At 47.3% G+C, this 144,179-nt stretch overlaps 1 long non-coding RNA gene across 1 annotated transcript; it reads right to left on the reverse strand.

Moving 5' to 3' along the window:
* Positions 1-3,356: 3,356 nt before the first annotated feature.
* LOC119970012 lies at positions 3,357-119,241 on the reverse strand. The gene is made up of 3 exons (XR_005461515.1): positions 119,131-119,241; positions 95,063-95,133; positions 3,357-3,411 (listed from the first exon to the last, which is right to left on the reverse strand). It is a non-coding gene; the product is annotated as an uncharacterized LOC119970012 (long non-coding RNA).
* Positions 119,242-144,179: the final 24,938 nt, after the last annotated feature.

Consider the following 144,179-nt stretch of genomic DNA (forward strand, 5'->3'; position numbering starts at 1 on the left):
CCACTCCACAAATCCCTGCCCAAATCCAAACCTGCCTGAAATATTCCATAGATACTTCCACTCCACTCGGTCGAAAGCCTTCTCCGCGTCCATGGCAACTACCACCTCAGCCTCGCGCCCATCCGCTGGCATCATAATTACATTAAGAAGCCGTCTAATGTTGAATGTCAGGTGCCTGCCCTTTACAAATCCCGTCTGATCCTTCCCAATTATCTCCGGACCACAATCCTCTAATTGAGTGGCCAGGAACTTTGCCAATAATTTGGCATATACATTCAAGAGGGAGATTGGCCTGTACGATCCACAGCTCTCTGAATCCTTGTCATGCTTCAGGATGAGAGGAATTGATGCCTGTGATAACGTTGGGAGGCGTACTCCCAGCTCCTTGGACTCTTTCAAAGCCTTAACCAAGAGCGGCCCCAGTAACCCAGAGAACTTCTTATAAAATTCCACTGGGAACCCATCAGGTCCCGGGGCTTTACTCGATTGCATCGCCCCCAGTCCCTATATCACCTCCCCAAGCCCAATCGGGCTGCCCAGGGCCTCCACCAGCTCCTCATTTACCTTCGGGAACTCTAGCCTCCCCAGGAATTGATTCATGCTCTCCTCCCCAACCGGGGGTTCCGACTTGTATAGCTGGCTATAAAATTCCCAGAACACTTCATTCACCGCCCCCGGGCCCGTCACCGTCTTCCCCCTCAAATCCTTTATTTTCCCTATTTCACTCACTGCCTCCTGTTTCCGCAGCTGATGTTCCAGCATCCTGCTAGCTTTCTCCCCATGTTCATATATTACCCCTATTACCCTCCTCAGCTGACCCTCCGCCTTTCCTGTAGAAAGGAGCACAAACTCCATTTGAAGTCTCTGATGCTCCTTCAGGAGCTCCTCATTTGGAGATTCTGAATATCCCCTGTCCACTTGTAAGATTTCTCCTACCAACCTGTCCAGCTCCGACCGCTCAGTTTTATCCCTATGGGCTCGAATCAAAATACATTCCCCTCTAATGACCGCTTTCAGTGCCTCCCAGACCACCCCAGCTGCAGTCTCTCCATGTCATTGTTCATTATGCACCCCGAATGGCCTCTCTCACTCTCCTCATCCGCTAACAACCCTGTATCTAGTCTCCACTGTGGGCGCTGGGACATTCCTGTGTCTGCCCGTAGGTCTATCCAGTGTGGTGCATTATCTGAGATCACTATTGCTGAGTACGCAGTGTCCTCAACCCCTGCTAACAGTGCTTTATCTCGCACAAATAAATCTATCCTGGAGTACGCCTTATGTACATGGGAGTAGAATAATTATTCCCTGCTCCTAGGTCTCTCAAATCTCCACGGATCCACCCCTCCCAGGCGCTCCATGAACCCCCACAGTTCCTTTGCCATTGCTGATAGCTTCCCTGACCTTGCACTTGACTGGTCTAACCTCGGGTCCAGGACCGTATTAAAGTCACCCCCCATGATCAGCCGGTGCGAGTCAAGGTCTGGGATCTTCCCCAGCACCTTCCTGATAAATGCAACATCATCCCAGTTTGGGGCATATATATTCACCAGCACCACTGCCATTCCCTCTAGCTTCCCACTAACCATAATAAATCTGCCTCCCGGGTCTACCTCTATCCTCCCCACCTCGAATATCACCCTTTTATTAATCAGGATAGCCAACCCCCTTGTTTTAAAGTCCAGTCCTGAATGAAATACTTACCCGACCATCCCTTATTTAATCTAATTTGGTCTCCCAGCTGTCTCCTGTAACATAGCAACTTCCACCTTTAACTGTCTCAGGTGTGCGAACACACGAGCTCTCTTAACCGGCCAGTCCATTCCACGAACATTGCATATAACCAGTTTGATCGCGGGGGCTTTTGGCCCCCTCCCCTGTCGGTCAACCATGACCTTTCCTAGGCCAGCTCCTAGCCCTTGTTCCGCACGTCACTTGATCCGCCCCTCGGCGGCGACCATCATCTGATCTCCATCTCCAGTCTCCTAACTGTCCCTTACCCATCAGCAGTATCCCCCCTCCCACAACCCCCCCCCCGCCCATTTCATCTTTCCTAAGCTCTCCCCCCACTTTGCTCCCGTGAACCAGCTATCCAGCTAGCTTTACCATCCAGAATAACAAGAGCAGCAAACAAATGGGAATACCACCACCCACACGTGTGCCTCTTAAGCCAAATAACATCCTGACTTAAAAATATATCACCATTCCTTCAAACTCACTGGATCAAAATCCTGGAACTACCTTCGTAATGGCACTGTGGATGCATCAGAACCACATGGACAATGGCAATTAAAGAAGATGGCTCACCACCACCTTCGCAAGAAAAATTAGGGATTTGCAACAAAAGCTAGCATAGCCAGTGATGTGGAGTCATGTAGACATGAGCCAATATATTTTTTAAATCTTCTAGTTGAGAAAAGGCCTGTATTTACATAACACCTTTCATAGCAAGGGGCTGGTTTAGCTCAGTGGGTTAGACAGCTGGTTTGTGATGCAGAACAAGGCCAGCAGTGCGGGTTCAATTCCCGTACCAGCTTACCAAAACAGGCGCCGGAATGTGGCGACTCGGGGCTTTTCACAGTAACTTCATATTTGTGACAATGAAAGGTTTTTGTTATTATTATTTTATCCTCAGAACATCTGAAAGCATTTTGCAGCCAATGACGTGCTTTAGAAATGTGATCATTGTGGTAATGCAGGCAAACATGACAACTATTTTTCATATATGGGCCCTGTGACAATCAATAAGATAAATGATCAAGTTACCTGATATGCTGGTGTTGGTTGGGTGGTAATTTGTGGTCACAATGCCAGGAAAAATTATTTCCTCAATAGTGTCCAGAGATCTTTAATATCAACCCACGAGGCAGATAGTGCCTCAATTTAGGTTTGATCTGAGAGACTGCACCTCTCAAGACTGAAACCTTGATTATATGCTCAAGTCTCTCGAATGTGGCTTGAAGTGACAACGATCTGTCTTGAGACAAGAATACCACTGAACCAAGACTGACATCCTAATAATCCACAGTTAATCACTGAAAGTATAACAAACATAATTGGTAAGTTAAAAGTGTGCTGTATTGCTGCAGCAAATTACCAAAATGTAACTACATGTTGCTTATTTTCAGAAAATAAACTAAAGATCCTTCACAAAATATATTATGCATCTGCGGTGAATCTGATTCTCCTGAATACAGTGACATATTTCTAGAAATTAACAGGACTGTTAACAGGTGTTGCAGACAATTTGGATAAAGGTTGTTCAAATCATCAGCAATATTTATTGGCCAAAATTTTAATCCACATCGCTCATTACGGAAGAAAGTAGTGTTATTACCTCAGTAATTAGCAGGATTCAAATGGCACCATTGTTCGTCCGAGGATATTTGTAGTTCCAAGAGCCACGTTTAACTTCTGGTACATTAGGCAATTGAAAACAAAGGAATATTGCTATATAGTTGGAAGAGTGTCAAAAAAACACCTCAGTGATCAACCTAGTGTTAAGAATTACTGGTCTGACATTATCCATTGACTGTTTAGGCATGCTTTTTAATTTGGTCAATGTGCTAGCTTCAGCAAACAAATTTTATCATATTTTCGGGTATTAACTAAATTCATTCTGTCCTGAGCCAAATATTGTGTAAATGTATTTGGAAATACTGTGTCACCTAAAGGCACCACAAAATAGTGAGCCAGTCGGAGCAGAACATTAACAAAGAGTATGAGTAAAGCAGTTAACTTAGTATCCTCAGTGATTGCAAGGATCCATTTCTCCAGAAGTGTGAAAATCATTCAGCTTCTGGGCATATGTGAAACATATTCATAACTAGGTACAGGTGCCAATGCCAACAGGCATTCACGTAAGCATTCTGCAATTACATGAGCTCTAGACCTCAAAATCCTTCAGCTGAATTCATTTGCGGACTGTCTCTTTCTTGAAAACACAAGTGCCGTTAATTGGTAATCCTCTTCAATCAACTTTTTAAAAATTCATTTGTGGGATGTGAGCAACGCTGGCTGGGCCAGCATTTATTGCCCATCCCTAACTGCCTTTGAGAAGGTGGTGGTGAGCTGAAACAACTGTCGAAGGAAACTATCATTTCTATCTCCCCGGTTCCTTAGCTGCACCTCCAGCTCTCTCAACCACTTCTCTCCTTGAACATTTCCTTCACATTTATTTCCTTCCTTGCAGTGGTACATCACTCGGCGATGCAGTTCCCTTTTCCCTGCCCCTTCTCATCTATGTTGGTTCAAAGAGCCTCTGTGTCTGTACAGCTGGGCCAGAAAATCTACCAGGAGAAATGTTTTTGTTTCTTCGAAATTTCTTTTCAGGATTTAACCTTTGATGTCATAACTTCAGAAGTAAAACATGCTGTTATAATAAGACAGCAAGCTTTCCCAGTTATGGTACTAAAGTCAGGCAACAAGTTATCAGGTTGTTTTCATTCATTCCTATCTGACCTTTACTATTTATTTAGTGAGATGATGTCTTCCTTCAAAATTCTTTGTCAGTTGATAGGTGGGGCAGCACGGTATTGCAGTGGTTAGCACTGTTGTTTCACAGTGCCAGGGTCCCAGGTTTGATTACCGGCTTGGTTCACTGTCTGTGCAGCAGTCTGCATGTTCTCCCTGTGCCTGCGTGGGTTTCTTCCAGGTGCTCCGTTTTCCTCCCACAAGTCCCGAAAGACGTGCTTGTTAGGTGAATTGGACACCGGAGTGTGGCGACTAGGGGATTTTCACAGTAACTTCATTGCAGTGTCAATGCAAGCCGACTTATGACAATAATAAAGATTATTTTTATTATTATTAACACTAGTCCATCACCTTGTAAAAGTTGAGGATGTGTAAAAATCCAGACTGCTTTCTTTCGTTTGGGACGTATTTCCATTTTAAGAAGGAAACCAAGTGTAGTATGCCATTCTGCATGCGATCATATGGCATAGAATCCCTACAGTGCAGGAGGAGGCCATTCAGCCCATCAAGCCTGCACTGGTCCCTGCTCCGATAGAACACCCTACCTAGGCCCAATCCTCCGTTCCTATCGCTGTAACCCCACCCAACCTTTTGGTAATATTATTATGGCTAATTCACCCACCTGCACATCTTTGAGCTGTGGGAGGAAATCGGAGCACCCAGAGGAAACCCAGTCAGACACAGGGAGAAAGTGCAGACTCCACACAGACAGTCACCCAAGGTCTGAATCAAACCCGGGTCCCTGGAGCTATGAAGCAGAAGTGTTAACCATTGTGCCACTGTGCCACCCGTATATACCATATGCGGGTAGTGCCATAGCACCAGGGTCGTTCTGTGGGCCTGACAGTTGGGATTTCCTTTGCCAAATCAGAGGCAGCAACACCTCAACTGACTATCAGACAGGGTCCATTTGCAGCATTTTCTATCTCCTCTGCCTGCCCTTTCACTGCATTCAGGTGATCCAATATGCTCAAGTACAGAAGTAGGAAAACCAACCCCATACGTTTTTGGTTTTCCAATAGCCTGTTTTACTTCAAAATGACATTTATTTTTATTTTCCAGTATTAATTGACAATTGGTATTGGCACAGTGCCACTCTGAAAAGAGCATTTAAATCTGGAGGTAGCGAATAGTTTTGCAGATTGGTATTTGAACATTCAGTGACACCATGTAACTTTTATTTTTATTTCCCATTCATCGTATCATTGGATAATTGAAGAGTGAGAGTCAGGCTCTTCCCTTAACATCAGTGGCCTAATCACTGTTAGCTGCTATCATGTTGTACCAGAAGAGAGTTACAGTACAACGTTAGCACAATGTCTGTCAACTAATGCATTAAATATGGCGACCAGAAGCATGAGTGAGGAGGAGTGTGCATAGGGCAGGAGAGCAGAATAAAGTATTAACCCATTGAAAATCGCAGTACAGTCGTCACCATGTATAGTGGGTAAATCATGTTCGCATAAACTTTAATCATGATGCTGAGATGCAAAACACTTTACTGAAGCTTTTCATCCTGCACTCATTAGGACAAAAACAAAAATGCTAAATTTCAAACGATCGCAATAACTTATACCACAGGGGAAAAGGGATGTTCATTGGTTGACAAGCTGATTCTGTATGGCTGAAGCTTTGCCATGGAGAAAGTAACAGGGAATTAAAGGCTCCCCGTGTGCTTCTGGGAATTCAAAACAGGCACAAATCTTGAAAGTATTCCTTTTGTTTACAGAAAACAGATCCCTGCCTGTAAACGTATGTCGCTTCTAGAAAGCATAAATGAGCCATGTAACGAACTTGACTAATTATCTTAAATTTGTTGTTAGTGTAGCTATTATCACACTCAGGTTTGCTCAGAATGTGCTGTCTAATTTCAGAATCGCATCTAATAGTATTTGTTTTGGTTCGGGTTTGAGTAAGCCTAATCTGTATTTTGCTTATTAAGAACAGTTGGCATGTAGTTTGATTCGATCAGCCAATATGCTTAAAATTTAAATATTGCCGAAAAGAGAGACATGTTGTTGTCTTTCACTCTTCAGGACAAATATAAGAATGCCAAATTTGAAACAATCACAATAATTTATACAATTGGAGAAAGGGGTCCTGATTGGTTGGAAATTTGACCCTGATTGGTTGAGGCTTCACCATGGAGGAAGCAACAGGGAATTATAGGCTCCACATGCTTCCAGGTAACTGAAAAAGGTGCAAGGTTTGAACATACTTCTTGAGAGACAGATGTACCTTCACTGTTTATTTAGGCCCCATTGAGATTGTGACCAATGGAAGCTTGACTGTCATGAAGAGCTGGATATCGAATGTACAGTGGAGGAGATTAGCAAAGCTATTGGCTCCTTAATTACCATTGTCAATGCTCCATGTGCTGATGCTATAAAATCGAACTCATCAATCACAGGAAGTTGGCACTGTGTAGCAACTGAACAAACCTCTCTCTCTGCTGGAGGGAGGGGACAGTGCAAAAATTCAAAGATGGTAACCCTGTACAAGAAAAACGGTGACCACAGTGATTGCAGCAACCATTGAGGCATCTCATTGCTGAGCAATGTGGGAAAAGTTTTTGCCTATGTTGTCTTTGTCAGACTTCAAAGCCTGGCTGAATGTATCTACCCTGAAACCCAGTGTGGTTTGAGAACTGGGAGATCTACAATTGACATTATCTTCACAAACTGGCAGCTGTAAAAGAAATACAATGAACAAAGGAGAGAATATATACTGACTGGGATTTTCCCATGCCCTCCCCCCACTCCCCCAACACCATTGTTCAAATCTCCACCGCCGAGGAACCTGAAACAGGGGCTTACCATCAGTGAGACCGGATGACCCTTCCTGCCAGAATGGTGAGAAAATCCCTGACATTTTCTTCATCAACCTTACTGACGTATTCGGTCATGTGAGCAGAGGTTGTCTATTTAAGTTTCTAGCTGAAACTATTTGCCGTCAGAATCTGCTTAATGTGATCTCCTCTTACCAAGCCAACTCAACAGGGCACCATCAGAATCATTTGAGATTTGCAGTTGGGTCAAAGAGGGTTCTGTTCTGGTGCCAATACTCTGGTATATTCAATGCTATCATATGCCTCAGGGCATTTGGGACATCACTGCAGGTGTTCTTCAGGGTAGTGTCCGAGGTCCAGCCATCTTCAGCTGCTTCATGAATGACCTGCCTTCCAAGTTAAGGTCAGAAGTGGGGATGTTTGCTGATTATTGCACGATGTTCAGCACCATTCGCAATTCCTCAGACACTGAAGCAGTCCACGTGCAAAATGTATCAAGACTTGGACAATATCCAGGCTTAGGCTGACAAGTGGGAAGTAACATTCATGCTACACAAGTACCAATCAATGATTACCTTCAATAAGCGAGAATCAAACTATTGCCCCTTGACATTCAATGGCATTACCATCGCTGAATCTCCCACAAGCAACATTCTGGGGGTTACCAGAAACTTAACTGGACTAACCGTTTAAAATACTGTGGCTACAAGATCAGGTCAGAGGCTAGGAATCCTGCAGCAAGTTTCTTTTTAAAATTAATTTACGGGATGTGGGCTTCGATGGTTAGGTCAGCATTTATTGCCCATCCCTAGTTGCCTTTAGAAGGTAGTGGTAAGTTGCCTTATTGAACCACTGCAATTCTTGAAGTGTACACCAACTGTGCTGTTAGGGAGAGAGCTCCAGGATATTGCTCCAGTGACAGTGAAGGAACGGCGATATATTTCCAAGTCAGGGCGGTGAGTGACTTTGGGGGAACCTCCAGGTGGTGGGGTTCCCATGTTTCTACTGCTCTAATCCGTCTAGATGGTAGTGGTCTTGGATTTGGAAGGTGCTGTCTGAAGAACCTTGATGAGTTCCTGCAGTGCATCATGTCGATGGTGCACATGGCTGCCACTGTTGTCGGTAGTGGAGGGTTTGAATGTTTGTGGAAGGGGGATCAATCAAGCGGGCTGCTTTGTCCTGGATATGTCGAGCTTCTTATGTGTTGTTGGAATTGCACTCATCTAGACAAGTAGAGAGTATTCCATTACACTCCTGATTTGTGCCTTGTAGAATGTAGAAAGGCTTTGGGGGGGGTCAGGAGATGAGTTACTCACCGTAGGATTCCTAGCTTTTGACATGCCCTGGTAGCCGCAGTATTAATATAGCTAGTTCAGTTCAGTTTCTGATTAATGGTAAACCCCAGGATGTTGATTGTAGGTTATTCAGCAATGGCAATGCCATTGAATGTCAAGGGGCAGTGGTTAGATCCTCTCTTGTAAGAGATAGTTATTGCCTGCCACTTGTGTGGCGCAAATGTAACTTGCCATTTGTCAGCCCAAAACTAGATATTTTCCAGGTCTTGCTGCATTTTGACATTGACTGTTTCATTATCCTAGGAGTCGCGAATGATGCTGAACATTGTACAGTCATCTGCAAACATCCTCACTTCGGACCTTACGATGGAAGGGAGGTCATTGATGAAGCAGCTGAAGATGGTTGGGCCTTGAACACGACCCTGAGGAACTCCCGCAGTGATGTCCTGTAGCTAAGGTGATTGACCTCCAAACACCCCAACCATCTTCCTTTGTGCCAGGTATGACTCCAACCAGCGGAGAGTTTCCCCCCTGATTCCCGTTGACACCAGCTTAGCCAGGGATCCTGAATGCCATACTCAGTCAAATGCTGCCTTGATGTCAAGGGCAGTCGCTCCCACTTCACCTCTGCCATTCAGCTCTTTTGTCCATGTTTGAACCAAGGTTGTAATGAGGTCAGGAACTGAGTGACCCTGGCGGAACCAAAACTGAGCATCAATGAGCAGGTGGTTGCTGAGTAAGTGCCCCTTGATAGCACAGTGGATGACTCCTTCCATCGCTTTCCTGATAATGGAGAGTGGACTGATAGGGTGATAATTGGCTGGATTGGATTTATCCTCTTTCTTGTGTACAGGACACACCTGGGCAATTTTCCTCATTGCCGGATAGATGCCAGAGTTGGAGCTGTACTGGAACAGCTTGTCTAGGGGTGTGGAGAGTTCAGAGGCAAGGAATCCTGCGATGAGTAACTCCAATCCTGATTCCCCAAAGCCTGTCCACAACCTACAAGAACAAGTCAGGAGTGTGATGGAATATTCCCCACTTTCCTGGATCAGTGCAGCTCCAACAATGCTCAAGAAGCTCAGTACCATGCAAGACAATACAGCCCGCTTGATTGGCACCCCTTCCACAAATCCTGGTGTGTAGTCTATCCAGTCCAGGTGATGTATCCACCTTCCAACCTTTCAGTTTTCCCACAACCTTCTCCTTAATGATGGCTACTATATTCTGCTGTGCCCTCTGATTCTCGTGGAGCTCTGGCACCCTACTGGTGTCTTCAACTGTGAAGACTGATGCAAAGCAAGTTCAGTTCCTCTGCCCTTTCTTTGTTTCCTATTATTACTTCTCCAGCCACATTTTCTAGAGGTCCAATGTCTATTTTTGTCTCTTTCTTACCTTTCATATGTTGAAAAAAAACTCTTCCTACCTTCTTTTATATTGCCAGCTAGCTTGCACTCATAATTTTAAAAAATAAATTTAGAGTACAAATTCATTTTTTTTCCAATTAAGGGGCAATTTAGCGTGGCCAATCCTCCTAGCTTGCTCATCTTTTGGGTTGTGGGGGTGAAACCCACGCAAACACGGGGAGAATGTGCAAACTCCACACGGACAGTGACCCAGAGCCGGGAATGAACCTGGGACCTTGGCACCGTGAGGCCGCAGTGCTAACTCACTGCGCCACCATGCTACCCAGCCTGTACTCATAATTCATCTTCTCCTCCCTTATTATTTTTTTAGTTGTCCTCTGCTTGCTTTTAAAGGTTTCCCAATCCTCTGGCTTCCCACTAATCCTCGCCATTTTGTATGCTTTCTCTTTTGCTTTTATGGTGTCCTTGACTTCCCTCGCCAGCCATGGATGCCTTGTCCTCTCCTTAGCATGTTTTCTCCTTCTTGGGATGAATTTCTGCTGTGCCTCCCGAATAATCCCCCAAAACTCCTGCCATTGCTGTTCAACTGTATTCCCTGCTAGTCTCCTTTTCCAAGCAACTCTGGCCAGCTCCTCCCTCATGTCTTTGTAGTTACCCTTATTTACTTGCAATACCGTTACATCTGATTCCAGCTTCTCCCTCTCAAACTGCAGGGTAAATTCCATCATATTGTGGTCACTACTCCCGAAGGGTTCCTTCACCTTAAGTTCCGTAATCAAGTCTGCCTCATTACACATCACCAAATCCAAAATTGCCTGTTCACTAGTAGGCTCTATCATAAGCTGCTCCAAAAAAAAACCTCTTAGACATTCCACAAATTCCTTTTCTTAGGATCCACTACAACCTGATTTTCCCAGTCCACCTGCATATTGAAGTCCCCCATGATTATTGTAATGTTGTCTTTTTTACATGCCTTTTCTGTCTCCTGATTTATTTTCTGCCCCACATCCTGATGACTGTTAGGGAGCCTATGTATGGCTTACACAGAGCTTGCCGACTGAAGCCAAACAGTGGTTGTAGAGGGTCGCTTTTCAAACTGGAGGCCTGTGACCAATGTGTGCCTCAGGGATTGGTTCTGGGTCCACTGTTATTTGTTTCATATATATATATTAATGATTTGGATGAGAATGTAGGAGGCATGGTTTGTAAGTTTGAAGATGACACCAAAATCGGTGGCCTAGTGGATAGTGAAGAAGGTTATATAAGATTTCAACAGGATCTTGACCAATTGGGCCAGTGGGCCGATAAATTGCAGATGGAGTTCAATTTGGATAAATGTGAGATGATACATTTTGGAAGATCAGGGCAGGACCTACTCAGTTAATGGTAGGGAGTTGGGGAGAGTTACAGAACAATGGGATCTTGGGGTATTGGTTCATAGCTCCTTGAAGGTGAAGTCGCAGGTGGACAGGGTGGTGAAGAAGCCATTCAGCATGCTTGGTCATATTGGTCAGAATATTGAATACAGGAGTTGTGATGTCTTGTTGAAGTTGTACAAGACAATAGTAAGACCGCACATGGAATACATTGGTCATCATAATATAGGAAGGATAATGTTAAACTACAAAGAGTGCAGAAGAGATTTATGAAGATGCCACCAGGACTTGATGGTCTGAGTTATAAGGAGAGGTTGGATAGGCTGGGATTTATTTCCCTGGAGCGTAGGAGGCTCAGGTGTGAACTTATCGAGGTCTATAAAATAATGAGGAGCATAGATAAGGTGGATAGTCAACATCTTTTCCCAAAGGAAGAGGACTGTAGAACTAGAGGGAATAGAATCATAGAATCATAGGATTTACAGTGCAGAAGGAGCTACTCGGCTCATCGAGTCTGCACTGGCCCTTACAAAGAGCACCCTACTCAAGCCCACGTCTCTACCCTTTCCCGTGACCCAGTAACCCCCACTTAACCTTTTTTGACACTAAGGGCAATTTAGCATGGCCAATCCACCTAAGCCGCACATCTTTGGACTGTGGGAGGAAACCGGAGCAAAGGGAGGAAGCCCACACAGACAGGGGGAGAACGTGCAGACTCCGAACAGTCAGTGACCCAAGCCGCAAATCGAAGCTGGGACCCTGGAGCTGTGAAGCAAATATGCTACCGTGCTGCCGTGTTTAAGGTGAAAGGGGAGAGATATAAGAGACCAGAGGGAAATTGTTTCACACAGAGGGTGGTGAGCATCTGGAATGGGATGCCAGAGGCAGAGGTAGAGACGGGTACAATATTTTCCTTTTAAAATCAGTTGGACTGTTACATGGGCAGGGTAGGTACAAAGACATATGGGCCAAATGCGGGTAAGTGGGACTAGCTTAGTGACAGAAACTGTCCGCATGGACAAGCTGAGCTGAAGGGCCTGTTTCCATGCTCTAAACATCTATGACTCTGTGACTCTACAACTCACATTAGGGTCTTTTTACCTTTGCGATTCCTCAACTCTACCCAAAGAGATTCTATGCCTTCGGATCCTCTATCGCTCCTTGTTATCAATTTGACTTCATTCCTTCCTAACAATGCAACCTCGCCCCCTTTGCCCATCTGCCTGTCTTTCGATAGGAACCATATCCTTGCATATTTAGATCCCTGCACTTATCCCTTTGCATCCACGTCTCTATGATGCCTGTTATATTACCACAATTGGTAATATGTTGTATTCTTTGTCTTTTCCTTCAGGATAGCCCAATGTAGTGTTGACAAAGAATATACCAATCAAAAGATTGAATCAAACTAATTCATTATTACACTACTTATTAAATGAAGTTTGCACACTCTACTGAGTTATAGATAATAAACAAATGATATTGAATCTGTACTACAGTATTCAATATTCTATACAACTACTAAACTACACTATGACTTGACCTTGTGCTGTATATCTCTATTCAACTTTCACTCAGCTCTCTCTATGTTCACTTCAGCTTCTCCCTATGCTTCTCCCAGAATTTCTAGAGAGGCTGTCTTATATACAGTAAATTATTAATGCCCTCTAGTGTTTGATTTACACATAGGTGCAATTATTCACCCTTCACTATACTGACTATATACATATCATTACAATCCCCACAACATCGTACCGGCCAATTTCAATGTGTGCAACCAGCTCATTTACCTTGTTCCATATACTGCCACAACATCCTCAGTCCTGCATTGATCACCTCCCTTCTCACACTTGTCATCTTTTTTGCTCTTCTTGAGGTGATGTTGTTCTCTTATTTTTGTTCTCTATTTCCCCTTCAGTCATACACATTCTTAGCTAACACTTTGGTTCCCACCCCTCTGCCATATTAGTTTAAATCCTCCCGAGTGGCTCTAGCAAACCTACCAGCCAGGATATTGGTGCCCCTCCAGTTTAAATGCAACCCATCCTTCTTGTGCAGGTTCCACCTGCCCCAGAAGAGATCCCAACGCTCCAGAAATCTGAAACCCTCCCTCCTACATCACCAGTTTAGCCATGTGTTTATCTGCACTACCCTCCTATTTCTAGCCTCACCGGCACGTGGCACAGGGAGTACTCCTGAGATTACAACCCTAGAGGTCCTGCTTTTTAGCCTCCTGCCTAACTCCCTGAATTCCTTCTGCAAGACCTCATCCTGCCCATGCCGTTAGTACCTATGTGTACTATGACCTCTGACTGTTCACCTTTCCCTTTCAGGATGTCCTGTGTTCATGCAGAGACATCCTTGACCCTGGCACCAAGGAGGCAACATACCATTCTGGAGTCTCTTTCAAGTCCACAGAATCACCTGTCTGTGCCTCTTACTATGAGTCCCCTATAACTATCGCTCTCCTGTGCTTTTCCCTCCCCTGATGAGTAACAGAGTCAGTTGTGGTTCCACTGTTCTGGCTGCTGTTGTTTTCCCCTATCTCCCCTAACAGAATCCAAAACGGTATACCTGTTAGAGAGGGTGATAGCCACAGGGGATTCCTGCACTGACTGTCTGCCCTTTCTAGCAGTCACCATCCATCTGCCTGCACCTTGGGTGTGACCATGTCTCTATAACTCCTATCTTTAATGCTTTCTGCATGCTCCTACGTGCATTCAACTGCTGCTCCAGCTGAACCACGCGATCTGCGAGGTGCTGCCATTCATTACACATCCTGAAGATGTAGTCGACCGGAACTCTGGAGGCATCACGGATCCCCCACACCTCACAGTTAGAGCACTGCATCCCACTGAGTGACATTTATGCACTAGTTAATTAATTAAAAATAAATACAGAAAGTGCAGCGGTTTAAGAAGGCAGCTTACCACCACCATCTCAAAGACAATTAGGGAATGGCAATAAATGGTGACTTTTATTCGTTTTATGCCACATCCAAATAAAAATGAATTTAAAAAAGAAGCTACAAAGGGTGGTTACTTGCATACTAGAACTGACAGAAAGTTGTTAGCCTTACGCCCGAGGTCCAAGGCAAAGGTGTGGCAAATCTCCATCAGAGAATTGCTCTGCACTGACAATGCCTTTCTAGCATTCTATACTGAGGAACAACTTCAGAAGCAAATAGAAAGACTCCACCATGCCTGTAAAGACAAATGTCTTGTGCAGCAAGAAATAGGAGAGGCGTTGAATTAATACTTTGCTTCAGCGTTCACCAAGGAGAGGGACCATGTTTTTGAGGATGAGAGTGTGATACAGGCGGGTAGGCTGGAGACCAGTTACCAGCAGTGTACCAAAGGGATCAGTGCTGGGTCCTCTGCTATTTATGATTTTTATCAATGACTTGGAGGAGGGGGATGAAGGGGGGGTCAGTAAATTTGCTGATGACACCAAGATTGGTGGAGTAGTGGATGAGGTGGAGGGCTGTTGTAGGCTGCAAAGAGACATTGATAGGATGCAGAGCTGGGCCGAAAAATGGCAGTGGAGTTTAACCCTGATAAGTGCGAGGTGATTCATTTTGGTAGAAAAAATTTGAATGCGGATTACAGGGTCAACGGCAGGGTTCTGAGGAATGTGGAGGAACAGAGAGATCTTGGGGTTCATGTCCACAGATCTCTGAAGGTTGCCACTCAAGTGGACAGAGCCATGAGGAAGGCTTATAGTGTGTTAGCGTTTATTAACAGGGGGCTTGAGTTTAAGAGCCATGGGGTTATGCTGCAACTATACATGACTTTAGTGAGACCACATTGGAGTATTGTGTGCAGTTCTGGTCACCTCATCATAGGAAGGATGTGGAAACATTGGAAAGGGTGAAAAGGAGATTTACCAGGATGCTGCCTGGTTTGCAGGACAGGTCTTATGAGGAAAGGTTGAGGGAGCTAGGGCTTTTCTCTTTGGAGCAGAGGAGGATGAGAGGCAACTTAATAGAGGTTTATAAGATGATGAGGGGTATAGATAGAGTGGACGTTCAGAGACTATTTCCTCAGGTGTATGTAGCTGTTACAAGGGGGCATAACTATAAGATTCAGGGTAGGAAATATAGGAGGGATGTCCGAGGTAGGTTCTTTACTCAGAGAGTGGTTAGGATGTGGAATGGACTGCCTGCTTGATAGTGGAGTTGGACACTTTAGGAACTTTCAAGCAGTTATTGGATAGATACATGGAGCACACCAGAATGACTGGGAGCGGGTAGCTTGATCTTGGTTTCGGACAATGCTCAGCACAACATCGAGGGCCGAAGGGCCTGTTCTGTGCTGTACTGTTCTATGTTCTATATTTCAATCTACCAGCATTGACAATGTGACACTGAAAGTTGTTGATCGCTTCACACATCAAAATCTCTCCAATCACCAGCAATCTGTCACTTGATGATGATGTTGTTGCTCGTTCTGGTGAGTGTGCTTTACACTCAATTGGCCCTGTTTTATTACTTAGCTCTAGAGTCGCCAGGTATCTTTATAATACCGCCATGAGGTAAGTTCAGATCAATGACTCAATACACCAGTTAGTAAGGTTCAATCAAACACGTTTATTATTTACACAGTAAATCGATACTCATGCAACTAATACTAACGGACTAAACTATTCCTACCACTATGAGCCAATACTTATCTTCGATAAGGGAACCCACTGGATCAAGGAACAATGGCCTCTTGTTCTGAGACTCCGGGCTTCCCAGTTGGTACAGGCTAAGGGGTCAGGGGTGTCTATTCTCGTAGCGAGCATTGGTTGGACACTTACTTGTCAGTGCAGCTGTTGGCCAGGCCTCTCCTTCTCACGGTCACGTTCTTAGAGAGCTGCTGCAAAGGTGTTCTGCTGGGAGGGCCGGCTAAGAGAGCGAACTAAACTTGGGACCTGATTTTTATAGGTCCCAGGGGCTTCGCGCCCTTTTGGGCGGACCCCGATCCTACTGTCAATCGATTGGGTCTCATCCCAATCGATTGGTATTAATCCCCCAATACTGAGGCTGTCCCTCGATCACGGGGTGGTTCTTCCTAACTGGTTTGTTTCCTTTTGTTTCAGACCCCGTTGGCGCCGGGAAGTCTGACCTGCCATAGAATGTCCCATTTGTAGCTAATCGTTGTATCCATTGTTTCCGGGGATCGCTTCATTAATATGCAAACTGCTGGTTTCGGTGCTGTCTGCTTTCTTTGCAGCCAGAATACACATGAACTTCTGCAAACTGCTTGTCTCTTTATTTATTTATTTTAAAAAATAAATAAATTTAGATTAGCCAATTATTTTTTCCAATTAAGGGGCAATTTAGAGTGGCCAATCCACCTACTCTGCACATTTTTGGGTTGTGGGGGCGAAACCCACGCAGACAGGGGGAGAATGTGCAAACTCCACACGGACAGTGACCCAGAGCCGGGATCGAACCTGGGACCTCAGCGCCGTGAGGCGGTTGTGCTAACCACTAGGCCACCGTGCTGCCCCTGCTTGTCTCTTTATAATTGTCCAGTTTTCCCTGCAACCTTTGCGTTCTTCCATTTTGTGTGGGGAAGTGGCCAACCCAGGTGGCTACAATGTCATCACACATATTGCAAAAGCTGCAGCTGTTATGTCCATACTGAGTAAGAGAGGATCGAGTGACAGCAACCTGACTGAGGACACCAAACTGAGGCTCTACCAAACTTGCATCATCAGTGCACTCCTCTGCAGTGGTGAGACTTGCTCAACGTATGCTAGGCAGGAGAAAAGACTGAACAGTTTCCAACTTTGCTGTCTGAGACATATCCTCAGTTTCTCTTGGCAGGAAAACATCACCAACTCAGAGTAGCTTGCTAATTTCATCAGCATACACTCATTGCTAAGCCAATGGCATCTGCACTTACTGGTCATGTTTACCAGACGAATGACAACCATATTGCAAAGACATTCTGTATGGTGAACTCGGCACTGGGTCACAACCTCTTCAGTGTCCATATCTCTGCTACAAGGACATTTGCAGGTGAGATATGAAGATGATGGATATTGACGCTGACAACTGGGAGACATGGGCCGGGATCTCCGATATCGCGGCCAAGTGTAGACGCGGCGTCAAAACCGGCATGGGCGACGCCGGCGTCAACGGGCCTCCAGGCCCAGTAATTCTCCTGTTCTTTAGGGGCTAGAACAGCGCTGGAGTGCTGTGCGTTGCTGCGGAGCCGAAAGCCGGCCCTGCATGGGTCCATTCATGCCCGCGGTGATCACGCGGGCGCGATTGGCGCCGATTCTCCGGTCACTGGAGAATCGGCGGCCCGGCGTCGGAGCGGTGTGGCGAGATTCACGCGCCCACCAGCCGTTCTCCGACCCAATGCGGGCTCGGAGAATCCCGGCTATGACCTTTGGAGGCTGACTGTTTGGAAAGGCGTTAGAAGAAGTGAGCAGAAACTAAAACCTCATCTGGCGAAGATGGTCCAGCAAATCCAGCACCTTCTCAGCCTTTATCCTCATCTGCAGCTAATGTGACAGAGACTGCCATGCTAGAGTGCGACCCCTGAATCATTTTAGGTGATGGTTAACACAGAATTCACCACCATGGTACAAATCATTGGGCAGGTTTTTTCAAAAATCCCATAGACTTTAGTGAGACTAGAAGATCCTGCCAGGTTTCAATGGCTCGTCACATCTGCTCCAGGAGAACCCGCCACGGGGCGGGTCCAGAAAACCCTGGCCATTGTCTTCCGAAACTAAAGTTGCCACAGAAACCAAGGCTGGGAATACAGGTGGGAGGTTGGTAATAATAGAACCACAGGCCAAGTTGCTGGGTCTCTCAGATCCATCCCAGCCCAGGCCCTTTTCCCAGAGGCGGGAGTAGGAAGGCAGTATGGCAACGCACAAACAGCGGTTGCCCGTTGATTGAATTAAAGGTTGATTGAGGCCTTCATTGGAGGCAGAGTGGGATATTGAAGTCAGTGCTCAGATCTCCAGAGGTGACAGGGAGCAGTTCAGTTGCCTAGAAGCACCTCCTGGACAGCAGGCTGTGTGTTTATGCTTCAGGTAGGTTTAGATGTCCCGCCATACCCCCTTGCCTGAGTTCAATTGCAGTTGTAGGGTGCCTCATTGTGGGTTTATCCTCCCACAGTGGTGGCCCAACTTATGAATCTGTTTCATATTTGAAAACATTGATGAGAGGGCACCTCTGAGGTACCCTCTCTCACCATCTGCCATGTCATTCTGTTGCTGCTTTTAAACTGAGGGCCCCCTTTTGTCGCCACTGCTTTGAAAACCTTCCCACTGTCCTTAGCTAAGATGGAAAACCTGCTCTCTGTCCATGAATTGACCAACTCGTGGAAGTCAGGTGGTTGATTGTCTCCCACAGTGTAGATTTCTGATCTCCATTTGAGCCAGACAGTGGGGTTTAGAGGCCCACAGTAAAATCCTGCCCTATAAGTCAAAACTTATCAGCCAGGGCTCGGTGAGAGTCAATAACCTCGGAAATATCCAGTTGCTAGATGGCAATGCAAAGAAAGAGGAAACAATTTGGTCAGAACATACCAGCTTCAAACAGTTTTTAAAAAAACATTTGTTTGTGAGATAGGAATCAGATTCATTTCGAGTGTCACGAGAATTGATTTTCAATAACTGCCGACAAAACAGGGATGTAATTCTTTCGGATTGGCAAGTTAATGAGAACCCAGGCAAATCAAGGCAGTACAAGTCCAACATGATACAGATGAAGTACTTTACCAATAGATTCAGATGAGCAGTGAGGGAAATGCAGCAATCACGGGGATGACACTTACAGCCAAGGAAAAAAAATCTGTTGCCAATTCCTAGGGACATTTAGAATTTCAGCCAAGTAGTTGGATTTTAATCTGTACTACACAAGGTTTTTGATGCAGGCTACCCTGTGGCAATTGCCTGCATGAAGACACAAATGCCAAATCTGTTGAAGGATTACAGCCCTCAGAACATTATCATCTGTGATGAGATGGGCTTATTACAGAGCAGTGTCTGATAGCAGCTTAGTGTTCAAGAAGGAACCTTTAGCGGACAGGAATGATAGCCTGTCAACCACGTTATGTGCCAACATTAATGGGCAAAAAAATGTGAACTTTTAGAACTACATCACCCTGCGTGTAGTAATATTCTCCCCTGTAAAATACCAATCACATTACATTTCATTTGGACAATATTTGCCACAGGGATTTAAATTCAACTGTAAACAAGTGCCAAATTTCCAAACACCAAATGTGGATCTGGTCAGGTTTGAACTCCGTTTAAAAATAACGCTTCTGCATTGGGTGTCAGTCTTCTGATGCCTCGGGAACGCACTACAATTTTCAATGTGAGGGAGGAACTGCAACCCAGGCGATGCCAATTAACTGCCTGTTAAGCTCCCTGAAGAGCTTATTCACAGCCCGGAGAGGGGTGTTTTTTACTTGGTTAAAGTAATATCTGTCGTTACTGATTGCAGATGATCTTGAGGAATACACGAGTCTTCGATGTAAGCAAATTTATTAAGTAATGACAAAACTAATAAATGAGTTCGACACTACTGAACTAACTCTAGAAATAAAGTAATGAGGTATAACTATATAAACTGCATCTGAACTACACGTGGTGTCTAGGCTGTGATCTAGCTATACTATACTACTGCTGTCTGGCTACTCCTGTGTGGAAAAAGATGTTGAAGTACCAACAAGTCATCATCAGGTATTCGAATGGTCAAATCATGTTCGTTGTCTGACCTGGTCTTTTTCTTGTGCTTGTGATATCGATTTGGTATGTCATTTGCATTAAACATTGTGTTCCTCCTTTTCTTGGAGCAAATATGAATTTGTGAAATTCATTGGTATGACATTTGTTTTGTGTGAACAAAGTCTATGTAATGTTTGTACTCTTGTTCTGTAACATTGTTCTGTAGTTGTAGAGTTGTACCAAGTTGTACAGGTTATTGTTTTGTTGTTGTTGTTGTTTCTATTGTTTCCATTGTTGTTTTTGTTGTTGTTGTGCTCACTGACTGTTCCTGGCGGATAGTTTGAGTCATTCTCAAACTTTTCAGTATCAGTGTCCTTTGTGGTACCTGATGTTTCATTGAGCTTTATGGTTTGAGGTGTGTGTTCCTGGTGGATAGTTTGAGCCATTCTCAAACTTTTCAGTATCAGTGTCCTTTGTGGTGTCTGATGTTTCATTGAGCTTTATGGTTTGAGGTGTGTGTGAATGATCTGATGTTGCACTGATCTTGGTGACATCAGTCATTTCTGGTAGATCTGACTCATTTTTTATTCCTCGTGCTCCTCTTCTGGAGTCATTTCTGGTTGATGTGCTTCATCTTTGATCTCTTGGTGCTCCTCTTCTGGAGTCAACGTCATCAAGATTTCAGTTTCTTGTAGGTTGTCAAGAGTTCATGCGGTTTTAATTGATGTGGTCTCACTGGACTCATGAGTAGTTTTACATTGACTATTGAGTGCTTCTGTATAGTCGATCTGTCAGTCTCGCTGTGATCTTGCACATCTTGTATGTTGATTGTGATCACATTATCACTATTCTCACATACAGTGGATAGACTTTTATTGTCTTCTAGCTGTTGATTAAATGAGCTAGGTAGACTTTCATAGTTTTCTTCTAGTTGCTCAAATAAGGTGGATAGACCTTTATAGTCTTCTTCATGCATGGTTGCCGCTCTGGAGTCTTTAATTGCTTCCATTCTAGAGTCTGTCAATGATCTCTCTGTGGAGTCTTTCATCGCTCTCTGTGTGGAGTCTTTCATCGCTCTCTGTATGGAGTCGTGCAGTGTTCTCTCTGTGCAGTCGATCAGTGCTCTCTCAACAGAGTTGGTCAGTACTCTCTGTGTGATGTTGTTTCCTTCTTGGCTATTTGACAGTTGCTGTCATCCAATGTAACAACGATCTGCCATTGCATCATGGTATTGGATTCACCTACCATGAGTAGAGTCGTATTGAACTTTTCAACTGTGTTGCTGTGCTATGATTATCATAAATGAATAACTCATCCATGCCTGAGTAGTATTGTTCAATAAGCAAATCATCTTCTTCAGTTTTGGATTTGTTAATGTGCTCTTCACTTTTTTATGCTGCAAATTGCTTGTTCTGTGGTGCTGCAAAGGTTATGTTTGGCTGTTTGTTAAAGTTCAGGCATTGTTCTGCCTTTCGAGGTAACAAATTTGGGGCTTGTAGCATTAAAACTCTTATTTTTAATTTTCGGGCAGTTTCCTTAAAGTGGGCGTGGTCTGAGTCTTCTGACATCATGGCGCTCATGACGTAATGCGTAGGCATTGATTGCGCATGCACAAATCGATTTTTCTTCCAGAGTGTGCTCTTTTTGCAACTGCGCATGTGCAGGTTCTCACGCATGTGCTGAACAGTATTTTGCCTGTTTGCGTCTTTTCTGGATATGCACATGTGCATACTGCTCTGAATGCTCATGCGCAAGGTGGCATCTTCTTCACTCTCAACACTGCCTCTGCCTCGTGGTAAATTTTTGCGCCATATTCACGTATTTTATATTCTAGGTAATGATTCTTTGGTTGTTCAAGAGCAAGGCATTTCTGAATAACGATTTCTAATGTTAAGTCCTGTTCACTCAGTAATTTGTTTCTGAGGTGCTCATAATTTATACCATACACAATTAGGTCCCGAATCTTAGAATCATGCAATATTAAAAAATTACAGGATAGCAACTTCTGTTCCAAAGCTGTCAAAGGATTCCTCTTCCCCTTGCAATCTCTTTGCAAGGATGCAACGCTCAAATGTTTCATTTGGCTGTACTTTACAGTGGCTATCAAGGTTTTTTCAGGATTGTTTCATACTTTGTCTTGTCTTGACCTTCTGTGTAGTTAAATGAGTTGTAGATCTCTATCGCGTGTGGACCAGCCATAGTTAGTAACAGAGCTATTGTTTGAGTATCTGTCACAATTGTTAAGTCAGACGCTTTTAAATGCAGTTGAAATTGTTGTCTAAACAACCGCCAGTTAACATTAAGATTACCAGTGATCCGGAGGAGTCGAGGAGCTAGCGTTCTGTGAATCGAGCCGGGAATCATCAGGTTTTGTTCTGAAGGTGATGCTTCTGTTTCCAAATAGCGATCAATTTTCTCTCTGAACTTATTAAATTTTACTAGGTAGAATCAGTAGTCACTTCTGGTACTATGTTGTATTAGTTGGTTAAAGTAATATCTGTCGTTACTGATTGCAGATGATCTTGAAAAATATACGAGTCTTCGATATAAAGTAAACAAATTTATTAAGTAATGATAAAAGTAATAAATGAGTTTGACACTCCACTGAACAAACCCTAGAAATAAAGTAATGAGATATAACAATATAAACTGTATCTGAACTACACATGGTGCCTAGGCTGTAGTCTAACTTTACTATACTACTGCTGTCTAGCTACTCCTGTGTGGAAAAGGGATCAAGAGCCTTTGGGAGCTCAGTTATATAGTGTGATCTGGTGGTGCCCTCTAGTGGTAGTGCCACAGCTAAGTGTTGTTATTAACCCTTTAGTTACATGTCTGTCTACATATAATTACAAGGGGCAGGAGGAGATTTTCAAAGTGCTGAGCATGAAGAGTGAATGATCTGCTGCACATTAGTTGGGAGCACTGCGGTAAGCCGTAAAGTGATGTTGCAGCCAAATTAAAATGTTAACAAAACAGGGTTCTTGAAACCAAGGCGCTGAAGTGATGACCCAGATTTGTCATTGTTGGGGCAGAATGGGTCAAGTACATTGTGAGTAACTACTGGGCTTCCTGCTCTCCTGCCTGCTCCAACCTGAAGGAAACTGCATGCCTAGCCACAGATCACCCTCCTGAGTCCGTTTCCACCTTCAGGCAGCGCACCACACCATTATCTTCGTGCTAAGCTTAACTCTGCCCAATTGGGAGCTTTGCTTATAAAAATAGCGCATGTCAATTACACTGACCTGACGTCGGGTTAGGAACCAGAAATGATCCGGAAAGGTTACCAACCCTGGATTGAAAATCCCACCCCGTGTATTAATAAACTATTGAAAGCAAAGTGAGGCCTATATTAGATAATTATATTATATTAATTATATTAGCTAACCTTCATATTTTCCTTTTGTTTGAATAAATGTGGGTGATTTACACAAAACGTGTATGTCAATGTGAGACAGTTTTGCTAGAAACAACAAACTGCTTTTGTATAGCGCTATCCATGTAGTAAACTGTCGCAAAGAACTTCACAGGAATATTATTGGACAAAATTTGACGCAGTTTTTTATTTCCCAATTAAGGGGCAATTTAGCGTGGCCAATCCACCTACCCTGCACATCTTTGAGCTGTGCAGGTAATACTCACGCAGACACAGGGAGAATATACACACTCCACTCGGACAGTGACCCGGGATGGGAACGAACACGGGCCTCAACGTCATGAGGCAGCAGTGCCAACCACTGCGCCACCGTGTTGCCCTGTGACGGTACCACACCTAAGGAACTTCACCGTAAGACAAATGAGTAGTAGACTTTAGCACTTCTTTATTTATTATTCTAATAGCATGCAAAGTATTCTGCAGCTTTCTGTTTTCTGCCAATCTGCTGTGAGTCACACACCTGAAGAAAACATTATAATGTAATAGGATGGAGTAAAGGATCAAATTTTCACATGCAAACTACAGCTACTACAAATACATTACATGGCATTTTGGGATAGTACCAAATTTGGCATTAATAAATAATGCACCTAAATAAAGGTTTATGTGTGGCTTGGAAAAGTCACCATGTACAGATGTTGTGAGAAAGTATATGGCGTAATTCAACAGTAGTTAGGATGTGCCTGCTTCGAACATGTCTAATGATGCCGCGGTTCAAAATAACGTATATATGATGTTACCTGCCTGAAAGGGCCACTTTGGAAAACTGCTTTAAGAAAGCTGTCCTTCAGGAAGAACATTCATTTGAGGTTGCACAAAGAAATTCAGTTGGATTGGCAAAATAAATAATACTTAATGAGCTTCAGGTACCAATGTTGACAGCAATATTGAGTATTCTGGCAAACCAACACTGGAAGAACTCACAGAAGTTGGCAAAGATAAGGAGCAGCCTGATGGTATCAGTGAGAATGAGCATAACACTCAATCACCTCCAACAGCAACAGCGATGTCGCAGGAATTGGTCAACAGATCAAGATTTCTGGGCTGTCGCAGAATAGCTGCAAGGGATTTTACAATCGCTGGAGCTGGAGAAGAAATAGACAGACATCAGGCACAACAAAATGAGTGTTATTTAGCTTTGCAATGCTGGAATGCAAAGTGGAAGATAAATTCATTCTTCTGTTGGTTTGGCTTATGATGAAAAATCTAGTGATTTCACACGTCTTCTCCTGCCACATGCATTATCACTTTCAAACTGTTTTATTGAACTGTTTCAGCTGCAAGGAAATGTCTGCCTGTGTTGTCTCACTGATTTCAACAGGGGGATGGAAAACCTAAATGCAACTGAACAAAATCTCTTTAAAAAAAATTAATTTCTTTGGGATTTGAGTTTCGCTGGCTAGGTCAGCATTTGTTGCCCATCCCTATTTGCCCTTGTGAAGGTGGTAGTGAGTTAGCTTCTTGAGCCACTGCAGTCAATGTATTGTAGGTACACACACTGTGCTATTAGGAAGGGAATTACAGGATTTTTACCCAGAAACAGCGATATATTTCCAAGTTAAGATGGTGAGTGGCTTGGAGGGAACTTCCAGGTGGTGGTGTTCCCATGTATCTGCTGCCCTTATCCATCTATGTGGCAGTGGTCATGGGTTTGGAAGTTGCTGCCTCAAGAGCCTTGGTGACTTCCTACAGTGCATCTTGTAGCTGGTACACATTGCTGCTACTGTGCATCGGTGGAGGAAGTGAAACATTGTGGAAGAGCAGGATCCATACCAAGCTCTAATGCAACCAGAAAGAATGCTTTCTATGGTGCATCTGTAAAAGTTGGTGAGAGCCGTAGCTGACATGCCAAATTTCCTGTCTTCTGAGAAAGTAGAGTCATTGGTGGGCTTTCTTAACTATAGTGTCGGCATGGGGGCACCAGGACAGGTTGTTGGTGATCTGGACACCTAAAAAGCTCTCAACCCTTTCTACTTCATTCCCATTGATGTAGAGAGGGGCATATTCTCCACTATGCTTCCTTAAGTCGACGACAATCTCCTTCGTTTTGTTGACATTGAGGGAGAGATTGTCGTTGATGAAGCATCTGAAGATGGTTGTACCATCTCCTGTAATGATGTCCCGACTGAGATGACTGACCTCCAACCACCACAACCATCTTCCTTTATGTTAGATGTGACTCCAACCAGTGGTGAGTTTTCCCTTGATTCCCATTGATTCCAGTTTTGCTCCAACTTCTTGATACCATACTCGATCAAATGCAGCGTTGATGTCAAGGGCAGTTTCGTCCACGTTTGAACCAAGGTTGTAATGAGGTCAGGAGCTGAGTAACCCCCCGAACTGAGCGTCCGTGAGCAGGTTATTGGTAATAAGTTTCACTTGACAGCACTGTTGATAACCTCGTCCATCACTTGACTAATGATTGAGAATAGACTGATAGGGCAGTAACTGGCTGGGTTCAATTTATCCTGCTTTTTGTGCACAGGAAATACCTGGGCAATGTTCCACATTGCCAGAATGACGTCAATGTTGTAGCTGTACTGGAACAGCTTGGCTAGGGGCGCGACAAATCATCAGTACTATTGCTGGAATATTGTCAGGGCCCATAGTTTTTGCAGTATCCAGTGCCTTCAGCAGTTTCTTGATATCACGTGGAGTGAATCAAATTGGCTGAGGACTGACATCGGTGATGCTGGGGACCTCTGGAGGAGACTGAAATGGATCAACCACTCAGCATTTCTGGCCGAATATATTTTTTTAGAAAATATTTTATTGAGGCATTTATAATTTTAACACTTTTCAACAATAACATCCAACAGAACCCACAACAAAAATAATTGCCATCCCCCCAAACACAAACCCTAACAAACATGGCTGATAACGCTGCCAGCCCTTCCCTGCTCTCCCGCCATTGGTTCCCCCCCCTCCCCCACAGCCTAATTTTCTCGAAGAAACGGCTGCCACCTCCAGGCGAATCCCTGTAACAAACCCCTCAAGGCAAATTTAATTTTCTCAAGACCGCCATATTGCTAACCGAAACCCCTGACTTCGGGGGCTCCCAGTAAAATCCGTCTCCGAGCCACCAGGGAAGCAAAGACCTTTCTCAACCTTTCTGGGCTACTGGGTCTTCCGACACTCCAAAGATTACAACCTCTGGACTTGGCACCATCCTCCCTTGCAGGACCTCTGACATAACTTCCGTGCATCCCTGCCAAAAGCCCCTCAGCCTCGGACACGCCCAGAACATGTGTATATGATTTGCAGCACTTCCCCATATCACCCACACTTGTCCTCCAACTCCTCGAAGAACGTGCTCATCCGGGCCACAGTCATATGAGCCTTGTGGACCACCTTGAATTGGATCAGACTGAGCCTGGCACACGACGAGGACGCGTTAACTCTCCGCAGGACCTCCTCCCATAACCCGGCCTCCAAATCCACCAACCCCCAGCTCCTCTTCTCATTTTCTCTTCACCTCCCCTATTAAGGTTCCCTCCCACTCCATCAGCTCCTTATAGATCTCCGAGACCTTCCCCTCCCCAACACTCGATATCACCTTATCCTGTAACCCCCTTTGAGGGAGGCGTGGAAAGCTTTCTGGCTGAATATTATTGCGAGTGCACTTATGTGAGGATGGGAATATTTGTGGAGCCTCCTCCTCCAGTGAGCTGTTTAATTGTTGACCACCATTCACAACTAGATGAGGCAGAACTGCAGAGCGTAGACCTGATCCATTGGTTGTGGAATGCTTAGCTCTGTCCATCACTTGCTACTTATGTTGGATGGTGCACAAATAGTCCTGTGCGTAGCTTCACCAGGCTGACATCTCATTTTTCAGTTTGCCTCATGCTGCTCTTGGCATGCTCTCCTGACCTCTTCATGGAACCAGGGTTGATCCCCTGGCTTAGTTGTAGTGGTAGAGTGGGCGATATGCCAGGCAATGAGATTACAGATTGTGGCTGAGCACAACTCTGCTGCTGCTGATGGGTCACAGCACCTCATGGATGCCCAGTCTTGAGTTGCTTGATATGTTCTGAATCTATTCCATTTAGCACAATGGTAATGCCACACAACATGATGCAGGGTAGCTTCATTGTGAAGACTGGTCTGTAACCGATACTGTTATAGTCAGATACGCCTTTGGTAGTCAGGTTGATGAGGATGAGGTCTGGTATGTTTTTCACTCTTGTTGGTTCCCTTGTTGGTTCCGTCATTATTTATTGCCACAGTCCTTAGGGCTCGGTCAGTAGTGGTGCTACCAAGACACTCTTGGTAATAGACATTGAAGTCCCCCACCCAGAGTACATTTTGTACCCTTGCTGTTGAGGACTCGTGTGGACAACTCCCTCCCGACTGTATACCACGGTGCCGCCACCTCTGCTTCTGGTGTCTGGGATGTTATCTGCAAGGTATGATTCTGTGAGTATGCCTATGTCATACTGTTGCTTGATTAGTCTGTGTTACAGCTCTGCCGACTTTGACACATGCCCCCAGATGTTAGTAAGGAGGACTTTGCAGGACCAACAGGGCTGGGTTTGCCATTGTCGTTTCCTGTGCCCACGTCAATGTCAGGTGGTCCATCTGGTTTCATTCCTTTTTTACTGAAGTTTGAAACAATTGAGTGGCTTGCTGGGCCATTGCAGAGGGCAGTTAAGAGTCAACCACATGGCTGTGGGTCTGGAGTCACATGTAGACCAGACCAGGTTAGGATGGCAGATTTCCTTCCCTAAAGGACATTAGTGAACTAGCTGTGTTTTCTTATGACAATCAACAATGGTTTCATGGTTATCATTAGACTATTTATTCCAGACATTAATTTGATTCAATTTTCACCATCTGCCATGGTGGGATTCAAACCCTGTGCCCCAGAGTATTACCCTGGGTCTCTGGATCACTGGTCCAGTGGCAATACCATTGCACCGCCACCTCCCTGTAACATTTAACAAAAATGCTCCTCTTTAGAAAATTCCTGAATTTTAAAAAAAGGACATGTTCTCCTGACGTAACACCCATGTTCACTTTCCTCTCTACAATTCTACAATTTGATTTGAAGTTGAAATTGCCATTCACATTGTCACATCTTCACATAAAGGAGGGAACAATGACGCAATAAACATCATTACGCTGGAAACCATAATTGCAATAAACAGATACACCGATGTTCCAGATAAAATAACAACATAGATATAATAATTGCTTTATAAGTGCTGCTCCATAGAGTCTGCAGCAGCACAGCCTTGCCTGATGTTCCATAAATTTGTCCTGAACACAGAAGTACCCTTCAGTATGATTTTCAGAAATAGTTATAACTGGAATTGAACCGGATGTAAAATTATTTTATGGAGTAACACTGGATTTTAAAGACATTGTGCAATATATACCCTGTACAAAACTTCCCAATGACATTCATTGGGAAATAACATACTGCTGTTAAATACAACTCAGAATTTCAATGCACCCGGGAATAGCAATGTGGGAAGTAATTCTGTTATATTTCGGCTGGTGGCTGATGTAAATGCTTCAATCATTACCTATATAGCAATTCAGTAGGAGTCTTCTCTTACTAATTTCCCAAACTAATATAATCTGCTTTTACGCAACAAGTCTGTGGAATGTTATGTGGAGGTGAATTGCTATTGCCTGAGATGCAACTTTCATCTATCACAATGATTGGGCTGGATTTTACTAAGCCACTGTGGTCCCTGCCCCACTTTCCCTGGGCTAAAAATTTGGAAGGGAGCCCTTCCCCAATCCAGAAGGTTGATCCACAGCATTTTAATGCTGGGATCAACGTTAATTGTTTTAAGGTGAGACTTTTACTCCTTTTGCCAACCAGTTAGGTGGCTGGCAGCTCTGCAGATCCAACAGCATGCGTCAGGAGTCATGACCACTGCTTGACCACCGCTGGGATTACAGGCAGTTCTGCCACTCTGCGGGACCCAGATAAATCCCGGTTCAGAGATCCCACCTTCAAAAGGCTGAGGGAAAGAGGGTTAAAGAAGGAGAAATTACCTTGATGTGAGGTGCCTCCGATGGGCAAAATTATCCATAGGGAACCCCCCCCCCCCCCCACCCCCCCACCCCCACGCGCTCATCAGTTGCCCGATACCAGTTCCTACAGCTAAAGTTGCCAGGAATTGCGCATGGCATCCTCCACCCCTGGTAAAAGAATGGCGGTGGGAGGAAAATGTAATTAGGATAGATAGGTGCTTGATTGCCAGTGCAAAATCGATGGGCTGAAAGGCCTTTTTCTGTGCTGTAAAGCTCAGTAGACCCAAGGGTGGAAGAGCTGCCCTGATACCTCCTATATAATTTCAGACAGGGTGAGGGAAAGTGGGTAAATGGCAGGAAGGCCACCTGCTGGATTTAATTTGCACCCACGCTCAAACCTACCAGTGGGGGATCATATAATCCATCTCATACACTACATACGTACATACACAATAGGAGCAGGAGTCAGCCGCTCAGTATCTCGAGCCTACTCCTCCATTCAACCTTGCCTACATCGATAACCTTTTACCCCTTTGCTTATCAAGAATCTATCTATTTCTGCCTTAAAAATATTCAAAGACTCTGCTTCTACCGCCTTTTGAGGAAGAGAGTTCCAAAGAATCATAAGCCTCGAAGAAAAAAACATTCTTCTCATATCTGTCTTAAATGGGTGACCCCTTATTTTTATGGGTGATCCCTCATTCGAGATTCTCACACAAGAGGAAACAACCTCTCCACATTCATCCTGTCAATACCCCTCAGGATCTTGCATGTTTCAATCAAGTCATCTCTTATTCTTCTGGATTTGCTGATGACACGACCGTAGTGGGTCGGATCTTAAACAACGATGATCCTGAGTACAGGAGGGAGATAGAAAACTTAGTGGCATTGTGCAATGACAACAATCTCTCCCTTAATGTCAGCAAAACTAAGCAGCTGGTCATCGACTTTAGGAAGCGACGTGTCATCCACGCCCCTGTCTGTGTCAATGATGCTGAGGTGGAGATGGTTGACAGCTTCAAATTCCTCGGGGTAAACATTACCAACAATTTGTCCTGGTCTATCCGCAATGACGCTACGACCAAGAATGCACAACACCGCATGCACTACCTCAGGAAATTAAGGAAATTCGGCATGTCCACAATGACTCTTGCCATTTTTTAGTATTGTGGTGAGATAACCACTGTAGTTAGGTGAGTCATGTGTACTGCAGTAGGGGGATGTATGCCTGTACCTGTAATACAGGTTCCTCCGGTCAGCCCCTGCCGGCTAGCTCCGCCCACAGGGAGTTGTGTATAAATATGTATGAGAGCTGCTCAGTCCCTCAGTCTACAGTTTGCGGATGGAGGGACAACATCGTACAGCAATAAAGCCTCTATTGTACCAGTCTCTCGGCTTTATGTATAATTGTTAGCGCCACAATTTATTGCTGTACGATTTCCCAGTCACCATGGACATCAGAGTCAAGCCTGACCGTCTGCAGCTGGATCCACACTCGCCTCACGCCAGAAAAGACTTTGATCACTGGCTCGCAGTCTTCGAGGCCTACATCTCTTCAGCACACCCTCCCCCGACGGAGGGTCAGAAAAAGCAACTCCTGTACTCCAGACTGAGCTCCAGCGTCTTTCCGCTCGTTCGAGATGCGACCGACTATACCACAGCTATAAAACTGCTCAAGGAGAATTATGCACCATCGACGAACACTCTCTTTGCGAGGCATCAACTTTCTACTCGCGTCCAGCAGCCGGGTGAGTCGATTGAGGACTTCTGGAGGGCCCTTATACCTCTGGTACGAGACTGTGACTGCCGGGCCCTCACAGCCACGGAGCACTCTAATTTAATCATGCGCGATGCCTTTGTTACAGGCATTGCATCGGACCCCATCCGGCAACGACTGCTGGAAGGGGTCGCTCCCGACCTCGCGGCCGTAAAGGCCCTGGCACTCTCCATGACGGCCGCCTCCCGTAGTGCACAAACCTACTCCGCCAGCCACTCGGCCCGCCCATCCTACCCCTCGTGGACCCCACAAACGGCCCCCCAGGCCCATCCGTCCTACCCCGCGTGGAACCCGCAAACGGCCCCCCCAGCAGCCACCCCCGCGCACTATGCCTGCGCTGCCCGCCGCACCGCACCCCCTGGGGGTCCCCGATGTTACTTCTGCGGCCAGCAGAAGCACCCTCACCAACGCTGCCCGGCCCGCACAGCGACCTGCAAAGCTTGTGGCAAGAAAGGCCACTTTGCAGCGGTGTGTCAGTCCCGGACGGTCGCCGCTATCGCACCGCAGGTCCCCTCGCCTCAGCCGCTCCCTCAATGGGCCCTGCCGTCCGCTTCTCCCGACCCCACGTGCGATCAGTGGGCGCCGCCATCTTTTGCCGCCCCCGCCACGTGCGCCCCATGGGCGCCGCCATCTTCGTCCACCACTGCCATGTGCGTTCCATGGGCGCCGCCATTTTGTTCCGACCCCATGACGGGCGCTCCATGGACGCCGCCATTTTACCCACAGGTGCTGGGGATGCCGACATCTAGACTCCAGGGGCCGCCATCACGGGACACGGGTCGCTACCGCTCCGCGTCGGACTCATCGGACTCAACCGCCGACCAACCACTGCTCGCCTCCGTTACGCTCGACCAGTCCCGCCCTCGCAGCCTGGCACCCTCTTCCACATCGGTGCTGGTCAACGGCCATGTGACCTCCTGCCTCATCGACTCCGGGAGCACCGAGAGCTTCGTCCACCCAGACACGGTAAGGCGCTATTCCCTTGCGATCCATCCCGCTGTCCGGCAGATCTCCCTTGCCTCCGGTTCCCACTCTGTCCCTATCCGGGGTTTCTGCCTGGTTAAACTTACTGTACAGGGCGTAGATTTCGACCGTTTCCGTCTGTACATTCTCCCCGACCTCTGCACTTCCCTCTTACTAGGCCTGGATTTCCAGTGCAATCTCCAGAGCCTCACCCTCAAATTCGGCGGACCCCTACCTCCCCTCACCGTTTGCGGCCTCGCGACCCTCAAGGTCGAGCCTCCCTCCCTCTTTGCCAATCTGACTGAGGATTGCAAGCCCGTCGCCACCAGGAGCAGACGGTACAGCACCCAGGACAAGGCCTTCATCAGGTCCGAAGTCCAGCGGCTGCTTCGGGAGGGTATCATCGAGGCCAGCAACAGCCCTTGGAGAGCCCAGGTGGTAGTGGTTAAGACTGGGGAGAAGCACAGGATGGTTGTGGACTACAGCCAGACCATCAACCGGTACACGCAGCTCGACGCGTACCCCCTCCCCCGCATTTCTGAGATGGTCAATCAGATTGCACAGTACCGGGTCTTCTCTACTATTGACCTGAAATCCGCCTACCACCAGCTCCCCATCCGTAAATCGGACCGTCCCTACACTGCCTTCGAGGCAGACGGTCGTCTGTACCAATTTCTGAGGGTTCCCTTCGGCGTCACGAATGGGGTCTCGGTCTTTCAGCGGGAAATGGACCGAATGGTTGACCGGTACGGGCTGCAGGCCACCTTCCCGTACCTCGATAATGTCACCATCTGCGGCCATGACCAGCAGGACCATGATGCCAACCTTCATAAATTCCTCCACACCGCGTCTCTCCTTAATCTCACGTACAACAAGGAGAAATGCGTGTTCCGCACAGACCGCTTAGCTATCCTTGGCTACGTAGTCCAAAACGGACTACTGGGGCCCGATCCCAACCGCATGCGCCCCCTCATGGAGCTTCCGCTCCCCCACTGCCCCAAGGCCCTCAAACGCTGCCTTGGGTTTTTCTCTTATTACGCCCAGTGGGTCCCGCAATACGCAGACAAGGCCCGGCCACTTATCCAGTCCACACATTTTCCCCTCTCGGCCGAGGCACAACAGGCCTTCGCCTGCATTCGATCTGACATAGCCAGGGCGGGGATGCACGCCGTAGACGAGACTCTGCCTTTCCAAGTAGAGAGCGACGCTTCAGATGTCGCTCTTGCCGCCACACTAAATCAGGCCGGCAGACCTGTGGCATTCTTTTCACGCACCCTCCACGCCTCTGAAATTCGGCATTCCTCTGTCGAAAAGGAGGCCCAGGCAATCGTTGAAGCGGTGCGGCACTGGAGGCATTACCTGGCCGGCAGGAGATTCACTCTCCTCACTGACCAACGGTCGGTAGCCTTCATGTTCAACAACACGCAGCGGGGCTAGATCAAGAACGACAAAATCTTGCGGTGGAGAATCGAGCTCTCCACCTTTAACTACGAGATCTTGTATCGCCCCGGCAAGCTCAACGAGCCCCCAGACGCCCTCTCCCGAGGTACATGTGCCAGCGCACAAGTGAACCAGCTCCGTGCCCTGCACGAGAGCCTTTGCCACCCGGGGGTCACTCGCTTGTACCATCTGATCAAAGCCCGCAATCTGCCCTACTCCGTCGAGGAAGTACGGACAGTCACCTGAGACTGCCAGGTCTGTGCGGAGTGCAAGCCGCACTTCTACCGGCCAGATCGCGCGCGCCTGGTGAAAGCATCCCGCCCCTTTGAACGCCTCAGCGTGGATTTCAAAGGGCCCCTTCCCTCCACCGACCGCAACACCTACATCCTTAGTGTGGTCGACGAGTTTTCTAGGTTCCCCTTCGCCATCCCATGCCCGGATATGACGTCTGCCACCGTCATCAAAGCCCTGGATTCCATTTTTGCCCTGTTCGGTTTCCCCGACTATATCCACAGTGACCGGGGATCCTCGTTCATGAGCGATGAGCTGCGTCAGTTCCTGCTCAGCAGGGGTATCGCCTCCAGCAGGACGACCAGCTACAACCCCCGGGGAAACGGGCAGGTAGAGAGGGAGAACGGGACTGTATGGAGGGCCGTCCAGCTGGCCCTACGGTCCAGGAACCTCCCAGCCGCTCGCTGGCAGCAGGTCCTCCCTGACGCGCTCCATTCCATTCGGTCGCTACTGTGCACCGCAACTAACAGTACACCCCATGAACGTGTTTTTGCCTTCCCCAGGAAGTCCACATCCGGGGTGTCGCTCCCGACCTGGCTCACGACTCCGGGCCCAGTCCTTCTCCGTAGGCATGTCCGGCACCACAAGGCGGAACCCCTGGTGGACAAGGTACGCCTTCTCCACGCCAACCCTCAGTATGCCTACGTGGAGTTCCCCGACGGCCGCCAGGACACAGTCTCGCTCCGGGACCTGGCTCCCTCAGGTGCCGATCCCATGCCCACACACCTTCCTGCGCCAACCCCAGCGCCCCCCTTTTCGTCCCCATCAGGTCCATCCCTCATCCCCCTGCCCGCCCTGGAGGACATGGAAGATTTCGGCTTGCTCTCGGAGTCCTCCCGCCAGCTGCCAGCACCAACACCGCCAGCACCTGCACCATCGGGGCCATCACCGCCGGTGCCGACATCACCACCACAGCTACGCCGATCACAGCGGAACGTCCGACCACCGATTCGGCTCAACCTGTAACCTACTAACCGGATGGACTCTTGATTTTCCATGTTGGACCCTCTTGTAAATAGTTTCTTTTATATTACAGTTACATGTCACCCCCGCCGGACTCATTTTTTACAGGGGGTGAATGTGGTGAGATAACCACTGTAGTTAGGTGAGTCATGTGTACTGCAGTAGGGGGATGTATGCCTGTACCTGTAATACAGGTTCCTCCGGTCAGCCCCTGCCGGCTAGCTCCGCCCACAGGGAGTTGTGTATAAATATGTATGAGAGCTGCTCAGTCCCTCAGTCTACAGTTTGCGGATGGAGGGACAACATCGTACAGCAATAAAGCCTCTATTGTACCAGTCTCTCGGCTTTATGTATAATTGTTAGCGCCACAAGTATGTACCATAAAAAGCATCCTATCTGGCTGCACAACAGCCTGGGATGGCAACTGCTCAGCCCAAGACCCTAAGAAACTACAGAGAGCCATGTACACAGCCCAGTCCACTACACAAGCCCGCCTCCTATCCATTTTGATTTGATTTGATTTATTGTCACATGTACCGAAGTACAGTGAAAAGTATTTTTCTGTGGCCGAGGGAACATACACAGTACTGCACGTAGTAGACAAAAGAATAATCCAAAGTGTACATTGACAAATGGCACATTGACAAACAGTGATTGGTTACAGTGCGGAACAAGGGTCCAAACAAAGCAAATATGAGCAAGAGCAGCATAGGGCTTTGTGAATAGTGTTCTTACAGGGAATAGATCAGTCCTACAGGGAACAAATTGATTCTGTCTACACCTCCCGCTGCCTTGGGAAAGCGAGCAGCATAATCAAAGACTGCTCCCACCTGGGTTATTCTCTCTTCCAACCTCTTCCATCGGGCAGAAGATACTAAAGTTTGAGAACACACACCAACAGATTCAAAAACAGCTTATTCCCCATTGTTACCAGATTCATGAATAGCCCTCTTACGGACTGAACTGGTGTCTCTACACATCTTCTCTACAGTTGTCGCACTATATTCCACATGCATCACCTGATGTCTATGTTTATATATTTCCATTTTATATTTATCATGTATGGAGCAATCTGCCTGGACTGTATGTGGAACAATACTTTTCACTGTAACTCATTGCACGTGACAATAAATTTAAATCTAAACTTCAACAGATACAAGCCCTTTCCTTATAAAATAGGCCATCCATTCCTGTTATTAAGTTAGTAAACCTCTCTGAACTGCTTCTAATGCATTTACATACCTCCTTTAATAAGGTGACCAATAGTGTACACAGGACTCCAGATGTGGTCTCAACAGTGTCCTTTACAACTGAAGCATAACCTCCCTACTTTTATATTTAATTCCCCTCACAATAAATGGTAACATTCCATTAGCTTTCAAAACTGGGTTACCATTGATCAGAAACGGAATTGGACTAGCCAGTAGCCAATATTAATACTGTGACTACCAGGGTAAGTCGCATGCGAGAAATCCAAAGCTGAGTAACTCACCTCCTGAGCCCCCAATGCCTGTCCACCATCTACAAGGCACAAATCAGGAGTGCAGTGGAATACTTTCCACTTGCCTGGATGAGTGCAGCTCCAACAACATTCAAGAAGCTCAATACCACCCAGGACAAAGTAGCCTGCTTGATTGTTCCTCCTTCCACAACCATTCAAACACTCCACCACAAACGAACAGTGGCAGCCATGTGTACTATCTACAAGGTGCACTGAAGTAACTCGCCAAGGTTCCTTAGACAACATCTTCCAAACCGACGACCACTACCATTGAGAAGGACAAGAGCAGCAGATACCTGGGATCCCCACCACCTGGAGGTTCCACTCCAAGCCATTCACCATTCTGACTTGGAAATATATTGTCGTTCCATCACTGTCGCTGGGGCAAAATCCTGGAACTCCCTCCCTAACAGCATGGTGGGTGTAACTACACCTCAATGAATTGGAAATATATTGTTGTTCCATCACTGTCGCTGGGGCAAAATCCTGGAACTCCCTCCCTAACAGCATGGTGGGTGTAACTACACCTCAATGACTGCAGCGGTTCAAGAAGGCAACTCACCACCACCTTCTGTAAGGCAACTGGAGATGGGCAATAAATGCTGGTCTAGCCAGCGATGCCTACATCCCGTAAATGAATTTTAAAAATGCTTTCCTAATTACTTGCTGTACCTGCATATTAGCTTTAGTTATCCATGCACAAGGGCACCAGATCTCCCTGAATCTCAAAGCTCTGCAGTATCTCACCGTTTAGATAAAAAGCATATTTTTTATCCTTGCTGCTAGTGTGGGCAAATGTGAAATTGTGGACAATTTCACATTTGTCCACATTATACTTCATTTTTCCAGACTTTTGCCACTCACATAATCTATCTTTGTAGCCTCCCCGAGTCCTCTTCACAATTTACTTACTTACCTATCTTTGTGTCATCAGCAAATTTAGCAGCCATACCTTTGGTCCCTTCATCTAAATCGATCAACCAGAAAAAGACACATTTATATCTACTCTCTGTTTCCTATTCATTAGCCAAACGTCTATCAAAGCGAATCTATGAGGTGAGGTGGGAGTAGTGGTATTGTCACTGGACTAGAATCCAGAGAGTCAGGGTGTTGCTCAAATTCCACCATGGTAAATGGTGGAATTTTAATCCAATGAACATCGGGAGTTAAGTCTAATGGTGACTATGAAATTATTTGGCGATTGTCTTAAAAATGCTTTTCTTTCAGTAATGTCAGAAATCTGCCATCCTTGCCTGGTTTGGCCTGCATGTGACTCCAGATCCACAGTAATGGATCTCTTAAAACTCCTAAATGTCCTCTACTTCAAGGGTAATTAGGGATGGGCAATAAATGCTGGCCCAATGCGCACCATTAACTTTAATTTCCACACCTTTTCAAATGAAACCTAACATTAACCAGTTCCCTTCTTATCCAAAATATTCTTTAAACAAATTCCAATATGTTGGTCAAACATGATTCGTCTTCCAAAAAACCATATTGACTCTGCCTGATTATCTTGAATTTTTCTAAGTGCCCTGCCATAACTTTCATCATAGCTTCCATCATTTTCCCTATGACATGTGTTAATCTGCAATCTCCTGCTGACTGTCTCCCCCCTTTTTGAATAAAAGGGTTATATTTGCTATTTTCCAAAGTAATAAAAATGTCCTTGAATCCAGGTAAATTTGGAAAATTAAAACCAATGCATCAACCATCTCACTAGTTATTTCTTTTAATACTTTAGGATGAAGTCCATTAGGACCTGAGGTGTTGTCAGCCTGCTGCTACAGACAACTTGTTAAGTACCACTTCCCTGGTGCTTATAATTTTTCTGAGTTCCGCCCTCCCTTTCCATTCCTGATTTACAGCTATTTCTGAGATGTTACTTGTGCCTTCTTTAGTGAAGACCGATGTAAAGTACCTGTTTAATTTATCTGTCATCTCCTTATTTTCCATTATTAATTCTCCAGACTTACTTTTTACAGGATCAAAGCTCACTTTGTTGACTCTTTTCTGATTTATGTATCCATGGAAACTCTTACTATCTTACTCTTGTATACAGTTGCACGTACCATTGCAAAGTCATTATGCTTGCATCTGAAATCAAGTATCCATGTGATTTAATTTATAAATGGTATTTCCAAGCTCAACTTCCGAACCACCTTCATGTGTTCAATGGCAACTACTGGTAATTTATTTAACACAATCTCAGAAAGCCAGTTTTCCACTCAAGGCTTTCCATTCGAGCTATTTCACGACTAGCTAGTTCACTGAATGCCTCCAAATTTGTCAGGCAAAAGTTAAGTAAAAGAAAAGCAAGTGCAGCATGGTCACACAGTGGTTAACACTGCTGACTCACAGCAACAGGGACCCGGGTTCAATTCCAACAGTGGGTAACTGCGTGATGTTTGTACATTCCCGTTGTGTCTGCATCTGGTTCCTCCAGGTGCTCCGGTTTCCTTCCACAGACCAAAGATGTGCAGGTGAGGTGGATTGGCTGTGCTAAATTGCCCCTTAGTATCCAAGGATGTGCAGGTTTTAGGGCTATGGGGATAGAGTGGGGGAGTGAGCCTAGATAGGGTGCTCTTTTGGAGGGTCGGTGCAGACATGAAGGGCCAAATGGCCTCCTTCTGCACTGTAGGGGGTTCTATAAATTCTATGAATAACAGCTTAATATTAATTGTACTGCGATACCATCCTCAAGGAAATACCACCACAAAAAGTTATGATATTGAATTCAATACTTTTGATAATTCATGGGCCATAAAAGATTGTTGTTAAAAACCCATTGATGCACAAATGCCTTTCAGTGAAGAAAACCTACCAACCCTGCACAGACCAGGCAAACCCAGCTGGTTAAATGCCCTTGGATAATATGATGCCAACTTGCCCACATACTAAGAATAAACTAAATGAGGAGGCACAGCATCCAACTCCTTGGGAATACCAATGCACAAAACTACTCACCTCAGTAGTTAATGATGACACAAATCTGCAGTACCGACATAGATGCCAATTATGATAGAAAACGTTAGCAATCTGACAGGAGTAGATGGTCTGACATTGCTCTCAATACAGCTTATGGTCATGAGGATGTGCTTTTGTTACATAATGAATTTTAAGCAACCTTCTGGAAACCTGAATTGAACTTTTAAAAACAGGTATTTAAAAAATCATTTGAGACACATCCAAAGATGGCTACTCCAATTTGCATGACTACATATCCCACTTTCCAATCCATTGGATGGAAACAGTTGGGAGATTCTGACCCTGCCATTGTGGGTCCATCCATGGCGGATACGACGAGTCAGCCAAAAGTCCATTGACTTCATCAGGACCAGAAGATCACACTGGTGGAACCAGAAATCCCCCCCGGCAAGTCTGCAAAAATCACAAAGGCAAAGTAGCTCTGGGGAATGTGAATGACCCACCTTGCCTGTCCTATAAATAAGATATTACGGTATTAATATTGAGGTATTCACTGGTTGGAAATGGACCATTGAGACTAATTATTTGGACAATGCACCCCGGCTAAGATAGCTTTTCAGATGTGAGCTACTCAAGTTTCCCTTGGAAGACAGAAGCAATGAATCTATCAGGTAGGGTCGCCCTAGCAGTTGAAGAAGGGAAGGTCACATGACAAGCCAATCCTTTGTAACATTTAAACACATATTTTCTCAGTAGAATGGAAGACAAGCAGCTGAGATGCTGAAAGAAAAGCCCAAGCTCCTGCCTCCCTCTATCCCCAACCCACCTGTTACCATCCAGAGATGCCTCTTGCAGCAGACAGAGGTTTCTTAAAATAATCCAAACCAGCACGACCATCTGCAGAAGAACAATTAACTTTGTCTTCTACCTTTTTAAATCAGAAGCATTGAGATCATCAAATTCATCCTGAGATGAGCCGATTCAGCAAACTACAGACTGTGGGCGGGATTCTCGACGGCAAAACCGCGTTCGGTGATCGGCTGGAGAATCCCTTTTTAAGCCGAAATCGGGGGTGACGCTGTATTTCGGATGCTCCGCCCCTTCAAAAACGGCGCAATTCAAGGAGTACACCGCACGCCATTGGGACGGCTTCAGGACATCACCTGAGGCCCTCCTGCGATGCTCTGTCCCCGATGGGCCGACTCCCTGATGGCGTAGGACACGTATCCTCTCAACGTTCGTGGACCTGGCATGGCAGCTGCGAACTGTGTCCAGCGCCGCTGCAGTTGGGGGCGGGGGGGGGGCATTCCGCTGGCATGGCAGCTTCTGTGGGAGCTGGGGGGACTAGTGGGGGGTGGTCCGGGGTGGCGAGGGTGTTACCGGGGGTAGTCTTTTGCAGGCTGGTTCCGCACGCGCCCGGTGCCATGTTTTTTTTTTAACAGTATAGCACAGAACAGGCCCTTCGGCCCTCGATGTTGTGCCGAGCAATGATCACCCTACTCAAACCCACGTATCCACCCTATACCCGTAACCCAACAACCCTCTCCCTCTTAACCTTACTTTTTAGGACACTACGGGCAATTTAGCATGGCCAATCCACCTAACCCGCACATCTTTGGACTGTGGGAGGAAACCGGAGCACCCGGAGGAAACCCACACACACACGGGGAGGACGTGCAGACTCCACACAGACAGTGACCCAGCCGGGAATCGAACCTGGGACCCTGGAGCTGTGAAGCATTTATGCTAACCACCATGCTACCGTGCTGCCCATAAAACCAATTCAAATTGAATCCAGATTTTTACTGAATTCCAATTTCACCATGTGCATTGGTGGGATTTGAACCTGGGTCCCCAGAGCATTACTCTCTGGTTTACTAATCCAATGACAATACCATTACGCCACTGCCTCCCCTACAGTGCAGCTGCCGCAGGCCACCGCCATGCCCATGCGCGGCCACAGACCCGGCCATTCTGCGTCCGTATCGGCAGGTAAGCTTTACATGGCGCGGCTGCAGCCCCCGCCAGGTGGAGCATCGGTGCGGGGGCAGCATTGACATTTTCGTTGTAAGACCAGACACATCCTCTGGACAGAGCCGCAGAATCGGATGATCCAGCCCTGTATGTTTTTGCTTTTTATGGACTCTGATTTGGACAATCTATGCTCCCCTACTCTCTAATCTGTATTTTCACGCATATGTGAACTTTCAGGGCAGCATGGTGGCGCAGTGAGTTAGCCCTGCAGCCTCACGGCGCCGAGGTCCCAGGTTTAATCCTGGCTCTGGGTCACTGTCCGTGTGGAGTTTGCACATTCTCCCTGTGTTTGCGTGGGTTTCGCCCCCACAACCCAAAGATGTGGGGGGCGGATACGTGGGTTTGAGTAGGGTGATGTACTGTACTGTGCTGTACTGTTCTATGTTCTATGTTCTATGTGCAAGCTAGGTGGATTGGCCACGCTAAATTGCCCCTTAATTGGAAAACATTAATTGGGTACACTAAATTTATTTTTTTAAATGTGTAAACTTTCAGCGCGTGTATGCGCAAGTCAGACTAAATTTTATGATTTTACATCGATGGTTCAGGTATTACAAAGCTAACCTCTTTCTTAATAAACTCAAGGAAACGGGCAGCACGGTAGCATGGTGGTTAGCATAAATGCTTCACAGCTCCAGGGTCCCATGTTCGGTTCCCGGCTGGGTCACTGTCTGTGTGGAGTCTGCACATCCTCCCCGTGTGAGCGTGGGTTTCCTCCGGGTGCTCCGGTTTCCTCCCACAGTCCAAAGATGTGCGGTTTAGGTGGATTGGCCATGCTAAATTGCCCGTAGTGTCCTAAAAAGTAAGGTTAAGGGGTGGGGGGTTGTTGGGTTACGGGTATAGGGTGGATGCATGGGTTTGAGTGGGGTGATCATGGCTCGGCACAACATTGAGGGCCGAAGGGCCTGTTCTGTGCTGTACTGTTCTATGTTCTATATATGATTGGTTTGTTTATGATCGCAGCACATAAACAGTTAAGTACTCAGAAAAAAGCAAAAACAAATACGAGAAGAGGGAAAAGAGGAGAGCCATTCAACTCCTCCTCAGTTGGTCATAAGGTTATCAAAACTTAAAGCTTCTTTTATTCTATCCCAGAAGAAATCCTTCCTCCATAGGACACATGTTTAAAATGCAGCACATGATTGAAAGATCTTCACTCACAGCCTCCAAGGGCAATACATCCCATTGTAAATAAACTAGCTACATGATTCATTGTCCCTATTGATTGAGATTGGCCTGCATGTTGTGAATGTTTTATATTGTATATGTCCTCTTTCGACTTCCAACATTTATAGACTAGTGCCAGTAATTTCTGTGGGGGTTATTCAGACCTCCTGCCTTAACTTTGACAGAAGATCTGCAGCAACAGCAGAGACATCGTGTAAACCGTCATTGCAATTGTTTTCTGGGGTTTCTGCCAACCTTCTGCTGAAATTCTGACAGGTGATCAGGGAACCCTGTGGAAACCTTTACTAACCAGGAGCCACATTAATTTTCAGGGGCCTATTCATGAAAGCAAGAGCATTAAATTTTTATTCAGGGCCTAAATAGTATTTAGCTATTAATCTAACAAACAACAGAGGGAGAGATATGTCAATTGATGGGGTTGTGTGCTACTCCAGCACGATGTGGGGCATCATGGACACTTCAAGTGTCCCTGAGGACTACATCTGTGGGAAGTGCATTCAGTTGCAGAAGCTCATTGAACACATGGATTGGTTAGAGCAGCAGCTGGAAGCACTGAGGAGAAAATAATTAGCAGAAATTGTTATAAATAATAGCTACAGAGATGTAGTCACATAAAAAGTACAGGAAGTTAGATGGGTGACTGCCAAACGGGGTAGGCAGACAGTGTAGGGGTCTCCTATGGCTGTCTCCCATCTAACAAGTATGCTGTTTTGGACACTGATGAGGGGGAAGGTCTATCAGGAGACAGCAGCAGTGACCAGGGTGAAGGCACCATGGCTATCCCTGCTGCACAGATGGGAGGCACAAAGCATAGCAACGCAATTGTGGTCGGGGATTCAATAATCAGGGGCACAGATAGGCACTTCTGTGGCCGCGAAAGGGACTCCAGAATGGTAGTTTGCCTCCCTGGTGCCAGAGTCCTGGTAGTCTCTGAATGGGTACAAAGCATCCTAAAATTGGAGAGAAATCACAGAGGTCATTGTCCACATTGGCATGAATGACATAGGTAAGAGTAGCGAGGTCCTGGAATGGCAATTTAGAGAGTTAGGTAGAAGATTAAAAAGCAGGCAATCTAGGGTAGTAATCTTAGGATTACTCCCCGTGCCACGTGCTAGTGAGGCAAGGAACAGGGAGATAGTGTAACTGAACACGTGGCTAAAGAACTGGTGCATGAGGGAGGGCTTCAGTTTTTTGATTCATTAGGATGTCTTCCAGGGAAGGTGGGGACTGTACAAGAAGGATGGGTTACACCTGAACTGGGGGGATGGGTGGGGGGGGGGGGGGGGGGGGGGGGCGGGGGGGGGACACCAATTTCCTGGCTGGGAGGTTGGCTAGTATTTTTCGATGGGTTTGAATTAATGTGGCAGGGGGGTGGGAATCAGAACAGTGAGCCAGCAAGTGCAGAGACTGGGGATGAGCAGGGTACCAAGGCCAGGATGGCTAAGAGGAAGGGCAGGCTGCAGGTCGAAGCCAGTGGGCCTGGAGGTCTGGAGTGCATCTGCTTCAATGCTTGGAGTATAACAGGTAAGACAAATGAACTGAGGGCATTGATTCATGCACAGAACTTGGATGTGGTTGTGGTTACGGAGACTTGATTAAAAAAAGGGACAGGACTGACAGCTGAATATTCCAGGATATAGGTGTTTTAGGCGAGACAGAGGGGAAGGTAAAAGAGGTGGGGAGTTGCAATACTGGTTGGAGAATATATTACAGCTGTACAGAGGGAGGACACCTTGAAAGAATCAAGTAATGAGACACTGTGGGTAGAACTCAGAAACAGGAAGGGGGCAGTCAGTCTGATGGGGCTATACTGCAGGTCTCCCAACAGCCCACGGGAAGTTGAAGAACAGATATGTGGGCAGATTCTGGATAGATGTAGAAATAATAGGGTTGTTGCAGTGGGAGACTTTAATTTTCCTCATATTGACTGGAAATCTCTTAGGCCTAGGAGTCTGAATAGTGAGGAATTTGTTGAGTGTGTCCAAGAAGATGTTTTAGAACAATATGTGCATAGTTCGATTAGAGAGGGGGCTATCCTGGATCTCATACTAGGGAACAAGCTTGGCCAGATCATCAAAGTTGCAATGGCGGAACATGTTCAAGAAGGCATACGGCATGCTGGCCTTCATCGGTCGGGGCATTAAATATAAAAATTGACAAGTCATGTTGCAGCTGCACAGGACGTTAGTTGTGCCTCATTTGGAATATTGTGTTCAATTCTGGTCACCACACTCCCAGAAGGATGTGGATGCTTTGGAAAGGGTACTGAAGCGGTTTACCATGCTTTGCCGGGTATGGAGGGCATTAGCCATGAGGAGAGGTTAGATAAACTCGGTCTGTTCTCACCGGAACGGTGGAGGTTGAGAGGCGATCTGATAGTGTTCTACAAGATTATGAGTGGCATGGACAGAGTGCATAGTCAGATGCTCTTTCCTCGGGTAGGCGAGTCAAGTACTTGGAGACATAGGTTTAAAGTGCGCGGGGAACAGTTCAGAACAGATGTTTGAGGCAAGTCTTTTACACAGAGGGTGATAAATATATGGAACATGCTACCTGGGGAGGCGGTGGAGCAGGTACAAAAGTGGCATTTAAGGAGTATCTGGGCAAATATATGAATAGGGTGGGAATGGAAGGATATGGGCTCCGTAAGTGAAGGCGGTATTAGTTTAGGCAGGTACCATGGTCGGTGCAGGCTTGGAGGGTGAAAGGGCCTGATCCTGTGCTGTACTGTTCTTTGTTCTTATGTGGCAAACAGTGACCACAATTCCATAAGATTTTGGATACTCATGGAAAAGGAAGAGTGTTGTCCTCGGGGTATGGTGCCTTATTAGGCGAAGGCTAACGACAACCAGATTAGGCAGGATTCAGAGGCTGTTGTTTGGGAGAGGCTGTTTGAGGGAAAATCTACATTTGGCATGTGGGAGTCTTTCAGGGAGCAGTTGATGGGAATGCAGGACAGGCATGTGCCTAGGAAAAGGGAAGACAGGAAAGGCAGGATTCAGGAACTGTGGATGATCGGGAAATTGCGAGTCTAGTCAAAAAGAAAAAGGATGCATACATGAGGCCTAGGCAACTAAAAACAGATGAAGCACTTGAATAATACAGGGAAAGTACATAGAACATAGAACATAGAAGGATACAGCGCAGTACAGGCTCTTCGGCCCACGATGTTGCACCGACATGGGAAGTCAAAAACTAAAGGCCATCTAACCTACACTATGCCATTATCATCCATATGCTTATCCAATAAACTTTTAAATGCCCTCAATGTTGGCGAGTTCACTACTGTTGCAGGTAGGGCATTCCACGGCCTCACCACTCTTTGCGTAAAAAACCTACCTCTGACCTCTGTCCTATATCTATTACCCCTCAATTTATGGCTATGTCCCCTCGTGCTAGCCACCTCCATCCGCGGGAAAAGGCTCTCACTGTCCACCCTATCTAACCCTCTGATCATTTTGTATGCCTCTATTAAGTCACCTCTTAACCTTCTCTCTAACGAAAACAACCTCAAGTCCATCAGCCTTTCCTCATAAGATTTTCCCTCCATACCAGGCAACATCCTGGTAAATCTCCTCTGCACCCGTTCCAAAGCTTCCACGTCCTTCCTATAATGAGGCGACCAGAACTGTACGCAATACTCCAAATGCGGCCGTACCAGAGTTTTGTACAGCTGCAACATTACCTCATGGCTCCGGAACTCAATCCCTCTACCAATAAAGGCCAACACACCATAGGCCTTCTTCACAACCCTATCAACCTGGGTGGCAACTTTCAGGGATCTATGTACATGGACACCGAGATCCCTCTGCTCATCCACACTACCAAGAATTTTACCATTAGCCAAATAGTCCGCATTCCTGTTATTCTTTCCAAAGTGAATCACCTCACACTTCTCTACATTAAATTCCATTTGCCACCTCTCAGCCCAGCTCTGCAGCTTATCTATGTAGAAAAGTAGAAAAGAAAAGTTAGGAGGGCAAAAAGGGGTCATGAAATGTCCTTGGCAGACAGGATTAAGGAGAATCGCAAGTCATTTAATGCATATTTTAGGAACAAGAGGGTAGCTAGAGAAAACGTTGGTCTACTCAGGGACAGAGGAGGGAAATTATCCGTGGAACCAAAGAAAGTAGGTGAGATCCTTAATGAGTACTTTGCATTGGGATTCACAAAGGAGACGGACACATTGATTAGTGGTGTCTGAGAGGGATATGTAAATACTTTAGAATAAGTCATTATTAAGAGGGAGGAATTGTAGGTGTGTTAAAAAGCATTAAGATAGACTGGGACCTCTGGTGTTTGTAATATATATAAATGACTTGGAAGAAAACTTGGCAGGTCTGATAACAAGTTTGCGGATGATACTAAGATTGCAGGAGTTGCGGATAATGATGAAGATTGTCAGAGAATACAGCAGAATATAGATAGGCTGCAAAATTGGGTGGAGAAATGGCAGATGGAATTTAACCCGGACAAACACAAAGTGATGGATTTTGGTAGATCCAATTCAGGTGGGAGCTATAAAATAAATGTCAGAACTATCAGAAGCATAGACACACAGCGTGATCTGGCCATGCAGGTCCACAGATCATTAAAAGTGGCAGCACAGGTGGAAATGGTGGTAAAGAAAGCATATGGCATGCTTACCTTTATTGGACAGGGCATCGAGTATAAAAGTTTGCAAATTATATTACAGTTATATAGAACGTTGATTAGGCCACATTTGGAATGCTGTGTCCAATTCTGGTCACCACACTACCTGAAGGATGTGGAGGCTTTGGAGAGAGTACATAAAAGGTTTACCAGGATGTTGCCTGGTATAGACGGCATTAGCTTTGAGAAGAGATTGAATAAACAGGGATTGTTCTGCCTAGAAAGACGAAGGCTGAGGGGCGACCTGATAGAAGTTTATAAAATTATTAGGGGTATAGATAGGGTGAACAGTTGGAGGCTTTTTCCCAGGGCATAAATGACAATTACAAGGGGGCACAAGTTCAAGGTGAAGGGGGATACATTCAGTGGAGATGTGCGGGCAAAGTATTTTACAAAGAGGATGGTGGTGGCCTGGAATGCACTGCAAAGTAATAATAAGAATAATCTTTATTGTCTCAAGTAAGCTTACATTAACACTGCAATGAAGTTACTATGAATAGCCCCTAGTCGTCACATTCCGGCACCTGTTCGGGTACATGGAGGGAGAATTCAGAATGTCCAAATTTCCTAACAGCACGTCTTTCGGGACTTGTGGGAAGAAACCGGAGTCCCCGGAGGAAACCCATGCAGACACGGGGAGAACGTACAGACTCCTCACAGAAAGTGACCCAAGCCCAGAATCGAACCTGGGACCCTGGCGCTGTGAAGCGACAGTGCTAACCACTGTGCTACCGTGCTGTCCATAGGTGGTTGAGAAAGATACGTTAGCAATCTTTAAGACTTATCTGGATAGGCACATGAACAGACGGGATATAGAAGGATACAGATGTTAGTCTAGTTAGAACATGTGATCGGCACAGGCTTGGAGGGCCGAAAGGCCTGTACCTGTCCTGTACCGTTCTTTGTTCTTTGTCTTTGGTGAAACTCTCATTAGATGGCATCTCATAGTCCCATTTAAAACCTAAAGAAATGCCGCACAGATCAAGACCAGTAATCACAGAGGGATTTCACTGCTGTTGGCCACCGAGAAGGTAATCACAAGAGTCCTCCTTAATCACCTTCGCCCTGTGGCTAAAGAACCCCTCCCAGAGTTGCAATGTGGATTCCGTCCACTAAGAGGAAAATGGACATGAATTGCATTGCGTGGCAACAAGATAAATGCAGGGAACAACACCAACGCTTGTGTATGGCTTTCTTTGACCTCACAAAGAACTTTGACACTGTCAACCGTGAGGGATTATGGAGCATCCTGCTCAATCTTTGCTGCCTCCAAATGTTTGTCACCATCCTGATGCACTATCAATTACGACCAGACGAGAGTAGAGTATAATCAAGGCTTTATTACACAGAGATGTGTAGCCTCCCACAGCTGCTGCCGAAATGGCTGCAGCTCGGAGAGCCCACACATTTATACTCCACCTACTGGGCGGAGCCAACAGGCAGGGATCTACCCCCGTACCTGTACTACAGGGCCTTACCGTAATACACCTCATATGTGGTACATACAATACAATACAATACAACAGTGGTGACGACCACATTCACTCCTTGTTAAAAAAGAGTCCGGCGGGGGTGGTGGAATGCTATTGACATGTAGGCATTTAAAATTTTAGGAACAGTTCATAAATTCAGACGATCGGGCGCCTTGATCTGTCGTTGCGAGTGTCGCAGTCTCGGTGGTGATTCAGGCGTCGGTTCGGTCGCCGGTGACTCCGGGAGCGTGTCGACCTCAACTTCATCCCCGGGTGGGACCAAGGGGAGGACGGATCGTCCTGGAGCGGGGCCTGTGGTGGGGTGCGCTGGGGGGAGGGAGGGTGGCGCCGGGGCAGGGGGGGTCTGTGGGGACCCATCTGGTGCCAGGTCCCTGAGGGAGACCATGTCCTGGCGGCCATCGTGGGAAGCTAAGTAGGCGTACTGCGGGTTTGCGTGAAGAAGCTGTACCCTCTCAACCAACGGGTCCGCCTTGTGGAGCCGCACATGCTTACGGAGGAGAACAGGTCCTGGAGCTGCCAGCCACGTTGGGAGCGAAACCTCGGAGGTCGACTTCCTGGGGAAGGCAAAGAGACGTTCATGGGGAATTTCGTTAGTCGCCGTGCAAAGTAGCGATCGGATGGAGTGGAGGGTGTCGGGGAGAACCTCCTGCCAGCGGGAGGCCGGGAGATTTCTGGACCGTAGGGCCAGCTGGACGGCCTTCCAGACCGTCCCATACTCCCGCTCCACCTGCCCGTTGCCCCGGGGGTTGTAGCTGGTCGTCCTGCTTGAGGCGATGCCCCTGCTGAGCAGGTACAGGCGCAGCTCATCGCTCATGAATGAGGATCCCCGGTCACTGTGGACGTAGGCAGGGAAACCGACCAGAGCGAAGATGGTGTTGAGGGCTTTGATGACAGTGGATGACTTCATGTCGGGGCATGGGACGGCGAAGGGGAATCTGGAATATTCATCGATCACGTTAAGAAAGTACGTGTTACGATCGGTGGAGGAGAAAGGCCTTGAAATCCATGCTGAGGTGTTCAAAGGGGCGGGAGGCCTTCACCAGGTGCACTCGATCTGGCCGGGAGAAGTGCAGTTTACACTCCACACAGACCTGCCAGTCTCTGGTGATAGCCCTGACTTCCTCGATGGAGTAGGGCAGATTGCGGGCCTTTATGAAATGATAGAAAACGGGTGACCCCTGGGTGACAGAAATCGTTGTGCAGGGTCCGGAGTTGATCCACCTGTGCACTGGCACATGTACCTCGGGATAGGGTATTGGCGGGCCCGTTGAGCTGACCGGGGCGATACAAAACCTCGTAATTGTAGGTGGAGAGCTCGATCCTCCACCTCAAGATTTTATCATTTTTGATCTTACCCTGCTGTGTGTTATTGAACATGAAGGCAACCGACCGTTGGTCATTGAGGAGAGTGAATCTCCTGCTGGCCAGGTAATGCCTCCAATGCCGCACAGCATCTACAATGGCCTGGGCCTCCTTCTCGACGGAGGAGTGCCGGATTTCGGAGGCATAGAGGGTGCGGGAGAAGAATGCCATGGGTCTGCCTGGCTGGTTGAGGGTGGTGGCCAGAGCGACGTCTGATGCATCGCTCTTGACTTGAAAGGGGAGGGTCTCGTCGACCGCGTGCATCGCGGACTTGGCGATGTCGGCCTTGATACAGTTGAAGGCTTGGTGAGCCTCGGCCATCAGTGGGAAAACGGTGGAGTGGATGAGTGGGCGGCCTTGTCCGCATAGTTAGGGACCCACTGGGCGTAGTACGAGAAGAACCCCAGGCATCGTTTGAGGGCCTTGGGGCAGTGGGAGAGTGGGAGTTCCATGAGGTGGCGCATGCGATCGGGGTCGGGCCCTAGGACTCCATTTTGAACCACATGGCTGAGGATGGTTTGTCGGTTTGTGCTGAACACGCACTTATCCTTATTGTAGGTGAGGTTGAGGAGTTTGGCGGTGTGGAGGAATTTGGAAAGGTTCACGTCGAGGTCCTGCTGGTCGTGGCCGCAGATGGTGACGATATCCAGGTACAGGAAGGTGGCCCGCAATCCGTACCGGTCAACCATTCGGTCCATCTCCCGTTGCAAGACCGAGAACCTGTTAGTGACCAAATGGTAAAGGCGGCCGTCCGCTTCAAACGTGGTGCAGGGGCGGTCCACCTTGCGAATGGGGAGCTGGTGGTAGGCAGATTTCAGGTCCACTGTCGTGAAGACCTGGTACCGTGCAAACTGATTGATCATATCAGATATGCGTGGGAGGGGATACGCGTCGAGCTGCGTGTACCGATTGATGGTCTGACTGTAGTCGATGAACATCCTGTTTTTCTCCCCAGTTTTCACAACTACTACTTGGGCTCTCCAAGGGCTGTTGCTGGCCTCGATAATACCTTCCTGCAGCAGCCGCTGGACCTCAACCTGATGAAGGTCCTGTCCTGGGCGCTGTAGTGTCTGCTCCTGGTGGCAAAGGGTTTGCAATCCGAGGTGAGGTTTGCAAATAGGGAAGGCGGGTCGACCTTAAGGGTTGTGAGGCCGCAGACAGTGAGGGGTGGTAGGGGCCTGTCAAATTTCAGAGTTAGGCTCTGGAGGTTGCATTGGAAGTCCAGGCTGAGCAGCAAGGCAGCGCAGAGGTTGGGGAGAATGTAGAGCCGGAAGCCACTGAACTCTACGTCCTGGATGGTGAGGGTGGCAGTACAGTACCCCCGGATCACCACAGAGAGGGATCTTGAGCCAGGGTGATCTTTTGGTTAATGGGGTGTACCATGAAGGAGAAGCGCCTTACCGTATTGGGGTGGATGAAGCTCTCAGGGCTCCCGGAGCCCAGAAGGCAGGATGTCTCATGGCCGTCGATCTGTACTGTCGTCGACGCGGTCTCAAGGTTGTGTGGTTGGGACTGGTCAATCGTGATGGAGGCGAGATGCAGCTGATCGACGGCGGTTGCAGGCGATGATCGGCCAGATGAGGTGCCCGAAGAGCAGGGGTCCTGAGGCAGTGAAGATGTCGGCGCACGTGGTGGGCGGAGTTAAAGATGGCGGCACCCACGGGCCGCACGTGTCATGAGGGGGGCAAAATAGCAGTGCCCATGGGCCGCACGTGTTGTGAGGCAAGCAAGATGAAATGAAATGAAAATGAAAATCGCTTATTGTCACGAGTAGGTTTCAATGAAGTTACTGTGAAAAGCCCCTAGTCGCCACATTCCAGTGCCTGTCCGGGGAGGCTGGTACGGGAATTGAACCGTGCTGCTGGCCTGCTTGGTCTGCTTTAAAAGCCAGCGATTTAGCCCAGTGAGCTAAAGCAGCCTCTGATGGCGAGCAAGATGGCGGCACCCATGGGCCGCACGTGGTCTGAGGCGATAAAGATGGCGGCACCCACGGAACGCACGTGGGGGGTGCAAGGACAATCGCGGCAATGGAGCGGGCCTGGCACACAGCAGCGAAATGTCCTTTCTTCCCGCAGGCCTTGCATAGCGTGCTTCGCGCCGGGCAGCGCTGCCGGGGGTGTTTTGTCTGCCGCAGAAGTAGCACTTGGGTCCACCGGAGTTGGTTGGCTTCTGCGCGGCGCAGGCCTGGGGTTGGCTGGGGGCGGCCGCTGGTGGGGTCCACGATGGGGTGTTCACCAATGGGGTCCACGATGCACAGGAGGGGTGGGCCAAGCGGTCGAGGGCATATGCCTGAACATTGCGGGAGGCGACCGTGAGTGAGATCGCTAGCTTCTTGGTCGCTGCAAGGTCGAGGGCAGCCCCTTCTAAGAGGCGCTGGCAGATGTAAGCCAACCCAATGCCAATGACGAACGCATCTCTCGAATTAAAAGTTCAGAATGGTTCACGGCCGAAACGGCCTGGCAATCGCAGTCCATTGCCAGGGCGTGCAGGGAACGCCATAAATCTTCCACAGACTCACCGGGAACTTGTTGCTGCGTGGAGAGGAGGTGCCTGGTGTAGATTTTGTTGGTCTGCTGCGTGTAGTTCTCTTTCAGTAGCACCATGGCTTCAGCGTATGTCGGTGCATCCCGGATGAGGGGAAAGATATCGGAGCTCAGCCACGTGTAAAGGATCTGGAGCTTCTGTGCCTCTGAGGGTGGTTCAGTCACAGATCCGATGTATGCCTCGAAGCAGGCTAGCCAATGTGCGAAGGCCGACTTGGCGTTGTCTGCTTGAGCGTGCAGCTGCAGGCGATCAGGCTTGATGCAGAGATCCATCGTTTTAAATTCTCTGCGTAATAAATTGATGCACCATCAATTATGACGAGACGAGAGTAGAGTGTAATCGAGGCTTTATTACGCAGAGATGTGTAGCCTCCTGCCGCTGCTGCCAAAATGGCTGCAGCTCGGAGAGCCCACACATTTATACTCCACCTACTGGGGCGGAGCCAACAGGCAGGGATCTACCCCCGTACCTGTACTACAGGGCCTTACCATAATACACCTCATATGCGGTACATACAATACAATACAACACAATACAACAATGGTGACTACCACACATCCTCCGCAATCATGACCCTGACCAACGGATCCACTACAGACCCAATTTGGACTGGGGTCAAGTAAGGCTGTGACACACTGACACACTTCTCGATCTTCTTTGCTGCTCACTCCCAGCAAGCTCCTTGCTTGGGTCGAGCTAAACTACAGAACAAACGGGTTTTTATTCAACCTCCACTGCCTGCAGGCCAAGTCCAAGATCGCCCCATCCTCTGTGATTGAGATGCCAAATGCAGATGATGCTTATGTCTGCACACACTTGGAGGCTGAGCTCCAAGCCATCATCAACACCTTCACAGATGTGTACGGGATCATGGGCCTTGAGCTAAACATCTGTAAGTGTAAGGTCCTCTACCAACCTGCCCCTGCCACACAGCCTTGCCCCCCGATTATCAAAATCCACGACGAGGCCTTGGACAAAGTGGACTATTTTCCATGCCAGCATCGAGGATGCAGTTCAGAACTGTGGTGGAAAAGGAAAACTCAGAAACAATCAGTCATGGATATGAGCAAGTCGTTTATTTCTTACTCTGCAGAGGACACGTTCCTCTAACCACAGGAGAGAGAGGAAGGCGCCCCGAATGCAGAGTACTTCAGTCTTTATACATTCAAAAGATAAGCAGGTTAAACACTGTCATTCATGTAGACAATGGCTGGCTTTGCTTCTTATTAGTATTTCTCAATTCCATATAAGGAGTTGTTTTTCTCCTGGCTTTACTATCTCGTCCTTCATACAGCTGGCATATCAGTTTTGCAGCTCCTCTCTCTAACCTTGCACACACGCACACACACACAAACAAACACCTGCAGCTTTGGTTAATCACACTATTAAGCAGTTATTCAATATCAAGTATTAAAATTGGCCATTACAGTACTGCCTTCAATGAGCCAGTCCAGTGCAGCCTTTGGCCACCTGAGGAAGAGGATGTTTGAAGACCAGGACCTCAGTCCGAGCACCAAGCTCATGGTCTGCACAGCAGTATTGATACCCACCCTCCTATATGGCTCAGAGACGTGTACTATGTGCAACAGGCACCTAAAAACCCTGGAGAAGTACCACCTGCTGTGCCTCTTGCAAGATCCCTTAAATTGATTGGCAAAGTAGGTTTGCCAATGTCAGTGTTCTCGCTCAGGCCAACACCCCCAGCGGCAAAGCATTGGCCACACTTTATCAGTTCTGCTGGGTAAGACATAACTTTTGCATGCCTGACACAAAACTCTTGAAACAATCATTCTACTCAGAGCTTCAGCACAGCAAGTGAGCCCGAGGAGGGCAGAGGAAATGCTTCAAGGACACCCTCAAAGCCTCCTTGAAAAAGTACAATGTCTCCATCTGGCTTACAATTGCCCAAAGTTGAGGTAAAACATCCAGGAAAGAGCTCAACACATTGGCCTCAACTTATCGAGAGCAAACCTAAGCCAAGTATCAGCGAAAGGAATGCATAGCAACTCAGGCACTTCACCCACCCACTCCTCCAATCGCTGTTTGCCCCACCTGTGACAGAGACTGTAGGCCGTGCATTGGTCTCCTCAGTCACCTGAGAACTCGTTTTTATTGTGGAAGCAAGTCACGCTCGACTCCGAGGGACTGCCTACGAAGAAGAAGACATCATTGTGTTTTCATAGAACAGGTTGCAATGAGACAAAGTAATAAGGCTTTTGACTGCTGTAACAGTACATTTTATCAACATTGCTACTCCCTTCCTTTCCCAATTTGCAGGCAGCCATATAGAGCAATATCACCTACATTTCTAGCCCCAATCATCACTACTACACCATCAGCTATTGTGACCAGAGAATCAGCCCAACTGTTTCTTCAAGGTGCCAGAAAATTGAAATTTCAATTACCTGTAAGGCATTCTAAGCAAACCCATTCATCATGGTGCATTTTACACACTGCAACTCTCCAACTTTTTAGTATTGACTGATTGTTTGTTTACTTGTCTTGAGGCAGATTTCACACTTTGACATTTTAAATTCAAAGATACCACAATTAAGATAGCTATTTCACTGAGACGCCATAGTCCCTACAATTAATAGAATGTTAATTCTCTAATTAGATTGTGAATTCACAAATAATATGAACAGTTTGTTTTCGAAATATTTGATGCCTTAGGCAAACAAATCAAGGCTTCATTCCTCCATTTTTTTCTAATTGTTTTAAGAGTTCTGAGGTCGTGCAGTGAAAAAGCTGTTTGTGTTTCTCAATGTGGGTTTTCTCCTGCAGTTCACAAAATGTGAATTCCCCTTCCAATTCTTCAAGTAGTAGCCCAGATGTTCACTGTAGGCAGATAGTGAAAACAGATGAATTAGTCTGATCCACAAGTTCACAGGTAGCCATTTCAAGAATGCTGTTAGCAAAAAGAATAGATTATCTACCTCAATTTTTGGCTTGGAAATGAACTACTCTGTAAGAGAATATACAATTTGCCGTTTGAAAATAAAAGGGAGATAATTGACGTAAAATTTTAGGGTGAACAGACTTTTCTTAAAATGAAATGTTTCTGATGCAATAAAAATCACAATTTAATTCTTATTGAATGCTCTCTTACAATTAAAAAAAATGCTGTTCAGATTGTAAAATATCAAAGAACAAAGAACAAAGAAAATTACAGCACAGGAACAGGCCCTTCGGCCCTCCCAGCCTGCGCCGATCCAGATCCTTTATCTAAACCTGTCTCCTATTTTCCAAGGTCTACTTCCCTCTGTTCCCGCCCATTCATATACCTGTCTAGATGCTTCTTAAATGATGCTATCGTGCCCGCCTCAAGCACCTCCGCTGGTAAAGCGTTCCAGGCACCCACCACCCTCTGCGTAAAAAACTTTCCACGCACATCTCCCTTAAACTTTCCCCCTCTCACCTTGAAATCATGACCCCTTGTAACTGACACCCCCACTCTTGGGAAAAGCTTGTTGCTGTCCACCCTGTCCATACCTCTCACAATTTTGTAGACCTCAATCAGTTCCCCCCTCAACCTCCGTCTTTCCAACGAAAACAATCCTAATCTACTCAACCTTTCTTCATAGCTAGCACCCTCCATACCAGGCAACATCCTGGTGAACCTCCTCTGCACCCTCTCCAAGGCATCCACATCCTTCTGGTAATGTGGCGACCAGAACTGCACGCAGTATTCCAAATGTGGCCGAACCAAAGTCCTATACAACTGTAACATGACCTGCCAACTCTTGTAGTCAATACCCCGTCCGATGAAGGCAAGCATGCTGTATGCCTTCTTGACCACTCTATCAACCTGCGTTGCCACCTTCAGGGTACAATGGACCTGAACTCCCAGATCGCTCTGCACATCAATTTTTCCCAAGACCCTTCCATTGACCATATAGTCCACTCTTGAATTTGATCTTCCAAAATGCATCACCTCGCATTTGCCTGGATTGAACTCCATCTGCCATTTCTCTGCCCAACTCTCCAATCTATCTATATTTTGTTGTATTCTCTGACAGTCCTCCTCGCTATCTGCAACTCCACCAATCTTAGTATCATCTGCAAACTTGCTAATCAGACCACCTATACCTTCCTCCAGGTCATTTATGTAGATCACAAACAACAGTGGCCCGAGCACAGATCCCTGTGGAACACCACTAGTCACCCTTCTCCATTTTGAGACACTCCCTTCCACCACTACTCTCTGTCTCCTGTTGCCCCGCCAGTTCTTTATCCATCTAGCTAGTACACCCTGAACCCCATACGACTTCACTTTTTCCATCAACCTGCCATGGGAAACCTTATCAAACGCCTTACTAAAGTCCATGTATATGACATCTACAGCCCTTCCCTCATCAATTAACTTTGTCACTTCCTCAAAGAATTCTATTAGGTTTGTAAGACATGACCTTCCCTGCACAAAACCATGCTGCCTATCACTGATAAGTCTATTTTCTTCCAGATGTGAATAGATCCTATCCCTCAGTATCTTCTCCAACAGTTTGCCTACCACTCACGTCAAGCTCACAGGTCTATAATTCCCTGGATTATCCCTGCTACCCTTCTTAAACAAAGGGACAACATTAGCAATTCTCCAGTCCTCCAGGACCTCACCCGTGCTCAAGGATGCTACAAAGATATCTGTTAAGGCCCCAGCTATTTCGACCCTCGCTTCCCTCAGAAACCTGGGATAGATCCCATCTGGTCCTGGGGACTTGTCCACCTTAATGTCTTTTAGAATACCCAAAACTTCCCCCTTCAGTATGACAACTTGACCGAGAGTATTTAAACATCCATCCCTAGCCTCAACATCCGTCTTGTCCCTCTCCTTTGTGAATACCGATGCAAAGTACCCATTAAGAATCTCACCCATTTCCTCTGAGTCCACGCATAAATTCCCTCTTTTGTCTTTAAGTGGGCCAATCATTTCTCTAGTTACCCTCTTGCTCCTTACATACGAATAAAATGCTTTGGGATTTTCCTTAACCCTGTTAGCCAAAGATATTTCATGACCCCTTTTAGCCCTCTTTATAGCGCGTTTGAGATTCGTCCTACTTTCCCGATATTCCTCCAAAGCTTCATAAGTTTGGAGTTGCCTCGATCCTATGTATGCTTCCTTTTTCATCTTAGCTAGTCTCACAATTTCACCCGTCATCCATGGTTCCCTAATCTTGCCATTTCTATCTTTCATTTTCACAGGAACATGTCTGTCCTGCACTCTAATCAACCTTTCCTTAAAAGACTTCCACATTTCAAATGTGGATTTACCCTTAAACAGCTGCTCCCAATCCACATTCCCTAGCTCCTGCCGAATTTTGTTATACTCTGCCTTTCCCCAATTTAGTACTCTTCCTTTCGGACCCCTCTTGTCCTTGTCCATGAGTATTCTAAAACTTACGGAATTGTGATCGCTATTCCCAAAGTAATCACCGACTGAAACATCAACCACCTGGCCGGGATCATTCCCCAATACCAGGTCCAGTATGGCCCCTTCCCGAGTTGGACTATTTACATACTGCTCTAAAAAACTCTCCTGGATGCTCCTTACAAACTCTGCTCCATCTACGCCTCCAACACTACACGAATCCCATTCAATGTTGGGGAAATCTCCCATCACAACCACCCTATTGCTCCTATATTTTTCTATAATCTGTCTGCATATTTGTACCTCTACTTCATGCTCGCTTTTGGGAGGTCTGTAGTAAAGTCCCAACAATGTTACTGCACCCTTCCTATTTCTCAGCTCCACCCATATTGCCTCAGTGCTTGAATCCTCCATTATGCCCTCCTTAATCACAGCTGTGATATCATCTCTGACGAGTAATGCAACTCCTCCACCCCTTCTACCGCCCTCTCTATCCCTCCTGAAGCATCTATACCCTGGGATATTCAGTTGCCAGTCCTGCCCCTACCTCAACCAAGTCTCAGTAATACCAATAGCATCATATTCCCAGGTACTGATCCAAGCCCTAAATTCATCTGCCTTACCTGCTACACTTCTCGCATTAAAACAAATGCACCTCAGACCACCTTTGCATTCATCATCTCTTCCCTGTCTACTCTTCCCCTTAGTCACATTGAGTTTATTGTCTCGTACCTTACTGGCTTTAGTTGCTGCTTCTTTACTGACCTCTAACTTCCTAATCTGGTTCCCATCCCTCTGCCACATTAGTTTAAAACCTCCCCAACAGTGTTAGCAAAAGCACCCCCTAGGACATTGGTTCCAGTCCTGCCCAGGTGTAGACCATCCGGTTTGTAATGGTCCCGCCGCCCCAGAACCGGTTCCAATGTCCCAAAAATCTGAACCCCTCCCTCCTGCACCAGCTCTCAAGCCACGTATTCATTCTGACTATTCTTGAATTTCTACTCTGACTGTCCTGTGGCACTGGTAGCAATCCTGAGATTACTACCTTTGAAGTCCTACTTTTTAACTTATCTCCTAACTCCCTAAATTCTGATTGTAGGACCTCATCCATTTTTTTACCTATATCGTTGGTGCCTATATGCACCACGACAGTATGTCCTGCAGCCGATCGGAGACATCCCTGACCCGAGCACCCGGTAGGCAACATACCATTCGGGAGTCTCGTTTTCGACCACAGAAACGCCTGTCTACTCCCCTTACAATTGAATCCCCTATGACTATAGCCCTGCCAGTCTTTTTCCCGCCCTTCTGTGCAGCAGAGCTAGCCATGGTGCCATGAGCCTGGCTACTACTGCCTTCCCCTGGTGAGTCATCTCCCCCAACAGTATTCAAAACGGTATACCTGTTTTAGAGGGAGATGACCGCAGGGGACACCTGCACTGCCTTCCTGCTCTTTCTCTGCCTTTTGGTCACCCATTCACTGTCTTCCTCACCAATCCTAATCTGTGGTGTGACCAACTTACTAAACGTGCTATCCACGACCTCCTCAGCATCGCAGATGCTCCAAAGTGAGTCCATCCGCAGCTCCAGAGCCGTCATGCGGTATAACAAGAGCTGCAGCTGCACACACTTCCCGCCCATGAAGGAGTCAGTGGCATCGGCCACGTCCCTGTACACCCACATTGCGTAAATTATCACTTGACAACAGCCCCTTCACAAACCACCTTCAAATTAGGCTGACCGCACTGCACGTATGCAAATCTCCCCAGAACAACCAATCAGTAGCTCCGCTCTGCTGCCCTCTGCTGGATGCTTGCTTGCACTCGAACTCCTCGGGTCTCTATCACAGGTACACCTCCAAATTCGGCTGACCGCACTGCACGTATGCAAATCTCCCCGGAACAACCAATCTGTAGCTCCGCTCTGCTGCCCTCTGCTGATATTATGGCTACTTGTGGATCCCACAATACTTGCAGTCTACACCAAGGGTATTCAGGAGATAATAAATCCTTACTGCACCAGAAACGTTTAATGCAGAGTTTAGCAAATTTAGATAGATTGAATTTGTGAATTATTTTTAGTTTCCCATATATTTATATTCATACTTTCAATGTAGAAGCTAGGGAAGTCCTTATTAAATCAGGTGGCCACAAGTCTACAAAACTCACATCAATTAAATCAACTCTGCAGAAATGGAATGTTAAGAAAAACATGAAATTACCCCTAGTAAGCTATGGGCTCTGTCGATTCACAAAGGCAGAAGCTCATATTCAACGTTCACAGTGAAGAGTCAAAGCGAAGGCTGAACTCCCCAGCTGCATTATTTCCATGATTCCAGATTATACACGGACCATAGAGTATGTAATTGAATTGTCTGCCTGTAATACAACCGCTATAGCCCGCAGGTGGTGATGGTGGTAGGCTTTACATTATTTCCCTCAATAGTCATTTTTCAATTACCATCCAGACAAACTAGAAGTTTGCTTTACCTTACAAACAACCTCCCAAAGTTTCAGCTTCAACTCTCCATTATGCTTCCACTCAGAAGCAGGGTAGCCAAGCATTGGCAAAAATATATTAGCTGCTACCAATGTGCAAGGGTTTTAGACACAGATAAAATTGCATACTTTATAAAGAGGACACTTTTGAAGTTGATTATTTTGTGGAAATGCTCGGTATCTCAACAAACCTTGCTGGATTCCATTTGATAATACTCCACGTGCATTTAATAATAACTCTCTTCTTTTGAACTATTATAATATTTTAAATCTTAGAGAAGTATATATATCACACACATCCTAGTTTGTAACTTAAAGTTGAAATCCAATCAAAATGCAATGCTTTTTTGCCATAAATCTGATTCTGCAGTCACCAAATCGATTCATAAAATTCTACTTCTTGTATCTGGCAGCACAATTAGCAATAACATCACTGCTGTTTGAGAATTAAGTTTTGGCATATAATCAACACATTTGATTTTTTCTTTTATCTCCACAAGTGCCTCAAACAGTTCCATACAACACTGGCCAAGTGTTCTACGAGTCTTTTTTGTTCAAATGGCTACAAAATGCTCGAGCATAAATGCTTTTGTTAGGTACAACTTGGGAGGTATTAGCAGCTTTCCTCAAGGGCTGGATAGAGTTTAGCCACTCTAGATTGGCCTTTTGTGCATGTCAGATGGATTTAATAAGGTCAGATTACAGACTGTCATACTTTAGGAATGCAAAAGGCAATTGGCCATCCCTTCCTACTAAAAAAGCTGCTTTGTTGCAAAGTTTCAAGCTATATTAAACCACTCAATGACTCCTCACTTGATATGTCAAAACTGCTGATACCACACAAGTTAGCAACCTAAGCGGCTCACAAGTGTTCTTCCGCCCAAAGGCCATAGTGGCCAAATGGCTTAAATTGAAAATTGGCAATTGATGAAAATTCCTTGCTATCTCATTTTAGACCTCTCAGTTTAGAATTAGTTTTTTAGTCTTTCTTTAGAATATCAACTGGCTATTAAAACCTGTCAGAGGCCAAATAGGAGTTCACTTCACAGGTTTAAAGGAATGAAATAGATATATGCGATGGGAAGGATCGATTGTTGAGGCACTTAACTAATCAGAGTATACTTGAATTGGATTTGCATAAGTACATTTTACATACACCAGATAGGAATGTTCAATTTAGAAATCTTTAACCCCTTGTACATTTAATCATTTATTCAATCATTTTCAAATGCAACAGAAAGTATTTGACAAAAAAAAGAGGCTGATAAGCACGACATGCCACCCATAGCTTTTAGTTGTAGTCATTTCCCTTTAACGCTGACCTCTAATCCTTGATACGACCCTTGATATGGTGCCCAATATTGCCCACCTTGTCTCTGTCCCTTTGCAGCACCTTATGTGTTGTGTGCTGTGAAAAAAATATTGATTTAAATTAGACGGCCTCATAATATGGCACAAGGGCAATTACGTTTTCTCACAGGCACACATCACCATTGTGCCGGTACTACATTACCAACCCTTATATATTTTACAGGAAATGACTTTGATTAGATTTCTAAAATGTCTCTTTGTAAATTTTGGAAATGATTAATAGTACAGGCTGTGCTCAATATTAAAACGAGGCTACTGAGGGCCGATTTGAACTTTGGTCAAGATTTTGTATATATCTATTCACCTGAAAGAATAATTGAGCAAGTTTCAGTTCCTTACTGTAAAAACTCAAAATTGTCCAAAGCTTCATCACTTGTCATTTGTCCCCCAGTGAGCTGCTGTTTTATAATATCTCTGTATTTTCCTATTTTCTCTGGTCCCAATGCTTTCAATTCAAAGTCCTTATCCATATTTATGAATCCATTTACAGCCTCACCATGTCCTGCCTCCATGTTTCAGTCGTGTTGTGAGGCTCTGCAATTCTCACCTCCTGCTCATTTTCTTCCCAGTTTATTTCTTACTCAGATGCAGTTTTCAGCCATCTAACCTCAATGTCTGAACTACCTTCCATAGAATTAGAGTTCCTCGGGTGGCATGTGGCACAGTGGTTAGCACTGAGAATGAGGCGCTGAGGACCTGGCTTCGAATCCTGGCCCTGGGTCACTGACGGGTGGAGTTCTCCCCATATCTGCGTGGGTTTCACCCCCACAACACAAAAGATGTGCTGGTTGGGTGGATTGGCCACACCAAATTGCCCCTTAATTGTAAAAAGAAAAATAATTGGCTACTCTAAATTTATTTTTAATAAAAGAATTTGAATTCCTACAGTGCAGAAGGAGGCCATTCGGCCTTGAGTCTGCACCGACCCATAAATTTCAAGTGGTTATTGGATAGGCATATGGAGTGCACTAGAATGATTGGGAGAAGGTTGATCTGATCAGTTTCAGACTAGTTTGGCACACATTGTGGGCCGAAGGACCTGTACTGTGCTGTACAGTTCTATGTTCTATGACCCTCTGAAAGAGAACTACACTCCAGCTCACTCCTCTGCCCTAACCCCACAACCGCACCTTACCTGTGCATCTTTGGACACTAAGGGACAATTTACCATGGCCAATCCACCTAACCTGCAAATCTTTGGAGTGTGGCAGGAAACCAGAGTACATGGAGAAAGGAAACCCATGACAGTCACCCAAGGCCGGAATCGAACCCGGTTCCCTGGCGCTGATAGGCAGCAGTGCTAGTCACTGTGTCACCGTACCTTCTTAAATCTCTTGAACCTGTTGCTTCCTCTTTCACTTTAAAAGCCTCAATCTATCTTTTCAGTTGTCCTTCAACACTATACCATCGCCTGATCTCCACATCATAGGACATCATATTTCATAGCATTACTAATCAATTGCAAGTTGTTGTGTCTGGAGGCAAAAATCAATGGCATGATTGATGACACTGTTGTGTTATTTGGAATAACACAAGCTGCCACTTGATGCAGTTTTGAGTGGAAGATGCTCCAGACTTTGAAGTGAGTTCAATGTGTTTTATTGAACTTTTAGCACAATTCTCAATGAGTTTGACTCTCTGCTAATGTAAATGTAGTAACTCAGTCTAACTGAACCAGCCTTGCCCGAAGCCACGTGCTGGGGTGTGATGCTGAGGATACACCCTGTCTCACTCTGTGGATGTTGGTCTGTGGAAATAGGTGGGGTGTGAGTGCCTTATCCCTTTTATAGTGAGATACCACCCCTGAGTGTCCTGACTGCTCATTGGTCGTGTCCTGTTCTATGTGTTCATTAGCTCCATGTTTGTATATCATGACAGACACAATAACCCAATCAGTAGAGAACAATTTACAAATTCCTTCGGGCTTCTACCAAAGCTGTAAAGGCTAGTGACATTGACTCCCTCTGTGAGAGGCCTGCTCTACTCCTCCAACTTTGACAAAGAGTCATCTAGACTCAAAACATTAACTCAGTTCTCTCTCCACAGATGTTGTCAGACCTGCTGAGATTGTCCAGCATTTTCTGTTTTTGTTTCAGATTCCAGCATCTACAGTAATTCACTTTTAGCTAATGCTCCTGGATTTGGCCACACATTTCAGAGTAGGTTGAAGAGTGCTGATGTTATTTGAGATGACACTGCAGTGTGGGTTCCTCCACACTTATAACCACAGTGCTGAAACTCCTTGAGAGGTGTTACAACCCCAATGGAGGTCTCGGGATCATGACTACATAATTTCCCATGACCTCCCCTGAATATAAACCTCCCCTTTAAGGCAAGAGGACCTTTACATTTAAGGAGGGGAGATTTCCCCTTTACAAGGAGAGTCCCAGTTGGATAAAATCCCTGGCCTAGCTGTGGGCCAGGAAGGAGACCGTTAGGGGAGTGGAGGAGTATTGTAATTGTATCCATATAAATCTTGTTCTGTAACATCTACTTTTTTCTATGCATCCTGCCGACCGTGGGCTCAACACTGGCAACGAGGATGGGATTACTGGTGATACATAAAAAACTTATATTACTGACGGCTTGCAAAGGGCCCATCTATAGTGTGATAAAGAGCTTGACTCATCCGGACGCCACAGATTCCTGGTCATTCGCCGCACTGGTGATCCTGGTGGAGCAGCATTTCGACCCCAAACCACCGCTCATTGTACGCTGCTTCCTGTTCCACACGTCTGCTCAGGCCCAAGCCGAGTCGGTGACTGACTTCCTGACCCACTTCCGAAAATTGCCCGAGACATGAGAATTCGGAGTGACACTGGATGAGACACTCAGAGACCTTTTGGTGTGTGGAGTCCGCGGTACGGCCAGGCAACGGAAATTCCAAGCTGAGGCCCACCTGGACCTACAAAACGCAGTGGCAATAGCTATCTCCATAGAAAGCGCCGTACAAGGAGTCCAGGCACTCCAGGGACTGACGGTGCTCAGTCTAGGACGTAATCATAAATACCTATCACACTCAGCTAGACCTGAGGATGCTGGGCCCAGAAAATGGGACATCTACTGGGACCACCGTAATAAAGGCCAGGGAGACCGCTGGACGTTCTCTCTTGACTTGAAGGAACAGGAATATGACCACCAGCCATTGTGGACCGCAACAGGCCGCAGAAACCAGAGCGACAGGAAGCCCCATGAGGATTTACCCACCTGCTAGGCGTGACCACATCCCACGTGAGAAGATGCGGACAGCACCTACCAACAGTTACATCGCATGGCTGCGCCAAGAGTAGCATCCATTCGGATCTCCCTGTGAATTATTGGACACCTAATCTACATGGAACTCGACACTGGAGCAGCAGTGTCGGTAGTCAGTCATCATACATTTGATTGCATTCGATCTGGCCTTCTGTCGCTGATGCTGTCGGACACCAACACGCAGCTGGCCACTTATACAACTGGCAATAGCGGGCGCTTCAACGGTTCCCGTCGAGTATGGTCAACAGTCTGCAAACCTTCCTCTGGTGGTGGTCCACAGGATCGGTCTGAGCTTTTTGGGGCATGACTGGCTAAGCCACTGGCTAAGCTGTCTCAAGGTGCTGAGGTCCCAGGTTTGAACCTGGCTCTGGGTCACTCCATGTGGAGTTTGCACATTCTCCCCGTGTTTGCAAGGGTTTCGTCCCACAACACAAAGACGTGCAATGTAGGTGGATTGGCCACGCTAAATTGCCCTTTAAATGGATAAAATTAATTGGGTACTCTAAACTTATATTAAAAAAAGATTGGCAGTGGGTGTACCGCATGCACCCACATGGCCCTGAGGAGTTCTGGCGAGCTTTCCATCGGCATTCCAGGATGGCTTGGGCATCAAAAAAGGAGCCGAGGCCCGAATAAGTATGGACTACATGGCTCAACCGCACTACTTCTGTCCCCAACCTGTCCCATACGCTTTATGATCCAAGGTCGATGATGAATTGGTCTAGATGGGGAATTTGGGAATCACCCACCTGGTACAGTTCTCCGACCGGGTGGCGCTGGTCATGAAATCAGAGGGAACAGTACACTTGTGTGGCGACTATAAAATGATGGTCAACCCTGTGTCTCGATTCGAAGTTACCCGGTTTCCTGGATCAAGGACTTTTGTGCAAAGCTACACGGAGGGCACACGTTTATCAAACTCAACATGAGTCACACTTACCTCCAGTTGGTCCTGGGTCCTGAGTCCAGACACTTTGTAACTGTGAATACGCACAGGGGGGCTATATTAATACACCGCCTACCCTTGGGTTTCCTCCCTGTGCACAATATTCTAGCGAGTAATGGAAAACATCCTGCGCCACCCTGCGGTCTATCTCAACAATGTTCTGATCACAGGTTTGTCCGACCAGGAGCACATACAAAACCTGCCCGAGGTGCTGGAGTGTTTTGAGGAAGCCTGAGTCCACCTCTGGCGAGCGAAATGTGTATCCAATGATGCCAAAGTAACGTACATCGGCTACCGCGTAGATGGCCATGGCTCGCAGCATATGACTATGTGTTGGAGCACCGCTCCGGGACCACGATTCCCCACACTACGCGTTAAGCTGTCTGCCCCTGCTGATGAGGCCACCTACACTATTTTATGGATTTGCTACTGGTCACACAGCATCCCGCATCCATGGGTGGAACCAGACTGACCCTCAGCTATCCTGTGTCTGTCACATGGTGCGGTATGGGGCTCAGCATAGAGCTGTACCACAGGACCTAAAGGCCTATGTCACAAAGATGGAGGAGCTTAACATAGAAGATGGCATGCTCCTTTGGGGGACCCATGTGGTGGTCCCAGAACGTGGACGTGGCCTGCTCCTGACAGGCCTTCACAATTGTCACCCTGGTGTGTCCAAGATGAAAATGTCGGCTCGAAGTTACAATTGGTGGCCAGGCACACCAGAAGTTGCCTACTGCAGCCTTGATCCACTTGTTGGAATCACCAGGTTATCCGTGGTCTCACCTCCATATTGATTTTGTGTGGCCCCTTTCAAGGCGCAATGTTCCTCGTCCTTGTCGATGCCCAGTTAAAGTGGATGGAGGTCCTCAAGATACAGGTGATGACGGGCCGGACCACCATTGAGAAACTCTGGCACATTTTCAGCACGCACACCATACCCGAGTTGCTGGTATCGGACAATGGTATGGCGTTTACGAGTACGCAATTTGCAGCATTCATGCCTAACAATGGGATCCGTCACTTGAGGACCGCCTCATACCACCCAACCTCAAATGGATTGGCCGAGCAGGCAGTGCAAACTTTTGAGCTCAACTTGAGAAAACAAACATCGGGATCCTGAGAGGCTGCTTAGCAAGATTCTTATTCTGCGACCAGACAACCCCGCATGCCACAATGGGCATTGTGCCAGCCGAGATGTTGATGGGTCATCGCCTCCGTGTCTGTTTGAGTCTTATCCTTCTGGATATTGTCAGAAAGGTCCGCCGCGCTCAGGACCGAACTGAGGCAGACACAGGTTGCAGCAGGCCATAGAGTGGCTTCACATTGGGAAACGCAGTACACATCCGGAATTCCGGTTGAGGGGGACACTTGGATTTCGGATGTCGTGTTGGCGGAAAAAGGTCCGGTTTCTTACCAAGTAAAAGCATAGGGCTACGAGTCTAATCGCCACGTTCTCCATCTCTGAAGCTACATGCTGAATACTCCCGCTGTGCAGGCCATTGATTCATGTGCCTCATCTTCACCACCGCCCCAACCACCCCTGTTCGCACCAATGCCACTGGCTTCACCAGATGCCAGGGATTCAGTGGTAAATTTTGAGGACACGGAGATACCGGACAAAGAACCGCCTATCTCCGACTAGGAAACACAGATGGACATCTGTCACCATTGCCCATGCCTGCTCTCGAATGCCGGTATTGCCACTGCCTGGACGCTCATCACATAAATGCCATTCCCCGGTCCAATATACGCCTCCTGACACCGCGAGATGGATGCCTGCACGCCATCCACAGGCAAAACGGTGGGATGGTTTCAATGGGAAATCCCATTGACAAGCAGCAGGAGAAGAGAGTCACTCTGCCAGTAAATGGCTCGCTGCCAGAAACAAGCAGCTGGTGTACTGGAGAATCGCATCCCCCTTATTACTTTTTAGGCTTTTCAACATAACCAATTTGTTGGTCACATCTATGTTATTAAGCAGAATATGGCTACAGGTGGGCTTTTACTGGGCTAGAGAAATGAAAAAAGGGAACAAAGGAAAGGCAAAAATAGGAAACAAAAAGTAGAAAGGTGGCATAAGAAGAATGAAGCAGATGAGAGTAACGATTCATGTGCAAAGGAATAAATACACAAATCATAGATTACATGAGAATTCCATGGTGAAGTGCTACACTATAATAAGATCTTACTATAATGTGGAGATATCTATATTGGAACATGGAATAAATATTAGGACTCATCTATGCTGCATGTTAGTGGACTTGGTGTATTTGCTTTACCGCCATTCATCGCAAACCAATTTGGAAATATCAATAATGTGTTCAGTTAATGTTTGATCTCATGTTTGAAAGACCTGTGTCGTCGAGGTGGCTGACGTCTTTTCTGTAATGGAAAATGTTTCCTGCAGGACATTTCTCGTGGTTGAATTATGAAATTGAGAATAGCTCCCCGAGGAAAACATTTTCTGTGACCTAAAAGACCTACCTGCCTCAATTATATAACTGTGATGATCCTCTTTATTTTTTGTAAACCTTTCACGTTTGGATTTGGGAGTTTTCACTTCGAAATTTGATGCAATCCTGAAAATAAACTTAAATCTAGAAGATATGGCATGGGCCTTCCCTGCATTTTTAAATAAGATTAGTGTCTTGTCAATGCAATCCTTACACTATCAGTGAAGCTATGAACCTTCTCGCTAATATATTGATAAAGTTATATCGCAGAGCACTCTTCATTACCCAGAGGGTTGATATTATATTCACAATGTACAAGAGCTTGTGCATGATCAGCATCTTAATATATTAGAGAAAAATATTCTTTGCCTTTGGAGATTTGAAGCAAACTAAGTACAATATGAAAGAAATGATACTATAATGTAGAGATATCTATATTGGAACATGGAATAAATATTGGCCGCGATTCTCTGGTCCAGCGCCAGACTACCGGCGACGGCGCCAAAACGGGAGTACTTCACTCCGGTGCCGGAACCGGTTCCGAGACCCGATTCTCGGGTCCTGGGGGGGGGCCAGCACGGCGCTAGAACTGCCCACACCGCTCCAGCTGACAGTCCCGGTGTTGATCCGGCGCCGCGGGGTCCGCGCATGCGCAGTTGGGCCGGCGCCAACTAGCACATGCGCATTGGCCGTCATCCCCGCGCCTGCCCCAATGCCAAATGGCGCAGGGATCTAGGAGCTGGCACGGAAGAAAAGAGGTCCGCAGCCAGAGAGACCGGCCCGCCGATTGGTGGGCCCCAATCGCCGGCCAGGCCAGTACGGAGGGCCTCGCCAGGGTTGGACCCCTCCTCTCCACCCCCCCCCCCCCCACAGACCGCCCCCGGATCCTTCAACCCCGAGGTCCCGCCGGCCCAGAGCATGTTAGAACGGTGGCGGCGGGACTCGGATTTTTCGGGTGGCTGCTTGGCCCACCCAGCCAATCGCGGCGCCGCCGGAGGATCGGTGCTACGGCCGTTTGCGGCGATTCTCCGTGCAGCCTGGCGCCATTTGCGCGTGGCCATTTTCACAGTGGTGGGAGAATCGCGTCCCGGCGTTGGGTTTCGCGCGGTGCCGCGGCGATTCTTCCACCCGGCGGGGGGTCGGAGAATCCTGCCCATTATGTCTGATCCATATAGAAACAGATATAGGCATATGGTAAAGTCTTCAAACCATTTAATAATTTTGAATTAAGTTGAACGCAACTTAATCATTTCAAGCAATAAAGCAATAAGAACTCCATATCTCTCTTGACCTATTGGCTTCACTTTGTTATTAACTTGTTTAAACAACTGTAAATGGTGTTTTGGAGAGTTGTAGGGCGTGATTCTCCGCCCCCCACGCCAGGTGGGAGAATAGCGTGAGGGCGTGAAAAATGTCGGGAGGCCCGTATAAAACGGCGAGCGGCGATTCGTGGCGTGGTTCGGGCGTGGGGGGGGGGTAGAGTAGCGTGAGGGTGTGAAAAATGTCGGGGGGCCCTCCCGCTATTCTCCCCCCCCCCACGCCCGAACCACGCCACGAATCGCCGCTCACCCTTTTATACGGCGAGCCGCGGTTCTCCGAGGCCGATGTGCCGAGCGGCCGGGCCTTCGCGCCTGTTTCAACACGACAGCAAACACACCTGCCTGCTGCCGTCGTGAAACGGCGCCAGATGCTCGTTTGGGGCATCTAGAGGCTCGATTGGCACGGGAGCACCACGACTGTGCTCGAGAGGGGACAGGCCCGCGACCGGTGCCCACCGATCGTCGGGCCAGCGTACAAAACAGACGCATTCTTTCCCCTCCGCCGCCCGGCAAGATCAAGCCGCTACGTCTTGCCGGGCGGCTGAGGAGAAAGACGCCAACTGCGCATGCGCGGGTTGGCGCTGTCCAACCTGCGCATGCGCGGCTGACGTCATCGGCCGCGTCAGCCGCCGTGACGCTTGACGTGCGGCCTTGACGACCGTCGGGGCCCGGGGGGGAGAATCTGCCCCGGAAGTGGCCGTGAAGGCTGCCGTGGGTCACGGCCTGTCCCATGGCAGCCTTTACGATTCTCCGCATTTGTGGAGAATCTCGCCCGTAGTGTGCACTCTGAAGCAAATTTCGGGAGTTGGGTGAAATTAAAGGCAAAGAGTTAAATCCAGGCATGCTATAAAATACATTTTCAGCTGGAAAGTTTTCAAGTTTAAAAAAAATTCATTAATGGGTTGTGGGTATAACTGGCAAGGCCAGCAGTTGTTACCCATCCCTAATTGCCATCTCAGCGGGCAGCTAAACAACCACACTGTTGTGGATCTGGAGTTACATGTAGGCCAGATCAGGTAAGGATGGCAGATTTCCTTTCCTAAAGGATACGAGTGAACCAGATGTGTTTTTTTTACAACAACTGATGATAGTTGGTTGCATGGTCACCATTGCTGACACTAGTTTTATATTGCAGATGTATTAACTTAATTCAAATTCCACTCGATCAGTAATATTACCCTTTTTTGAGGTAGATCAAGTAACAAGTAAACTAAATCATATAACCTATAATAATAATAATCGCTTACTGTCACAAGTAGGCTTCAGTGAAGTTACTGTGAAAAGCCCCTAGTCGCCACATTCCGGCACCTGTTAGGAGAGGCCGGTATGGGAATTGAACCCACGCTGCCACCTTGTTCTATATTACAAGCCCACTGTGCTAAACTAGCCCCTAAACTGAGAGACAACCAGTGATCAAGTAACGCCACTTCGCCACTTCAGGCCTAGATCAGAAGAATGCTGATTTGCTTATTTTTTGTTATTGATCTGTTTAAATCTCAGCTAGCATATGCTTTTTGAAACGCTTTTTAGGTTTCTGAGGACCGAAACGTTGTTACAAAATTGATTCATGCAGTTCGCCAACATCTTACATTTATATAGGGTGCGATTTAATGGAAAAGTTTCTCAGTGTGGTAGCGAGCAGGAACTGCCTTGAGCTTCTCGGCGTTCGACCCAGCAAAGCCTTCACCGGTATTAACCATAAATCTTTCCACTTAACAAGCTTCACGCCACAAACGACGGTCCCACCGGCTGATTCTTTAGGACATTGGCAGCTAGCTGCCCGCTAACAAAAGGGAACAGTTTTTAAACCGGTCCTGCAGAGCAAACCCCACACAGCTCGCAGCCATGCCACCAAGGAGACCAGCCCAATGATTTGGTGATGCCGACCTGGCCAAGTTGTTGGACATGGTCAACACCAGAAGGGATGCCTGTTTTCCAAAGAAGCTCGAAGTGTCAGCCACAGGGCAGCAGTGCCACCTGGGAGGAAGTGACAGTAACCATCAGCTCGGGGAACGTCAGCAACGTTACCCAGTACCATAAGAAGATCAACGACCTCCACCGGGCCGAAAGGATGGGTTGGCACTGGTCGCCTGGCACCGGCCCTGCCTTTAGTTGGATCTGTGACCTCACAGATGCACTTGTGGGCTGTAGCTTGTAAAATGCCACTCAAGCCCCCACCCAAGCGCTGGAATGATCCTGAGGTGTAAAGATTCATGGCTGCGGTGACCTTGATGGTCACTGGGAGCGGGTATCCTCCTTCTCCACATAGTACCAAGTCCACTTGGACATGTCACAGGTGCTATACCATCCCCTTTTTGAGGTAGAGCCTCCTGCGGCACATGCTGTCCTTCATCTGTTCAAAAGACCAGCGATGCCCAAACAACTTGGATGTCACCGGCCTTCCCCTCTGGGTTCCTCCCTGGCCTGATAGGCGGTCAGCAGTCAGCTCCTCGGGGTGTGGGGCGAGGCCCTACACATAGACCGCCTCCCCGAGTCTCAGTTGATACTGCTGTCAAAGCCTCCTCCAGCACCTGACTGGCTTGCCCGCCAACAGCACCGCAAAAATGGAACCACTATCTAACGGCACTTTGTTTTGGCCTTGGCAATGGACACTCCGTTGAGCCCACACTTACCAAATTTCTTGCACTGATGAGCTCTACAGGAAGACTACTTGCGGATCGGGATGCCATTTTTAAATGCAGCCCCGATCTTTCGACACCCCACCCCTTCCATGCTCCTGCAACATGGCCTCCAGATTTTTCTACTGCCTTTGACTATTAGGTTGCATTGTAAAACCCATCATGTCACCATGTGATCTGGGAGTTGGCAGTTGATCATGCTGGAGGATAGACGTATTTGTAGTAGTTCCACAAGAGTTGTTCAGTGTTAGTTGTTTATTATTTTATTTATCCCAGTTATTTCAGCTTGGAGACTGACTGTGGACTGGTCCATATTCAAGGCCGCGGCAGCTAACCTGGACGAGTACGCAACCACCATCACAGATTCATCAGTAAGTGTGTCGAGGACTGTGTACCAAAGACGACAATACGGTACTCCCCAATCGGAAACCCTGGCTCAACCAAAAGGTTCCCTCCCTGCTGAAGTTCCGGACGGTGGCATTCAAGTCTGACGACCCTGACCTATATAGGAAATTCAGGTACGGCGTACGGAAAGCCCTCAGGTATGCAAAAAGACAATACTGCATCAAAGAGTCCCAGGTTAACGACATTAACGCACGATGACTATGGCAGGGCCTACACAAGATCACAGGCTATAAAGCAAGGCCAGGCAGAATATCTGGGGCTGGAGCATCCCTACCAGATGATCTGAACAAGTTCTATGCCCGCTTTGAGCAGTCAGCCAATGTATCAGTGCCACCCGCCCCAACAACCCTGGACACGCCCATACCCACTATTACAGCCTCAGAGGTAAGAGATGCCTTCTTGAAAGTGAATCCGCGGAAAGCGGCGGGCCCCTTCGGAGTCCCTGGGCGAGCACTCAGAGCCTGTGCAGACCAGCTGGTGAGTGTATTTGCAGATATCTTCACCACCTCACTCCTCCGCTCTGAGGTCCCCACCTCCTTCAAGGAGACTACCATGATACCAGCACCAAAGAAGAACAAGGTAGCCTGCCTCGACTACCGATCAGTGACCCTAACGTCAGTTATCACAAAATGCTTTTAGCGGCTAGTCATGAGATGGATCACTGCCAGCCTCCTAGACGGTCTCAATCCATTGCAGTTTTCCTATCACCGCAACCGCTCCACAGCAGATGCTATGTCCTGCAATCAACACTTGAACATCTCGACAACAAGGACACATACGTCAGACTGCTGTTCATCGATTACAGCTCCGCCTTCAACACCATTATCTCAACAAGACTAATAACCAAACTCCGCAATCTTGGACTTGACCCCTCTCTTTTCAGCTGGATCCTTGACTTCCTCACCAACAGACCGTAATCTGTCAGGATAGGCAACAGTACCTCCTCCACAATAGTCCTCAACACCGGAACCCTGCAAGGATGTGTGCTCAGTCGTCTACTGTACTCCCTATACACACATGGCTGTGTGGCAAGATTTAACTCCAACTCAATGTATAAGTTTGCGGATGATATGACTGTGGTGAACCACATCTCAAACAATGATCAGACTACAGGAGGAAAATAAATCACTTTGGTTGCATGGTTCACCGAAAACAACCTCTCTCTAAATGTTGGAAAGACCAAGGAACTGATCATCGACTTCAGGAACCGCAGCACGACACACACTCCTGTCCACATCATTGGCTCCGAAGTGGGGATGGTCGATAGCTTTAAGTTCCTGGGGTTCATCATCAACAACAGTCTGTCCTGGTTCACTCACGTTGATGCAACAGTCAAGAATGCCCAACAACGTCTCTACTTCCTACGAAGCTCAGGAAATTTTATGTCTGCATCGACTCTCACAAACATCTACAGATGTGCGATAGAGAGCATCCTATCCAGCTGCATTACAGCTTGGTATGGCAACTGCCCGGTCCAAGATCGCAAGAAACTGCGGAGTGTGGTGAAATCAGTCCAATGCGTCACACAAACTTGCCACCCCCACATTGATTCTGTATACACCTTTCAGGAAGGCACACAGCATTATCAGAGACCCCTCTCTCCCAGGCATTTCCTTCTTCCAGACCTTTCCATCAGGCAGAAGGTACAGAAGTCTGAAGACTTGCACATCCAGACATAGGAACAGCTTCTTCCTCATAGCTATAAGACTTCTCAACGACTCCCCCTCGGACTGATCTGTTCCCTGCAAGAACACTATTCACGACGCCCTCTGCTGCTCTTGCTCATGTATTTGCTTTGTTTGCTTTGTTTGGCCCCTTGTTCCGCACTGTAACCAATCATTGTTTTGTCGATGTACCATTTGTCAATGTTCTCTGTTGATTATTCTTGTGTCTACTATGTACGTACTGTGTACGTTCTTCGGCATCAGAAAAATACTTTTCACTGTACTTCGGTACTTGTGACAATATATCAAATAAAAGCAAATCAAATCAAAACCATGCAAGTGTTCTGTAATAAATTATTTAAAACTACATATTCCATAGTTCATCATACACTTTGGCCAGTCTACAGAACATGACAAAGGACAGGGCATCCCAGGCCCGATTCCTGGCATGGGCAACAAACCCAAAAGCCATGGGGGTGTGAATGTAAAATCCTGCTCAACATATCAAGTGTGATTCACCCCATAAGTGCACTCACACACGATGGATGCCAGTTTTTAGCTCAAAAGGCACTTGTAGCATTTGAAAACTGGGGCTGATATGCTCAGTACCTTGCCTGTTATTTCTGTGCTGTGAACCTGTGATGGGGTCAATACAATTCATCACCAATTTTAGTTTTCAACCAATCAGTATCACAAATTGATTTGCTATTTATTTTTGTGACAAAGTTATCCCAAGAGCAGTGTCTTCTATTTCCGTGATGTTGGCAACACTTAGGCAATGTATTTGGTCAGAATTTGCTGCAAAATTAATGAAGAAGTTAATAGTGCTCATCACACGTAAATCAGAAAACAGCTTCTGGCAAGGAGAAATGTGCAGTTAAATGCAAAAATACTGAGATTGGTATCCGAGATGCTATATGCCTTGGGAAACTGCACAAAAATTGCATCTTGATGTCTGATTTCTCATCCAAATGCAGGGAACAGCATGAAGCTCCTGGAGTGAGGTCGGAGATTAAAAGCTAAACTCGTGACAAATTTTAGGGCAATTCTATTTCAGCCTAAATATTGTTCTTAACACTCTCATAAGTCAATGCTACTGCAATCTCTCTGGCACTGAGAATTAACTTTTAGAAGTTTGGAGTCTCATTTTGTCTCTTCCAATGGTTCCTGGTGATTTAAGTGTTTTCATCCTGTCTCTCTGTGGTAAACCACTGAACATACATTACATGTATTATGGTACACTGCCATTGTGCTACAGTTATTACGGTAAATCTACCCAGCAGGCTCTGCATAAAAGTGTACGCTCTCCTGAACTACCCCCATTCTTGGGTCCAGCTACAGGAGGCTTTACATCTAGCACAATAAAGCCACGATAGTTCACCATTTGACTTGTGATCATTGATGGTACACTGATTTGATAGTTCACTGTTCCAGCTTACAGTTCCTGGGACCAAATTATAGGAGGTGCTGATTCCCCATCCCCCTAACCCTGCCACCCTGACCAGAAAGTCAGGGGGAATCCACTGAGGGGATTACTGGCTTTCCCACAGCAATTTAATGATCAATTGGCCATTAATCAGCTGGAGGTGGAATTTTTGCCTATAAGGAACAGGGTCAATCAGCAGCCAGCAGTTCTTCAGCACTTCAGGCCAGGAGGCAGCATGGGGCATTGGATTGGAACTAGTGAGTGTTTGGGGATCGTGCCAGGGGCCAAGTTGGTCAAGAATGGGGAGGCAGTGCCATAGTGGTATTGTCGCTGGACTAGTATTCCAGAGACCCAGTGTAATGCTCTGGGGACCTGGGTTTGAATCCCGCCATGGCAGATGGTGAAATTTGAATTCAATAGGGTAGCACGGTGGCGCACTGGGTTAGCCCTGCTGCCTCACGGCGTCGAGGTTCCAGGTTCGATTCCGGCTCTGGGTCACTGTCTGTGTGGAGTTTGCACATTCTCCCTATGTTTGCGTGGGTTTCGCGCCCACAACCCAAAAGATGTGCAGGATAGGTGGATTGGCCATGCTAAATTGCCCCTTAATTGGAAAAAATGAATTGGGTAATCTAAATCTATTTTTAAAAAATTTTGAATTCAATTAAATCTGGAGTTAAAAGTCTAATGATGACCATGAAACCATTGTCGATTTTCGGAAAACTTCATCTGGTTCACAAATGTCCTTCAGGGATGGAAATCTGTTGTCCTTACCTGGTCTGGCCTACAAGTGACTCCAGGTCCACAGCAATGTGGTTAATTCTTAAATGTCCTTAGGGTGGCCCACCCATCAACACCCACATCCCGTGAACGAAGAAAAAACAAAATTGGCAGGACGAATGAGGTGGGTGGGGTTTGAGATTTGAGAGGCCAATGGGGTGAGAGAAATCTTGGGGGAGGGGCTCTGATGGGGTCCTGGGACCCATTAAGGAGGAACACCCCTTCCTGCCACCAGTTTGCACAGGTAAAACTGCCAGGCTGGTAGCTTGGCATGGGCCTTTTCTTCCGCTAGTTAAATCCTGGTGATGGCAGGATGAGGCCTTCAACTGGGAATCACCCAATGTCACACACCACAAGTATAGTTGTGGTGGAGGCATGACCAGGCTGTCTGTCAGCAGGCAGATCACCCACAAGATTTAATGAACACCCCCATCTTCAAACCTGGCAATGAGGAGTGTAAAGTTCAACTCCTGGTGTATTACCAAATCTCAATGTGATTGGTTAAGGAGATATACATTTACATTTCCCATCCATGTATGTGTCAGATGCCCTATAGAGGGTTCTACACTGCTTTAATATACTTGCAGCAATTTCTCATTCAGAAGCCCAGGCAAGAGCAAGTCTAACTACTGGCAGATACCTGTTACTGTAAATTAAGACCCATCTAGTACTGGATGAATTCTAACTTTAAAATGAGGTTATCTAAATTCTTAAGCTTATGAAGTTGACTGAAGTTTCTTCTTTAATTCAGTAATAGTTTCATGTTCGAGCTTAAAGAGTTACTACATGAGAAATGATGGGAATCCTCATTTTAGCGTTATTTAATTTTCTCATATTCCAATCTATGATTTGTATCCTTGGATGCTTTCACTTCCCATTGGCCTGTGCATGCCTTGTTTCCTGAATGTTTCTTGGAGATGGTGAAGAAATCACTTCAATTATTAATCCCACTCATGTGATTATTTTGATTTTGATAGCATCAGTTTAAATAGACAGGGGTACTTCTGACTTTAGTAATGAGTCCCAACTTCAGAGAATTTTTTTCCTGTTAAAATAGGCTAACTAGCCTAATAGATGTTGAAGAGCAAATTGTAGAGTGAGCAGTCCTCATTGAAATACTAATTCAGTCAAGAGCAGCATTGGCAGAAACTTGACAGAAAATGAGCTATTTTCTCAGTTGAGAAAGAGTCAGAAAGCATAAAAATAAGCAAAACTCTGATGAACCTGGGGTGCAAAATATAAACTACTGATCCTTGTTAAATCGGCATCGAGTCTCTCCATCTTTTCATTTTTTCCAGTAACTACAGAATTATGTATGATTTTGAACAGTATCGACTATTCAATTTTAAATGTTGCCGTGGAGGATACAGTCTACCTTTTCTTGCCAGAGAAAAGTCAAAAGATGTGCAGGTTAGGTGGATTGGCCACGATAAATTGAGCATTGAAATGAAATGAAATGAAAATCGCTTATTGTCACAAGTCGGCTTCAAATGAAGTTACTGTGAAAAGCCTCTAGTCGCCACATTCCAGCGCCTGGTACGGGAATTGAACCGTGCTGCTGGCCTGCCTTGGTCTGCTTTAAAAGCCAGCTCTTTAGCCCTGTGCTAAACCATCCCCAGTGGTGTCCAGGGATGTGCAGGTTAGGTTACTGCTTGCACAAAGGTGGAGTGTGCCGAGGTAGGGTGCACTTTCAGAGGATCAGTGCAGACTCGTTGGGCCAAATGGCCTCTTCTGCATTGTAGGGACTCTATCATTCTATGAAATCCACATTTCAGTCCCTTCTTTTCTGGGGCGAAATTCTCCGACCCCCAGCAGGGTCGGAGAATCGCCTGGGGGCGCCTAAAATCCCGCCCCCTCCGTGACGGAGGGTGCTGGAGTAGGGGAGTGGCGCCAACCACTCAGGGGTCGCGCCTCCCCAAAGGTGAAGAATTCTTCCCCAAAGGGAAGAATTCTCCCCACCTTTGGGGGCCAGCCCCGCGCTGGAGCGGTTTGCACCAGAAGACTGGTGCAAACACCCGGCGTCCCCGGGAGCGGGGCTGGCCGAAAGGCTTTTGCCGGTCGGCGCATGCGCCGGCAGTGACGTCAGCGGCATGCGCGATGTGGTGTTCCCTTCGGCCTCCGCCATGGTGGAGGCCGTGGCGGTCGCGGAGGAACATAGTGCACCCAGGGCACTGGCCCGGCCCCTGATCGGGGGGCCCCGATCGTGAGCCAGGCCACCGTGGGGGCACCCCCCGGGGTCCGATCGCCCCCCGCCCCCCCCAGGACCCCGGGGGCCTGCTCGCGCCGCTGAGCCCGCCATTCCAGAGGTGGTTTAAACCTCGGCGGCGGGAGAAGCCTCCCAGCGGCGGGACCTCGGCCCATCCGGGCCGGAGAATCGCCGCAGGGGCCTCTCCGATCGGCGGGGCGAGATTCCTGCGCCCGCCACTTCCCGGGTGGCGGAGAATCTCTGCCACAGCGGGGCCGGGATTTTAGGCGCACCCAGGCGATTCTCCGACCCTGCTGGGGGTCGGAGAATTTCGCCCCTGATCTCTGTTATTTAAGACTTACATAAGAACTGTTCAAAATATAAATGCAGGAAGATAAGAATCAAATGCACAATCAGTGCAGGCACTCTGGTCTGAGGTAGAGTTTGTACAAGGGCAGATTAAAAATAATTGCACGAGAAATTAGTCTCACCACATGAACGCAGAAGAGTTCCACAACAAATTATTTTGACTCATATTTCGATTAAGTCATTAACCAGTTTAAAATGAATGAGCAAATACTTCTGTTAAGCAAAAGATAATAACATTACAAATAAATTCTATGGTCTAAATATGTTCAACACCCGTGCGGTAATATCAGAAAAGGCAATTCCTTGCTTAATATCCTGAGAGTGGGAGCTCATGACAACAATTAGATATTATAATTATTTGATTGTTCATAAATGATTAGATTAAGCTTTAAGAACATGAAAACCACAATATCAGTTTCTTTGCGGGAACTACCTTCACTAACCAACTTGTTTTTCCTTACCGTAAATTGTAATCTCCGCAATATATTAAAAGTCTTTTAATACATGCATTGATATGAAATCTAAAGGAGGGGCACAACTAATGTGCAATGGTGGAGGTCCTTTTTTTTATACTAGGTTTCTATATCCATTATGTCTCATATATTATTTTGCTGATTTTCTCAGCAGTTTCATTTTGGGAAGAATATGAAATTGTTTTCACAATATCCCATTATTTCAGTACTCATAACATATCCTCAACTGTGCAAAGGAAGTTTCAAAGGAACTTCAAACTTCTGTCTATAAATGACCTTACTGACCCATTTGTGAGAGATGGATGGCTCTGGGCTTTACAGGGGGAAAGAATTGGAATCTATGAATCCCCCAATGTTCGGCATAATAAATGGTATGTTGTACTTGCAAAACGTTTTTTTTATTGAGCAGAACATACACTCATCCATATTATCTCACATCTGGCACACAAAGGATAACTAATAACTAACAAAGCACAGATGGCCTTTCTCTTGGAGTAATCTGGAGTCATTTGTTATACCGGGAATTTAGAAATATATCAATCCCTAAATCTATAAAACCTGAACTACTCCACTTTCAAGCTTATTCTAATTAGTCATTCAACCACTCAGAATTTAGGAATTCTTTGAGGCTACAGCTAATTCAGTCCAGTCTTTGCAGTTCCAGCTAAATTAAAGGGTAATGTTATGGCATTCAGTAGTTTTTGAGCAGCCTCTGGAATGGCCTCCTGTGAAAAACTGAAACTGAAAAGGATCCTCAATGGAAATATACATGAGTGGACGGGATAACGTCACAGTTCCAAATTTCCTCATAAAAATTAGCATAACAATATTGGGCTGGATTCTGCATTTCAGTGGCTAAGTGCTGACTCGAATGAAGAATTTGCGGGGGTTTTATGATTCACAAATTGGCACCAACCCCTCACTGAATCCGGGATTGGTGAGGGAGCAGGAGTGGCGCCGGGTGAAACTCCTGGCTCCCACACCGAAATGGGCCGGAGAATGGCCGAGTCCCTGGCTGCGAACGTGCACGACGACAAGCCTTGTCAAAGTCCCCCACCGCACCCCCCCCCCCCCCCACCAGCGGCACGGATCCCGGCCAAGTGTGGCAGTGGCCGCTGGGCACAGCCCGCAGCTGCCACGCCAGGTTCCCAAGATTGAGACCACACATGTCCCACGCGGTCGGGAACTCGGCCCATCGGGAGCGAGACCTGCCGGTGATGCACCAACAGCGTTGCAATGGTGTGCGGTGCATGACGTATTGACGCCATTTTGGAGGGGGCAGACCATGGCTGACCAGCATCAAACAGGCTTGTTTACGATATCGGTGTCAGACAACGGAGAATCCCGCCCATTGTTATTAATGTGGATGGTGGTGGAAATTAGGATGCAGCCCAACAGGCAACATGGTGATGCAGTGGTTAGCACTGCTGCCAATGGCGCTGAGGACCCATGTTCGGTCTCGGCCCCGGGTCACTGTCTGTGTGGAGTTTGCATGTTCTCCCCATGTCTGCGTGGGTTTCACTCCCACAACCCATAGATCTGCAGGTTAGGTGGATTGCCCCTTAATTCGAAAAAAAATAATTGGGTACTCTGAAATAAAAAAAAATTAGGATGCAGCCCAATTAAACTGAACATCCAGCTCTTTGACTATCTATCAAATTAGGACTGTCTATCTAGTCCGGATTTTGGGACAGGCAAGTAATATGCCTGTGGATAGTGTCCCTGCCTTTGAGCCAGAAGTTCTTGGTTCGAGACCTGCTCCAGGACTAGATGGTCAAGGAAGATGCATTCATAATGCTGACACAGGTTGAGTCATCAATCTGCAAATCTTTGCAGCAGGCTAATGGCTGGTGATAAGTGCGGGAGAGACTCTTGATCAGCCACGCTTGATGCAAAGTGGTGCCAATCAAGTTGTAAGCCAGTAGCGATTTATCCTGGAAATTAATAGTGGTGGAATCAGACAAAAGTCTGGCTAGGTGCACCATTGGGTGTGGGAAGAGAATTGGAATGTAAGTAATATACAAATAGGTCAAGTATATTATGATGCTGTGCATACCATTACAAAGCTAGAGGTACTTGGAGGTCAAGAAGCATAAAAGGTAGGTTAAGGAAAAAAGGCAAGCTTATGCCAAATTCCAAGAGCTTGCTAAAAGCCTGGAGGTGTCTACAAATTACAGGGGTGCAATTAAAAAGGAAATTAGGAAAGCAAAGAATAGACATGAAAAGATACTGGCAAGTAAAATATCAAGGAGATGTTAAAGCTGTTGTGTGGCACCAATTCTGTTTCCCGATCTGTCCTAAGAAATGCAGCCGCTGTGTCTCCAATGATGACTTTTCTTTTTGCCCACGTCCTGAATTCGAGAGAGCTCTTTCCTTGGTGTCCTCTTTTTCCACATTAACATTTTGCCGCTTCCCAATATTTACCAGGGTTTTTGATGAGTTAAGATCACTTAGAAGGCCTTTAAAGATCATGGGTGGGTCTGAATTCCAGGATTCTAAGCCCATTCTCATTTTTCAGAAGCATCTTATAAGGGTGTGGGCTGACTTGGAGCAAAACTCCCACACAGACTGTTTCAAGAAGACACAGTGGGCTGGATTCTCCAAAGCCCCGCGGTAAAATTGTTTTTGGAACGGGGGCGGAGAATCGGCGTTACCGATCGGGTCACGACCGGTGCTGCTCCGACGATTCTTTGATCCCGCAGAATCACTTGTCCGTCAATCATGCCGCATTGCTGGGAGACCATTGGCAGAGGCCCTCCCAGCAATACTCCGATGCCGACCGGCTGAGTTCCCAACGGTGCGATTCTAACCACCTACGGCCGGTTGGGACTCTCGCGCGGTGGCTGCAGACTCAATCCACGGATGCCTGGTGGGGGGGCGGGGTGGGGGGGAGGTGGGGGGGGGGGGGGGGGGGGGATCCAGCACTGGGGAGTGCCTTATGGGCAGCCGGGGCAGCGATCGGGCCGGTCCGAGGAGGGATGCTGGGCCGACTTAGGAACCTTCTTTCTTGATGATGGTCCGCAGTCAGAGTCCGCCATGGCGCTCGGCGCGGCCGCTGGAGGCTGCCGCCGTGCGCATGCACGGACTCAGAATCGGAAGTGCGGGGACCCATATCTGCAGCCAAAGATGCATTAAGCTCCCCGGGTCCCTGCTAGCCTCTGTAGGTAAGTGAATAGCTCTTTATTTTTGGGAGGAAACTGGGGAGTGAAACACCTGCGTTTTACGCCGGCATGGGGACATAGCCCCATTTTTGGAGAGTCCAGCCCAGAGAGTACACATCTACAAAAATAAGTACGATCTGATGGCGGCGGGATTCTCCGTCTTGCCATCTGGCCAATGGGGTTTCCCATTGTCGGCAGTCCCACACCATCGGGAAATTCCGAAGCATGGATGCGCTGCTGGTGCAACGGAGAATCCCGACAGTGGTGAATCCAACCCCAGTGCTTTAAACTTAACTCAGAGCAATTATGAAGTCATGAAAGCACAGCCAGCAAAAGAGAACTGGCAAATGAAATAAAGTGATAGGTTTATAGAGATGCAGTGGCAGACATGTATCGGGATGTTTCAGAATACACAGAATAGATACATTCCAATAAGTAATAAGCATCCCAAGGGGAAGACCCATGATCTCTGATTAACTAAAAATGTTAAAGACAGTATCAAACTTAAAGAAAACACATACAATTGTGCAAAGACTGGTGACAGAGGAGATTGGATAGAATACAAAAAAACAGCAAAGAATGACAAAAAGGTTAATAAGGAGGGAAAAGTTATAGTGCGAGAGAAAGCTAGCTAGAAATGTAATGTAATGTAAGAGTTTCTATAGATATTTACATAAGAAAAGAGTGAAGACAGTGAACATTGGTCCTATGCTATAGAGAGTGTATCTGGGGAATTGATAATGGAAAGTAGGGAGATGACAGAAGAATTGAACAGGTACTTTGCATCAGTCTTCACTTTAGAAGATACAAGTAATTTGCAGAAATAGCTGTAAATCATGGAAACGGAAGGGAGAGAGCAGCTCAGAAAAATTACAATTACTAGCGAAGTGGTATTGAGAAAATTGTTGGGTCTGCAAGCTGACAAACCCCTGGGACCGAATGGATTCTTCCTAACGTCTTAAAAAAATGGCTAGTGCGAGTTTCTTTTTAGAAAGTATTTTATTCAAGGCATTTTCACAAATACACAGAAAAATCAGATCAGAAGAATAGAACAGCTCAATGAACAACCACTGCCTCCCTGGGCCTGCCCTCCGACGCCAACCTCCCACCACATCTCATCTTCCCCATTTTAACCCCCTCACCTCATCAGCACGGTAGCATCGTGGACAGCACAATGGCTTCACAGCTCCAAGGTCCCAGGTTCGATTCCGGCTTGGGTCACTGTCTGTGCGGAGTCTGTACATCCTCCCCGTGTGTGCGTGGGTTTCCTCCGGGTGCTCCGGTTTCCTCCCACAGACCAAAGATGTGCAGGTTAGGTGGATTGGCCATGATAAATTGCCCTTAGTGTCCAAAATTGCCCATAGTGTTGGGTGGGGTTACTGGGTTATGGGGATAGGGTGGAGGCGTTGACCTTGGGTAGGGTGCTCTTTCCAAGAGCCGGTGCGGACTCGATGGGCCGAATGGCCTCCTTCTGCACTGTAAAATTCTATGATCAACTCGGCCCCCATTGCTGACCCCTCAATCCTGCTTTAAAAAATCGACAAATGGCTTCCACCTCTGGGTGAACCCCTCTGTTAATCCCCTCAGAGCGAACTTGACATTCTCCAGCCTCAGCATTTCTGCCAGATCGCTCACCCACACTCCCACTTTTGGTGGCTCCAAGTCCCAACCCCCAAGCAAAATCCGTGTCCGGGCTATCAGGGAGGCAAAGGCCAAAACATCGGCATCTTTTACCCCCTGGACTCCCGGGTCTTCTGACACCCCATCAATTGCCACCTCTGGACTTGGAACCAGTTCCACATCCAGCACCTCGGACATTACGTCCGCGAAGCCCTGCCAGAAACCCCTCAGCCTTGGACAAGCCCAAAACATGTGGATGTGATTCATAGGCCCCCTACGCACCGACTACACATATCCTCGACTCCGCAAAGAACCTACTCATCATATGAGTCCTATACACCATTTTAAATGGGTGAAGCTTAAGCTCGCATGTGACGAGGATGCATTCACCCTCTGCAAGGCCTCCGCCCATGAAGCGATCCCCACCTCCCTTCCCAACTCCTTCTCCCATTTGCGCTGAATGTCCCACACCAGGGCTCCCTCCCACTCCATCAATTCTTTATAAATATCCGACACCTTCCCCTCCCCATCTCGTCCCTCTACAGCAACTCGTCCTGTAACCCCACGAGGCAGCAGCCCATGAATTGACAGCACCTCGTCCTTACGAAGTCCCAAACCTACAGGTACCTAAAGCCATTCTCCCTGGACAATTCGTACACTTCCCCCAGCTCCTCCAGCCCTGCAAATTTGCCCAAATAAACAAGTCACCAAAGCGCTCAATCCCTGCCTGCTGCCATCTCCTGAACCTCGCACCAGCCCGCCTGGCGCAAACCTTTGGTGATCACAGATCAGCGTCCACACCCTCAGGGCTGGCACCACCACTGTGCTCATGGGATACATGGCCAGCAAGAACGGTAAAGGCGCCAACAACAAAGCCCTCAAACATGTACCGTTACTCGATGCCACCTCCATCAGCCCGACACCAACCCCTCCCCCATGGCCCATTTCCTCACCATAGCAATGTTTACCGCCCAATAATAGTTCATCATGTTCGGCAGTGCCAGCTCCCACCTCTTCCCTTGCCCACATTGCAAGAAAACCCGTCACACCCGGGGGGCCTTCCCCACCCACACAAACCTGGAGATCAGCCATTGACTTTCCTAAAAAATGATTTGGGAACAAAGATTGGGAAGTTCTGGAATACAAACAAAAACCTTGGCAGCACAGTCATTTTCACTGTCTGCACTCATCAAAGAACAAAGAACAAAGAACAAAAAGAAGTACAGCACAGGAACAGGCCCTTCACCCCTCCAAGCCTGCGCCGACCATGCTGCCCATCTAAACTAAAATCTTCTACACTTCTGTATCCCTGTATTCCCATCTTATTCATGTATTTGTCAATACATGAATTTGTCATCCTGCCAGCATCAGAGGTGCACATCCCACCTCTTAAAGTCTGCCTTCATCTGCTCCACTAGCTGAGTTTAGTTCGGTTTATACAACTGCACCCAACTCGGTGCAACATTCAAACTCTCCACCAGTGACGAACAGTGGCAGCCGTGTGCACCATGTAAAAGATGCACTGCAGTAACTCACCAAGGTTCCAAACCCATGACCACTATCATCTAGAAGGACAAGAGCAGCAGATACCTGGGAATCCCACCACATGGAGGTTCCCCGCCAAGTCATTCATCACCCTGACTTGGAAATATATCACTGCTCCTTCACTGTTGCTGGGGCAACATCTGGAATCCCTTCCGAACAGCACAGTGGGTGTACCTACACCTCAAGGACTGCAGCGGTTCAAGAAGGCAACTCGCCACCACCTTCTGAAGGGCAACTAGGGATGGGTAATAAGTGCTGGCCTAAACAGCGAAGCCCACATCCCGTAAATTAATGTTTTTTGAAAGAGAGTCCCTGCAATGGCAATCATGAAACCATCATTGAATGTTGTTACAAACCACCTGGTTCATTAATGTCCTTTCGGAAAGGTAATCTGCCAACCTTGCCCAGTTTGATTAACATGAGTCTCTAACCGTATAGCAATACAGTTGACTCTTAACTGCCCTCTGAAATGGCCTTGCAAGCCATGCAGTTCAAAGGCAATTAGGGGTGGGAAACAAATTCTGACCTTGCCAGCAATGCACACATCCCATAAAATAATTTTTTTAAAATATAAATGTAAATAGCATTATTGAGAATTTTGTAGATAATACAAAAATTGATCATGTATTTAAAATTGAGGACGGAAATTGTAGACTCCACGTGCGAGATTCTCCTTTCCAGGGACTAAGTCCCCACACCGGCGGGCAGCGTATTCTGGCACATGCGCAAAGATGACAGAAGCAGAAAGTCATTGCATTTGAAAAATACTTGGATGTAAGGGTGTTAAGTAGGATTAAATACAATTAAAATAGGGTGATTTCTGGAAAAACAACCAATGCAGCCTCCAGGCATAGCAGAAACCAGTGAACAGTATTTAAATGCCCTTGAGCTTGGGATTTGACATTGGGCCAGGTATGCAGCCTTGTTGTGGGTGGATGTTTTACTCCTCCTCAATCCTACATCAAAGAGATTCCCATGGACTTTCTGGGTGAGGAAAATCAGATACAGCAATGTGGTTCGCACAGTATGATTGTAGCTACATTGTGAATTGTATGAAATTTAAATTGAATCAGCAAATGTAAGCAAGTATGCAATTGCATGGTTGTAGCATGAAATTATACTTTAACATGTGTGATACACCAAACCATACACCTATGAATGTAGACCTTGTTCCTTTTTTATTAAGGGAATCATGTGGTAGCATGTGAAACCAGTGTACAGGATATGTTATTCAGCATGAAACAAAACGTTTTTAGGCAGAGTGTGGTGGATGTCTGGAATTCGTTGCTCGAGTTGTTGGTGGAGGCAGAGACCCTAAACTCTTTTAAACGGTACCTTGATCTACACCTTACGTGCTGTAAACTGCAGGACTATAGGCTGTGTGCAGGAAAATGAGATTGGAAAGGGCACCTAGGTGTCTTTTGGTCAGCATGGACAAGATGGGCTGACTGGCCTTGTGCTGTATCTTTTCTACGGTTCTAAGTAAACTGAAAAAATATTTGCCATTGAAACTCCAAATTGCCATCAGTCTCCCGAGTGGAGTTAGTCATAGATTCCGAGAGCAGAATCTCACCAGAAATGCACAGAGTGTTGGGTCAGGTGAACAAATCGATGTGAAGTTCGCAGACTTCATTGCCAGCTTTTCTTGCCATTTTGAAGAACATTCTGTGCATTTTAAAAGGAAATGCGAGATTCACACTGTCAGCTGAAGGGATGGGGCTAAAGACACCACCAAGGCCAGGAATCTCAAGATGAGGGGGCCTTCATAACTCTGACTTAAATAAAAGGCCCCTTTCTTCCCCCCACCAGAAAATCATGACCCCCACCAAGCATCGGGGAACCCCCTCCCACCACACTGCCAACACCAGGTCCACCCTTTGCAGGCATCTGCGCACTCCCCTCTCCACCCCCTCTCACAGGCATCGAGGTTCTCCCTGTGCCTCCCTCGCATGCATCGGCCCACACCCCCCTCCACCCCCACCACACATAAAGGAACCCCCCCCCTCCATGGGACTCCCCAGGTTGGCACTGCCAGGCCATGTCCCTCATTGAGGGGGTACAATTACCACCACACCTCTATGCCACCAGCACTTTCGTCACATCTGTTTTTTTGTTTTGAAAACCATTAATGATTCCCGCCGGCATGACGTCATGCCGACCAGGTGGAAGGATAAGGCATGGTCGGACGTTATGGTGTCAAGGCTGGTAAGTACATGGGAATTTATTAAAATGTGTGGAAATCAGGTTCACACCCTTACCCGGCATAAACCTTATTTTAAAAAATCTTTTGTTGGCTTTTCTCATATTTATAAACAGTTGTTACTTTTATACATTACGTTTTTCTTGCCCTTGCTAATTTGCTTTATTTTACAGAAACATTTGTTTTGTCCTTCATTTGACTAACTGGACGTACTTCTCGCTGCTTGTGCCTATCAGGTCCTCTAGTAGTGTGCTTTCTGAGGCCCTGGGGTATCCTACTGTCTCTTTGCGGAGGAAGTGCTTTATTTGGAGGTGTCTCAATTCCTGTCCTCTTGCTAGTTTCCACTTCCTCGTCAGTTCGTCCAGTGTCACCAGTCTGCGCCCTACGTAGAAGTCCCCGACCTTCAGTGTGCCCCCGTCCCGCCTCCATCTTTTGAAGGTGGTAACTAGCATGGCTGGGGGGGGAATCTGTGATTGCCGCAGATGAGGACCATAAGGGACATTTTGGTTATCCTGAAGTGCTGTCTCAACTGGGTCCACGTTCTCAACGTGGCCGCTATCACTAGGCTCGTTGTGTACCTTGTTGAGGAAGGTGGGAGTGCTGCTGTGGCCAGGGCCCAGAGGGTTGTTCCTTTACAGGATGCCTCCTCCATTTGTACCCAATCTGTGTCGGATTCTTGTACCCATCCCCTCACTTTTTCTGCCGTTGCTGCCAGTGTAGTATTGTAGGTTCGGTAGAGCCAGGCCCCCTCTGACTTTCCCTCTTTGCAGTGTCGGCTTGGGAATTCTCGGGTTCTTGCCCCCCCCCCCACACACACACACACAAACGCCATGATTAGCCTGTCTATGTTTTGGAAAAAGGCCTTGGGGATGAAGATCGGGATGGATCTAAACAGGAAGAGGAACCTTGGCAGTTCATTCATCTTGATCGTCTGCACTGTCCCCGCCAGGGAGAGTGGGAGTGAGCACCACCTTTGAAGGTCTCTTCTTACTTCCTCCACCAGGCTGGTCAGGTTCCACTTGTGGATCTGTGTCCAGTCTCTGGTTAGTTGGATCCTCAGGTAACAGAATCTGTTCTGGGCAGTTTTGAATGGGAGCCCCTTCAGCTCTCCCCCTCTCCCGTTTGGGTTCACTGGGAATGTCTTGCTTCTGCCAGGTTACGTTTGTAGCCCGAGAAGGTTCCAAATTCTTTCAGTATTTGCAGCATTGCCTTCAGACCCTCCTGTGGCTTTGAGACATAGAGGAGCAGGTCATCTGCATAGAGTGAGACTCTGTGCTCTCTGCCTCCTCTCTGGATTTCCTTCCAGCATTTTGCGTCCCACAGGGCTATCATCAGGGGTTCGATCGCTAGCGTGAAGAAGAGTGGGGACAGGGGGCAGCCCTGTCTTGTTCCTTTCTGTAGCTGGAAGTATTCAATGCTGATGGTGTTACTTCGGACACTCGCTTTGGGAGTGTTGTACAGGAGCCTCACCCAGGCGGTGAATCCCGCTGCTAGTCAAAACCGTTCCAGTACCTCGAGGAGGTAGCTCTATTCGACTGTCAAAGGCCTTTTCTGCATCCAGGGAGATGATCATCAATGGTGTTCTCCCCTGGGGGGGGGGGGGTCATTATCACATTCAGCAGCTGCCTGATGTTCGCTGTGACCTGCCTACCCTTGACAAAGCCCGTTTGGTCCTCTGCCACCACCTCTGGTATGCTGCACACCAGCCTTTTGGCCAGGAACTTTGCGAGTATTTTCGCATCCATGTTCAGCAGTGAAATGGGTCTGTATGATCCACATTCCGTCAGGTCTTTATCTTTTTTGGGTATCAATGAATTTGTGGCCTGCGCTCGTGTGTGTGTGGGGGGGGGGGGGGGGGGGGGGGGGGGGCAGGGTGCCCCTTGCCAGTGATCCGCGAACATGTCCCTTTAGTGTGGGGCCAGGACTGGTGCAAATTTCTGTAGAAATCCGCCGGGAACCCGTCGGGTCCCGGTGCCTTCCCCGCCTGCATGGAGCTGATGCTCTCCATGATTTCTCCCAGAGCTATTGGTGCTTCCAGCTTCCCCAGTCTGTCTTCCCCACAACTGGCAGTTCCAGTCTGTCTAGGAACTGTTTCATCCCAAGCCCCCGTTGGGGGCCTCGGAGGCATACAGTCTCCGGTAGAAGGTCTCAAATGCCTGATTGACCTCCTTTGGCTCTGTTACCAATCTGCCTTTGCTATTCTTAACCTGTGCTATTTACCTCGTGGCTGCCTACTTTCTCAGCTGGTGAGCCAATAGGCGGCCAGCCTTGTCTCCATGTTCGTAGAAGGTCTCCCGTGTCTGGCGGAGTTGGTGCACTGCTTTCCTAGTGGATAGCAGGTTAAAGTTCATTTGCAGCTTTTTCCTCTCCGCCAGCAGCTCTACTGGCTTGGAGTACTTTCTATCGACTTCCAGAATAGAGTCCACTAGCTGTTGCCTGGCCACCCTCTCTTCCCTATCTCCACTTTCCTTGTAAGCTATGATCTCTCCTCTGATCACAGTCTTCAGTGCCTCCCAAAACGTGGAGGGTCAGACCTCCCTGTTTTGGTTGTTACTAACGTAATCGCCTATGACCTGCGATATTTTTTGGCAGAAAGCCTTGTCGGCCAGGAAGTCCGTGTCCAGCCCCCAACCTCACATCCATATAGTGTGGAAGTGGTCGGAGAAAACGATCATGGAGTAGTCCATTCCCGTGATCCCTGGAAGCACCGATTTCCCCACTGCAAAGAAGTCGATACGGGTGTGTACCTTGTGCACAGTCGAAAAGAACGGGTGCAGGAACCACCATGGGTCTACCGCCCCCAATTGTTCCATGAAAGCCCCTAGCTCCCTAACCATGCCAGACGTTTTCCCAGTTCTGGGGTTGATCGGTCAGTCAGTGGGTCCAGCACGCAATTAAAGTCGCCCCCCCATAATCAGCCGATGTGTGTCAAGGTCAGGGATTTCCGTCATGGTCTTCTTTATAAATTCTGAGTCGTCCTAGTTGGGAGCGTACATATTTACCAGTACGACATGTGCCCCTTCCAGAACACCACTGTCCATGACGTACCTTCCCCCTGGGTCCATAGCTGTCTTGGTTTCTGACCTTTTTCTAATCATCCTGTAGCATGAATGGTATGTCAGTCCCACCCAGCCCTTCCTTACCAGCAGTCGGCCCTTCTCCCTCAGCTGTGTGTACGCCACACGGGTGTACCCCTGCGCTCCGAGGTCTCTGTCCGCCCTGATGCCCACTCGAGTGGCTGTTTGCGACGCCCTCTTGGTTCCTCGCGCTGCTCCATGCCTACCGAGGCCTATGTCTTTGCTGCTTCACTAACTCACCCTTCTCTTTGCTTCTCTTTTGTTCTGCGTTCTCCCCCAGACTCCTCTCCCACCCCAGCCCCTGTACTTTTGTCCCCCCTTGCATTCTACCCCCCTTCTGCCCCCCTCCCCTCCTTGTGCCAGGCACCTCCCCTCCCCTGAGAGGGACGACGCAGCCCTCCTTCCTTCCTGCCCCCCCCGTGCTGGCACTCCTCGCTAGTACGGTGGCACGCCTCCCAATATTTGCCCAGTTCTGGCCCTGTTTAGCCTTTCTCCTACTGGCCCTTGTCTCGCCCTCCTGTTTGCTTTCCTCACCCTCATTTCCCTCGCTCCATTCCCCCCCCCCCCCATTGTATTGAGAGAGGAGATAGGCTCTGAGACAAGACAGCACGGTCCTGCGCAAGGCATAACACACATGTGTACAGTTCATGAATCCATTGTCCTTGTTTGCGGTTTGTCCTCCGCTCTTTGTTCTGGTTTTCCCTTCCTTTTTTGTCCCCATGTCTTTCATTGCAGTTGCGTGTGCTCCTCCCCCAGCTTGTTCGCTCTAACGAACTCCCCTGCCGCCGCTGGGTTGTTAAAATACAGCTCTTTCCCCTCAAATGTTACCCAGAATTTGGCCGGGAATAACATCCCAAATTTTACCTTGCTTTTGTGCAGTGCTGATTTCACCTTGTTGAATTCAGCCCTTTGTTTGGCCAGGTCCTCCCCAATGTCCTGATACACTCTTGTGGTCTTCCCTTCCCACGTGCTCTGTTTCGCTTGCCGGGCCCACTTTAGGATTCTCTCCCGGTCTTAGAACAGGTACAGCTTCACAATAATTGCTCTGGGCTGGTCCCCGGCTTTGTGCTTGGGTCGGAGCGACCTGTGCGCCCTGTCTATTTCCAGTGGGTTTGGGAATACCTCCTTTACCAATAGCTTGCCCATCATTTGGGTGATGTAGCCTATTGGGTTCCCGGCGTAAACCTAATCGCATCACCGGCAGGGAAGATCTCGCTGGCTTAAATCCCATTTTGGTCCTCTTGCATGATTCTGCGGCTATAATAGGATTTTCATCCACTCCCAGTGCGGCCACTAGATCGTGGTCACCGACTGTTTGAGTTTTACAGTACAGAAAGAGGCGCTTTGGCCCATCATGTCTGCACTGACCATCAAGCGCCTATCTATTCTAATCCCATTTTCCAGCATTTATATGCTGTGGCGTTTCAAATTCTCACCTAAATGCTCTTCATTGTTGTAAAGATCCTGCCTCTACCACCCTTTCATGATGGAGCCCTTTCTGAGACTTGGAATGAATAAATTTTGTTTTATCTCAGAGGTCCACTTGATTCATTATTTTGTTCTTTAATTTGAGAAGTGGTGATGTTCAAGTGCTGACTCCAAGCACAAATCTGGATCCTTCATCACCCAGCTTTAAAGTAAGCAGTGCTGATCAAAATACTTACTTATATATGCAATGTAATTATTGCAAGTAAATAAAATAGCCTTGGTTCCACATTAACTGCTTTAAACATTTACTGCTACTCCACGTGTAAAGTGAATATTTAAGTGACCACTCACAAGAGGCATAATCTCGGGTAATAGATATATAAAATGAAACTTAATTAATTGCTCAAATATTTATGTTTTATTTCCATACAGAATTTCTTGTTTTGCCATGATAATTGAATGAATCCAAATGTTTCCAAAACCCTGTACTGCAATTTGTCTTTTATGATACATAAAATTGTAAATATTATTTACCATAGTATTACTGTTTCAGATAAGATGATCAATTATTGCTAATCAACCATTTCTTAGATTTGTTTCTTTACTATGAATGGTCAAATTACATCAAGATTGAATGGTTCAGTGAACAAATGAAATAATATTCTTCCTGGGAACATTGGTAATTATATCCCATCATTAACTTTTATAAATAATGTCAAAATATCTAAGGAATGAAATCAGACAACATGGGTCTTGTAGCCACCGAAGCTGGCCACTTCCCGACGTAAAATAGAACATTGAGTTGCATGCAGGGAAAACTGGACAAGGTCAGAAAGGCAAGCAGGTTTCAGAACCTCTCTGTGGATTCTGTCTGTGAAGAAACCAGACAGCATAGAAACTAACAAGTTTGCATACTAATTGAGAGATTCCCGGTGATTCCCGGGCACAATGGACACAACAATTAGCTGCAATAGAAACATTCTATAGCAGGTCAGACTTATCGGCGCAACGGAGTCTGAAACAAAAGGACACAAACAAGTTAGAAAGAACCGCCCCGCGATCAAGGAACAGCCTCAGTATTGGGGGATTTGTATCAATCGATTGGGATGAGACCCAATCGATTGCCAGTGAGTTAGGGGTCCGCCCAAAAGGGCGCGAAGCCCCTGGGACCTATAAAGGTAAGGTCCCAAGATGAATTTGATCTCTTAGCCAACCTCTCTCTCTTAGCCGGCCTCTCTCTCTTAGCCGGCCTCTCTCTCTTAGCCGGCCCTCCCAGCAGAACACCTTTGCAGCAGCTCTCCAAGAACTTGAACGTGAGAAGGAGAGGCCTGGCCAATTGCTATACCGACAAGTGTCATACAATGCCCGCTAAGAGAATAGACACTCCTGACCCCTTTAGTCCACACCAACTGGAAGCCTGTGGATCCAGGACAGAGCAAGAGGCCATTGTTCCCTGATCCAGCAGTTCCCTTATTCCAGATAAGTATTGGCCTAGTAGTGGTAGGAATAGTTTAATCTTAGTATTATATGCATGAGAAGTAAATAACTGTAATAATAAATGTGTCTTGTTTGAAATTACTAACTGGTGTATTGAGTCATTGGGGTTCACTTTACATCCGGTTTTTTGGCAGAAGTTCCAGGAGTTCAGACAGAAGCGTGATGTGCTCTGCCTTGGTGTCTGTCTGCAGTAATAGGTCATCCACATACTGTACCAGACATTCGCGTCGGGAAAAGTTTGATAATCCATTTGCCAGCTGTCGGTGGAAAATGGAGGGAGAATTGTGGAATCCTTGTGGGATGCATGTCCACGTGTACTGCTGACCTTTAAAAGTGAATGCGAATTTGTATTGGCACGCCTTCGCCAATGGGATTGACCAGAAGCCGTTGCTATTGTCCAAAACCGTAAAGTACTTGGAATTGAGTCCCTGCTTGAGCATGGTCTCGGGACCTGTGGCTACCGTGGGGGCTACTGCGGGGGTGACTTTAGTGAGTTCCCGATAATCAATGGTCAGACGCCATGATCCGTCGGGCTTTCTCACTGGCCAAATCGGTGCATTATTAGTAGAGGCTACTGATCTAAGTACGCCCTGCTCTAATAAGCTCTCTATTACTGTCGCGATTTCTCCCTCTGCTTCCTGGGGAAATCTGTATTGTCGTTGTGGTCTAGGGTGAGGTCCTGTAGTTTGAACGGATCCAGTCATTCTGCCGCAGTCGTGCCTGTGACTGGCAAATGCTGCTCTGTTGCTCTTTAAAACTGCCCTAACCTGTTTGTCTGTGGAGAGTGTGGTCGGATCAAAGCAATAATCTCCTACTGCGCTAATCCTGTTTGCATACTCACCTACTGTGAGCGTTGCGGGGGCTCTTTCAGACCTTGCCATTCGCCAGATGTCTCTCAAACAACTGTGGTACCTGCAAGTGAGGCAAGATATAAGAGCTGTGAGAGCTCCCTGGGTACCTAGCCCAATCAAGCATGATCTGCTTTCAGTGATCACAAATTTGCTGGACTTTCAGAATTCCACAGGCTGCTGCCAGGGAGCTCTGAAGGCCACATGCATGCAGCCAATGGTGACATGCAATTGCGGGAAACCTGAGATAACGGTGACTCCAGTAGCTCTGGCAGCCTGGATAATAATAATCTTTATTGAAATGAAATGAAATGAAAATCGCTTATTGTCACAAGTAGGCTTCAAATGAAGTTACTTTGAAAACCCATAGTTGTCACATTCCGGCGCCTGTTCAGGGAGGCTGGTACGGGAATTAAACCGTGCTGCTGGCCTGCCTTGGTCTGCTTTAAAAGCCACCTCTTTAGCTCTGTGCTAAACCAGCCCCTATTATTGGCACAAGTAGGCTTGCATTAACACAGCAATGAAGCTACTGTGAAAAGTCCCATGCGGAACTGAACATAATCGTGAGCTTTATTGGACAGGTCATCGGTCAGATCCCTTATGCATTTGTGTGGCACTGATTGTGACATTCCACAAAGGTCGCCAGACAAGTGAAGGTGACTGTGGAACTTAATGGGCGGAATTCTCTAATAATGGGGTAATGTCCCAACCCCCGCGACAAAGATTGCGCGAATCACTCTGGACTTACCTGGAGTATGTCCAGGGTGATTCTGCGATTTCCAGCGGCTAGCAGGGCCCCGGAGTGCTCCTCACAGCTCCGGCTGCCGATACAGGGTCCTACATCTCCGGGGTCCGCGCATGCGCACGGCGGCAGCCCCAGACAGCCGCACTGCGCGACATGACCGCCGCGCCTGCCGATCGGTGGCCCCCGATCGAAACCCTGCCATCCTGAAGGCCCCCCCAACCCGGCGAAGGATCCCCCGCCCCCCACCAGGGCGGCCACAGACTGTCCGCAGCCGCCACGCCGAGTGCCTGCCGAGTGGAACCATGAGTGAACCATGCTGGCGGGAACTCGGCCAGCTGACTTTGGAGAATCGCAACGGAGGCCTTTTTCAATGGCGCGCAACCGGAGAATCGCTGGAGCGCGTTGGACCCGATCGTGGGTTTGACACCCATTCTCCACCCCCTCACAAAGTGTGATTCCGCGCGAAGGCTCGGAGAATCCCGACCAATGTACCCGTACAGGCGCCGGAGTGTGGCGACTAAGGGATTTTCACAATATTAATGTAAGCCTACTTGTGACACTAATAAAGCTTATTATTATTATTTCCCAACACGATTTGTTGATCGGACCCCTACCCTTCTAGAGGCTACAATCACCATCACTCTTTGAGACCCCCAAAGAGTTTACCCAATAACACCCTATGACTTTTCAGTTGTGAAGCTACAGATTCCAAATGCATTGCCTGAATGTTACTGTGCCCCTGTGTCCTATTAATGTGATTCTAAACCCCAGAACCAAAAGCCTTAGTTAACTGACTATGCCCTACATACCATTCTGTGCATGACTGCCACTTCCCAGAGCGACCTTCCACTTCCCAAGAGCAGGACAAAGATATGCGTGCCATGCTGAGCTGTCTAACATGGTCCGTACAGCCCCAGGACAGTCTCTTATACATGCTCCTGACAGTGTGGCCAGCATGCCCTCGATAGCATAGCCTCAGCCCCAGGATAGTCTTTCAACATTCCTCAAGCAGGCTTTCAAATGATACCCCCAGAAGGTCTTTCAGTCTTTCTGTCTGTATCCTGCTCCTTGTCCTCCCTTCATCTCACTATTTCCCTCTCATCTGCCCTCCCATGCTGGCCTTGCCTCCCATGCCCTGCCTTGGCACAGTTTTTGCTACCGGAACCCAATATATCCCAGCGATGGTGTGAAAGGAAGGCTAAAGCGATGTCTACTGATCTCCAAGTCATTGATGATGTGAAATTTGCCAGGTGCTTCACAATTCTAATTAGCTGCTGGAGAGATGCTGAATTTGAAGGTGGACGGTTATTTCAGCGAGTTAGGCCCTTAATCAGCATTGCAAGATGCAAATGAACATCAACATGGTTTGACATTCCTCAGCGGGAAAATTTGACCTGCCATTTACCCACTTTGAAAGATGGGAGAACAGAATTCCAAACTATTTTTCCACTGGTGGATGAGAGATTTTTATCATTTATGTTAAATTAATACCCCCTGTGGTAAACCATGGTATTGCATTGTGTGGCATTGTATTGTATTGTGCATGCCTGGGCTTGTCCAGGTTGGCTCCGCCTGTTTGCTCTTCCCCTCAGGCTTATGTATAAAGGTGGCAAGTCTCCGCCTCCGACCCAGTTTGGGTCCAGAGGCAGGAGGCTTGCTGTTTAGTGTATTAAAGACTCAGTTACGTACATCACTTGTCGTGTGTTATTGATGGTGTATCAATTTAATACACTAAACTCCTAAAGATGAACTCATGGGGCAGCATGGTAGCATGGTGGTTAGCATAAATGTTTCACAGCTCCAGGGTCCCAGGTTCGATTCCCGGCTGGGTCACTGTCTGTGTGGAGTCTGCACGTCCTCCCCGTGTGTGCGTGGGTTTCCTCCGGGTGCTCCGGTTTCCTCCCACAGTCCAAAGATGTGCGGGTTAGGTAGATTGGCCATGATAAATTGCCCGTAGTGTCCTAATAGTAAGGTTAAGGGGGGGAGTTGTTGGGTTACGGGTATAGGGTGGATACATGGGTTTGAGTAGGGTGATCATGGCTCGGCACAACATCGAGGGCCGAAGGGCCTGTTCTGTGCTGTACTGTTCTATGTTCTATCACTCAAGCCTGATCACTTGGAGCTGGACCGACAGGCAGCTGACGCTTTTGAACACCGGCTAAGCTGCTTTGAAGCGTGCATTGCATCCTTCATCGAAGACTTCACAGACCTCCAGAAGAAGCAGATCCTCCATGCATGGGTGAGCCCAAGAGACTTTCTCTTCATCAGGGACGACCCCTCGTACACGGAGGTAATAACGCTGCTGAAATGACAATACATGAAATCCGTTAATGAGGTGTATGTTAGGCACCTCCTCGCCACGAGACGGCAACGTCCTGGGGAATCACTTGCAGAATTTCTGCGTGCCTTGCGCATACTCTGTTGGAACTGTGATTGCCGAGCGATATTGGCTACCCAGCACATGGAGCTGCTGATCAGGGATGCTTATGTCGCGGGCATGAACTCTAACTATATCCGCCAGCGATTAGTAAAAGGGGGGACACTCGGCCTCCCATAGACAGTACAACTCTCGAACTTGCTGGAGGTGGCCTTCCAGAACATGGGGGCCTACACCTCCGACTGCGCGGCACCCTCGTGGGCGCAGCCGTCAACCGACCTGGGCGTAACGCAAGCCTGTGCCGTGCAACGGCCCGCCAATGCCGGAGGCCCAAGGTGCTACTTCTGCGGCCAGAGTAATCGCCCCAGACAATGCTGCCCAGCACGGAACACAACCTGTAACGGCTGTGGGAAGAAGGGCCACTTTGCCAGGTCCGATCCTCCCCATAAATCTTCTAGGCCTAGCAGAACTGCCTGCTGCCTGTCGGAGCCGTCCTCAGTTGCCGTGCCACCCGCCACGTGCGACTCGTGGGCACCGCCATCTTTGTTGCCATTTCAATTTTGGCCACCACATGCGACCCACGGGTGCCGCCATCGCCGCTGCCACACGCTACGCGCGACCTATGAGGGACACCATCGCTGATGCCACCCGCCATGCGTGACTCATGGGAGCCGCCACCATGGAACCACTCTGCAGCCTCCCGGGAGCCCAGGAGCCCGGGAGCCCAGCTCTCCCGACTGTACGCTGGCCACCGCTACCTCCGACCCGCCTACTCATCAACTTCCGAAGCTCGCCTCCATCACGCTCTGCACCACCTCATGAAGTCCACGATGACCATCCGGGTCAACGGGCATGAGACGGCCTGCCTTTTCGAGTCCGGGAGCACAGATAACTTCATACACCCAGATATGGTAAGACGCTGCTCGCTCCCAATTTTACCCGCGACCCAGAAAATCTCCCTGGCTTCCGGATCCCATGCAGTAGAAATCTGGGGGTACTGTGTCATGACCCTTACTGCTCAAGGCGTAGAGTACATAACTTTAAGCTCTACGTCCTTCCCCATCTCTGCACTGCCCTATTACAGGGAATTCCAGTGCCATCTTCAGAGCCTTACCTTGAAGTTCGGAGGACCCCTGCACCCCCCCCCCCCCCCCCCCCCCCCCTCAGCGTCTGTAGCCTCGCGACCTTTAAGGTCGCCCCACCCTCCCTCTTCGCAAACTTCACCCCGGACTGTAAGCCCATCGCTACCAGAAGCAGACACTACAGTACCCAGGACAGGGCCTTTATCAGGTCAGCGACTCCTGCGAGAGGGGATCATTGAGTCTAGTAACAGCCCCTGGAGAGCCCAAGTGGTGGTCGTCAAGACTGAGGAGAAGAACCAAATGGTCATCGATTACAGCCAGACCATTAACCGATATATGCAGCTCGATGCGTACCCCCTCCCCCGCATATCTGACATGGTCAATCAGATTGCGCAGTATCGGGTCGTCTCCACAGTCGACTTGACGTCCACATACCACCAGCTCCCTGTCCGCCCGAAAGACCGCTAATACACTGCCTTCGAGGCAGATGGCCGGCTCTACCAGTTCCCCAGGGTCCCTTTTGGCGTCACCAACTGGGTCTCAGTCTTCCAAAGAGAAATGGACCGAATGGTTGACCAGTGTGGTCTGTGGGCCATGTTCCCTTACTTGGACAATGTCACCATCTGGGGCCATGACCAGCAGGACCATGACGAGAACCTCCGGCGCTTTCTCCACACTGCTAAACTCCTGAACCTAACTTATAATAGAGAAAAATGCATCTTCCGTACAGCCCGCCTAGCCATCCTCGGCTACGTCATGGAACACGGAGTCCTAGGGCCCGACCCCGACCACATGCAGCCCCTCCTGCAATGCCCCCTCCCCCACTGCCCCAAGGCCCTGAAGAGATGTCTGGGGTTCTTCTCGTACTATGCCCAGTGGGCCCCCAACTATGCGGACAAGGCCTGTCCACTTATCAATCCACTATTTCTCCCCTGACAGCTGAGGCTCGACTTGCCTTCAATCGCATCAAGGCAGATATTGCCAAAGCCGCAAGTGAAGAGCGATGCGTCGGATTTTGCTCTGGCCGCTACACTCAACCAGGCGGGCAGGCCCGTAGCTTTCTTCTCCCGTACCCTCCATGCCTCCGAAATTCAACACACCTCCATCGAAAAGGAAGCCCAAGCCATCGTAGAAGCTGTGAGACATTGGAGGCATTACTTGGCCAGCAGGCGGTTCACTCTCCTCACTGAATAACGGTTGGTTGCCTTCATATTCAATAACATACAGCGGGGCAAGATTAAGAATGACAAGATTCTGAGGTGGAGGATCGAGCTCCCCACCTACAGCAATGATATCTTGTATCGACCCGGGGAGCTCAATGAGCCTCGAGATGCCCTCTCCCGCCCTCAAGGCGTAGAGTACATAACTTTAAGCTCTACGTCCTTCCCCATCTCTGCGCTGCCCTATTACAGGGACTCGAATTCCAGTGCCATCTTCAGAGCCTTACCTTGAAGTTCGGAGGACCCCTGCACCCCCCCCCCCCCCCCCCCACCCAGCGCATAGGTAGACCGACTCCATGCCCTCCACAACGACCTGTCACCCGGGGGTCATCTGTTTTTTTCACTTCATCAAGGCTCGCAACCTGCTTTACTCCATCGAGGAGGTCAGGACCGTGACCAGGGACTGCCAGGTCAATGCGGATGAAAACTGCACTTCTCTCGGCCAGACAGAGCACATCTGGTAAAAGCCTCCCACCCCTTTGAGCGCCTCAGCATCGACTTCAAAGGGTCCCTCCCCTCCACTGACCATAACGTGTGCTTCCTTAACATCATTGACGAGTACTCAAGATTCCGTTTTGCCATCCCCTGCTCTGACATGATCTCTGCCTCTGTCACCAAGGCCCTGCACAGTCTTTTCACCTTGTTCAGGTTTACCGCCTACATCCACAATGATCCTTTATGAGCGACGAGTTGCGTCAGTTCCTGCTCAGCAAAAGCATCACCTCCAGCAGGACGACCAGCTATAACCCCCGGGGAAACGGACAGGTGGAGAGGGAGAATGCGACGGTCTGGTAGGCTGTCCTTCTGGCCCTACGGTCTAGAGGTCTCCCTGTCTCCCGCTGGCAGGAGATCCTCTCCGACACGCTCCACGCCATCCGGTCACTCCTGTGTACAGCCACCAACGAGACTCCTCATGAACGTATGTTTGCCTTCCCCAGGAAACCAACCTCCGGGGTCTCGCTTCCACCCTGGCTGACAGTCCCAAGGCCCGTCCTTCTCCGGAAGCATACGAGGAGCCATAAAACCGCCCCCCTCATCGAGAATGTCCTGCTCCTCCATGCAAACCCACAATATGCCTACATGGCACACCAGGACGGACGGCAGGACACGGTCTCCCGTCGGGATTTGGCACCTGCATGTTCCCCAGCGCCCATCACCACCACCCCCCCACCCTACACTGTCTTCCGCCACCCCTGCCCACCTCCCTAATGAACTAGCACCCGCAGGCCCACCAGCGACAAGCACCACCACCTCCACCCATACACCGTCCCCCCCCCTTTCGCCGACTCAACATCTGGGTGAAGAAGAAGAAGACAACATGCTCCCGGACGCGCAGGACTCGACACCGGCGCCCACACCACAGCCGGGACTGAGGCGATCACGGCAGAAGGTCGAGGCCCCCGACAGACTTGACCTTTTAAGACCACTTCACCCCTGCCGGACGTTTTTTAAACTGAGGGCGAATGTGGTAAACCACGGTATTGCACTGTATGGCATTGTATTGTATTGTGCATGCCTGGGCTTGTCCAGGCTGGCTCCACCTGTGGCTCCTCCCCTCAGGCTTCTGTATAGAAGTGGCAAGTCTCTGCCTCCGATCCAGTTCAGGTCCAGAGGCAGTAGGCTTGCTGTTTAGTGTATTAACACCTCAGTTACGTTCATCACTCGTTGTGTATTATTGATGGTGTATCACCCACACCCACCCCTGCCCACAATATTCCCATTGCTGATTCCGCCCTAAATCTCGACCATGATGGGAGGAACCACAATTTATGATTGAGTCTTAGTGATCGTTAGCGGTTTATAGTTTATGCAATTCACAGTGTCAGAATCTCAGAAGGGGAGAAAATAGTTGCAGAGACCTATCTTGTCCAGCTAACCATAGCATCTTATTAGCCAATATAAAACCACATTGATTCCGGGCATAGAAAAGTCTCCATCCTCAACCACACTACCCTCTCAGATTAAGATGCTTTATTAAGGCAAGCAGGCAGGCAGAAAATATTGTATAGGTTTCCTGTTTTGATCAGTGCTAGCTTTGATTAACAGAAAGATTGTTCTCAGAGAAACTCATGAACCATGAAATTAAGGACCAAAGATAATGTTTGATGAGGGCTGGAAAACTGAGATGTGGTCCAGCCAGTAAAGTCACTCAAAGACTTTTGAGGTTCTATTATTGTATCCTTTCTTGCTTGACAGAAGAGGGATACTGTTCTTTAAAAGGCTTAAGATACATATGTTGGTAATTAAGGAGCCAACTCTAAAGTTGAAGCTGGCTGTCAAACATTGAGTGCAACCATTGCAAAAACCAAGGTTAGGAACTGTCCACATCATTGCACAACATAGGACGGCCTCTTTTGGGAAAGAATTTCCATGAGTAAAAATCTTGGCAGAGAAAGATATTGATTTAAATTTATATTCATCACCTTTCTGATAACACTGTGTCTCCTGCCGACATAAGATGACCATCAATACCCATCTGCGCTTGCATGGAAAAACAATTTTGTGCAGTTTTTGGTAATTAAGGAGCCAACTTTAAAGTTGAAGCTGATTTGTGAAACATTGATTTTTTAATTTTGCAAGCCTTTCTTTAGATGTGATACGCGAAAACACTTGAAGAAAACAAGAGCCCCGATTACAATGTTATAAGACTTTGCTCATGGTGGCAAATTAGGCACGGACGTCAGAATTTCTGTTCCATTGAAAAAAAGGGACAGGAGGAAAGAGGCAATGCCTCCATTTTGGAACAAAGTTGTAATGTCTCTGCAGATTTTTACACAAGACTAAATTTCACACGAGTTTGAATTTTGCTTAATGAAACCCCGAGAAACTCAATGGAGCGGATGAGTGCCGCACTGAGGTTGGGGGAATGAGTAGAGTTCTGATCGCCGTCACTCACAATGACGTCATGTTGGTACAATTAAGCATGCACTGTGTTGGTGGCAAATGCAGTCTTCTGATAATTCGTGAAAAAGAGGGTATGTTTTCAGAACATGATTCCTTTGCGCAATATGAGCTGGATTCTTCCGCCCTGCCCACCCCAAAAATGCCACGGGCGAGAGGCTGGCAATGGAGATGTCCATTGACCTCGGGCGGGATTTTCCGGTTGTCGGGCGAACATGACTTTAGAATCCCACCCTATGTGTCTATACTTATGAGAATATAAGGAGTAAGGATTATTCCCAGTACTGGTTGAACCTGGACCATGAACCATGACTTTTGAACATGCGATCCTTCTCACAAATATTGTAAATATATCATGTGTCATGTGAATGTCCCTTTAAGAAAAGTGTGCTTTATCAAATGGCTGCAGTGATGTCATTGTATGGAGGGAGCTGGGCTCTGCTCTGCTTTTTACTTTTGCTTTGTGCTGAAAGCTTTTGGCTCTGTTTAGTTTTGCTTTCAGTTGGAGAACTGCCTTCAAACAAGAAGCTGTATCTCTCTCTCTCTCAAAAGAATGTCTCCATATCACTTGATGATTTCAAAGTAATACCTGTTTCTGTAAGGAATGCAAACCTACTGTCTTTTTTAAAAAGGGTTTTTTGACTCATGGATGTTGTTAGGAAAGTTACTAAGGGTTACCAATAGAGTGTTGTTTCTTTTGGGGGTAATCAGGGTTGGTAGTTGATAAACTGTTTACTGTGTGTTTATAAAATGTTAACTAGATTCATAGAATAAACATTGTTTTTGTTTAAAAATACTTTTAGATCTTTGTTGTATCACACCTGTAAAATGGACCCTTGTGCTCCTTATAACCAAAATCTATTCAAAGTTGTGGGTCAGGTGAACTCCATGATATACATTGGTGTTCCTTTGAACCCTGGTCCATAATACATGGAAAACACGAATAGGTGGACCACTGTCTAATAGTTGTTCCTGGCGATGGCAACAATTATACTGGTTCTATGTATAAACAAGGTTTCTAGAAAGGAATGTAGGATTGTCATCTATCTATTTTTTGACCATACAGTCCATTTAAAAATAAAATGAAAAACAATCAGGTTTTTGTTCTTAACGTCCATATTTGCTTGTTTTTCTGACTCAAGGGACAACATATAGCCTTCCAAGCCTTGTCTATTTGAAATCCCTGCATATATACAAGTTGATTTGTGGCAGATTTCCTATCCACTTATCCATTGCTGCACAGTGCTGCAGCTGCATTTTATAGAACTGGCTGTCTCTAATCTTCAGGGCAAATAGGTTACAAAATAGTTCAGAAATAACAACAAAGACATTTTTGTTGAGCCAGAATATACTGTATGTAGAACTAGTTGAGCCAAAGTTGCTTGGCAATCAAAGTTATGGGAGAATTAATGTGTAAGAATCATTGTCTAGGACAAGCACATAGAAAATAACAAACAATTTCTAAAAACAATATACATATATTGCATAATTATCTTTTATGCAGCTGCCCTTGAACACCAGGATTTGATGTGCAATTAAAGAGTGTAAAGGAAAGAAAGCATCAGATTAGCCATAGGTTGTTACACTGTTCGATGTTCTAGTCATCTGATGGAAGGAGAAAATCATAAATCCAGCAGTTCTCTCAAAGACAAATTCACCCAAGAATGTGTTTTAAAAAAAATTTAGATTATCCAATTCATTTTTTCCAATTAAGGGGCAATTTAGCATGGCCAATTAACCTATGCACATCTTTTGGGTTGTGGGGACGAAACCCACGCAAACACGGGGAGAATGTGCAAACTCCACACGGACAGTGACCCAGAGCCAGGATCAAACCTGGGACCTCGGCTCCATGAGGCAGCAGCACCACCCAAGAATGTTGAAGCACATCAAGCTATGTTGACTTAGTTGGCTCAGGCACGCTTGGTCAGGTAGCTGGAGTAGGGCTCCCAAAGCTCTACTTCAAGGATGCTTTCAAGCGGACAGGTATCGATTTTCAGAACTGCTGGACACTAGCAAATGACAGGAAATGGCATCAAATGTGGGAGGGTATGAGCCATCATGAAGATGAGTGGCTGCAGCGGCTTGACAATAGACGCCAACACGAAAAAGAACAACCCACAATGGCACATGATAACCATTTCATATATCATGACTCTCCTGGATTGGTCTCTTCAGCCATCTGCAAAAGTGTACCTTGTGAGACTTCCCCATCCTCAATTAATTTGATTCTGTATGTCCATCACCTTACATAGATGGAAGGATGCTGACAATAATGAAATATGTATGTCCCTATGTATTTCATTCTGTAAAGTGTAATTCGAAGTGAGGAATAATCAGTGAATTTATACTATTTGGTTTGCAGCCTGAGAGAATTCTTCAATGTGATTGGCTACTTACTCTAATTCACTATATCACAGAATTGCAGAATTATATATATTTATATATTCAGGTTTATATTTCTATAATCACCCTTGCAGGATGTCTGGAGATTCCACTGACTTGGTGCCAGATAAGGTTGGGAAAGATGACAGCAAGGACACCGACATCAGACTGCTGTTCATAAACTACAGCTCCGCCTTCAACATTCCCGCCGCTACAAGTCCTGGGAACAACCCTGCTAATCATGCCTAGAACGGACTCTGTTTTATTTTGATTAAATTATACCCATTGTCAACTATTGCGAAATATTTGTTCCCATAATCTACAAAGAGGAAATTAAAATTCAAAATAAAAAATATATGTTTACAAGTATTACTCAAATGGCGTGAAATACAAACCCTTTCATATATACATATATTTGCCTATGGCTTTGTAATTCATCTGTTCTGAGGCCTGATTCATTACCTAAACATATGGCCCAACCATCCAAACCTATTGTGGACTTTCATAATCTTGCACTTTGTCCTGTAATAGATGAATCATAAGAAGAAAGAGGGAATCAGAGAATCTGAGTGTTTCAGTTCCAGGTCTCTCACTCAGCAGGAACAGGACCAGAAAGTAGCACACTTCTGGGGGTTAAGATCATGGTGTGGGAAATGAAGAAAAGACAATAAATTGATTTACTGAAAATTTTATAACAAGTTCCTTAAAAATGGGGTCAGCAGCTCTCCTTCAGAACTAAACCCTCCAATAACCCAAGCAGCCTCAAATTCTGTCTTCCGGAGCTATTTTCCAAACCTTCCACGAGAGTTCTTAATAAAATTTACAGTGCAGAAAGAGGCCATCGGCCCATCAAGTCTGCACGGGCCCTGGGAAAGAGCACTCTACTGAAGCACAGGCGTCCACCCTATCCCCTTAACCCAGTAACCCCACCTACCCTTTTTTGGACACTGAGGGGCAATTTAGCATGGCCAATCCACCTAACCTGCACATCTTTGGACTGTCTGAGGTGACCAGCACACCCGGAGGAAACCCACACAGACATGGGCAGAATATGCAAACTCCACACAAACAATCACCTGAGGCCGGAATTGAAAATGGGACCGTGGAGCTGTGAGGCAGCAGTGCTAACCAGTGTGCCACCGTGCCTTTTGGTCACCAGCCACCCGCACCATCTCCACTTCTAGAGAGGCAATCTGGTTACTTTTCCGTGTAAAAACCACTTCCACCTCCTTTAGCTCCGTGCCCTGTACCTTTACCACTTCATCCACTTTTGCCAAGGCCGATTAAATCAAGAACATCACCCCCTCAATTGCTCTTTCGTGATCCTCAGAGACCTTCTGTTGTAGGTTCTAAAGTTCTCCTGCTAGGATGCCTGTCAGCGTCTCAGCGGCTAGTGCAGTGGCCACCGATGCTGCAGGAGCCTCTGCCATTTTCCTCTCAGACAGGAGCCTCGAGGCTTCCAAGTACAACAACATTTCCTTATTTTTCTGCTGCTGGTCTTGTATTTATTGGACATCCCTTTACCTGGGAATCTTAATGCATCGATCCAACTAAACTACAGCCCAAATCTCCTCCAAAAATCAGACAAAAAGAGCTTAAATAAAAGTTCTCTGGTGGGAGCCACGCGTGTGCGGCTGCTCTTCGACATGTCACCACCGGAAATCCATTTGTTAAATTGATAACTCTGTTTTATCTATACCTTGTTTACATCTTCGGAAAGGTTATCATCATTTCTGTTCCAGCACTTGCCCCTTCCAGACCTGACAAAGATATCTGCATTTAAAATTATGAAAATCGCTTATTGTCACAAGTAGGCTTCAAATGAAGTTACTGTAAAAAGCACCGAGTGGCCACATTCCAGCACCTGTTTGGGGAGGCTGGTACGGGAATTGAACCGTGCTGCTGGCCTGCCTTGGTCTGCTTTAAAAGCCAGCTCTTTAGCCCTGTGCTAAATTACCAGCAAATTTTGGCAAAGCTTGTCAATAGATGAAACTGGGGAACTTTAATTTCAATGCTCAAAAGGAATCTCCCAAATACAAATTTGGAGAATTTAAAATGTAATGCGAAAATAAACATAGCCAACAGAAACATGAAAAGCTTTCAAACTGTGGCTTTTGCACTCCTGTGTTTTTCTTGGTTTTAAAAATGACAAACTAATTTTTAAGAGATCTGCTGAAAACTGTATTAACGGTTTTCTTTGTTACAGAGTCCATGATACAGGTTGAGGGCGATTCAACCACCACATTGTGCCTGTCACGGATCTGGGCACTTTGGATAAATAGCAGGAAAGGCCAAAATCGAGTTTGCGCCGGGCGCAAACCAATTTGCAGTTACCTGGCCTCTCCTGATGGCGAGTTCTGGATATCACCCGAAAATAGTGAGAATATTATTTACCCTCATTTGCATTCACTTAAATCTCATTAGCAAGATTGAACTCGAATGCAATGCGCTCCCGGGAATTACCCAACTCGCCAACAAGAAATCACACGGGCCTCATTTAGTACTCCTTTTTAAAAGCGTGAAGCTTCTGAGGGGAAGTGAAGAGGTGAGTAGCCATTTCCATTTTCTAGCATGCAGTTCAAGGGCACCACAGCTGCTGGCCCAGTGCTCCGGGGATAGGGGTTGTTTAGTGGGCTGAAACATTGAGGGCCACGAAGAATCAAGCACGAGTTTTCAGGATATAAAGAAATAACATTTATTTACAATAACATATATATACGCAGCAGCAGCAGCAGCAGCAGCAGCAGCAGCAGCAGCAGCAGCAGCAGCAGCAGCAGCAGCAGCAGCAGCAGCAGCAGCAGCAGCAGCAGCAGCTTCCCTTGTTGCTCACTCCTCTCTCTCTCTGCTGGTTGCAAACTGGCCAGCTCTATTTATGCAGGGAGTCTGCTAATGATTTCTCCGCCCTCCTCATTGGGGAAGCTCATACTCCCATAGGATTGTGGGATTGTCATTAGTCCCCAGCCAATGGTAAGCAGGCAGGTTATAACATCCCTCCCCCCCCAAAGACCAAGGAATCCACCGAAGACCCTGGCGAAGGAGGGTGTCGGACTCGTTTTGCCGCAGGCCGGACTCCATTTGCACGAGGCGCTGGATCGGGTGCTGTGTAACGAGATGGAGACCGGCGCTTCCATGATGAACGGCGTAACGGTTGTACATCCACGGCCTGTGGGCCCAAGGATTCCACCTCTGAGATGTCTTGTGTCTCCATCTCGGAATCAGAGTCTGCTGCCTCCGTCATCTCAGCGTCTTTATCTCCACGCTGTTCTGTCATAACCTGCGCAGGCTTTGAGTGAGGCACCAGAGGAAGATTGTGAGGAATATATTCCATTGTGTCTGGTCTCTGCGGCTGTAGAAATGAGCTCCTGGGGCGGGGAATCTTTGGAAGGGATAGTCTTCTGGACCGAACATGGTCTACATGTTTGCGCTGGAGACGACCCTGGGCTTGCACCAGGTAGGAGATAGGGCCCATTTGGCGAAAGATTACGCCAGGGACCCACAGGCACCACCAGCACAATTCCGAACGAACACTGGGTCACCGGGCGTAAACTGCCGAATCGGCCGATGCTGAGAAAAAACATGTCCCTGCCGTTCTTGTGTGCAGCATACTTTTGCGCCAATGTCCGGGAAAACCATGCTAAGACGGGTGCGAAGTCTCCGGCCCATTAGGAGTTCTGCGGGAGCTACCCCAGTCACTGCATGGGGGGTGGTCCTATATGAAAACAAAAAATGAGCCAGACTCATGTCCATCGACCCAGAAGACTGCTTCTTTAGGCCTCGTTTGAATGTCTGCACTGCGCGCTCCGCCAACCCATTTGAAGCCGGGTGGTAAGGGGCAGTGCGAATATGGCGTATGCCGTTCATCTTCATGAACCTTGCAAACTCCTCACTTGTGAACGGAGTGCCGTTGTCCGTGACCAGCACCTCGGGGAGGCCATGCGTGCTGAAAGACAAACGCATCTTCTCGATTGTTGCGCAGGACGTTGTGCCTCCCATCTTATGCACCTCTAGCCATTTAGACTGGGCGTCGATTAATAGCAGGAACATCGATCCTTGAAAAGAGACGGTTAAATCTGCATGCAAGCGCGCCCACAGCCGCCCTGGCCATTCCCAGTGATGTAGGGGCACGGCCGGCGGAAGCTCCTGATGCTCCTGGCAAATGGAGCAGTTTTGGGCCACCTTCTCAATGTCGGTGTCGAGGCCTGGCCACTAGACATAACTCCGGGCCAACATTTTCATTTTGCTCACACCTGGATGCCCATTGTGCAAGTCTCTCAGTATCAGCTCCTGTCCTTTTTCTGGGACAATCACACGCGTCCCCCACAAAAGGATGCTGTCCTCCACGCTGAATTCGGACAGCTTGGAGGAAAATGCCTGCAACTCGCCTGGGAGCTGTCTATGCTGCCCACCGTACAGGACTATGTGCCGAACCTTTGACAGGACTGGCTCCGTCTGGGTCCACTCACGGATCTGTGATGCCGTGACAGGCAAGGTGTCCATAAAATGTAGGGTTGCAACCACCTCACCGGTCGTAGGGGTCGACATGGGGCCGGTCGAGAAAGGCAATCGCCTCAGTGCGTCGGCATTCCCTATCTGGGTTCCTGGTTTGTGCTCCAGAGAATACTCGTATGCAGCGAGCAACAAAGCCCAGCGCTTGGATCTGTGCGGAAGCAATGGGCGACATTGGTTTATCCTCTCTGAAAAGTCCCAGCAGAGGCTTATGATCAGTCACGATAGTGAAGTGGCGGCCATATACGTACTGGTGGAAACGTTTCACTGCAAAGACCACTGCCACGCCCTCCTTCTTGATCTGTGCATACTTTTTTTCCGCTGCAGTCAATGTGCGGGAGGCGAAAGCTATCGGCCACTCGGCCCCGTTCTCCATCTTGTGGGATAGGATGGCCCCAATACGATACGAGGATGCATCACATGTGACGAGCAAAGGCTTTCCAGGATCATAGTGGGTTAGTAACCCAGACAATGACAATTGTTGTTTTACCTGCCGGAAAGCGGTTTCTTGCGGCTGACCCCAAACCCAGGTGTGATTCTTCTTTAGCAGAAGGTGCAATGGGACCAACGTAGTTGCCAGATTGGGGAGGAACTTTCCGTAATGGTTTACGAGGCCAAGAAACAAACGAAGATGCAAAGTGTCAGTCGGGGTGGGGGCCCGTTGAATCGCACGCACCTTCTCTGCAACGGGGTGCAAACCTTCGCGGTCCACCCGATAACCCAGGTAGAGTACTTCCTTCGCCTGAAAAACGCACTTTGTGCGCCGTAAACGGATGCCAGCCTCCGAAAAGCGTCTAAGGACAGCCTCCAAATTTTCCAAATGTTCCTGCTCCGACGTCCCTGTGATCAAGACGTCATCTAAGTAGACAGTGACATGCGTTGCAAAATAGCGCAGGCAGAGGATATCCCAAAGAGCAAACGTGTATATTCATACAGGCCCCGGTGTGTATTAATCATTACATATGGCCGGGAGGCAGGGTCTAGCTCCAACTGTAGGTAGGCGTGACTCGTATCTAATTTTGTGAACGAGAGTCCGCCAGCAAGCTTCGTGTAGAGGTCCTCTATGCGAGGCATTGGGTATTGGTTGAGTCGGGAAGCCGTATTCACTGTAAGTTTATGGTCGCCGCACAAGCGAACTGTGGCATCTGGCTTCATTACAGGTACAATTGGTGCTGCCCAGTCAGCGAAACGGACGGGCCTGATGATACCCAAAGTCTCCAAATGAGTGAGCTCCCCTTCTACCTTCTCGAGCAAGGCGTAAGTCACCAAGCGCGCCCGGAAATAGCGCGGCATGGCTCCTGGTTCGACTTGGATACGGGCTACAACCCCTTTTATTTTCCCCAAACCGGGCTGGAATACGTCTGGGTATCATCCTAGCGCCTCAGTCAACCCTCCAGAAACTGTTCGGAGGATCTGCTGCCACTGCAACCGCAAATGGCGCAACCCGTCCTGACCCAACAGGCTGGGCCCGTAGCCGCGCACCAGGGTAAGTGGGAAACGTCCCTCCGGGTGTCCGTAAACAACAGGGGTCATCGTAGTTCCTGCAATGTCCAATGGTTCCCCCGTATAGGTGGCCAACCTGGCCTGTGTGTCGGTTAATGTAAGGGTCTGTATACCCTGCTTGATGCGGTCGAATGTCCTCTGGGCGATCACGGAGACCGCTGCGCCAGTGTCCAACTCCATCTCAAGCGGGTGACCATTGACCCGTACTGTCACTTTAATGGAGGCCAACACGGGGAGCTGCCACACAATGCAGCTGCAGGCAGTCATCCTCCGTCTCCACGTCCTCGGGAGTAGTCGCCGCAGGTTCATCCAAATGAAAGGTACGGACCCTGGGCTGGCCCCAGTTTTGGTCGGAACGACGTGCCTCTGGCACCCCCAGGACCGGCGTCTGCGACGGGGTCGGCGCCTACAAGTCTGACACAGACATGGGTCCTCATCCATTGGTTCTAGAGAAGGCTCCCTTCAGGGAGGAATGTCTGACAGCCACTGGGGTCGATCCGGACGTTGCCTTGCCCAAGGTACCGCAGGGGTGCAGGGAGACACTTTCGGACGGAAGGGGTTGCGCCCCAAGGTATGCACCTTCCATTCCCTGTAGCTCCAGCACTCCTCGTTCTGCGCTCTCTCGGGACAATACTATTTGAGTGGCCTACTGAAAAGTCAATGTTGGCTCGGCTAACAACTTTCTCTGGGTGGTCGCATTGTTAATACCGCAAACCAGACGGTCGGGTAACATTTCTGATAAGGTCTCACCATAGTCACAGTACTGGATAGCCTGGATAGAAAGTCGGCAAGGGATTCTCCTGGGGTCCTCTCAGCGGTATTAAACCGGTAACGTTGGACTATCGTGGATGGGGTTGGGTTAAAATGTTGCCCCACTAAGTTCACAAGTTCATCAAATGTTTTGGTGTCCGGCGCAGCTGAGTACGTAAGGCTCCTAATCAGCCCAAACGTATGCGGGCCGCAGGTGAGCAATATGACCACCTGGCACTCGTTTTCAGTCATATTGTTTGCCCGGAAATAGTAACACATCCGTTGTGCATACTGGTTCCAGCTTTCCAGCGCAGCATCTAAAACATCCAAAAATCCATACAGAGGCATGGTGTAACAGAAAACAACTTCCAACCCGTATCCAACAAAAATCCAGGGAGGTGGCTTCAACAGTGTAGACAGCTATTCACTTTAACCCTCGTCGCCAGTTTTATGAGGGCCACGAAGAATCCAGCACGAGTTTTCAGGATACAAAGAAATAACATTTCTTTACAATAACACATATATGCAGCAGCAGCAGCAGCAGCAGCAGCAGCAGCAGCAGCAGCAGCAGCAGCAGCAGCAGCAGCAGCAGCAGCAGCAGCAGCAGCAGCAGCAACTACTTCCCTTGTTGCTCACTCCTCTCTCTCTCCTGGTTCCAAACTGGCCAGCTCTATTTATGCAGGGAGTCTGCTAATGATTTCTCCCCCCCCCCCCTCATTGGGGAAGCTCATACTCCCACAGGATTGTGGGATTGTCATTAGTCCCCAGCCAATGGTAAGCAGGCAGGTTATAATAATGAGCTTTGTATTGTGAGGCCTTCAAGCCGTCATTCAATATTGTGAAGACCCATAACAGGGGCAAACGTTAGCCTGTCTGTCCCACCAAACACTTCCAGGACAGAGCCTTGATGTGGCTTCAATGCTGAAAGTCAATTTCACTCATTTTGACTTTGATCAGCTGCTATCTTCACAGCTGAAGGCTATTGCAAATGACGAATTAGCCTTGGTAGTTGTGAGAGCACATCACAGCTGTCGGTTGTGTTTGTTGCTTGCTCCTGCTGGTGGCTGCAAATCCCTGGAGGCTGCTGTTGCTGTTTCCTTCCTTTTCTGTAGCCGGAAAGAACAACAGTTTTTCTGAGATACCTGGGTCCTGGAACATCGGGCTCAGGTGGATGTATGAGTCCGGAAGGCTATCCGTTTTGAAGTAAGAAGGTGCTGCTGAAGCTGGTACGTGACATTGATCCAAATGGGCCAGCTGCTATTGCTGTTAAAGAAATATTTTTGCAGATTGCTGATGCTTTGGTTGCTGGTGTGGTGAATGCTGGTATGTAACTGGCACATCACATGGGTTAAACATGTTGGAAGTAATATATATTGTGAATAGCTGGGGTCCCGCACCAATCCCTGTGGCACTTACTAGTTACTGCCTGCCAATTTGAAAAGGACCCATTAACCCCCACTCTTTGTTTCCTCTCTGCCACCCAGTTTTCTATCCACCTCAATACACTTCCCCCAATCCAATGCGTTTTAATCCTGAACAATAATCTCTTATGCGAGACTTTGTCAAATGCCTTCTGAAAGTCCAATTATACCACATCAACTGGCTCCCCCTTGCCAACTGTACTAGATACACAGTCAAAGAAATCCAACAGATTTGTCAAGCATGATTTCCCCTTCATCTGAGGTCAGGGGCCTAGGGGCTTCTGATGTAGCCGTGGATGAGTGTACAGAGCAAGGTTTGCCAGCACAACTGGCTAGCTGAATGGCACAATGAGAGAAGGCGGGACAGTCATTACAATGATGGGGAGGAGCTTGTGGGATTTGAATGTCCTGAGATGGGAGTCCCAACTGATTTTTGGTCTCTCTCTCCTCCAATTCTTTACAGATATCTAAATGGATGGATGGACCCGCAGAGGCCGCCCTCGCATTGCTGGTGGCAACCCAGAAGGGCAGAGGGCAGAGAAGGCAGCAGCAGCAACGATGCAGGCTGGAAGTGGCACCTGATGTGCAGGGGACTGCCCCACACCCTGATGACTGGGACGCCCATCAGGCTGAGGAGGAAGGGGGAGGCCAGCAATGGCCCAAGGTGCACAGGCATCATTGGTCTTTCAATGAGATGACAGACAGCATATGCCACAGAAGGCTCGGTCACATTAGTGAGACAGTGCTGCCCCTATGTCCTGCCCTCGTGTACATGGCACCCCATTTAGGAGAAGGACACCTGCTCCCGGTAGCTATGAAGGTCACCGCAGCCCTCAACCGCTCTGCCACCAAGTCATTCAAGGGCTGAAGCTCGGACCTGTGTGGCATGTCCTAATCTTGCACCCACAGTTGTATCCAGGAGATCATGGATGCCCTGTATGCCTGGGCATCTAACTATATCACCTTCAACCTGGAGCAGGGCCATCAAAATGCTGCAGGATTCTCCACCATCGCCAAGATGCCCCCAGATCCAGAGGGCAATAGATGGCACCCATGTCCCTGCATACACTGGGGCATCCTGGAGTGCCCTTTATTAACAGGAAGGGGTTCCATTCGCTGAATGTTCAGATTGTGGGTGACCACCGCCTCCATATCATGCACATGTGTGCCCACTACCCAGAGTGTATTCATTTAAAAAAAAAAATTAGTGTACACAATTCATTTTTTTTTCAATTAAGGGGCAATTTAGCGTGTTCAATTCACCTACCCTGCACATCTTTGGGTTGTGGGGGCGAAACCCACGGAATCACAGGGAGAATGTGCAAACTCCACACGGGCAGTGACCCAGAGCCGGGATCGAACCTGCGACCTAGGCACCATGAGGCCACAGTGCGCACCACTGTGCCACCGTGCTGCTCCCCAGGGAGTATTCATGACATCTACATCCTGGGGCACTTGGAGATCCCCAGCATCTTCGAGGAGCATCCTAGGTTGATGGATTGGATCTTGGGGGACAAGGGATACCCGCTGAAGATCTTGCTGATGACGCCGGTGCTGAGGCCCGAGACCGATGCGGAGACCAACTATAATGGGGCTCATGCTGCCATTGAGTAGTTCTGATGCCTGGACTGTTCCGGTCACACCCTGCGGTAGACCTTCTAGAGGGTCTCCCGCTTTGTGGTGGTCGCAGTGCCCTCTGCATCCCGGCAGTGGAGAGATAGGCTGGAGGAGAATAGACATGTGGTCTCGTCTGAGGAGGACGCGGACCAGGAGGGGCTGGACAATGAGCCCGGGGAAGTGCCTGAGGATGGAGGACAGGCGGCGGCAAGGATCCCACATGCCCGGAGGACCAGTGAAGTCCTCATCCTCACCAGATTCTCATAAGACGCGACTATGTCTGTCAGCTGGAGGAGGAGGGACATGCGGACTCGTCTGAGGAGGCGGAGGAGGCAGACGAGGAATGACTGGAGGTTGAGCCGAGGGAGGAGCTAGAGGAGAGGGCCAGAGGGCATACCCCATTTCCCCCCGTTTCCATCTTCTCCCCATTTTTCTCCATCCCCCCCACAATACTCCCAATCCCTCGCTTTCCCCATTCCCCACCCCCATCACACTGCCCCCCACTTCCCCGACCACCCTGTTCCATCCTCCAAGGATCTGTGTAACATCACCTCACGGTGATGGGCCAATGTCAGTGCTGTTAATGGGTCAATATACAAGGCAGGAGAATGATGATAATTTGCTGTGAGGTTAGCTCTAGTGCTCCTCAGTTACTGCAAATGTCTGACTCCTGTCTTTCTGTTTACAATGCACTCACACCCACCCTCTTGACAGGGTCTGCATCGGGGCATTTGATCTTGGAGCACTGTGCCCGAGGAGGGGGAGAGGGAGTGGAAGGACAGAGTGCAACAAGGGGTGGGGGTGCAGTGGGCCTGCTGTGAAGATTAACATAACAGAGACTTTACAAGAATCAGGTGTTACATGTGTTAATAGTGAAAATTTGACGTTTCCATTCCCCCTAGCTACAGATAGTGACCGCCCCCTCAGTGCTCCTCAAACTTATTGATCGTTTGTGGTGTACTTCACGTCTAGGTGTGTCCCCAGGATGCACATCAGAGGTGGAAGCAGCCTGCTGCTTTCCACGCCCTGTGACCAAGATTTTGAGTTATCTGGCGCTGCCAGTCCTGGGGTCCCCATTGTCTGCACTATGGTGTCTACACCCTCAGTGATGCCCCTCAGTGGCTGGACCATGTTGTGCAGTGCCTCGGCAATGTCCACCTGCATCTGGGACACGTCCCTCATTGACTGGGACATGATGTTAAGGCCCTCAACCATGGTCGTCACAGACTGAGCCGTGCCTTGGGCACAACACTCACATGGACGTTGTGCTCCAGGTTTTTGACTGTGGTTGCCACCCTATCAGTGTTGGCCTTAGTGTCACGCATAGTCAGCAACATCTCCTGTGACCGAAGACTTTGGGACTCCTCCAAACTGCTATGCAGTTACTGGAATGTACCTGACGTCCCCTATTGAATGTCACTGCTCTGGCCTATCATCTGCACCAGCTCTGGCAGAACGTTTTCCAGAGGTTAGGCTTTGGACTGGGACCCAGCTGTGTCCTGGGTTCCAGCAGACCTCTGACTGCCATCTCCGTTGGATGTTTCTGCCTCCATCTGATGTGCAACAGCAACTGTGATCTTCTGTGAGGTGGTCTCTTGGGTAGCGATGGGGGGGGGGGGGGGGGGGGCGAAATGACTCCCGATAGCTTGGTCTCATCAGATGGAGATCCTGTGAGACAATGGGCATATGGTCAGTGAGAGGAAAGGATCATTTTGTCTAACATGAACAGCTCACTTGAGAGAGGTCATCTGGTTGAACGGGCAGTGGATCCACCTCTGTGGGGCAGGACAACCTCGCTCTCGGTGACTGCCTTATCCACAGTCAACCCCGCGATTTCCATGGTCCATTCCTCATTCGGGATTGTGCTGGTGGTTGCCAGTGGGTTCTGGGGAACAAACACGATGATCGGATGTAGGGAGGGTCTAAGGTATCAGCCAGTGATCAGTGAGGGGAGATTTGGGAATTTGAGGGGTGGCTTGCGGAACTGATGCCAGGAGAGAGGTGGTAACTTAGCCTTGCAGCTTTGTGCAGGTCATTTGTCATCTTCCAACATTGGACAGCGGTCCTCCTTGTCATGCTGCCCGCATTGCCAGCTGCTGCCACTGTCTCCCAGGTGGCATTGCTGCCTCTGCTACTGGTCCTCTAACCCCTTGGGGGAACAGGATGTCCTGGCTCTCATCCACAGCCTTGAGAAGCCTGTCTAGGTCAGCATCCCGAAAGCAAGGAGCAGGCCTTCGCGCTGCCATGCTTGCGTATTGACTGAGAATGAGTGGTGAGGGAGCGTTTAAAAGCAGCTCCTCCTTGTTTGCGGTGAGACACTGAGGCACGAATCTGACAGCGAGGGAGCCAGTAATGTCGAAAATCTCATGGGGGCTCATTTTTGACATTAAATGCTGTTGAATACGGGTTGCGATCTCACCAACGTAGCCATTGCAAAACTCCCCATCAAACGCAACCAAAATGACTTAGAAATATTTCCGTTAAATCGCTCCATTGCCTTCGTTTCTCAGAAAATCTGACAATTTGGATGCAGAAACAGGGAACACTAAAGAGTCAATATGATTCAGTCAAAATATTAATATAGTTTTGTTTCTCCATAATTGTTCAGAGTCATCTGGATACCAAAAAGCCAAGAGTAAGATCCTTGGGATGGCAGAAGATGGAAACCAAAAATTGATCATGAACCTAAAAGTACCGCTAAAGTGAGGAATGAGTGCTGCTTTCAGTGTTAAGGCACTGGAAAGCAAAATTAAGCAATTTTCAATAAAGGATGAGGAAAAGACAACTATTGAGACATTTGTGTTTGGAATTTATCATCTATGTAATGAACACTCATCCTGAAATGTTCTAAATTAATAACACTTCAATACACTGACAACAAACACAAAACTATGAGAGACATTCAGCGCAAAGTTCTATTACATTCTTTTCTCTTCCTTCCTTTTCTCATGTTGCTGGGGGAAGGATCTACATGAACTGGTCCCTTGTCTAACTGATGATTCCTTGACACTAATTGACGGCAGTCTGTTTGAAAGTGAGAGGAAGCCAAATTAAATTGTGCTCTTTCCTAAAACTCACAGAGGAAGCTGGGGATGACTAAATAATGGCCAGGAGTTGAATCTTGACTATTTTTACCATTCCTAAATCTAGGAATATTGAGATCAATTATAGAAAATTGTCAGCAAACGCCAACAATTGAAGCCAGCAACTTGATCATTTTAGTGCAACTCGTGGAAACTTTACTGTAATCAATACTTCCAAGCAAAACAAACATAATACAACCTATCAGGCTGCAATTATATTTACAAAACTCCACTCATGCAAAAGCATTCTATTTTATATATTTTCTACTATTCAATTTTTAAAGCATTAAAATCAAAATCACGGCTGACGCATTTTTAAAAAGAAAGAAAATAGAAGTGCTCAAAATAATTTATAGAAATTCAATTAAACTCAATGTATTCATATTAATGTGCAGGAACACTGAAGTATAGGAAATTTGAAAAGAAATGTGGATAAATGCAATACAATGGTGAAGTACATGTCAATGTAACCTTTCTAACTTTGCTTGTCGTTTTCTTCCATTGGAGACCTCATAAGCAGCTCCAGTGTATCAGTCATGGAGTTCTGTGACAGGTCTGTGCTTCCCAAGTGGCTGAATACACCATCCTCACTGAAGCCTTTTGACCAAAGCAATAAGCCTTTCTATATACTGTATTAAAGTCATTTTCCACATGCTACCTCAGCACGATCCATTGTTCATGCAGAGTCCTGCTGACCATGGAAAATGCAGGCTCCAGTCTAAATTACTGCACTTACATACAAGTTAAGCAATAAGCTCCCAACTGGGTTTTTTTTGAGACAGAAAAGTGCTGTGATTATCACAAGTGCTTAAGGTGCAATTTTGAATTGTCAAAAACCTGCAAACAACTTGAGCTCTTAAAAAAAAATTGCTGAGCGACCAAACTTTATTTTTGTAATTTGCACCCTTTTGCACATAAATGCTTTAACTGTGGTGTACCATCTGTGTGAGCTTCAGTTGCCCTGAGCACTCAAGGTCAAAGGTTGCAGCCTGCCCCATGAAACCTGCCCAGCCTCTGCTGAAATCAGCTTTGTTACTAGACTCTGTGACAAATGAGTCCAATCTAGGCTGTATGCCCTTGACTTGACCCTGGCCAATACGAACAATGGGGCAGACTCAGTCAGTGGAAAGGATGTTCTGCACTAATGAACTCAGTGGTGGCCACAGGTCAGTGGCAAAGGGATAATGTTCAATCTTTTCAGGTGTGCTTGTATAATGAAACACGCACACTATTTGCAGGCTCATGCACACATAACAAAGAAAGGTATTTGTACACTCATCAAAGCTAATGCACCTTGGGATGCAATAACAGTAAGTTTTGATTTAATCTTCATTGAATCATAATAACTGGTGAAGTAAAGTCTTTGTTTCATCTCCATAAACTAGGTATACGTTTGACAACCCTTTCCCAGACAAGTAGCATCCAAAATTACAGAGAATTCAGACACAATTTATCTCAAATTTATGATGTCTGCAAAGCATAGTATGCTTGTAATGGTGACCCATAACTCATTGGTCTAACTTATTAAAACCTAAATCTCACCCTTTTTTTGGCAAAACACTGATCTTTCAGCTGCAGTCTGCAAAAGCTGGTGGCCCTGAAACTTCTCAATTGTTTTGCCCTTAATGTGCAAGTCTCAACACTGTGTTGTCAGGCTACCCAACTACGAAGGGCATCACACCCTTGATATATCCCCTTCTTCGCCCAATATTCTCACATATGCATATTACAGCATGATTGGCAAAAAATAATTCAGGACAATAGATCCAGGCAGATTTAGCGTCCCAAACAAGAAGTGGTGAGACCAATTGCAGTGCATGCGCTGGCATTGAGTTGATATGGAGGGCATGAGGGGTCATGGCAAGCGGCTGTGGGTATGTATAAGACCTTTTGAACGTATCTTTCAAAATTTCCCGAATCCTGACTACGGGCGTGATTCTATGTCTGGTTTTGAGTGCATTTAGAGGCGTGTTTCTTGGCGGCTGCAGCGCCGACAAGCTATTCAACGGCACTTTGCAGTTATTATTTGGCCTTAGGGAGTTTGTCTCTGCCGAGGCCACACTTGTGTCACTTCCTGCTGGTGAGCCCAGCAGGAAAGGCTCCTTGCAGATCGGGATGCCATTTTGTTTGGCTGTCCTGATGCCCCCCCACGCCTTTTCAGCCCACCCCCGTTTTTGACTCCGTTGCCCCTCCCCCAACCTCAGAGAGGCCCCCAAGAACACCCTCTCAAACACCTCCACCGGTATAGCCCTCTTGGCACAATCCCTGGCAGTGCCAACCTAGCACTTGGGCACACTGCCAGTGCCATCTGGGCACCCTGACAGTGCCAGGATAGCACTGTCAGGGTGACAGGCTGGAAATGCCAAAGTGCCTGGGTGCCAGAGAGAGTCCCAGGTGCCACCCTGCTCTATCCCTGACCACCCGGGGTCTCAAATGGCCTGGGAGACTCTCCAGGTGCCATTATGACTGCTCCACATTTGTGGAAACCAATGCTCAACAGCGTCCTGACATGGTATCCCAGGCGCGGCCGTTAGGTCCCCTGCACCAGGAGAATCCCGCAAACACATTAGGCTCATTTAAATATGCAGATCAGAATCACCGCCCAGTGAGGCGAGATCCAGATCACGATGTCTCTCGAGATTTTGTCAAATCTCGCAAGGCATTTAGAGCGTCGCAAATCCTGCGCCAGGCCTCTCACGAGATTTGGCGGACTTGACCTGATACCATGTCGAGCCCAGCAAGACCACTAAATCGCGTGCAATTCATGAATTTTCTGAGGGACTGTGAACCACAAATCATGGAAAAGTTGGCTTCTTTCCACAAACATTGCGTGGGGCTAGGGAATTGTGTGGGTCTAGGCAAAGCAGCCAGCCAAGTTAGAACTGGAGAGTATGGGCTTGCAAACTACATCCTTAACCTGTGCTGGTGAAAATTGCCATCTATGGTATAACTCCAGAGGAGGTCACGGGAGAGGAACCATCAGATTTCCCATGCCCTCCGGGGAATATGAACTTCCCCAGTAAAGGGGCTGTGGTTTCTCCTTAACAGGTGTAGTCCTTTAGTATAAAAAAGCCGAAGGAGACCCTCCAGGAGTGGTGGTGATTTGACTATAAGTAATAATAAACCTCTTTGTACGACAACCTATTGCTTCGGCATCACTGCTTACTTCAGATCTGATGTGGAGATGCCGGCGTTGGACTGGGGTGAGCACAGTAAGAAGTCTTACAACACCAGGTTAAAGTCCAACAGGTTTGTTTCAAACACGAGCTTTCGGAGCACGGCTCCTTCTTCAGGTGAATGGAAAGGCTTTCCATTCACCTGAAGAAGGAGCCGTGCTCCGAAAGCTCGTGTTTGAAACAAACCTGTTGGACTTTAACCTGGTGTTGTAAGACTTCTTACTGTACTTCAGATCTAACACTGGCGACGAAGATTCAGTGGAGTTGCCTTCGACACCTTTTGCTATGTGCTCTATCTACCTCCTCTAGGCCTTGTCAGGATTACTGGAAGCCATCACCATGCCGCATGTCAGGAAGTTGGAGCCAATCAATGCAGGTATGGATGACTGGGGACAGTACATAGAGAGGAGGCTATTCTTCGTCCGCACAAACGCGATTATAAGTGATGAGCGAAAGACTGTTGTCTTGCTGACACCTTGTGGGGCCCACATACATCACTATAAAAATCCTGATAGCCTTGGTAGGGGAACATTTTGGCCCAAAGCCGCCACTTGATGCTGCACTGTTTCCAGTTCCACACAGCTGCCCAGACCCAAGGTGAAGGCATCAGAGAATTTCTGGCTTGCCTCAGGAAACTAGCTGAAACGTGTGAGTTTGGCCCAACCTTGGGCGAAGTACTACGTGACCGGTTAGTATGTGGGATCCATCATGTGGCCACGCAAGTACAACTACTAACTGAAGCCCATTTAGACCTCCAAAAAGCTGTGGAAATTGGAGTATCCAGGGAGTCCACCGAACAAGGAGTCCAAGAAATCCAAGAGGTGGTGGTACTCAGTTTAGAGCCTCAATCAGGCCCCGCACACAGCCCACTAGGATCAAAGAACCTGTTCCCCAGCATTAGGACACATACAAGCGAGGGGCGAGATGCTGGAATAGACCCTGGGAACATTGTTGAACTTATTCCCCCGATCAGGAGGTATAATTACTAGCCTGCAGCAGTAGCAGAGGGACACAGAGATTCGGGACACAGAGGTCCTGCGAGCAGTCACCCACCTGCCGCAATGCCAGGTGTGACTGCCCCACCCGTGACAGGGCCCACTACATGGAGGAAAATGATGACCAGTACAGACAACTACATTGTCTGGCAGCGCCAAGAATTGCACCCATCCAAATCTCGATCCAGATGAACGGCCACACAACCTGAATGGAACTCGATGTAGGGGCTGCAGTCTGTCATTAGTCAACACATCTTCGACTCCATATGTTCCGGGATTCGTCTGCTAATTCTCCAGGAGCAAGGCTAATTACATACACGGAAGGGCCTCTCGTGATTGCAGACACGACCACCGTCCCTGTTGAATACATCAATTAGTCAGCACATTTACCACTGGTCGTTGTACAGGGGAGCGGCCCGAGCCTGTTCGGGCGCAACTGGCTCTGGCAGCTCCGCTTAGACTGGCAGAGGGTTTGTCATATGCACCCACATGGTCCCCAAGGCATATTGGCCAGATTTTCACCTGTATTCCAGGAAGGTTTGGGGCCATCAGGGGGCCGAATATATCGTGGACTCCATGGCCCAAGCCTATTATTTCAGTGTCCGCCCTGTTCCATATGCCTTGCATCCAAAGGTAGATGTGGAGTTGGACCGCATGGAGAACCTGGGGATCATAGGACCAATACAATTTTCTGACTGGGCGACACCGGTCTTAAGTCTGATGGGTTGGTGCATCTCTGCAGGGATTATAAAATGACAGTGAATCGGGTATCACACGTAGACCGTTATCCAGTCCCCAGGATTGAGGATCTGTATGCCAAGCTCAGCGGTGGATTTATATTCACCAAGCCAGATATCAGCCATGCGTATTTCCAGCTGGTCCTGGCCCCCAAGTCAAGAAGATCCGTCACCATCAACAAACACCGGATACTCTATGAGTATACCTGGCTACTATTTGGGGTCTCCTCAGCGTGTGCAATATTTCAGAGGATGTTGGAGAACATATTGCTCTTCAGTGCTCTTCAGAACTGGGGCTCTTCAAGGATAACAGTGCGATTCCTCCAATAGCCTCTGCTCACATCCAGCACTGGCCATTTTTGCTGGCAGTATATTGGAAGACTGCTCCAGGGCCCACATACCCCACCCAGAAGCATTGATCCACCGACCGCTACCCGTTAAGCCACCTATCCCAGTCATGGCCAATGAGGTAATAGCTGCCCTCCATTTCATAGACTCTCTACCTGTCATGGCATCTTGCATCCGCGGTTGGACCCAGACCAACTCACAGCTCGCCCACGTCAGGCACATGGTGCCGTATGGGGGCCAGCACCGGGCTGTGTCTGGGGGCCTAGTGGCTTATGGGGAAGATGCAAGAGTTATACTCTTATGGGGACCCAGGTGGTGGTCTCTGAGCTGGAAGTGCAGCACTCTTACTAGACCTCCATAATGGACACTCAGGAATGTCTCAAATGAAGATGTTCATCCGAAGCTACGTCTGGTGGCCTGGCATCGATGCAGATATTGAATGAGTAGCCCAGCGATGCCCCCAATGCCAGGTGCACTAACGATGACCCCCGCCAGCCCCACTCCTTGGGAATAGCCCGGAAGGCCTTGGGCCCGGGTTCATTTCAACTTTGTAGGCCTTTTCCAGGGGGTGATATTCCTCCTCCTGGTAGACGCTCACTCTAAATGGCTGGAAGTGGTACTGATGCAAGTGAAAATTGCCGGACAACCGTGAGAAAACTACGGCAGATCTTCAGTATGCATGGAATCCTTGAGGTACTGGTATCCGATAACGGTACGGCGTTCTCAAGCATGAAGTTTGCACTCTTTGCCTCCACCGATGAGCTCCAAGACCTAAGGACTGCTCCCTACCACCTGGCTTTGAATGCACTGGCCAAAAGAGCAGTCTAAACATTTAAATTGGGAATGAAGAAGCTGACGGCTGGATCCTCGGACACTCGATTGGCATGTTTTCTTTTTTCCTATCGCATGACACCGAATGCCACGATGGGCATCGCACCAGAGGAGCTCTCGATGGGCCGTCGACTCCACACCCACCTGAGCTTGGTCTCCCCTATCTACGCAGAGAGTCCGCCGGATTCAGGACCACACCGCGACCAACGCTGGTCACCATTCGCAGGCCTGCATATTCGCCCCGGTGACGCTGTGCTCATCTGGAACTTCGACGATGGAGCAGCTTGGGTCCCAGGTGTTATCTTGGCGGCCACCAGGCCAGTATCCAACAAGGTAAGGGTGCAAGGGCTAGAATCCAATCGCCATGTCGATCACCTTTGGAGCCACATGCCGGACATCCCTCCCGAACAGCCCGCACCCCTGTGGTCCCAGCTCCACTTGGCGCGCCTCTGGCCCATCGCCCCTACTGCCATCGCTATCGGCCCCCATCCCAGTTGTGGCTGCAGACAAAAGCCCCGCAACTGAGGACACCAAGATGTTAGACGAGGGCCTACTCAGCTCTGGCTCAGACAACAGCGCCCCCAAGTGCTGTTCTCCAGTCCAGTACATGCCGCCAGGCCGACACAGACCACGCCAGAAGATCAACCCTCATGTCAACGGACCAGAGGTCCAGGACGGGGTTCGACAGGCGTGGACACGTCTCTGGACTTGGGAGTTGGAGGGCGGGGATGGTGGAGTTATAACTCCAGCAGAGGTCTCGGGATAGGAACCATCAGCTTCCCCGTGCCTTCCAGGTGATATGAACTTCTTCAATAAGTGTGCCCCTTTAGTATAAAAATCCAGACCTGGGAGCAGGTCGGGGAAGGTGATCATCCGTGGAGTGATGATGATTTGACTGTAAGTAATAATAAACCTCTTTGTGTTCCAACCTACTGCCTCGGATCTATCAACTGGGAAACCCGGAATTGGGTCTCATGTATCATATTTAAATGGTGCAGGAGTCATCCTCTGACAATGAACATTTGCCACCTGGTCTCTGTAACTCCTTTTTACGCTCCACTTTCAAAAATGTTTCAGTGCTCATGCTTCTGCCATCACAACGAATACTACAAAATGTAATATTCCATTTAAGGGACTGTGACCACTTTTCACTGTGTTATCGGAATATCTGTGCATATTTTTATATAAACACACAATCTGCTGGGTAACACTGTATCATAACTCTTTTATTGTTGTCAATTAGCCTAATAGTTTTTATTAACGTGTCTGCTGACATCACTTCATCTATTTTGGAATAGTTTTCGGTCTGTAGGTTGTTTTATAGATGTACATTATTCCAAAAAATTGCAAAGAACTTGTAGAAGAAGATACTGTACAAAATTTAGAAAATCCAAACAGATGTGTCTTTGTTCTATTTCTTAGAATACTCATGTATGTAGTCTACAGGCAGGATAATACAGCTTTTAAATCTGGTTTAAAAGATTAACTGAAATATGGTGGTAATTAAAATGGCTTCCTATCATTCCTTTCATTCTATACCACCTTGTCCATCAGCAGAATTACTTTGTCCTCTGTACTATTATGTGAGCTGAAAATTGTGGAGGATGCCACAGAGCTGACAATAATAGATGAATTAATGGACAGAAAAATCTGGGGTACTTATTACTCAGGAACTTTCATTCATTCAGCTTTCAAAATATGACTCCTCTTTAAATTATACCCACAAATCTGATTGTACTTCTATTTCTACAGAGTCTTACAAAGTAGAATTAGAGAACTATTGTGACCCATAGAACATTTATGAATTCATTATATCCGTGGAATAAATAACTTCAGATAAATTGTAAAACCTCAATATATTTTGCTTTAAATGTTACAATGATACGAGGACAAAATTGTTGCCTCAATGGGTTAACTAATTTGTTTGTTGAACGTATCAAACAGGGCAGTTGTACTGTCACAAACTGTGGTCAAATGATAGAATTATATTTTAATACATTTAGTACATTTTCAAAGTTGTCATAAAGCAGTAGGCTTGCAGGAAAAAATAATTTTTTAAGCTACTTTCTAACGCCTGTCTGCATTTTGGATTAACTGCATAAAATACCCAAAGGCCATGGCATTATTTCAGATTGAGTCATAGTTCATATTTATTCACATCAGGAAAAAATACCTACATTGGAATCAGGAGTACCAGAAAATAATGTAATGTTAAAATTGCAAAGGCTAGCCTAGTCGTTGTTTAAAAGAAAAATATTCAGGTATTGCCACATTTTTGTGAATTTGTTTTAACTTACTGACTAGTTTGGAGCTTGCAGAGTTAAATTCTATAAAATTCCTTCGAGGTCACTGGCCTATAACTTGCACTTCTCTTATTGATGTGCTCATTTTTCTTTCTGTGTTACTTGTCAGCACGCCCCAATATTCCTTCTGTCAATCTCTGTCTCTTAGCTTTTATTAAGGAGTAAAATACTACCATTTCTATGGTGCTAGGTGCACCATAAAGATACGATTGACAAGTCACATAATTTTAAGCTATTTTCTCTGTAATAGAGAAACAGTTTATTACTGCTAAGAAGTGCTTGTCACTGCAGTGTGAATAATGCAGCCCTCCAGGCCAATATTTTGGAGTCATAAATATAACAATCCATACCTCTACATTATGTCTCTCTACAATTGTAGATGTCACAAACGTAGCATTTCTATTATTATTCTGTTCTTTTAAAAATATATATATTTTATTTCAAACACACAGTTACGTTCGCAAACAGTAATCAACTTGCACCAGGTTACAAACAGTTTGAAAACAAAAATTCCCCTCCCCCTCCCCTGTGGCAATGAAAATCTTTCAACAGGGATAGAAAGAGCTTCCATATCATGAGGAACCCTTCGTCTGACCCTCTGTGTGCATATTTAATTTTCTCTAACTTCAAGAATTCGACTCAATATTCCAGCCACGCCGAAACCCCCGGTGACACTACCGATCTCCAACTCAAGAGGATTTGTCACCTTGCAAACAACGAGGTGAAGGCCACCACATCAGCCCCCTCACCTCACCTCCAGCAGCTCCGGCAACTCTGAAACCCCAAAGATTGCCATTGAAAGGCACGGTGTCAGCTTGACCCTCACTATCTCCGATATTGTTGAAAACACTGCAACCCAGAAACCCCTCAGCTTTGAGCACTCCCAGAACATATGCGAATGGTTTGCCGATCCCCTCCCGCAACTTTCACACTTCTCTTCTACTTCTGAGAAAAACCTGCTCATCCGGGCCCTCATCGTGTGAGTACTGTGCTTTACCTTGAAGTGGATGAGGCTCATCCTAGCACAGGATGAAGTTGAGTTAATTTGGTGCATAATCTCACTCCAGAACGCCCCCCCCCCCCCCCCCCCCCCCAAAGCTCGATTCCTAAATACTCCTGCCACTTCTTCCTTATTTCTTATATTGGTGCCTTATCAGTTCCCAGTATTCACACATAAATGTCTCCAACCTCGCCCTTCCCGATGTTGTCCCATGTCAACAGCTTCTCTAGGCGTCCATTCTAACAGATGAGGAAACAAGGAAACTTTTCATGTGCAAAGTTCCCCAGACCTGAATGTATCTAAATCGCTTCCTCTGGGCAACTCCAATTTCTCAGTAATTCCTCCAGTTTTGCAAACCTTCCTTTCAAGAAACAGGGCCAGGATTCTCCCCTACCCGGCAGGGGTCAGAGAATCCCTCCCCAGGTCCCTTAACTGTTCTACCCCTTCCCTGTACCACATACCATACATTGCATCCATCTTTCCCGGCATAAACCGATTATTCCTACATAATGGGGCCTGTACCAACATGCCTCTTAGCCCAAAGTGCCACCTGAATTGGTTCCAGATTCTGTGCTTTGACCTCTAAACCAGAACTGTAGCACAAGATTATGTGAATCAAGACCATTTTAATTTTTAAAATTCAAACTATAAATTAGAAAGTATGTCCAAAACAGTAACTTATTCGAGTTCAAATTCAAAAATGTATAAAATTAATACAGATTTATCATCTTACAATGTAGTGTTCAACTTGAAGGAATATTGATTCATTAGTTTATTATCAGCAGGCAGTTTCCTTGGCCTTGTTTAACCTGAAGCCATGAGACTTCCTGAGATCCAGAGGCAAGATTGAAGACTCGCTGCTCAATGCCCAGCTAACCATCTCACTTGTCCAACCTCTGATGATTCTACTCAAACTATGGTTTGGTGGAGGAATACAAAAGAACATTCGCTGATAGTAGATGCCATTTTGTTAGGTTGCGGTTAGAATCATCTGTGACGATAGCCAGAATTCTCTGGCCATAGGGATTGTCTTTTCCCATTGACAACGCACCCCCCGCCCGTGGGTTTCCTGGTGGTGTGGCTTCAATGGGAAATCCCAGAAACAAGCAGCAGGAAGCGAAACGGCGTGCCAATGAGATTTACGAGCCTGGGGGACCGGAGAGTCCATCCCTGTATGTTTACGAGATAAACTTTACAGATTCAATGGGGCTGAGATTCCTCTAGTTTTGTCAGTTCAATGTATTTATTTTTACTGAATGCTGTTGTGATTACTTACAACTGATGTGGTTGTCAGGTCCATTAAAAGACCAGTAAGTACCAACTACATTGTTGAGTCTGGAATCACACGTAGGTTTGACTATGAGGACGATTTCATGGAAAAGTTTCAATGTGTGGTAGCGAGCGAGAAATGCCACAAGCTCCCCGATGCCCGGCCCGGCTATGTCACTATTAAACGTGAATTGACCCATTCATGCCTACTCTCTATTTCCTGTTAGCTAGCCAACCTCCTGTCCATGCTAGCCAACCCCCTTAACTCCTGCACCAGTGAAGGGTAATCTATGGCCTGGGGGCCAATCAGGGTTCTGAGTGCAGCCCACGAGATTTTCTTTGACTGTTGCTCACGTGCAGAGTTGTCACATTCTGCTGGTTTCCATCCACATCACTTTTTTCTGTTGATATAACTGAAGTGAGGCACACGTTAAGCTAGGGCAAGTGACATGAGATTCATGCTGATTGCACACAACATTGACAGTGAAAGTCGTGGACTCCCTATGCGTCCAATCCAGTGTTCTTACTACTTGAAGTTGATGATAGTTCTATTAATATATGGATGATTAAGCATTTTCTATAACTTGTCATGAAATATTCCGGGCGCGATTCTCCGCAAATGCGGAGAGTCGTAAAGGCTGCCGTGAAACCGGCCGTGTTTCACGGCAGCCTCCGCGCCCCCTACCAGGACCCGATTCACCCCCCCCCCCCCCGGTCGGGGCTAGCATTGCGGCCCCGGGAAGAACGGCAGCGCGGGCTTAGCGAACGTTCGCTAAACCCGGCCGCCAAGACTCACGGCGGCTGACGCGCACGATGACGTCAGCCGCGCATGCGTGGGTTGGACGGCTCCAACCCGCACATGCGCGGATGACGTCATCGCGCATATGCGTCAAACCCGCGCATGTGCGGTCCGTCATGCCCCTCAGCCGCCCCGCGGACTGGTCCTGCGGGGCGGCAGAGGGACAAAGAGTGCGCGGGAATCGGACCCGCTGCCCACGATCAGTGCCCACCGATCGCGGGCCCATGCTACCCTTGGCACGGCCGTGGTGCGGCCGTGCCAATCGGTGGCATGGTTGTGCAGAACGGCACTTTGTGGCCGTTTTCACGAACTGTGATAGCAGTTGTGTTTAAATTCGTGAAAACGGCCGTAAAGGCCTGGGAAATCGGCCCATCGGATAGGGGAGAATCGCTGCTCGCCGTAAAAAAACGGCGAGCAGCGATTCGTGTCGTGGGGCGGCCGTGGGGGGGGGGGGGGGGAGAATAGCGGGAGGTCGGGAAAAATGTCGGGAAAGCCCTCCCGCTATTCTCCGACCCGTCGTGGGGGGCGGAGAATTCGCGCCCTCCATGTGCACTGAATGTATTCAATCTTATTCAAGATCATAGTTAGTGGCATGAGAAGAAGTGCTGAGGTAGCCATAGGGGCTGCTGGGTTCTGAGATGGTGTATTTAAAAAGCCACCTCGGTACCATGGGACTTTCCCCCAGTGAACAAAAATTCAAAGGGTCTCCATTCCCCACCCCTCACAACCCATTTACCCTCCAAAACACTCTCCATGCACCATCCATGCCAACTCATTTCCCCACCCAACCGCTATGACCCTCACACCCCATTTCAACCTCTGTCATGCTATCCACCCCATGTACCAAGCTCTGCATTTCCATCCATCTCCCATGCCCCTCATGCTAACCTTTAGTGCGTTCCTACCCATGGATGTACTGTACACTTCCTGCAACCAATGAACACCACAATTTAAAGTTGGATGTCTAAAAAGAGCTCTGAAAATATGTATATAAAATCCAATGGTCACATTCTTCCATGAAAAAAAGGTCTGGGCAGCAAGCGAATAAAAGTGTCAATGTTCCAGGCCATTTAAATTTCAAAAGCCATAAATACTTGAAACCACTTACGTATGTCAACAAACATCATGAAATTGACAGAAGCGGTCAGAGAGCCTGCACTGTGAATTAAACAAAGTTTCCACTGGAGAGAAGGTTTTCTATTATTCAAATGGATATCTGTACATTCATCCAAGTGTATATAATGCTTTTGGCTGAGGAAGGGCAGGGCTTGGAGAAGGGGCATGTGGGTGGGTGAAGGTGGGTGGAAGGGCAGAATCTGTTTAAAAAGGATGAGGGGACATAGGGGTGAGTGGAAGGGCTGTGCTGGCAGAGGGGACATGATCATTGACACTTTTACTTGCTTGCTGTCCAGGCCTTGTTTTCAGAGGAGAAAGTGACCAATGGATTATATTTTCTCAGCTAAGGGTCTGTGAATCACAACCTTTTAAAAACCTGGACCGACTCCATGAAAATTGCAGACTAGAACAAGCCCATCTCCACAATGAAGCTAAACAGGTCGGCTATGCCGAATGTGGGATTTTGACAAGAAACAGCCCGCATCCTTTAAAGGCACTCCCAAAAATTGCACAATGTGGGCATGGGGTCGGGAATCCTGGAATTGTTACCTGCCCTCCATTTTTATAGATCCACCATGTCAACCTGACTCAGTGAAACCAAAGGTCATGATATCCAAAATAATGTATATACATAGGCAGTTATGAGGGGATATCCAGATAATGAGGGAGGACCCAGGTGGATCCATGCTAGCTTCACTTGAACACTTTAGTCAACTCATCCTCAAGTTGGATCCATTCCATCTTCTTCTTAACAACTCAGTTAATTTAAGAAATGATGGAAGATGGAGAGATCATCACTCCAGGTTACTGAGATCAAACTGTTCTGCCTCGTCATTCTGTTCTGGGACTGTTAAACCTTCTCACCTATTCTGGGTCATATGGCTTCTATGTCTATTCTGATTGTGTTGTATTTTAAACTGTTGCTCCTCAGCAAATCACTAATGAGGCCTCCATCCTTGTGAATAATCTCTGACCTTTGCTCAAATCTTACAATTTGCTCTGGTATCACCTTGTGTGGCTTGGTGTGAAATTTTGATTAATAACATGCTATGAAGTGCCTTGAGATATTTTCCTATATTGAAGCTGTCATATAAATGCAAGGTGTTGCTCTATCTTAAGTTACTAAACTCTCTAATTAATTCCCTAAATCCCTCAGCTTCTCCGTCTTTGTGACTCTTATAAGACATTCCTTAAAACCTTTTATTAAGCTTGTGGAAGATGTTTCTCATATATTACTGATTTAGCATATGGAGATATTTTAACAATAAGCACTCTATGGGCTGGATTTACTGGCTGTTCACGCTGGTAGGATATTCTGGTCCCACCAACGGCACACAGGTTTCCTGGTGATGAGGATCCAGTCAATGGGAAATCCCGGTGATAATGGCAGGACCAGAAAATCCCGCTGGTAGGTCGCCTCCTCCACCAAAAAACACGCAGCAGCTTGCGCGGTAAATCCCATTGTTAATTTGATTTAGTTGTGGTATATGAATTCTAATAAATAATCATGCAGTCTATTTTTCCAGGTGAAGTATTTATCTGCCAATGTCAGCCGGTGATAATTAAAGCTCTTGAATTAGCTCCAGTTTATATAAACCTGCACTGCAGGGAAGGCTAATGATGTCTTTCAACATAGACATAGAGGTCACCAGCAAATCTCCCTAAAACAACAATTCAATATACATGCATTTGCCAGCTTATTGATTTTTTAAAAACATCTCGGCAAATTGTGAAGTTGGTTTTGAGTTTTAATGTTAATCATGCCGTAAGGTCAATGTTCCTCTTGCCCTTTTCTAGTAAATACTAAGAAAAACAATATTTATTCATATATGATCTTACTGTTAATTCATTAATATCTATTATACAGATGTTATTGTACAATGCTTTCAGACAACTTTAATAGTCCTGATTTTGTCCTTCGCCATGCTTCATTTGCTCTCTTCTATTGAGCTGCTTTAATTATTTTAATTAAAATATAAAATTACTGGACTTCCAAAGAATGAATTACTGTGAAAAAAATTACTTGAAGATCAATTTTGCTTTGTCTTTTAACAGAATCTCCTTCACCACCAGCATATCTTAGAGAACTATTTAATGGTCAGAAATATATCTTAATTCATTCCATTTCGAAATTGTTAATGTTGTCTCAAACAAGCAGATGTTTATCACTGGTATGCACTAAATCAAGATTATGGATTATGGATTTGAAGGGGATGGAAATAACAATATGCACAAGAACACATGCAATGTAGAATCAATAAAATAAAAGATTTTTATGGGTGATTCCGGTTTCAGAAAGCAAAAAGGATCTGCACCAGATTAATTTCCCAAGGAGTAATTTATGCAATGTGGGCTAATAGATTTGCATATATACAAATAGAACCAAACTATATGTGGTATTATTGGAACATTTTATTTTTTTCAGTGAGGAACTCCATAATGCAGGGAAGATAAGATAGAGTAAGAGTCAACTGAACAGCACAAAGTGTGGCTTCACATAGGCTGTAAACTTATTGCCCAGTTTTGTGGTATTACAAGTGTCATTTTAGTTTCAAAATGGTATCCACAACATTCATACACACTTCTAGTCTGGGCTGTGCTGGACACCATTCAGGTTAGGATGTGAGTGAGCACAAACACCAGGAGCTCCTGCAGGAAGGATAGGGATGTAGAGTAGTTAGATTGTAATGTCAATTCGCATGTAATGCTGATTTAATATCAGCACGGTCATTTGAAGCACAGCATCCAACAATGCTGTCTCTTAAACATACACAGTTGAACACACATTCAACAGCAGGAAGGATTAGAGCTATTTAAAAGTATCATCAACTACTTAAAGGTTAGTGGCTGGTTGATTTCTACTAGCTGTAGCTTTAATTGTCGAAATACATTTTGGTGCCTACATTCTTTCGAGTTGTTAAAGTCTGCAGTGCTTCTCGAGTGGCTGCAGCAGGGCTGCTGGAATATACATTCACTGGCCTTAATCAATTGTGTAATGTCATTTTTTTTTTTGCAAAATGCATCCAGTTCCCTGGGACTTATATATCCTGGCATTGATCACTGTAGCTGCCTGCACCTCCTACTTCTGCAAAGTTTGTCTGAAGGGGCTCCTGGTCCCTGTGGATAGGCCACATCTCTTAGACTTTCCACCTCCTCCACCAAGACATCCAGTGTGGTGTCGGGGAACCTTGAAGCCTATTCTCTCCTTTGCTGTGCTAAATGTCACATTTATTCATGCTAAGATTTTCCCACAGTTTCAGCACAGTCTTTAGCAAGAACATTACTTTAGAGCTGCAGGCTTGCTTTAAGGGGTAATTGACTCACATACCTCCGTGCCTTAACAGTACTCTGCCTGCATCATCAGATCATAAGAAATAGGAGCATACTATTCGGCCATCATGCCTGTTCTGCCATTAAAAAAGATCCTGTCTAATCTGATTGTGGCTTTTAACAAGAGCATTCCTGGGTGACCCCCATCGCTCTTGACTCACTTGACATTTAAAAATCTTTTTTTTCTAATTTTTAGAGTACCCAATTATTATTTTTTTCAATTAAGGGGCAATTTAGCGTGGCCAATCCACCTACCCTGCACATCTTTGACTTGTTGGGGTGAAACCCAAGCAGAGACAGGGAGAATATGCAAAATCCACATGGACAGTGTCCCAGGGCTGGGATTTGAACCTGGGTCCTCAGCGCCGTATGCAGCAGTGCTAACCGGGGGCAGCATGGTAGCACAGTGGTTAGCATTGTTGCTTCACAGTGCCAGGGTCCCAGGTTTGATTCTCGGCTTGGATCATTGTCTGTGTGGAGTCTGCACATTCTCCCTAGGTCTGCGTGGGTTTTCTCCGGCTGCTCCGGTTTCATCCCACAAGACGTCCCGAAAGATGTGCTGTTATGTGGATTGGACATTCTGAATTCTCCCTCCGTGTACCTGAACAGGAGCCGGAATGTGGCAACTACGGGTTTTTCACAGTAACGTCATTGCATTGTTAATGTAAGCCTACTTGTGACAATAAAGATTATTATTATTATTAATAACCACTGTGCCACCGTGCTGCCCCTTAAAAATCTGCCAGCGGGGGGGGTGGGGGGGGTCCACAGAATATCCTACCCTGTAGAAATTCTTTCCCTGTTATCCTTGCTACACCCCAGAAGAACTCTGATAGATTTGTCAAACATAATTTCACTTTCACAAAACCACATTGACTCTGTCTGATTGTATAATTTGGGCAGCACGGTAGCATGGTGGTTAGCATAAATGCTTCACAGCTCCAGGGTCCCAGGTTCGATTCCCGGCTGGGTCACTGTCTGTGTGGAGTCTGCACATCCTCCCCGTGTGTGCGTGGGTTTCCTCCGGGTGCTCCGGTTTCCGCCCACAGTCCAAAGATGTGCGGGTTAGGTGGATTGGCCATGCTAAATTTGCCCGTAGTGTCCTGAAAAGTAAGGTTAAGGGGGGGAGGGTTGTTGGGTTACGGGTATAGGGTGGATAAGTGGGTTTGAGTAGGGTGATCATTGCTCGGCACAACATTGAGGGCCGAAGGGCCTGTTCTGTGCTGTACTGTTCTATAAGTCTATAATGAATTCCTAGATTTCCTGCTGCTACCTCCTTAGTAATGGATTTGAGCATTTTCCCATTGACAGATGTTAGACTAATTGGCTTATAGTTACCTGCTTTCTGTCTCCCTTCTTTCTTGAAAAACAATGTTACATTTGGGAGTTTTAACCCGCTAGATCTTTTCCGGAATCTGGCAAATTACAGAAGATTATAACCAATACATCCACTATCTCCACTGCCACTCCCTTTAATACCCTAAGATGCAGGCCATTAGGTCCAGGGGATTTGTCAGTCCCGATATTTAAAAAAATTTTTTTTCTATGATCGGAATTGCTTTCAGTTCCTCCCTCTTTTGCCTCATGATTTTAGACTATTCATGGGATGTTTGCTGAGTTTTCTATTGGGAAGACAGATATAAAATATTTGTTCATGGCCTCTACGATTTCCTTGTTTCCCTTATTATTTCCCAGTCCCACCCTTTAATGAATCAACACTTACTTGAGCTACTCTCTTCCGCTTTCTATCCTTGCAGAAGCTTATACTGTCTGTTTGATAGTTCTTGCTAGTTACTTCTCAAACTCCAATTCCTCCCTCCTTCTTCTTAATTTCTTAGTCAGCTTTTGCTGATTTCCAAAAGCCTCCCAATCTTCTGGCATGCCAGTAACCTTTGCATCATTGAACACATTTTCTTTCGATTTTATACCATCCTTAACTTTCTCAGATGGCCATGTATGGTGCATTCTTCTCATAACACCTTTCTTTCTCAATTAAAATAATCTTAGTTGAGAGTTGTGAAATGCTTCCTTAAATTTCTGCCAGTGCTTCTCTACCCTCTATTTAAATTTTTTTTTTCCTATTCCACTTTTGCTGATACATTGCACAATGTAACAGGACCAATAGCCATGGGCGAAAATACCATAATGGCCGCTAAATATTGCAAAGGGCCAAAATCTTGCGCTGGCAAGATTTTGAAATGCGATTTTTACAGGAAGGGCAGAAACCTGATTTACATGAATTTGAATCTATTAGCAGTTGCCTAGCATGATTAGCATTACCTCTTCAGCTCTTATTGAATCTTTCCATCCACCAAGCGGGTCTCAATGACAGGGGTGGGTGGGGGGTGGGGTTCAGGGGTTGTGAGAGAAAGATGGGTGCAGCTGCTGGGGGCATCCATAAGGCTATACTCGCGGGGTGGGGCAGTGTGGGGATCAAGGTGGTGTGTCAGTAGTCCTGGGCTCTGCTGTCTATTAGGTCAGTAAGCAGGGATCAGTGCTGCGACCCCAGCTATTCATAATATATATTCATGATTTAAATGAGTGAACTAAATATAATGGCCGGGATTCTCCTTTCTGGGGACTAAGTCCCCACACCGACGGGAAAACCGGCGCCAACCGCACCGGCGTCAACGGCACCCAAGGTGAGGAATTCTCCACTTACCTCCACTTTCTCGGGGGCTAGGTGGACGGCAGAGGGGTTGCCGCTGCTCCAGCGGCGCCAAAGGGACTGCACGAGTTCACGCATGCGCAGGACAGCCGGCGTGTTTTGGCGCCTGTATGGGGGGTTCTCTATGGTCGCGGGCCAGACCACTGTGCCCTCCCCGGGGTCGGATCTCCCCGCCCCACCCCCCGAGGACCGCTACAGCCGACTTACCTGCCAGGTCCCGGCGGTACATGAGCTGAGTGATTCACGCCGGCAGAACTGGCCAAAAACGGATGGCTGCTTGGCCCATCGGCGCCGGAGAATTGCCGGGGGGGGGGGGGGGGGGGGGGGGCGCTGCCAAAGGCCCCTGACCGGCGTGGCATTAACCGCACCTGAAAAACGGCGCCGGAGAATATGGCAGCCGGCGTCGGAGTGGGATTCGCCCCCCCCCGGAGCTTCTCTGACCTGGCGGGGGGTCGGAGAATCCTGCTGAATATCTCCAAATTTGCAGATGACGCAACGCTGGGTGGGAGGGTGAGATGTGAGGAGGGTACAGAGATGGTGACAGTGTGATTTGAACAAGTTGAGTGAGTGGACTAATGCATGGCAGATGCAGTATAATGTGGATAAATGTGAAGTTATCCACCTTGGTAGCAAAACCAGGAAGGCAGATTATTACCTGAATTGCTCTAACTTGAGAGAGGGGAACATGCAATGAGAGATGGGTGTCCTTGTACACCAGTCACTGAAGGTAAGCATGGAGGTACAGCAGGCGGTAAAGAAGGCAAAAGGCATGTTGGGCTTCATAGCGAGAGGAATGGAATACAGGAGCAGGGATGTCTCGTGGCAATTATATTGGGCCTTGGTGAGACCATACCTGGAATATTGTGTACAGTTTTAGTCTTCTTATCTGAGGATGAATGATCTTGATACAGAGGGAGTGCAGAGAAAGTTTACCAGACTGATTCCTGGCCTGGCTCATGGAGGTAGTGGATAGGCTTCTCCTGCAGGAACACAAATGGAGATGATGTGAGCTGGCTGCCTGGCAGGTCAGATGTTGATTATACGCAGTATGTGTGGGCACAGTGTGTAAGCAGGGAGGGATCATGATAAGGAGTGCCAGATGTGTGTGAGGAAACTTGTGGGATATCGGGTGCTAGGTCCCTGCAAGGTGGCAGCTTGTGGGATCGAGGTGACTTTCCGAGGGTTGACGGCAAGGTGGAGTGCAGATCGGAAACCTGGAGCACTTACCTTGGCAGAATGGAGTAGGTCATTCATCTTCTTGCGGCATTGCACCCCTAGCCTCTTGTGCAGGTTGTTGGCACTGACCAGTACTGCGACCGTCTCCCAGGCATGATTCGTAACTTTGCTGGAGGGCCTTCTGCCATCACAAAGGTACATAGCAGCCCATCTCTCCTCCATGGCATCCTGCATATGAGTGATTCCCCCCCCCCCCCCCCCCCCCCCTCCCCCCATGAATTGAGGAGCAGGTTTCCTCATTGCTATCCCACTGGCATGAATGAAAGCAAGTACTGTGGAGCTGTTGAAAGCCACGATGTGGAGATGCCAGTGCTGGACTGGGGTGGACACAGTAAGAAGTCTCACAACTGCAGGTTAACATCCAACATGTTTATTTGAATCCACAAACTTTCGTAGCGCTGCTCCTTCAACATGAAGGACCCCTCAAGCCTGCTTCGCAATTCAATATGATATTGGCTAATTCTCCATCTCAATGTCATACACCCATGCTCTCCCAAACAGTGCCAGTTCATCCAATCTCTCCTTATATGAAAATCCTGCCATCAAAGGAATCCATTTAGTGAATCTTCACTGAACTCTCTCTATGGCAATGATCTTATATATTGTAAGGAGACCAAAACTGCAGTTCAGAGGGTAGGAATCCTGCGGCAAGTAACTTATTTTCTGATTGCCCACAGGCAGGCGTGTGATGGAATACTCTCCATTTGCTGGATGAGTGCAATTCCAAGAACACTGAAGAAGCTTGGCAGCAGCCAGGACAAAGCAGCCCGCTTGATTGCTCCCCTTCCACAAATATTCACTCCCTCCACCACTGATGAATAGTGTTAGCCGTGTGTACCATCTACAGGATGCAGTGCAGGAACTCACAAACGTTCCTTAGGCAGCACCTTCCAAACCCATGACCACTGCCATCTAGAAGGACAAGAGCAACAGATACCTGGGAATGACGCAACCTGGATGTTTCTTTCCAAGTCACTCACCATCCTGACTTGGAATTATATCCCCGTTCCTTCACTGGCGCTGAGTTAAAATTCTGGAACTCCCTCTCTCACAACACTGTGGATGCACCTACATGGCAGCGATTGCAGCAGTTTAAGAAGGCGGCTCATCTCCACCTTTTTAGGGCAATTTGGCAAGGGAAATAAATGCTAGCTGTGCCAATGATGCCCACATCCCATAAATGAATTAACAAAACACAATACTTCAGTTGTGGTCTCGCCGAGCAGTATCTTTGGCAGCAGCGCACCTCTCCCCGATGAACTTAATACATTCTATGCTCAGTTCGAGCAGGTAACCAACAATCCGCTGTCGAGTGCCCCAGCAGCCCATAATTCACCCATACCCACCATCACAGCTTCCAAAGTCAGATCGGCCTTCCTGAAAGTGAACCCACGGAAGGCGACAGGCCCGGATGGGATCCCTGGTCGTGCACTCAGAGCCTGCGCAGACCAGCAGGCAGAGGTATTCACAGACATCTTTAACCTATCCCTACTCCACTCCGAGGTCCTCACCTGCTTCAAGTAGACCACCATCATACCGGTACCAAAGTAGAACCAGGCAACGTGCCTCAATGATTACCGCCCGGTGGCCTTGACGTCAGTGGTAATGAAGTGCTTTGAGAGGCTGATCATGAAGCGCATCACCTCCATACTCCCGGAACGCCTTGACCCACTTCAATTCGCATACCGTCGCAACCGGTCCACATCAGACGCCATTTCCCTGGCCCGACACTCATCCCAAGAGCATCTTGAAAACAAGGACTCCTACATCAGACTCCTATTTATTGACTACAGCTCCGCCTTCAACACCATAATCCCAGCCAAGCTCATATCAAAGCTCCAAAGCCAAGGACTTGGCTTTCAACTCTGCAACTGGATCCTTGATTTTCTGACCAACAGACCACAATCAGTAAGAATGAACACCAACACCTCCTCCACAATCGTCCTCAATACCGGTGCCCCGCAAGGCTGCGTACTTAGCCCTCTACTCTACTCTCTGTACACACACGACTGCGTGGCAAAACTTGGTTCCAACTCCATCTACAAGTTTGCTGACGATATGACCATAGTGGGCCGGATCTTGAATAACGACGAGTCAGAATACAGGAGGGAGATAGAGAACCTGGTGGAGTGGTGTAACGACAACAATCTCTCCCTCAATGCCAGCAAAACTAAAGAGCTGGTCATCGACTTCAGGAAGCAAAGTACTGTACACACCCCTATCAGCATCAACGGGGCTGAGGTGGAGATGGTTAGCAGTTTCAAATTCCTAGGGGTGCACATCACCAAAAATCTGTCCTGGTCCACTCACGTCGATGCTATCACCAAGAAAGCACAACAGTGCCTATACTTCCTCAGAAAACTAAGGAAATTCGGCATGTCCACATTAACCCTTACCAACTTTTACAGATGCACTATAGAAAGCATCCTATCAGGCTGCATCACAGCCTGGTATGGCACCTGCGCGGCCCAGGACCGCAAGGAACTTCAGAGAGTCGTGAACACCGCCCAATCCATCACACAAACTTGCCTCCCCTCCATGGACTCCATCTACACCTCCCGCTGCCGGGGGAAAGCGGGCAGCTTAATCAAGGATCCCTCCCACCCGGCTTATTCACTTTTCCAACTTCTTCCATCGGGCAGGAGATACAGAAGTCTGAGAACACGCATGAACAGACTCAAAAACAGCTTCTTCCCCACTATCACCAGACTCCTAAATGGCCCTCTTATTGACTGACTTCATTAACACTACACCCTGTATGCTTCAACCGATGCCAATGCTTATGTAGTTACATTGTATATCTTGTGTTGCCCTATTATGTATTTTCTTGTATTTTCTTGAATTGTGTTCAATTCCCTTTTCTTCCATGTACTGAATGATCCGTTGAGCTGCTTGCAGATAAATACTTTTCACTGTACCTCGGTACACGTGACAATAAACAAATCCAATCCAACCCAATCCAAGGCGCTGTCGTGCTGCAGTAAGACATCTTTGCTCCTGTATTCAGATCCTCTTGCAATGAATGCCAACATACCATTTGTCTTCCTAACTGTTTGCTGCACCTGCCTGCTTGCTTTCAGTGATTGGTGTACAAGGGAACCCAGATCCCTTTGTGCACCAACATTTTCAAATCTATCACCATTTAAATAATATTCTGCCGTTCTGATTTTCTTACCAAAATGGATATCTTCACACATATTCATATTATACTGTATTTGCCATGTATTTGCCCACTTACTCAACTCGTCTAAATCACCTTGAAGCCTCATTACATCCTCCTCATCACTCACATTCCCACAACGTTTTGTGTTGCCAGCAGATTTGTAACTTAAAAATAATTCATTTACAGAATTATATTACAACTCCCACCAGTCACTTTGTTCCTTTTCTATTTCTTTTCTCCACCCAAACTCAGTTGACATTTTAATCCTCTGAACCAAGATCATTTCTCATGGCTGTACCGACCTCATCCTTAATTAATGGAACCATCCCACTTCCTTCTCCTTTCTTTCAGTGCTTCTGAAATATCAAATGGCCTTGAATGTTTAAATCCCTGCTGTGGTTACTTTGTAACCATGGCTGGATTTTTACTGAGTCAGGATTACTTGAGTGCCCTTTAAAAATTGTGGTCAGGATCCGATTCTCAGATAACTGATTCCTCTCCCAGGGAATCAGATTTCCAGGAGTAACTTTTAAGGGTGCAAGCTGCTTCAGGTCAAAAGCCCGCGCCCAGCATTCTTAATCTGGTGGGTTCCATTGTGGAGCTGGGAATATCCTAGTTATCTGCAATTTGCATGGAATTTGGACAGATTTTCAATGAGTCACCGTTTAGGGCACCTCAGAAGTATCATGAACCACAATCTGTAGGAGGGTATCTTTTTAAAGATAAATTGAAAATGTCCTTCTTAAGCTAACCTTTTCCCCTCCAGCCAACCTCTGTGTGTCTTCATGCCCCCATGTCAAGCTAAGACACTTAGCCACTTTCCAAGGCATCTCATTCCTCCTACAGGAATGTGTGGCACTCCTATGTCCAGTGAACATAGAATCCAATGAACCCTATATTGACAATAAATGCATCAAAAAAGCTTAAAAGAAAACAGTCACTGATTCATAACTTTCTAAAATGTCATTTTACTACAAGGCAGGTGTCAATCAGACCTTTTGAAGTTTCAGTATCTGAAACTACAAGCAATTGCAACATCTTAATCGTGTGTTAATAAACATTGTGCAGTTGATAGCACAGATCAAATAGTCAGACCTGTCAATCAAGCAGAATTTACTCTGGGGTTCAGGTGTTCTAGTGCTCTAATGGATGTCTGGGCTCTCAGCCAAGAATATATAATGATGCTTGGCTGAGGTTCTAGAAATCCATTAGTCTGTTGAAACATCTGAGCCCATAACACTGTGGAAGCAAAATCTGTCTACTTTCTTAGAGAGCTGAAGAATCACCCCCAAGTTGAAACCACTAAGTCGGCTTCCGGCCCTGATGATTAACACCTATTCGCTTTCAGGTGATTGACAGATAAGTATCGCTGCCGTGCAATTTTTGTTTATTAGCCTTAACAAGTTTGCAGTTTTGAAGTTCTAAATCAGAGTCTGACTGCTAATCTAAATTGAAAAAATTATCAAAGAGATCCGCACTTGCATCAAATTCCCAAGTTTTTAAAAAAAATAATTTTTATTGAAAAATTTTGAATTTATACAACAATAACGCACCATAGTAAAATACCAAAAATAACAATAATATTAACAATCATAAACATTCGCCCCACCTCCATGAACAACACAGCATTTTAACAACAACGCAAATTAACACAATATAAAGTTACAGAATAGACACTACAATAAGGAACCCCTCCCCCCCCCCCCCCCCCCCCCCCCCCGGGTTGCTGCTGCTATTGACCCAGTTACCTATCTTTGAGCCAGGAAGTCCAGAAAAGGCTGCCATCGTTTACAAGAACCCTTGTATTGATCCTCTCAGGGCAAATTTGACCCTTTCCAATTTTATAAATCCCGCCATGTCACTGATCCAGGTCTCCACACTTGGGGGCCTTGCATCCTTCCACTGTAGCAGAATCCTTCGTCGGGCTACTAGGGACGCAAAGGCCAGGACACCGGCCTCTTTCGCCTCCTGCACTCCCGGCTCTACCGCAACTCCAAAAATCGCGGGTCCCCACCCTGGTTTGACCCTGGATCCAACCACCCTCGACACCGTCCCCGCCACCCCCTTCCAGAATTCTTCCAGTGCTGGGCATGCCCAGAACATATGGGCGTGGTTCGCTGGACTCCCCGAACATCTGGTGCACCTGTCCTCACCCCCACAGAACCTACTCATCCTAGTCCCGGACATGTGGGCCCGGTGCAGCACCTTAAATTGGATGAGACTAAGCCTCGCACATGAGGAGGAAGAGTTGACTCTCTCCAAGGCATCCGCCCAAGTCCCGTCCTCTATCTGCTCCCCAAGTTCCTCCTCCCATTTAGCCTTCAGCTCCTCCACTGACGACTCCTCCACCTCCTGCATTACCTTATAGATGTCAGAAACCTTCCCCTCTCCGACCCACGCCCCCGAAAGCACTCTGTCCATCGTCCCCTGCGACGGCAGCAGAGGGAATCCCTCTACCTGTCGCCTGGCAAACGCCTTTACCTGCAAGTATCTGAACATGTTCCCTTGAGGAAGGCCAAATTTATCTTCCAGTTCCCCCAGGCCCGCAA

This window comes from Scyliorhinus canicula, chromosome 8, assembly GCF_902713615.1.
Source record: "Scyliorhinus canicula chromosome 8, sScyCan1.1, whole genome shotgun sequence".
Lineage (NCBI taxonomy): Eukaryota > Metazoa > Chordata > Chondrichthyes > Carcharhiniformes > Scyliorhinidae > Scyliorhinus > Scyliorhinus canicula.